This window comes from Aquarana catesbeiana, linkage group LG12 (assembly GCF_042186555.1).
Source record: "Aquarana catesbeiana isolate 2022-GZ linkage group LG12, ASM4218655v1, whole genome shotgun sequence".
Lineage (NCBI taxonomy): Eukaryota > Metazoa > Chordata > Amphibia > Anura > Ranidae > Aquarana > Aquarana catesbeiana.
The window spans coordinates 199090047-199234225 of NC_133335.1; the positions used below are offsets into that span (position 1 = coordinate 199090047).

Sequence of the window (144179 nt, forward strand, 5' to 3'; positions counted from 1 at the left end):
GAGGAATGAAGGTGTAGAATTAGGTGTGTCACAGCCAAGTACTTGTGGGCAATCTGCTTTTGGTACACCGACGTCAGATTGTACCAGGCAAATTTCCCTGCCCCAGCTGCTGCACCGCCGAAAGAAGTTTGCTCCCAGCCATCCACATGCCCAGCGGTTGAATGCTAGCTTGGCAAAATTGCTAGCACTTCAACTGCTGCCTTTTCAGTTGGTAGACTCTGCCCCCTTCCGTGAGTTTGTGGAATGTGCGGTTCCTCAGTGGCAGGTACCCAAACGCCACTTTTTCTCACGGAAGGCGATTCCGGCTCTCTACCGGCATGTGGAAGGCAATGTCCATGCCTCGCTGGACAGGGCGGTCAGCGGTAAGGTGCATATTACCGCTGACTCATGGTCCAGCAGGCATGGACAGGGACGTTACCTAAGTTTCACGGCGCATTGGGTGACTCTGCTGGCAGCTGGGAAGGATGCAGGACAAGGTGCAGTAGTGTTGGAGGTTGTTCCGCCACCACGCCTCCAAAATGCTGATTGTGACACACCTCTCTCCTCCACCCCCTCCTCTTCTTCTTCCTCCATGGCCTCTTCCTCGGAACCAGCGGTGCTCCGTAGGCGTTCAAGGGGCTACGCAAGTACGCAGGCCAAAAGATGCCATGCGGTGCTTGAGCTGGTGTGCTTGGGGGACAGGAGCCACACTGGGGCAGAGGTTCTGTCAGCTCTGCAGGGGCAGGTTCAGAGGTGGTTGACGCCACGCCAACTTAAGGCAGGAATGGTGGTTTGCGACAATGGCACCAACCTCCTCTCTGCCCTCCGACAGGGACAAATGACCCATGTGCCCTGTTTGGCTCACGTCCTTAACTTGGTGGTGCAGCGGTTCTTGGGCAGGTACCCGGGCTTACAGGATGTCCTGAGGCAGGCCAGGAAAGTCTGTGTGCATTTCCGCCGGTCATATAATGCCAGTGCTCGGCTGACGGACCTCCAAAAGGAGTTTAACCTGCCCAAGAACCGCCTAATCTGTGACATGCCCACCAGGTGGAACTCAACGTTGGCCATGCTGCAGCGGCTGCACACGCAGCAGAGGGCCATCAATGAGTACCTGTGCGACTATGGCACCAGGACAGGGTCAGGGGAGCTTGGTTTTTTTTCCCCACGCCAGTGGGCCATGATCAGGGATGCATGCACTGTCCTGTCACCATTCGAGGAGGCCACGAGGATGGTGAGCAGTGACAGTGCATGCATCAGTGACACTGTCCCCCTTGTCCACCTGTTGGAGCACACGCTGCGTGGAATAATGGACAGGGCACTTGAGGCAGAACAGAGGCAGGAAGAGGAGGACTTCCTTAGCTCTCAAGGCCCCCTTTATCCAGACAGTGTTCCTGCGTGCCCGCCGATCACACAGGAAGAGGACGAGGAGGAAGAGGAGGAGGAGGAAGATTGTGTCAGTATGGAGGTGGAGCCTGGCACTCAGCATCAGCAGCAGTCTTTAAGGGATCAGTCCCAAGAAACACATGGACTTGTACGTGGCTGGGAGGAGGTGGCTGCGGACCATGTCGTTCTTAGTGACCCAGAGGACTCCGGACCGAATGCCTCAGCAAACCTACGCTGCATGGCCTCCCTGATCCTGCAAAGCCTGCGTAAGGATCCTCGTATTCGTGGTATCAAGGAGAAGGACCAATACTGGCTGGCAACCCTCCTTGATCCACGTTACAAGGGTAAGGTTGCGGACCTTATCTTGCCATCGCAGAGGGAGCAGAGGATGAAACATCTTCGGGAGGCCTTGCAGAAAGGTCTGTGCAACGCGTTCCCAGAGACTGGGAGGTTACAAACTCCTGTTTCTGGACAACGTGTTGCTGAGGCTTCGGTCAGTCAAAGAAGGAGCGGTGGAGAAGGTGGCCGTCTGACCGATGCGTTCAGACAATTTTTTGGTCCGCAGCCCCAAGGTATGATCGGTTCCAGCAACCATCGCCAGCGTCTGTTTTACATGGTGCAGGAATACCTAGGGGCAAGATCAGACTTGGACACCTTTCCCACCGAAAATCCTCTGGGTTACTGGGTCTTGAGGATGGATCACTGGCCAGAGCTTGCACAGTATGCAATTGAGCTACTGGCCTGTCCTGCATCCAGCGTTCTTTCGGAACGCACATTCAGTGCTGCTGGAGGCGTGGTAACCGATCACAGGGTGCGTCTGTCCACCGACTCGGTCGATCGGCTGACCTTCATAAAAATGAATGAGTCTTGGATCACCACCAGCTACCAAGCACCTGATGCTGATGTAACCGAATAATTTTTTTTGAAATCTCAGATCCCTTCAAAGACTGCCTATGCTGATGCTGAGTGACTATCCCTGAGTAATTATCCTCTTCCTCCTCAATCATCACGCTGATAGCTTGTAAGAACATTTTTGGTTCTGGGCGCCACCACCAGTGCCTAAGGCACAATTTTTCAGCCCCTGTTTAACAGGGGCGTGTAATTACAATTTTTGATGTAATACTTTGCAGCAGGGCTCGTTCCTGCATTCCAACTAGAGTGTCTGTGAGGGGTTGCAGTGTTGTGGCACCAGCACCAGTGCCTAAGGCCCAATTTTTCTGCCCCTGTCTAACAGGGGCGTGTAATTACAATTTTTGAAGCAATAATTTGCAGCAGGGCTCGTTCCTGCGTTCCAACTAGAGTGTCTGTGAGGGGTTGCAGTGTTGTGGCACCAGCACCAGTGCCTAAGGCCTAATTTTTCAGCTCCTGTTCAACAGGGGCATGTAATTACAATTCTTGATCTAATATTTCACAGCAGGGCCCTGTGAGGGCTTACAGTGTTGTGGCCACAGCAACACCTAAGGCCCAAATTTCTGCTGAGTATATAGGGCAGGACCCTACTTTCAAACATCTAACTTACAAACGACTCCTACTTGCAAACGGAAGGAGACAACAGGAAGTGAGATGAAATCTACCCCTAGGAAGGGAAATTCTCTCCTGTAAGAGTTAATATGGGAAAACAATTTCTCCTTTCCACTGATGCTTTCCAATCCTTGTTCCACAAAAAAACCCAAATTTTCAAAAAACATTTTTCATTGGGACAAAAAAGTGAGGTGAAATCTTCTGAAGAGGAGGAAAGACAGCAAAACAAATGTCACAGGGGTGATAACCCTTCCCTATGTTTTCCAAAAAGCTTAGAAAAGATTTTTTGGCTGGAGCTAAACACGTTAAAAATGTTCAAAATTACAAACAGATTCTACTTAACAACAAACCTACAGTCCCTGTCTTGTTTGCACCGCCTGTATACTGCTGTTCAGAGTATATAGGGCCTGGTGGCCCCACACCTTTCCTTATTTTAATTTGGGTGCGGGGTTCCCCTTAATATCCATACAAGACCCAAAGGGCCTGGTAATGGACTGGGGGGTACCCATGCCGTTTGTCTCACTGATTTTCATCCATATTGCCATGACCCGACATGACATTAAACCCGCAAGCAGTTTTAAATGAGATTTTTTCCTTTAAAAATGACATTTGGTGCAGGGACTGTTCTAAACATGGGAAACACGCGTCACTTTACAGGCATACTATAGACACCCCCCAGGTACGATATTTAAAGGAATATTTCACTTTTTTTTTTTTTACTTTAAGCATCATTAAAATCACTGCTCCCGAAAAAACGGCCGTTTTTAAAAGTTTTTTTTGCATTGATACATGTCCCCTGGGGTAGGACCCGGGTCCCCAAACCCTTTTTAGGACAATACCATGCAAATTAGCCTTTAAAATGAGCACTTTTGATTTCGAACGTTCGAGTCCCATAGACGTCAATGGGGTTCTAACGTTCGTGCGAACTTTCGGTCCGTTCGCGGGTTCTGGTGCGAACCGAACCGGGGGGTGTTCGGCTCATCCCTAATGCATAGGGTAAAACTGATGTCCTGGAATGTCTGGGGCCTGAACTCTAAAGTAAAGCATTAGTGTTTGACTATATTAAACAGTTCAAAACCCACATAATTTTTTTAGAAGAGACCCACCTGCAGGGTTCCAGGGTCATGGCATTGAAGTGTGCAAATATGAGTATTCCACCTATTCTAGGGGAATTGCTATTCTCATCACTAAAGCGGTAAATTTACATATCTTTCATATCAAGATGGATCCAAAGGGATGTTTTGTTATTTTGGTGTGTAAGATGTTGAATATATGTTTGACTATAGTAAGTGTGTACATTCTACCTCCATTCTCTTTTCAGCTGTTAGAGGATATTTTGACTGCAACTGTTTTGGTAGCACAGGGCCCAGAATTTTTTCTGGGGGACTTCAGAAATGTGGCTTTGGACCATCAGGGATGTGTATCGGGGTCGTCTCCCTCACTTTCTTCATGGCTGTAGAGTTATGCTCTCATAGATGTTTGGCAATATAAAAATCCTGGGATCAGGGAATTCTCCTGCCATTCAGAAACCCATAAAACGCTCTCCAGAATTGATAAGCTGCTTTCCACGATGGAAGGTCTGCCTTTAGTACATAGTGTGCAATATCTGCCAAGAGCCATCAGACCACTCCACTATGAAAGTGGTATTACAATTGGGGTCAAGGCCTGGTCCTTGATAACGCCCTGTGGGAGGGTGAAAGCGTTGACGTAATTTCCAGTTCCAACACGCCACTTACGGTTATCGGTGAAACGCACGCCAACAGCGGCGTTTCCTATTGCAATCTTCTGACTTTTTATGCCTGTTTTTACTCTGCATTTTGTAAGTATCCATTCTACTTGCGCAATAAAGATCTTGCCAACCGGTACTTCACTATAGTTCCTTCCTTTTATTCCATTTTGGGTACTAATATCTATGGATGATTATCATGAGAATGCGAGAGCTGCCTGGTGAATTGATGTAAAGCTGCCATCCCTGGCCATCATTATAAGCCTGAAACGACCCTTAGACTGAAAAGCTAAGGGTCCATTCCATTCCGTGAGTGGGGACACAGGAGGGGGTGTTGCGCACCTCAAATTTTTTGGACCATTGTGCACTCTATGGATTGGTGCATATCGTTTACTTTTTATGGACATTCACTTATTAAGGAATTGTATTATTTGATTATCTAAGTTATTGTTTATGAATGCGAGCGCTGTAATATATATATATATATATATATATATATATATATATATATATATATATATATATATATATATATATATATATATATATAATATATATATATATATATGGTTTTTCTGGGATAAAATCTTGGCGTATGAACACTTAATGGCTGCAGGAGGAGTATGTTACTCTGTTACTCTGAAATGTCAAATGGCTATTACTAATTATTGGGCCGAAAATGGTGCGGATACTTCTATATCTACCCAGTGGGAGGCATTTAAAGTGACTCTCATATACCACGTTATTTAGCAAACCGAGGTATCACTGTACTATTCTACTTTAATAAGGGTGGAGAGTAGGAAAACCCAGAGAATTAAGGAAAGATGGTCCGCCATTATACCAGAACTGACAGATGATCTGTGGGAGGAGGTACTTAATTCTTATATGAATACAGTAATGCTGGAGACAAGATGAACCAGTTGAGATATCTACACTAAATGTATTATATGCCTCTTCGATTGTTTCAAATGGGGAAGAGGGAGACTCCCATGTATCATAAATGTTTGATAGTTCCTGCATATGGCGTGGGAGTGCAATAGAATTCGCCCCCTTTGTTTCCAGGTCACTCAGTTTATTGCGGACACATTTGACCTTCCGAACATATGCAGTCCTATGGTTTGGCTCTTGGGAATAATAGAAGATGAGCATATGGGAACGAATATGAGAACACTTTTAAGATTGCTATTTTTTTATGTCCGCAAATTGATTGCAATACATTGGATTAGGACAGATTACCTTTACATTACCTTTACCTTTACATTATCAGCCTGGAAATCCTTGGTCAACTCTAATGTTACCTTGACACGATGATGCTAGGGGGTGTCCAAAAAAGTTTACTAGAATTTGAGCTGGATGGGTGGAATCCATGGAAACAGTTGGTGACAATCCTTGATTGGGGGGGAGAGATGGCATAATATTTTGGAAGGTTTATGGGGTAGTTTATGGGACGCTACACACTTTCCTTCAACCGGATATGAGAACTCAGATGAAACCATCAAGTGTTGTATAATATAAGGAGAAGAGTTGTAGCTCATCCCAGGGAGAGAAAGGAAAGGAAAAAGGAAAGGAAAAAAAATAACGCAACAAAACGCTGTCTGCACACATGTAGATATATGTAAAAGATGTATGGAATACCTGCCTTGTATTGAAAAAGCATTGTTATACTTGATTTTGCCCATCTGTACTCTGTAATTTGTTTCTTTTTATTGTTTTGTGTATATGGCAATAAAAACTCTTTAAAAAAATAACAATAATAATAAAGTCTATAAGAGTTTGGCAAAATGTCTATTTTTTTTTTTTAAATTAAAAAACCTGTAGCGGGATTTTCCTAATCTGAGCCGCATGGCCTCTGCATCAACATAGGGAGACCATAAAACTTAAAGAACAAGCCAGCAGGGACAGGTTTATCTGAATGAAGTGGGGGGCACAACCAAACGCCTTCAATTCTGTCAGGAAAAATCTTAACAATTGGACAAAATTTGCTGATATGACTGATAATTATATTCCTCGGTTGACAAGGGGGTCTACTGGTGTCCATACAGCAAATTGTTGTTCAAATAGTCCAAGATTCTACTGTGTAGACAAAATCCATCTCATGTCTATGCCTAGATTTAGCATATGTTTAAAGCTAACACTCTATGACTTAAATAATAAAGCTGTCATTGGAGACATTCTTAGGAAAATGCGAGTTCAACAAAACTAGACTACCACTCCATTTTCCCTGAAGGCTGCTCTTGCCAGCCACGTGTACCAACTGAGATAGGACTCTTCCCATCTGCCTCCAATGTCACAGCCAATATGACCATGTGACTTTAGCAATTTTTTTTCCAAATAGCTTTATTTTACATACTGTAGGTGGAAACTGCCCACCAACTACATTCCCCTGCTCTGACCCATTTTTCCCTATGTGAAGGCTCAAAGTATAACTAAATGCAAAACTTTATTTTTTAGCTTTAGATAGAGTGGAGAGGGATTAGAAAACCTGTCAGGTTTCTACTGCTGTCTGTGCCCCCATTACGGAGATTCAAACTTTCTATTTCTCCCGTTTACTGTTATTACAGAGAGTGAAAGTAAAGAAAATCCTAAGTCTTGGGTTGTCACTAGAACAGGAATAGAGGGAAAATCTTCCAATGATGACACTAGTTCTGGTGACCCTAGTGACAGCAGGGGTTATAACTCTTCCTTACGCTATACAAAATAAAAAAAGTTTTGCCTTTGGTTCAATTTTGATCATAGAGTCCATTGGGGTTACTGACCTAGAACAAACATGCAGTCAGTGACTTTAGAGTATAGTCAAAACTCCTAATCTGCCAAATTATTCCTTATAAAAATGTTGAAGCCAATGGATCAGCATAACAGCCAGGCAACTAGCACTTTTATAAGGAGTGGTAAGCAAAGGCAGCTTCCATATTTACACACGATAGGTTAGGTTTACTTTCCTCTGGCATAACAGCAAGTGACTAGAGAGGGCAACTACTTCCAGGCCACTGAGGTCCACAGCCCCAATATGAAAGTGCTCTTCCCATTTATGTACCAGCTGTGCGATTAACTTTTTGTATAGCATGGTATTTTATAAGTAAATTCCACTTCACAAGAATGATGGCTTTGTTTTTTTTCATTCTAAAATATCACTAACTTCTGGTTAGAGTTATCAGAGAGCTTCTAGAAGGCATCTATTGAGGAGAACAGGAAAAGGAGCCATTCCAGGTAGAGAGAAATAATTCATTAGAAACAGAGGCTTCCAATTGCCAACAATATCAATTCTACATCTATACACTGTTTGTGGGATTTGTTACCGTCAATGAAAATGTAAGGTGGGGCACAGATGTGGCCCATTGTACTTCCCCTGGCTGACCACTAACGTCCACTTTGGTGGAGTGTGAGCTGTGACTTTAGGACTCTGGTTATGTGGTAGCCCTGCCCTGATAGCGGGGCACCATAGGATGAATATATATATATATGACAACACTGAAGAAATGACACTTTGCTACAATGTAAAGTAGTGAGTGTACAGCTTGTATAACAGTGTAAATTTGCTGTCCCCTCAAAATAACTCAACACACAGTCATTAATGTCTAAACCACTGACAACAAAAGTGAGTACACCCCTAAGTGAAAATGTCAAAATTGGGCCCAATTAGCCATTTTCCCTCCCCGGTGTCATGTGACTTGTTAGTGTTACAAGGTCTCAGGTGTGAATGGGGAGCAGGTGTATTAAATTTGGTATTATTGCTCTCACTCTCTCATACTGGACACCGGAAGTTCAACATGGCACCTCATGGCAAAGAACTCTCTGAGGATCTGAAAAAAAGAATTGTTGCTCTACATAAAAATGGCCTAGGCTAGAAGGAGATTGCCAAGACCCTGAAACTGAGCTGCAGCGCGGTGGCTAATGCCATACAGCAGTTTAACAAGACAGGTTCCACTCAGAACACTCAGTTGCCTTTGGGAAATAGACGTATGAGTGCTGCCAGCATTACTGCAGAGGTTGAAGGGGTGGTGAGTCAGCCTGTCAGTGCTCAGACCATACGCCACACACTGCATGAAATTGGTCTGCATGGCTGTCATCCCAGAAGGAATCCTCTTCTAAAGATGATGCACAAGAAAGCCAAGCAGACTAAGGACATGGATTACTGGAACCATGTCTTGTGGTCTGATGAGACCAAGATAAATTTATTTGGTTTAGATGGTGTCAAGCGTGTGTGGCGGCAACCAGGTGAGGAGTACAAAAACAAGTGTGACTTGCCTACAGTCAAGCATGGTAGTGGGAGTGTCATGGTCTGGGGCTGCATGAGTGCTGCCGACACTGGGGAGCTACAGCTCATTGAGGGAACCATAAATGCCAACATGTATGCATCTGTGGGGCATCCTCAAACGGAAGATGGAGGAGCGCAAGGTCTCTAATATCCACCAGCTCCGCGATTTCATCATGGAGGAGTAGAAGAGGACACCAGTGGCAAACTGTGAAGCTCTGGTGAACTCCATGCCCAAGAGGGTTAAGGCAGTGCTGGAAAATAATGGTGGCCACACAAAATATTGACACTTTGGGCCCAATTTGGACATTTTCACTTAGGGGTGTATTCACCTTTGTTGCCAGCAGTTTAGACATTAATGGCTGTTTTGAGTTATTTTGAGGGGACAGCACTTTACACCGTTATACAAGCTGTACACTCACTACTTTACATTGTAGCAAAGTGTCATTTCTTCAGTGTTGTCACATGAAAAGATATAATAAAATATTTACAAAAATGTGAGGGGTGTACTCACTTTTGTGAGATACTGTATAAATTGGTCGGATGCTAGCGAGTTAGTAGAAGCTGTTACTGGGAGAAGTGGCCATCTGTAGTCCCTGTGTTTGACCATCAGTCCTTAGGTTGTAGTTGCAAAGCTTTTACTTTGATGAGAGGGGACTTTACAGTTTGGGACTACTCATATCCCCTTACTTGGAGATGCTGGACACTGGGTCCCCCTCCTGTAAGTGCTGGCATCTCTGAACTCTACTTTGGGCTGTTTTTAACCTTGAAGTTGTGTGCCATTGTCCCTTGTAGGAGACTGACTTGTACATTACGTTATTAATTTAGTAAACTCTTGAAAATACACTCTTTGGTGTGGATTGCTCTTTTCTCTAACCTACATGGGAATGTCTCGTGTAAACAGCCCTTTGCATTGGGGTCACAGTGGGGTCCATTGCCAACTAGGTCTAGGACAGTTGTGAAAGTTTCCCAGGGAGTATTGGTTTGGCCAGACTTGGTTGTCCTTTAGGTGTTCCCTTATAGTGACCAAGTTTGGGATCCTGAGGGCTCCATGCTGAAAGTACTCTCATGGATCAAGGTAATTCACTGTGGACTGGCCAAGAATGGGTTAAAGAGCAGTTGCACTTCCCAGTTACACAATAAAAATATTACTTGTCCTGCCGCCACCTATGGGTGTGTGAGATACCTGGCCCACTGCTGAGTGCTGTGGTTCCACCCTTTGGCCCCTGTAGTGACATAGTGGCTGGTGGAAGGAACCAGAACATAGACATGACCAAGCATTCAACACTCCCGGAAATGTCAGATGCTAAATATACAGGATTTCAGCAAGCGTAGCTTTGCACAAAAGTGAAGACTGGCAACATAAATGATAGGATAAGCGAGTATCAATTCCGTTCTATGCCTGGAGACCTTAGTTTCATGTTTTTATTCCAATAACAGAATCACGTTAACATTTTATATGAAAATTGTGGATAAAAATGAATGCAAGTAAAATAACACATACACAAGGCTTTTGACCCTCTTATTTAGCTCCTTGGCTTTAGTTATGTCTCTAGTTCAAGCCATAGCAATGTTTGAAAAACATACATTATACCACACTCTTAGGACAAGGGGTGAGTGAAACTGAAAATTATGCTCAGCTCATACATATTTTATTAGCTCAGCATGAGAAAACACAAGAAAAATTTGGGGCCATATGTTTTTAGGAACCAAAAATCTCATCCACTTTTTGTCTTTTTTAATAAAGTATTAAACAATTTTTTGATCATACAAAGGAGAGATGTTCCGTGCTATGGACAAGGTGTAAAGAAGTGTTTGTTGATAAGCTGCTGCCTCCACTAGGACTACCACTGTGGTGGAGTCAGCAAAAAAAATTGAAATAAAAAGTGGGTATGGCGCTGCTTGTTTTTGGTGTGGACACAGTGGTGTGTGTCCCTTTAAGTGTACCTGCGGTTGGTGTGCTAAGTATTATGCTCAGCTCATACAATTAGCTCAGCATGAGAAAACACAAGAAAAATTTGGGGCCATGTTTTCAGGAATCAAAAATCTCATCCACTTTACGCCTTGTTTAATAAAGCAGTAAACAATATATTAATCATAGTACACCAGACTCACATTAACCAATCAGACTCCTCCTTTCACTTACTTAAAATGCAGGCATGACATTGAAGTTTGGTTTTTGACTGGTTATCATGGGTCACTGCATAGACAAAATTCTATTTTGCATACAGTACCTGTGATATAATCTTCACTCTGCATTCTATGAACAAATGCAATGCACAAAATAAATATATATTTTTAAACATATACTTTTTTTTTTTTTTTTTTTACATATGGACATCCTTCTTTGCACAGGAATATATACATGTTTAGTAAAATGATAAGTGTACTTACAGAAAAAAATCATTTCTATCCCACCCATTTGAAAGTCAGAAAAATCCTACTTTTTTCTGCTTTGTCTGGGATTAAGGAGTTTGCATGATAAGTAAACTTACCCTTTAAAGCCCAACTAGTTTTGGCTTTAACCCTTCCTCACTGTATCCAAACAAAATAAAAAATGTTAAAAGTACACCTGTGGCCAGACTATGTTTACATATTCGTCACAGGCAGTAACAGGGCTTTAAAATAGGCAATCCTGGACCTCTTTAGCTGCTTGTACTGTGAGTAATTAATTATCAAAATCTTCAAATATCACAAAAAGTCTGATTTCAGTTGGTTTCTAAGAGCTTAGAAACACCTGCTGTGTGCCTATTTTAGAAGGATGATAGGCTTCCAAGATTTGCTATCTAAAGAATATGGCTAGGATTTTGGTTCCTCTGTTGTGAACTTTGAAGATGAATTTTTCCACAATGCCTATAGCCACAGAGATAAATTAGAGTGGCTGTAAAGTGCTCATACTTTTTGCTCTTAATTTGTAAGTACTTTAGTGTGCATAGTCTGGGCATAGGGTTTTACTTTAAAGCGGAAGTAAACCCATCCATAAAACAGTTTCATTTCCAACACGTGATGGAAATATAACACTTCCATTTGTTGTGCTCTCAACCAAACTGTCAAACCATCCAATGGCTGGTGTCATAACTGATCACATGTGCAGCATCATGGTAGATTAAACAGAGGCAAAGATGGTAGCTTCCTTGGCTGAAAACGATAGGGGGGTTTACTTACACTTTAAGGTAAGCTGTCATTAACCTGGACAATTAAAACTGAGCATATGATAAAATATGCATGAGTAAAAGTTACCTTCTATCATTGCATGTCAAAATGATCATTACATTCATATACTGTACAAAGAATATTCAATGTATATGCAAATTGTGACCTTTTCTGTAAAAGGTAGCCTTTTTCGTGTCCGCTGTTACCTCCCAAGATTATCTATTGGTCAGTGAAGCCATTCATTTTATTAAAGACCAATTCCTAGGCTATTTATTTAAAAAAAAAATAATGTAGACTTGCTCCTCAGGTCTAATACAGATTTGGGGTTGCCCAAACTAAGATTTTGGATCCACTGATTACAAAGACATTCAGTGCAGGTAACCAATGCTTATGCATTTTTGTATCATATGTTTTGTTTGAACTGTTATAAAATTTGTGACAAATTTACTGTTAGCATATTAAAACTCTATAAATACACATTGATTTGTACACATATACATAGCTCTCGTAATTTCTATAACTAGATTAGACTGCTGCGCTTTATTAGACTGGGCCTTGTTTGAAGGTAGAAAACCATATTTCCTGCCCATATCAACCAATCCAAGGTGAAAATAAAATACGTTTTGGATTAGCTACTACTATAGTACAGACCATTTTACCTTGCACACTTTGATTACTTAGACTGTACCTTAAAGCAACTCTATCTAAAAAGAACATTTCTAAAAAAGAGCACAGAAATTAGTAAATGCCTCTCTCGCACTCTGAAGAATTGTCAGAATCTAGCATTTCTGGGTGTGTGGGGGGACCATCGGAGGGGGACCATGAATTTGACACTCCTGGATGTTTAAAATTCTGAAGAATCTTATGTCAGCAGTTTCTCAGGAGAGTTTAGCGTTGCAGGTTGCAGGATAGAAATATCTTCTATGCAGAGGAACCTCTTTTGAGACTTTTATTTTAGTGGCAAAGTTGCTTTAAAATTAGTTTAATTGGCTCTACATCTTTTATGAAAAGTCACAGTGAATTGTTCAAATTGTCTCACTTGCATGGTTTGCTAAAATGTCATTCCTCTAAAACCGTATTTCAGTCTTTGGTAAATGCTGGAAACGTAAACCAACTAACGGTTTCTTATATGTTTCTCAGACTCTGTTGATGTTGTTCCAGGGTTTGCCCATTAGGAGATTCTAATGCCCCGTACACACGATCGGATTTTCTGCCAAAAAAAACGCTGAGTTTTGTTCGAAGGATGTTGGCTCAAACTTGTCTTGCATACACACGGTCACACAAATGTTGGCCAACAATTAGGAACGTGGGAACGTGGTGACGTACAAGACGTGCAACGAGCCAAGAAGAGTTAAATTGCCAGTTCGGCTCCTTCTGCTTGAATCCGAGCATATGTGAACTTTTGTGCGTCGGACTTGTATACACACAATCGGAAATTCCGAAAACAAAGTTTTGTTGGCGGAAAATTTGAGAACCTGCTAGCCAACATTTGTTGGCGGGAAAAAAGTCCGACAAAAAATGTTCGATGGAGCATACACACGGTTGGACTTTCAGCCAACAAGCTTACATCCAACATTTGTTGTCGGAAAATCCGATCGTGTGCACAGGGAATCACTTTCCTGTTGGATTTTTTAGTTATTAGATCAGAATGCGACAGTAAGAGCTGGTAAGGATGGTTAAGAACATCTCCAGGATGGACAGGCACAGTCAGGAATAGCAAGGAGATCTTGCTGCACCCAAGGCATACAAGAAAGATTGGGGCTGACTCAGGCTCCATCTATAACGAAAATATTAATTTGGGTGAAATTACCCCATATAAGAGTAATGCCCCGTACACACGGTCGGATTTTCCGACGGAAAATGTGTGATAGGACCTCGTTGTCGGAAATTCCAACCGTGTGTAGGCTCCATCACACATTTTCCATCGGATTTTCCGACACACAAAGTTTGAGAGCAGGCTATAAAATTTTCCGACAACAAAATCCGTTGTCGGAATTTCCGATCGTGTGTACACAAATCCGACACACAAAGTGCCACGCATGCTCAGAATAAATAAAGAGATGAAAGCTATTGGCTACTGCCCCGTTTATAGTCCCGACGTACGTGTTTTACGTCACCGCGTTCAGAATGATTGGATTTTCCGACAACTTTGTGTGACCGTGTGTATGCAAGACAAGTTTGAGCCAACATCCGTCAGAAAAAATCCTAGGATTTTGTTGTCGGAATGTCCGAACAAAGTCCGACCGTGTTCACGGGGCATTATACAACCTGGTTTCTCTGCAGTGGGCTTATGCCAGTTTGCTGTCAGCTTCATTAAGCACCAGTAAAAAGGAACTGGACTGATGTAGCTAGAAGGGGCCACTACTTTAGTAAAAGTCATGTAATCTCCAAATTGATTTATAACAGTTGGTTTGTACAACTCTACCTTGATCAGACTAAATAGTTACATTTTAAACATCCATTTTTTTGCTGTGGGCCTAAATGTATTGTTGTTAAGAGCAACTAAGACAGTCCTTATTTCAGACCAGATGGTAGGTTTAGCCTTTGTTTCCTTGTAATAAACAGTCTATAGGTGAAAGTGCTTGCAGGCACTTACACTATCCATCACAGAACACTTTCAGAGTAAGCCATGTGGAGTCTTTGACATCATTGCATCAAATAAATACTGTAAGTCACATGTTATAGCAACAATGTCACTACGGATAAAAAAAAATATATAACATACACATATTCACATTACTGAAAATATATTCATGTGTAATAAATGTCTTTAAAACATGGGCAGATTGATCGTTTTCACTGGCTATATGGGAAGCCAACAATTCCCCCATCCAATCAATTTTAGGTGCTGAACAACCAATATGAACTATCCTGTACATGATCTGTTTGTTTGGTTTGCTAGCAAATGTCTATATCGTAAGGGACAGGCCATAAATATGCATGGCAAAATATATAAAAAATCAGGCCATTCGCACCTCTGTCATTCAAGGAGACAAATTTAAAATGCACCTACTTTAAAAAGAATCAGTGACAGACTTCTGTAAGAATCGCAACTACTATAATAGTAATTTAAATCTAAATATTTGTGGCTGATTCTCTTTAAGGAAAAACTCCACCTAAGTATGACTTGGGTTATGGTTTGTACTCACCAGCCCATCCTGTTCCTCAATCCAATGTAACCAGTGAGTGATAATGAAAACTCAGTTGAAGAGCCAAACAGGACTTGCATGGATAGAATAGGATTTGGAGCATACCCCACCCAGTCAACTCCCCTCCCCCATCAAAAGGAAAATACATATCAAGTGGTGTTCTGCTGTAATACATAGATACACTTAGTTGCATTTGTACAATATCTACTGTATGCAAAACTTAATACACTTTATGTACAGAATTACACTCTCTGTGTAAGTATTCATGGACCAGTCTATATACATGTATTTGTACAAATATTTCTATACATATGGTCATTCCAAAAGGACATTATATGGTCAAAAGTTTGTATACACCTGACCGTCACATCTACTATATGGCCAAAACTATGTTGACCCTCCCCCCTCTAAATATTGAGTTCAGATGTTTCCACTGGAGAGTGGAGATGAGCGAACCTATGAAAAGTTTGGTCAGTTATGGTTCAGCCAAACTTTTTAAATATTCACAAGCATCTGAAATTTTGAAGTCCCACTGAAGTCAATGGAAAAAGCATCAAATGATGCAAAGTTGTCTTGGAAAGATCTTGGCAATCCTGTTGATGAGATGATTGGGCCAAAAAACAGCCACTTCTACAAGGCATACTAAGATAGAAGGGTGGGACTTGGTGGCACTGGAAGTCAAGCTAAGGGTGCACAGACAACAGCAGGAGCAGATAAAAGGCAGAACATGCCTCAAAGCAGTCTTTGGGCCTTTTGCCAATCCAAGCAGCAAAAATTACATTGAAATTTGGATTCAGATTTGGCCATAAAAATCCATGAAATTTAAACCGTAATTAAAAACATTTGAAATTCAGGTCAGCTCTAGTGAAGGGTACTGTCAATGCTACAGCATACAAGGACATTTTAGATAATTGTGAGGCTACAACCTTGTGGCAAAAGCTTAAAGTGGTTCTAAAGTCTAAACATTTTTTACCTTAATGCATTCTTTGCATTAAGGTAAAAAATGTTTGGGCATCAGTACCCCCCTCACTCCCCCTTTTACTTACCTGAGCCCTCATTCCATCCAGCACTGTGCACATCTGCAGCTCCTCTCTTCCCTCACTTCCGGGTCTCACTGACTTTGCTGAGGCACTGGGAGCCAATGGCTCCTAGTGCTGTCCATCAAAGCCAGTGAGGAGGGAGCGGGGCTGAGTCCCACTGTCTGTGTCAATGGACCCAGCAGCAGGGCTCGGCACTGGATGGAGAGGAGGGGCCGGGAGTGCCAGTGGGGGACCCGAGAAGAGGGGTTTCGCGACCGCTCTTTCGCAACTGCTATGTGCAATTTCATTCCAATGTTTGTTATTTTTTCATTTTTAGTCGCTTAAAGGAAGGCCCTTTTCTGTTTCAGCACCCCTGGATAAAGTCAGCTCCATAAAGATATGGTTTGACAAGTTTAGTGTGGAGGAACCCGAGTGTCCTGCAAACCCTGACCCCAACCCCACTGAACACCTAATGAAAGGGAATGTCAATTGCGAGTGACTTCATAAATTTCCTTTTGACTGAATGGGAACAAATTCACAAAGACATGCTCCAAAATCATGTGGAAAGCCTTCCCAGAAGAGTGGAGGCTAACCAAAGCCACAAAACAGGAAGGTGGTCAATTTCATATTAATGTCTATGGTTGTGGAATGGTACATCCAACAAGCTCATATAGTTGTGATGGTCAGGTGTCCACAAACTCTTGGTCATATAGAGTATATATGTACACTTTGCTCTGCGTATAACACAGACATAGGGCTGTATAGAAGCTGAAGTCATGACAGCCGACAGCATCGTAAGATTTTGCTGGCTTCTTCCTCTTCTTCTTCAGATGTAGCTTTTAGCCGTAAAATTGGGGGATCCCCACTAGTGGGTGTATAGTACACAGGCGTACCATTGGAACACCATGGGGGTGTGCCAGGATCACTAGCGTAGTCTACATTGCCAGACCCAAGCAACTCACTCGTACTCCGTGTCAGGTACCTGCTCTGTTTTGCTGCCATCCTCTGCCGCTTCAGCTCAGAAAGTGTAATTGGGACCTCGTCCAAGATGCTGCTCCACACGGGGCTTTGTGTATACGAGGACAGGGAGTAGTTGGAGCTTCCATTGGAAAGGGGGGTAGGAACTGGTGAGTCAGGAATGATTTGAGAACAATAAAAAGGAGGGACTGGAGAGCAGAACCCATTATGGTACTGGACTTCTGAAAAGTTATCGTGATTTCCTCGGACTGGGTCAGGATCCAAGGGTTTACTCTGTAAAGACAAACATCAAATACACAGTTATGCTGCTGTCACTAAATAGATTACCATCTTACTTCTTCCCATGCATCTATTACCTCTCTAGATCCTATATGAAATGGTCTTATGGTGTTTTATATAAAATAGACCATTCTTCTTTTCTGCTGGAAAATACTTGTTTTAGAACTGCAAGAAAGCAGCCCAAATACAGGAACAACTGTATTGGGGGAGGAACTGTAATCCAGTCTTTTCTGATTTGTGATCCATACAACCCTGTTGGACAACAAAGCTGGCCCCCTGACCTCCACTGGGACAGTGGCAAAGCTTGGTCAGGACCATACGTCCATTTGCTGACTGGGCAATAAAGGAGTGGCAGCAGATGGATAAGGTCATCACTCTGCTCACTTTGTTCACATGTGCACTGTGACGGAGCCTGATTGGCTCATACCACAGGTCCTCTCTCTCACAGCCTGATGCTATTCATGGCATTACAGAACGCTAAAATCAGGATACATTCAGATATTCCAAATTAATTTAAAAATACATTTAATTCTTTTTTTTTTATATGTATAGTTAACTGTGTTACCTGTTTCATTTATATTTCCCAGAGTTCAGCTTTAATAATTAAAGCTTTTACTGAGTTATTTAATTAGTAATAATTATGCTATAGAAGTACCGGCCTAGGTCTGTGTTTTGTTTTTAACCAGATCCCACCCAGCCTATAGTACAATAATGGCCGGGCAGGACCGCTAAAGTTCTGGGTGGTCGTCATATGACCTCCTCCCCAAAATGGCTAGCACTGCGGCGCAATCTGTCACCTGCTGTGACACAGCGGATGACAGATCAGTGTACCGGTTCGCTGCCAGTACCATATGATCTCTGTGACCAATCACAGCAGATAACATGACAATTGTACACTATAATTGGCCTCCATTTATTGTGTACTATTGTGTTAATCTGTGATTGGTCACAGTGATCACATGGTACAGACAGAGCCAATCACAGCCCATCTGTACCATGTGATTAGCTGTGGCCAATCACAGCTAATCACAATAGTAAGCATTAAATGAATTGATTTCATTCAGTAAAAATGGATGTTTATAACAGTCATAGTCACTGTTATAAGCAATCATAGTGTCCTGATCACCTCCCCAGAGTAGTACAGTGCTACAATGGTAAAACCGTGTTGCTCTGGTCATAGTATGCAAAAAAAAAGTAAACAAAAAATGTAATAAAAAAGAAAAAATATTTAAAGAAATGTAAAAAAAAAAAAATATTACAAATTTTTATTTTTGTTTTACTTTTTACATACTGTCACCAGTCAGTGTCCCTGGTCACTGCCACATCAGTTATATGATGACGCTGTACTGCACTAGTGACAGTATGTAAAAAAAAAATGTATTTCTTAATTTTCCAAAAAATTGTGACAAAAAATTGCAGCTTTAAAAAACTCACCATGCCTCTTACTAAATACCTTGGACTGTCTACTTATAACTTTCCTGCAGAAGACCAAAGAAATGTTGCAGTATACATTTTTGCCTAAATTTATGAAGAACGATTAATTATCTGTAAAATGTTATAACAGAAACAACAATGTATCTTTTTTTTTTTTTTTCGAAATGATCTATATTTTTTGTTTATTTGGCACAAAAAAAATACCCAGTGGTGATTAAATACCACCAAAAGAAAGCTCTATTTGTGTGAAAAAAAAACTATACACATTTCATATGGGTACAGTGTTGCATGACTGCGCAATTGTCCTTCAAAGCGTGACAGCGCTGAAAGCTGAAAATTTGGCCGGGGCAGATAGGGAGTGAAAGTGCCCGGTATTCAAGTGGTTAAATGCACTTTTGGCACAAGCTTTAGGGCCTCTTCACACTAGTGTGTTGCACACATATAAGGCACATTATTCATATGTGTAACACATGGTTTAATGTAAGTCGTGGTGCACTGGCAGCCCAGAATGAGCTGTGAGTTATGGTGTGCCATAAAGTAAATCACTGTGGTGCAATTCAAAATGAACAAGACAGCACTACGTTTCAAGCATTTTTGCAGTGCTACACACTGGTGTGATTGTGCTTTACTGTTTGATGCAAATTTTGGACCTTCAAGTTTTCAATTTTAACTCCACATGCTTCTGTAAAGTGTCGGGCTTGGATCCTATTAACACCTCTGCTTTTCTCACCTGTTGTGGTGCATTTTTGATGTTTTATACATATAGTACTATTAATTGCTGTGGACAGGGCCGGATTAGCCACAAGGCCACCGAGGCCAGGCCTCGGGGCGGCAGTGGTGTAGGGGCGGCGCCGCTCCTGCAGCGACTTCGCGGCCGCCCCCCCTTTCGTGCTGCCCATTAAAGTCTATTATGGGCACCAGTGCCCATAGAAAAAATGGCCGCGAGCCGACCACGCAACTGCGCATGCGCCGTCCTGAAGCCGGACGGGCTCGGGAAAGCTCGTAAGCGCTTGGCCGGGCGGCGCATGCGCAGTAGCGTGATTGCGCCGCTCGGCGCCATTTTTAAAAAAATTGAGATTAGCTAGTAGTGTCAGCGGTGCGGCGGCATGGGAGAAAGATGACATCTCCTATTACCCGCACCGCTGTTCCGCCCTCCTCCTGATGGCAGGCAGCATGGCAACATTGGCAAGGGACATCCCCATCTGGTGGCAAGGGACATCCCCATCTGGTGGCAAGTGACATCCCCATGTGGTGGCAGGCATGGTGGCAAGTGACATCCCCATCTGGTGGCAAGTGACATCCCCATCTGGTGGCAGGCAGCGTGGCAAGTGACATCTCCATCTGGTGGCAGGCAGTGTGGCAAGTGACATCCCCATCTGGTGGCAGGCAGTGTGGCAAGTGACATCCCCATCTGGTGGCAGGCAGCGTGGCAAGTGACATCTCCATCTGGTGGCAGGCAGTGTAGCAAGTGACATCCCCATCTGGTGGCAGGCAGCGTAGCAAGTGACATCCCCATCTGGTGGCAGGCATGGTGGCAAATGACATCCCCATCTGGTGGCAGGCAGCATGGCAAGTGACATCCCCCATATGGTGGCAGGCAGCGTGGCAAGTGACATCCCCATCTGGTGGCAGGCAGTGTGGCAAGTGACATCCCCATCTGGTGGCAGGCAGTGTGGCAAGTGACATCCCCATCTGGTGGCAGGCAGTGTAGCAAGTGACATCTCCATCTGGTGGCAGGCAGCGTGGCAAGTGACATCTCCATCTGGTGGCAAGGGACATCCCCATCTGGTGGCAAGTGACATCCCCATGTGGTGGCAGGCATGGTGGCAAGTGACATCCCCATCTGGTGGCAAGTGACATCCCCATCTGGTGGCAGGCAGTGTGGCAAGTGACATCCCCATCTGGTGGCAGGCAGCGTGGCAAGTGACATCTCCATCTGGTGGCAGGCAGTGTGGCAAGTGACATCCCCATCTGGTGGCAGGCAGTGTGGCAAGTGACATCCCCATCTGGTGGCAGGCAGCGTGGCAAGTGACATCTCCATCTGGTGGCAGGCAGTGTAGCAAGTGACATCCCCATCTGGTGGCAGGCAGCGTAGCAAGTGACATCCCCGTCTGGTGGCAGGCATGGTGGCAAGTGACATCCCCATCTGGTGGCAGGCAGCGTGGCAAGTGACATCCCCCATCTGGTGGCAGGCAGCGTGGCAAGTGACATCCCCATCTGGTGGCAGGCAGTGTGGCAAGTGACATCCCCATCTGGTGGCAGGCAGTGTGGCAAGTGACATCCCCATCTGGTGGCAGGCAGTGTAGCAAGTGACATCTCCATCTGGTGGCAGGCAGCGTGGCAAGTGACATCCCCATCTGGTGGCAGGCATGGTGGCAAGTGACATCCCCATCTGGTGACAGGCAGCGTGGCAAGTGACATCCCCCATCTGGTGGCAGGCAGCGTGGCAAGTGACATCCCCATCTGGTGGCAGGCAGTGTGGCAAGTGACAGCTCCATCTGGTGGCAGGCAGTGTGGCAAGTGACATCCCCATCTGGTGGCAGGCAGCGTGGCAAGTGACATCTCCATCTGGTGGCAGGCAGTGTGGCAAGTGACATCTCCATCTGGTGGCAGGCAGTGTGGCAAGTGACATCCCCATCTGGTGGCAGGCAGCGTGGCAAGTGACATCCCTATCTGGTGGCAGGCATGGTGGCAAGTGACATCCCCATCTGGTGGCAGGCAGCGTGGCAAGTGACATCCCCATCTGGTGGCAGGCATGGTGGCAAGTGACATCCCCATCTGGTGGCAGGCAGTGTAGCAAGTGACATCCCCATCTGGTGGCAGGCAGTGTGGCAAGTGACATCTCCATCTGGTGGCAGGCAGCGTGGCAAGTGACATCCCCATCTGGTGGCAGGCATGGTGGCAAGTGACATCCCCATCTGGTGGCAGGCAGCGTGGCAAGTGACATCCCCATCTGGTGGCAGGCATAGTGGCAAGTGACAAGAGATGGTGGCAAGTGACACGCTCAGGGCTCCCAATGATTCTGCATTCTGGTGAGTTGAACTATTTCAGTTTATATTACAATGTAATGATAGAAGTAATGTGTTTCAATCATCCTGACACCATAACAACCATGGTGCCAGGGATGATTGAAGCACTAACACCAGCCATTGCCTTGAAAAATTGCCTGCGAAAAATCCTTACCCCTCGCGCGCTTACCCTGAAGTATTTTTAGTCTGTACAATTAAAGCCAGTTATTTTCAGTGTTTTCGTGTATGGAGATATGTTTTTAATTGATCTATTGTAGAAGTCATCGATAAAGGACGTGGTGTGTGTATGTGTGTGTGTGTGTGTGTGTGTGGGGGGGGGGGGGGCGGCATTGAAGGACCCGGCCTTGGGGCGGCAAAGGGAGTAAATCCGGGCCTGGCTGTGGACGATTTTTCTACTGGAAAATCAAATGCAGCAAGTAGGATTGTGCCCTATGATTCCATGATAGAAGCCATTTGTCATTACCCTGTGGTGGAAAATTATTAGAAGAGCCATGGTTTGCCTTTAACTACATAACATATGTTATGTTATGTTAATATTCACCAAATATTCACTGCAGGTAAGTCTTCACGGGGCATGTGTTTTAAAGCGGAGTATCCACGGCGATCTATGCCATGTCCGGCCCCTCCTCCATTCCCCCCGCTGTTTTTTTGCAGGTGGAACTCCGCTTTAAGTTATAGTCAATGATTCACCTCCAGTAAATGTATGTCTCATTCACTGCTTTATAAATATGATACCTTCACAGGAAGAAGTGGGGCAAACTATGGTATGCCTCTGTGTTGCTAGAAAAGTTTCCTTAATCACCACTAGAGGGAGGTGTTTCCCTGTATTCTGTGTATTCCGGGAACGCTTTTGACAATTTTGGACATACAACGGTGTAGCCAACACTGAAGTTACACTATTATACTAGTTGTAGAAGTGTGCGTCTGTTCATTAAATGATAAAAGAGCAAAAATAAAAGCTCTGTAGTTAAAAAAGTGTGTGTGTGTGTGTGTTAGATTTGGAGGGATGGATGGATACTATAGATACCAATACAGGGGGTCCCCTACTTACAAACATCCGACTTACAAACGACTCCTACTTACAAACGGAGGGAGACAACAGGAAGTGAGAGGAAATCTACCCCTAGGAAGGGAAATTCACTCCTGTAAGAGTTAATATGAGAAAAAGGTGTCTCCACTGATGCTTTATTACCTATCCTTATTTCCCTAATAACCCCAAATTTTCAAAATCCAATTGTCATTGGGACAGAAAGTGAGGTGAAATCTTCTGAACAGGGGCACAGACAGCAAAACAAATGTTACAGGGGTGATAACCCTTCCCTATGCTATCTACAAAACTTAAAAATAGATTTTTTGGCTGGAGCTACACTTAAAAAATGTACCCGTTCCGACTTACAAACAGATTCAACTTAAGAACAAACCTAAAGTCCCTATCTTGTTTGTAACCCGGGGACCCCCTGTAATAATTATTATTTTCATTAGTAAGGGAGACAGAATAGTTACAATACAATTCAGCACAAGAGGGTTAGGAGTTTGTGAGCTTACAAAGGTAGATAGATAGATAGATAGATAGATAGATAGATAGATAGATAGATAGATAGATAGATAGATAGATAGATAGATAGATAGATAGATAGATAGATATCCCCCCCAAGGCTAGGCACCAAAAAAAAAAAAAGGCAAAGCAATGCGCTGCAACACTGCCATATTGCAGTCATTCTCCTTGTTGTCGGGTTTTCTATTGGCACCGCCGTAGGACATGGCCGGTGCTTTCCTCTGAGCCGTGGCGTCACTTCCGGTTTCTCTGTGCCAGTGGGAAACCGGAAGTGAAGGCACGGCTCCATTGAAGGAACGCACGGCCCGAGCGGCAACTTCTTTGTCCCCCTGCAGGTTGTGGGGTCGGAGATTCCTCCGGTAAGTTGTCAGTGTTTGTAAGGTAAAGGAGAAGCCAGATCAGAGAGGAGTCTGCTGTGTGTGGTGTCGGTAATGGTAGAGGAGGTCTCACTGCCATGGGTGTCACTCACAGCCCCAGTGTCCCCACTCCTCATCCTCCTCCTGATGTCATATGATGAGGGGGGTGTTGGTGTTGCTGGATGCAGATCCAAACAGGTGCTGAAGTGCTGGCTGTGTGCTCTGTCACTCTGTATATAGTGTGTGCTGTGTGAATACTGTGTGCTTTGTATATAGTGTGTGCTCTGTGTATATACTGTGTGCTCTGTGTATACTGTGTGCTCTGTGTATACTGTGTGCTCTGTATATAGTTTGTGCTCTTTATATAGTGTGTGCTCTGTGTATAGTGTGTGCTCTGTGAATACTGTGTGCTCTGTGTATATACTGTGTGCTCTGTGTATATACTGTGTGCTCTGTGTATACTCTGTGCATACTGTGTGCTCTTTATATAGTGTGTGCTCTGTGTATAGTGTGTGCTCTGTGTACAATATACAATGTGTGCTCTGTGTATAGTGTATCCGGGTATTGGGAGCCGTGACAGCCGAGGATGGGCAGGTAAGGACCTGGAGGGGTTTGTGTCCCCCCAAAAAATGTTATTACTAACTGCCACTGATAGATAGATAGACAGATAGCCTGGTGGAGCTAACCACTTTTAAGCACTTTTTGTTTACAACTTTAAATCAGTATTTTTTGTTAGAAAATTACTTATAACCCCCAAACATTATACATTTTTTTTTCTTTTTAGCAGAGACCCTAGGGAATAAAATGGCGGTAAAACACAGTATTTGTGCAGTGGTTTTGCAAACTGCAATTGTTTACGAAAACATTTTCATGAATTAAAAAAAAAATATGCCTGAGTTTTTTTGTAAAATGTGAAAGATGATGTTACGCTGAGTAAATAGATACCTAACATGTCACGCTGTAAAACTGCGCACGCTCGTGGAATGGCAACAAACTACGGTACTTAAAACTCTCCATAGGTGATGCTTTAAACTACAGCGGAGGTCTAGAATGATTGCTCTCTATTTGCGGCAATACCTCACATGTGTGGTGTGAATACCGCTCACACATGCGTGCACAACGTATGCACGCGTTTGCTTCTGCACGCGAGCACAAAGAGATGGATAATTTCTTTTTATTATTATATTACTTTTTGTTTTACACTGTCCCTTTAATTTTTTATTTGGTTACTTTTATTCCTATAACAAGGAATGTAAACATCCCTTGTAATAGAAATAAGGATGACAGTTCCTCTTTATGGAGAGATCTGGGATCAAAAAGACTCCAAATGTCTCCTTTACATTTAAAAGTAAAAGAATAACAAAAAAATATTTTATTGATCTTTTGCTTTAAAAAAAAAAATGGTTTACTTCCACCCTGGACCGGAAGGGAAGTCATAACGTCGTTCCGGTCCCCCAAGTCTATAGAGGCGTTTAGGGACAATCTACTTTTTGATTGCTTCTGGAACCAGCCGGCCACACCGTTGGATTGTTTCTCAGGCGAGACGGTGGAAATGGGGTAAGCCGAAGAGACACCAGCAAGCAGAGGGAGACGGGGACGAATATGTGTGTGTATATATGAATGTGAGGTGAGGACCTTAGATTGTAAGCTCCTTAGGGGCAGGAATTGATGTGAATGTACAATAAATGTTAAGTGCTGCATAAATTGTTGGCTCTATACAGTATAAGTACCTGAAATAAATAAATAATATGTCTATATCAGTGTTTCTCAACTCCAGTCCTCAAGGCGCCCCAACAGGTCATGTTTTCAGGATTTCCCTCAGATGAATTGGCTGTGGTAATGACTAAGGCAGTGAAACTGATCAAATCACCTGTGCAAAATCATGGAAATCCTGAAAACATGACCTGTTGGGGCGCCTTGAGGACTGGAGTTGAGAAACACTGGTCTATATAATATATGAAAGTATAAGTATAATGGTGTCACTGTGTTTCTAAACACGGTTTTCTATGACAGCCTGATTCCACATATGATGACACAGCTGCCATCTGTCACACAGCAGCGTGCCAATAGTGACTGGGCACGTGATGATGTCATCACCCTATGTACTGTGCACTCAGTTCTGCACTGATGTCCCCACACAAGGTGCCCCGGCAGTATACCCAGAGACCTGATTACTCAGCCAGACAAATAACTCTGAGATCTTCAGATGTTTTATCAGAGTTGCACCCCCACACACACTATTATGCTAGCTTGATTTTCCCACCTATGATTAATCATGACTCAGAGTGAACTTACATGGTCCTGAAGTTGTATGTGATGCATAGCTCCCAACTGTCCCTGATTTCAAGGGACTGTCCCTCATTCCCCCTCATTTGTCCCTCATTTTGGTCTGATCTACAGTGGGGGCGGAAAGTATTCAGACCCCCTTAAATTTTTCACTCTTTGTTATATTGCAGCCATTTGCTAAAATCATTTAAGTTCATTTTTTTCCTCATTAATGTACACACAGCACCCCATATTGACAGAAAAACACAGAATTGTTGACATTTTTACAGATTTATTAAAAAAGAAAAACTTAAATATCACTTAGGACGTATTCACTTTGCTCAGTATTTAGTAGAAGCCCCTTTTGATCTAATACAGCCATGAGTCTTTTTGGGAAAGATGCAACAAGTTTTTCACACCTGGATTTGGGGATCCTCTGCCATTCCTCCTTGCAGATCCTCTCCAGCTCTGTCAGGTTGGATGGTAAACGTTGGTGGACAGTCATTTTTAGGTCTCTCCAGAGATGCTCAATTGGGTTTAAGTCAGGACTCTGGCTGGGCCATTCAAGAACAGTCACGGTGTTGTTGTGAAGCCACTCCTTCATTATTTTAGCTGTGTGCTTAGGGTCATTGTCTTGTTGGAAGGTAAACCTTTGGCCCAGTCTAAGGTCCTAAGCACTCTGGAGAAGAATTTTTTTTCGTAACCTTGGCCAGATCTGTGCCTTGGCACAATTCTGTCTCTGAGCTCTTCAGGCAGTTCCTTTGACCTCATGATTCTCATTTGCTCTGACATGCACTGTGAGCTGTAAGGTCTTATATAGACAGGTGTGTGGCTTTCTTAATCAAGTCCAATCAGTATAATCAAACACAGCTGGACTCAAATGAAGGTGTAGAACCATCTCAAGGATGATCAGAAGAAATGGACAGCACCTGAGTTAAATATATGAGTGTCACAGCAAAGGGTCTGAAAACTTAGGACCATGTGATATTTCAGTTTTTCTTTTTTAATAAAAATGTCAACAATTCTGTTTTTCTGTCAATATGGGGTGCTGTGTGTACATTACTGAGGAAAAAAATGAACGGTAGAGCTGCTGGGTCCCTGCACAGACTATGTACAGTACAGTGATGATGTCACTGCTACATGTAGAAGGTAATATTTGGATCTGTAAAGGTATACGGCACACACAAAATGGATTCATATCCTTTGAGGCTGCTGAGGAATGTATTTTTGCCAGCAGTTCACCTTAAAGAGGTTGTAACTCTAAAGAAAAAAATAAAATAAAAATATCATGTTCCCTTATTGCAGGTTAAACAGCACAGTGCTTAGCGCTTGTGCTGTCTAATCTGTCCCTTTCAATGCTGTAAAAAACCTGGTCGATTCTGCCTGTTTCTGTGTCCCCCTATATAAACTGACTACAGTAATCATGGCTGCTGATCCATGATACCATGGTCAGTTTATGTGCCTCTGTCATCCCACTGCTCTCCTCTCTTCTTCCTCATCCCCTTCTTCCCTGCCGGTCAGCTCCTGTGTATGAGGCTGTGAGCGATCTCTTCCCCTCCCCTCCTGCCGCTATTAGTAGCTGGCAGTAAAGTCAAAGACAGATTGCTGCCAGCCCCTCTGTTCTACTAAGCTATACTACACTGTATACATGTTTGTACAAAATTATGCCTCTAAATACCTTCTTTCAGATCTTTTCTGGCCGGTCACATGACCTCTGGCGGCTCTCCTCTCCCGCTCTAAGGGGTACAGTGGGAGGGGCTGAGCAGACAGCACAGCAGTCACGTGCTGTTGTAGGAGGGGGATCTCAGCCCCTCCCGCTGTAGCCCTTAGATCAGGGGAGGAGAACAAATGTAGTATAGCTTAGTAGAACAGAGGGACTGGCAGTAATCTTTCTTTGACTTTACAACCACTTTAGAGCGTAGCTGTATTTTAATCAACCTGTAGGGGTTAACTAGGGTGTAAAAACAAGCACGTGCTTAATCAGCACTTTTTCATTCTCTTTAATTTTGGCATGTAACTCAGACCGATTTGCTGGAAATCACATTGTACTAGCTTGATTAGGTTACTAAAACCACTAGCGATTCTTTACTAAAAGTAGTAATTTGGGCTACACAAATAGAACCAAAGGATCATTATGGTGTTATTAGCTATAAAAACAATGTAGTAGTGATTAAAGCAGAGTTCCAACAAAAAAAAAATTAAAAGTCAGCAGCTACAAATACTGCAGCTGCTGACTTTTAATAATTGAACACTTACCTGTCCCAGGGTCCAGCGATGCGGGGGAACGAAGCCTCGCTTGTCTCCCCCTCCTCTCTGCGGCACCGGCATTGCCACTGTGGGTGCCCGGCTGTGGCTTCACAGCCGGGCATGCACTGCATATGCACGAGCCGCGCTGTGCACTGTGACTGGCCGGGCAATCATCTGGGACCCATGACGTGTCCCAGATGATTGCCGAGAGGGAGGGGGGAAAGGTGAACTTACTTCTGGAGCCGCGGTGCCCTGGGAAGAAGTGGGAGCTGGAACCCTTATAGGAGCCTTATAGGGGGCTCCGGACAGTGAGGGCTCATTTACATTTGGTGTAATGTCAGGGGTCACAATGGTGACCCCAGCCCATGCTCCGGTGGGCCCGTAGGGCCTCCCTGTCACATTCTGTTTTACACTTAGACAGGAGGGGCAGCGGGGGCGGCATATACAGGAATCGATCCTCTCCATTTTCCTCCTGCAACCACTAAAAGCTGGCTTCTCCTCCTCTCCCTCCCGCCAGCATTTAGTGGCTACAGGAGGAAAATGTTCATTAATGTGGTTTTAAAGCCTAAACATTTTTTACCTTAATGCATACCTTTTATCAATTAGGTAATTATCAATTATCAATTATTATTTAGGCATCGAATTTGGCCCCTCACCCTCTCCCCCCCCTTATACTTACCTGAGCCCTCATTGGATCCAGCACTGTGCACATCTGCAGCTCTTCTCTCCCCTCACTTCCATGTTTCATTAGCTTTGCTGGGGCATCAGGAGACATTGGCTCCCAGTACTGTCAATCAAAGCCAGGGGGCGGGGCTGAGTCCCGCTGTCTTTGTCAATGGACACGGCAGCAGGGCTCAGGAGCGAGCACACATGAGTGCCCCCATGGGAAGCTGGACAGAGAGGGAGCCAGCAAATGCGCTCTGAAATTTCAGCCGGACCTTCAGAGCCTGTGCCGTAAACGGCAGGTCCCGCGTGCATGCACAGGCGTGGCGTCATGGTAGCCACTCATGTAGCCGGAGGACATGAACCCGGAAGGAGGACCGGGGGAAGAGGTCAGTCCTCTCAGCGGTGACAGCTCGGCGCTGGATGGCTTTGTTCTAAGGTAAGTCTCACATAATGTGCTAGTATACGATGCATACTAGCACATTAAGACATTGACTTGCAGGGGATTTATTTATTTTTTTTTACCATCAACTGCGGTTTACTACTGCTTTAATGTGAGTGTGATTATTTTGCTGCAGTAATACATTTTAGATGGTTTCCACTATAAGCTCTCTTTGTTTCTCTATGGGTATATAACCCTTGATAATGATGATGAGTAGCTATATGAGTAAAAGCGGACTGCCAAGGAAGGTTCCTGAGGATATACAAATTTCTTGCTGTGTCTGACCACTTTTGCTCTATAAGGCCCATCTGATTAGGCAAGAGCACACCTGAGGATTACAGTGGTGGATGGTATTGCCAGTATGGATTGGATTTGCACACTGTGGAAGAGATGTTTTAGAAAATTAAAGGGGTTGTAAAGGTAAAAGTTTTTTCACCTTAATGCATTCTATGCATTAAGGTGAAAAAACATTTGACAATACTGGCCCCCCCAGCCCCCTGTTTTACTTACCTGACCCCTCAAAAGTCCCGTGCTCGCCCCGACATCCTCTTCGTTGATCAGCCTGGCCGCTGATTGGCTAGAGTTGATGGATTGAAAGCAGCACAGCCATTGGCTCGCGCTGCTGTCAATCACATCCAATGATGCGGCGCGCCGGGGGGCGGGGCCAAGTGACACAGTAAGCGGCTATGGCCGCCAGCTGTATCATGGGAGTGCGCCACCAAGAACTCAACACCATGGGAGGGAGCTCGCATGAAGGTGATTCGTGCTTGCGGGGGGGGGGGGAGCTGAGACAGCCGCCGAGGGACCCCAGGAGACAAGGTTCGGGGCCACTCTGTGCAAAACGAGCTGCACAGTGGAGGTAAGTATAACATGTTTATTATTTAAAAAAAAAAATGTTTCTTTAGTGTTCCTTTAAGGTTTGTCATTATTTAATTTATGGGGCATTAAAGGGGTTGTAAAGATAAACATTTTTTCACCTTAATGCATTCTATGCATTAAGGTGAAAAAACTTTTGACAGTACCGCCGCCCCCAGCCCCCCCGTTTTACTTACCTGACGCCTCGAATCTTCGCTGCTCGTCCTCATTGCAGCTCAGCCTGGTCACTGATTGGCTGCAGTGGATGGATTGAAAGCAGCGCAGCCATTGGCTCGCGCTGCTGTCAATCACATCCGATGACGCGGCGCGCCGGGGGGCGGGGCCGAGTGATACAGCGAGCGGCTATAGCCGCCGGCTGTATCACGGGAGCGCGCCCGCAAGCACTCACCACCATGCGAGGGAGCTCGCATTAAGGTGGTAAATGCTTGAGGGGAGGAGCTGAAACAGCCGCCGAGGGACCCCAGAAGACCAGGTGCGGGGCCACTCTGTGCAGAACGAGCTGCACAGTGAAGGTAAGTATGATATGTTTGTTATTTTAAATAAAAAAAAAAAATTACCTTTACAACCCCTTTAATTACAATTTATGAGAATGCTTTTTGGATAATACCCATTTTTCACTTATGAATTTTGGGATATGTAGAGTTTGTCATATGTGAAGAACATTTGCGGTATATTTGTTTACATGTAAAGAAGCGCCGCACTATTACTTTAGAAGTAGATATACTGTACCACTTTATGGAGTATTGCTTACCCTCTGTAAATCAGGGCTACCTTCCTCTTCCTCTTGTGCTCCTTCTGCTTCGGCTGATACAAGGCATTGCCACACTACGGCCTCCTTCTCATATTCCCGTCTGTACATATTAGTCCTCTCTGATAAGCTGGCACGCCGCACAACCTTTCTGAGAAACAACCAAACTGTCAGATCACTGGAAAATGTATAAAATCAACAGGAAATGATAAATGATTGTGTCCGTCACTGAACAAGACATACAGCGGGTATATAAAAGAATAAACCCTCTTTAAAATAATCACATTTTGTTGCTTTGCAGCCTGAAATTAAGAGAGACACAGTTTTTGTTGTATCCAGCTGTATTTACTCAGTGCAACTTTTAACATCCAAGTAAAAGATATAACACCAACATGTCAGAAGAAAATAAAAAAATGCAAAAACTGAATCACTGAGTTGGAAAAAGGATCACCCCCTTGTGTCAGTATTTTATTGAAGCACCTTTTGCTTTCATTACAGTCTTTAGTCTGTTGGAATATGGCTCTACTAACTTTGCACATCTAGACTTTTCTAGAATATTTGCCCACTCTTCTTTGCAGAACTGTTTAAGTTCAATTAAATTTCATGGTGACTTCTCAAGTTCAGGTAAAGTCTTCAAGTCATTCCACAATGGGCTCTGACTAGGCCATGTAAGGACATTCACCCTTTTCTCCTTCAACCACTGTGTGGTCATTTTTTCTGTGTGCTTTGGGTCATTGTCCTGTTGGAAGGTAAATTTTCTTCCCATTGAAACCTTTCCAGCAGAGGGCAGCAGATGTTCCTCAAGAATTTGATGGTATTTTGCCCCATCCATTTTTCCCTCTATCCTGACAAGTACTCCAGTCCCTGCTGCAGAGAAACACCTACATACTAGGAGGATATTACCGTCCCCCCGTAACAGGATATTACCACCTCCATGCTTTACTGTAGGATTGATGTTATTTGGATGGATTTCTGCCAGACATATCGTTTGGTGTTGAGGCCAAATAATTAATTTTAATCTAATCCGACCAGAACACCTTTTTCCATGTGGCCTCAGAATCTTCAAGGTGCGATTAAGGTGGTCAGTTGAGACTAAAATGTAAATATTTGGCCTCCACACCGAACGATATGTCTGGTGGAAATCCATCCAAATAACACCATTGCTACAGTAAAGCAAGGAAGTGGTAATATCCTGTTATGGGGGTGTATTTCTGCAGCAGGGACTGGAGCACTTGTCAGGATAGAAGAAAAAATGGATGGAGCACAAATGGTCACCTTCAAATTTAACTGAACTTGAGCAGTTCTGCAAAGAAGAGTGGGCAAATATTGCAAAGTCTACATGTGCAAAGTTAGTAGAGACATATCCCAACAGACTAAAGGCTGGAATTAAAGCAAAAGGTGGTTCAACAAAATACTGACACAAGGGGGTGATCCTTTTTCCAACTCAGTGATTCTGTTTTTGAATTTTTATATTTTTTATGACATGTTGGTGTTATATCTTTCACTTGGATGTGTTAAAGTGTTTGTTAACCTAAAAAACAAAATGGATCCTGTTCATTTAAAGTATGAATAACAGCACAGTGTAATTTGGCCCCCAGTATCACCTTAAATACCTGGCTGATCCTGCCTGGTTCTGCCCTCCCACCTGTAAACTGACTATGGTTTATCATAGCTGCTGAGCCCTGACAACATGGTCAGTTGACTTGCCTCCGCCATCCGCAGCTCTCCTCTCTGCTCTCTCCCCCGTCCTCTCCCCCCTCCCCTCCCTGCCTGTCAGCATTGTGTCACGGCCCCCCCCCTCCTGCTGCTGAAAAACGTGACCGGTCGACTCTCTCCTTCCCTCCTCCCAACTGACATCAGCGGGGGATTCTCGGCCCCTCCCGCTCTAGTTGTCAGATCAGGACAGGGTAGAGGTGGCGGTCACGTGAACGTCACTAGCAAATAAGGTTCAGAACAGCATTTTTTTAATAAGGCACATATACAGGACACCATTATGGAAGACAGGGGATTGCATGATAATCACTAAGTGGGTTTACAACCACTTTAAGTTGCACTAGTAAATTCAGCTGGATAAAACAAAAACTGTGTCTGTCTGCATTTTAGGATGCAAAGCAACAAAATGTGATTATTTTAAAGGGGGTGATTCTTTTTTATACCTACTGTAGCGAATTGTCTGTATAAAGAATATTTAAAATGACTATCCAAATACTGCCTGTTTTATTAGGATAAAATCTGTAGAAAAAGATAGACTACTGTGAGATAGAAAAAAGAATTCTGAAACGGATTGTTTAAACATTGAGAGTTATTTACGAAAGGCAAATACACTTTGCACTACAAGTGCAAACTACAAGTGCAAAGTGCACTTAAAATTGCACTGAAAGTGCAATTGGAAGTGCAGTCGCTGTAGATCCGAAGGGGACATTCAAGGAGGATAAAAAACAGCATTTTAGCTTGCACCTGATTCAATGATAAAATCAGCAGAGCTTCCCCTCATTTCAGATCTACCCCTCAGATTTAAAGCGACTGCACTTCCAAGTGCACTTTCAGTGCAATTTCAAGTGCACTTGTAGTGCAAAGTGGATTTGCCTTTTGTAAATAAATCCCATTGCGTCTTTATAAACATAATGACATTTTCAAGTAAATGTCATAAAATAATGTCAGCATGTAATGAAGACAAAAATCCCTAGAGCTGCACATCACTGCAAATCCGTCATAGAGAAGTATATGGCAGTCTCAGCCCCAGGCCATGCTTCCAACGCGTTTCGCTCCAACCTCGGAGCTATATCATGGGTGGCACCAACATTTGTACATTGGTTCACATAAAATAATCTCACTTACAGAAAAGGAACTTTTATAATTAATAGTTTTAAAAATATTGTTAACCTTTTGGCGCTGAGCACATGCAAATATGCAGCCTCTCTTTATTGTTGATTGGAGCAGCGCTGAGTATAATATTCACATTTCATTCTCTTGGGGTTTTTTTTACCTTGCACTACAGCAGCAGCCCAAAGTACACATTTGTATTGTTATTTCATTTCATTTACAATTGTCTTTATAGCGCGGGTTCTTTCAAATTTTTTCTTCCACTAATGTAGCTCATTTACCCAGGCCCACTGCCGACCGGACTTGTTTCAATCAATGTACTGTACAAACACCACAATTAAATAATAATCACACAAATTGTCAGAAAAGTTGAGAACCAGATCTCAAATTCTGTGTGACAGAAATTCCGATGGAAACTGTCCGATGGAGCCTACACGCGGTCGGAATTTCCGTCAAAAGGCTCCCATCGAACATTTTCCGTCGGAAAATCCGACCGTGTGTACGGGGCATAAGTAATAAGAGTCATGAGCGTAGTGTGGGAAGATATCCCTTAAGGTGGAAGTCCTTAACTCTTTTCTTCCCTTTAGATGGAAACGCTCTCATAGGAGATGGTGGGTAATTGATCCAGAATATCATGGATGGAAATAAATCAGAAATATTTCCATTATGTAAAATGTATTAAAAGTAAAAAGGTACGTGTGCATGTAGTTGTGCGCAAGCATCCACAGATCATGGCACCCAGCAGCCTATTTAAACTGCCTGGCCTCAGTGCTAGATTGTTTTCAGTTCTGATTCTTGAAAGTCTGCTAACCTTGTTCCTGACCCAACTATGTCTGACACCTCTCTTGGATCACCCGTGCCTGTTATGTGTGCTGCTCGCTTGTGTTACCTACTTTAGCTTGGATTTCTGGCTACGTCTCCTCCTCCTGACTTGGTACCTCGCTGCCAGACACATTCCTGACCTCTGCTTGTTTCTGACTTTAAACTTGATCTTGACTCTGCACCTGTCTGCCTGACTGCTGTTGAACAAGACTTGTGACCAGACTCCATACTACCATACCTCCCAACATTTTGAGATGGGAATAAGGGACACCTACTAGCCAACGTATGTAGGTATGGGACACGCCCCCTGCCACACCCCTTAAAGGGGACATATCCAAAAAAGGGTTAATTAAATCCACAAGTGCTTTTTTTTTACCACTACTATTCCTTTATATTGGCTTTTAAAATTGACAAATGCAGCAATTTGGATGAAAAGTTTAGCACTGGGAAACACTTTTTGAAAGATAAAAAGTGCATTTTATATTTAACTATATAGACCAGACCAAAATTTGGGACAAATGAGGAGGAATAAGGGACAGAGGGACATTGCACCAAATCAGGGACAGTCCCTCAAAATCAGGGACAGTTGGGTGCTTTGTACTACCACTGGAAGGACTCCTATGTTTCCAAGCTTCAGCTCACTACAACAGCTTCCTCGCACCTGCACCCTTCCACTGTCCTAGCAGTCCTTGTCTCCACTACCATGGGTGCTTGGATGGGAACTGTGCAAGAGGCCACCCTCGTCATCTCGGGCTCCATGGTCAGGAATGTGAAACAAGCAGTCACATTATGATCCACAGTTTTTTCTTCTGGTCTTGGTATCCCTTCATGTTAACGTTATGGTTTCATAGGCATTGTGTAGGCAAAAAGACACTTAACAATTTCACATGTACACATATAGTGCAAATAGTTAACCAGCTGCTTCCTATCATAACAGGATATTGGTATATTTATTCTTACACTTCTTGTTAAACACAGTAAATGTAGAAGGGGTCAAAAATAGAAACTCGCGATTTACCAAAACCACTTTGACCTTCAGCTATTAGACTTGACTTCCTTTGTAGATTGTGCCAGACAATAGACTAAACATCTGGCCACAGCCAGGACCTCTTACAGGTTAATAATGAATGAGAAGGATCCCACTGAAACTCCGTTTTTTCTAATTTTCTAAAAAAAAAGATTAATGTTACATGATCCCCGGTTCACATAGCCAGAAAAAAGTGGTAATTTTAGTGCTCCCATCTTTGTGCTGCTTTAAATAGAAGCAGGTTTTTTTTTCACCAACCCAATGCAGAAATATACAAAACTTTCAAGAAGGAGAAAGTAGGCTTCTCCTTGTAGGGAAAATCAACAGGTTGACTGTTAACAGGTTTTCTGTTGTGAACTTGGAAGATTCAATTCTCCACAGTGCCCGCAGCTACAGAGGTTAGTAATGGCTTGTTTTAAAGCTCTTTAGCTGCTTGTTAAGAATATTGTGGGCTGGTTTACACCAGGCGTGCACATGAATCACATAGGAACACGATGTGCATTCCTGTGTGATTCACATGTGTTCTGTGTGGTGCGATTTCAGCTCATTCATTTTAAATGGGCTAAAATTGCACCACAACAAAAATAGTGCATGCACTACCTTTTAAAACGCATTGCAACCAGATCACATTGATACAAATTTACCAGGCGATCCAGGTGCAGGAAAATGCACTGCGTTTGCGACCTGCGTTTGTTAACTTTGTATTGACACCCGCTGCAGATCACAAATGGAGTGCGTTTTGCATGTGGTGTGAATCGCACAGGAACGCACAGTGCATTCCTTTGTGATTCATGTGCAGGTTTGCTGTGAACAGGCCCTTAAACACCCCGATTTACACTGATGCGGTGCAGGAAATGCTGCGATTCCTGTGTGTTTCCCGCATTGTATTGCAAATGCATTGTGTTTTGTTATCTGCTGCCGGTGTCAACTCAAAGTTAACAAAATCTCAAAATCAGGTCCTTGCCTGAACCGGATTGTATGGTAAAAAGCAACCATGTGATCTGGTTCCAGTGCGGCTCAGAAAAAGGTGCCTGCACTTCTTTGGTGCGATATGAGCCCATTCAAAATTAATGGGTTCAAATCCCCCATGCAGTGCGATTCCTGTGTGATTCACATGCGGTTCATAGCGTGAACCTAGGTAGCCTGGACACAGATGCTCTTTAACCACTTGCCATAGCCGAAAGATGGCTACAGCGCGATCGGCTTATTCTGGGTGGGCGTCCATGGACGTCCTCCCAGAATCTTGCTCCCGCGCGCCCCCGGAAACATCCGTGACCGCCGGATCACGGATCACGGTAAACGGCCGTTGTTAGCGGCCGTTTACCACGTGATCACTCCATCAAATGACGGAACGATCACTTGTAAACAAACCGGCGTCATATCTGTACCGCTCTCTGTACCGATCTGTACAGTGCGAGGGGAAAGGGGGAGAGATCATTTGCAGAAGCGCTGTGGGCTGAATCTGTAGTGCCCACAGCGCTGCTCAATGCCCATATTCTGCAATACTCTGCAGTACTATGCCAATACTCTGCAGTACTCTGCCCATACTCTGCAATACTCTGCCAATAATCTGCAGTACTCTGCCAATACTCTGCCAATACTCTGCAGTACTCTGCCCATACTCTGCCAATACTCTGCAGTACTATGTCAATACTCTGCAGTACTCTGCCAATACTCTGCAGTACTCTGCCCATACTCTGCAGTACTCTGCCAATAATCTGCAGTACTCTGCCAATACTCTGCAATAATCTGCAATACTCTGCAATACTCTGCCATACTCTGCCAATACTCTGCCATACTCTGCCAATACTCTGCCAATACTCGCCAATACTCGCCAATAAATTTTAACAGAAACAAAAAATTTTTTTTTTTTTTACCAAATTTTTAGCAATTTCCAGCAGTGATTAAATACCACCAAAAGAAAGCTCTATTTGTGTGAAAAAAAGGACAAACATTTCATATGGGTACAGTGTTGCATGACTGAGTCATTGTCATTCAAAGTGTGAGAGCACCGAAAGCTGAAAATCGGTCTGGTTAGGAAGGGGGTTTAAGTGCCCAGTGGTCAAGTGGTTAATATATAAGAAAAAAAATTCTAGCAGGTCTCTACTCAATCCCTCTATCGCACAGTTTTCTCTGCAATGTTATGCAAAAAAACACACTGCAAGGGGCAGGTTTCACACCGCAATCTGCATTTGATGAATGTCACGTAAAATGCAGGTGCAATCTGAAGTAAATACTGTAAAGAACAAAAGTGTCCGCTCTCTATTTTAAATAGGGTCCTATGTGTACTTTAAACTGACTACATCTCAGCAATCCCTGTGATCCACATTTTATTATATAGACTATTAGGACACTTTACATGAACTATCCATGAACTACTGCTCTGAAATTCACCATATGCAAGAACAAGGAACCATAGAGAGTAACAGCAGTCTCACTGGCACATGTGCTGACTTGGAGATGAGGATAGCCATTGTATATAAAAAAAAATGTTTTTTTCATTAAAAGCCTTCCAGTGTCCCATTGGAGGGCTCTGCGTGCTGCTGACCCACCAAATTCTCCAGTACAAAAATACAGTCGAAGAATTAAGTGTATAGTTGTCATTATCTTTCTTACTGACCCATGGCTTCCAGTGCTGGAGCTCCTGCGGCTCAGAGAGGACTTGTTCTTCTGCTGAGATTTCATAATGAGGTCATGCTTGTGCTTTAGCTCCAGCAGCAAAGAGCGCAGCTCTTCATCTTCACATAAATCTAGGGAGAGAGGAATATAAATGTTTCAGAATTCAGGAATGTGAATTGAAGGAAAATCTCTCCAATGGGCAAAAAAATGAAATTTTTGTAGAGCACTACTAAGAATAGTTTTATTGCTGTCTGTACTTTCTTGTCCTGGACTGCAGCCCCACATTGCTTTGATTGCTTTCCCATGGGAACAGGAATTGCAGGAAAATCCCTCTAATGGTCCCATTTTATGGAAAGCTAAAATGATGAATAATCAGATATCAAGGCATTATTCTAATGCCCCGTACACACGATTGGATTTTCCGACAACAAATGTTGGATGTGAGCTTGTTGGCAGAAAGTCCGAAAGTGTGTATGCTCCAATCGAACATTTGTTGGCGGACTTTCCTGCCAACAAATGTTGGCTTGCAGGTTCTCAAATTTTCCGCCAACAAATTTTTGTTGTCGGACTTTCTGATCGTGTGTATCCACAAGTCCGTCGCACAAAAGTCCACGCATGCTCGGAATCAATACTCACCAAACACAACATTAGCAGAAGGAGCCCAAAGGGTGGCGCGTGACTATTGAACTTTCTTTTTATCGGCTCGCCGTAGGTCTTGTACGTCAGCACGTTCGTAATTGTTGGCCAACATTTGTGTGACTGTGTGTATGCAAGACAAGTTGGAGCCAACAAGAAGAACAAAATTCCACGGTTTTGTTGTCAGAAAGTGTGTATGGGGCATAAATGTCCTGGAGCAATGATGAACCTGAATCTTTGCTTTGTCACTTTAATGTCAAAAAGCATTTTTCTCACATCAGACCTGTTTTTTTTCCCTCTACACGTCACTGACTGTGCAAAAGCTGCTTTCAGCAGAGTGATGTAGCATAAAGAGAGGTCAAATGCGCCTGTCAATTAAAGCGGTTGTAAGCCCTTGCATATACCCAGTGAAGTGACTGGCATCAGGTGATACACAGAGATGAAACAAAGCCTCCTACATAAGTTGTGCATGTTTATCTGCAGTCTTCTCTTCTCTACATCTCTTCAAAGTGGTGAATTTATAAAGCTTGTAGAGCTGTCAAAAAAAAAAAAAAGGGGCAGAGAGCTGAAGTTACACTCTGCAGAGTTCAGTGGGGAGAGCTCTGAGAATTGATTGGAGGGAAGGGACACCCCCTCCCCTTCACACAGCACACAGGAACAGAGCTTAGGCTGTCATCTGAGGATCCTTCCCCTGACACTATTTTTCTGCTGGTGTCTGGAAAACTTGTCAGAAGTGACTCATGCAGATAGCAGAGGAACAAAGCAACAGACAGAAAATGACACTTCGTGCTCTAGACTAGTACACACTATAGAGGGATATGCTTTGTTCATATTTCATGTCTGAGGTTTACAACCACTTTAATTCTGAATAATCCCAGAAACACCCCAAACTGATGTTAAATGCAAGTAGAAGGCATTTAACCACTTGACGACCAGCCGCCGTCATTATATTATTATTATTATACAGGATTTATATAGTGCCGATAGTTTACGCAGCGCTTATTGCGGCAGGTCGGCACGATCCCGCAAACTATTGTAGCTATACGTCAGTCCCTTTAATGGGGACAGCAGGCGCGCGCGCCCGCTGCACAGCGGGGGTGCCGATGCTCGTGACTGCCGACCACGAGCGATCACGGGCACGAGAGGCAGAACAGGGACGTGTGTGTGTAAACAGAGGAGAGCGAGAACGTGAGTTCCTACGAGCTGGGAACCACGATCTGTCATTTCCTATAGTCAGTCCCATCTCCCAGAGTTAGAACACACACATAGGGAACACAGTTAACCCCTTGATAGCCCCCTAGCGTTAACCCTGCCAGTGACATTTATACAGTAATCAGTGCATTTTTATAGCACTGATCGCTGTATAATTGTCAATCAACCCAAAAACGTGTCAAAAGTGTCCGATGTGTCCGTCATAATGTCGCAGTCCCGATAAAAATCGCAGATTGCCGCCATTACTAGTGAAAAAATAATAATAATAAAAATGCCATAAATCTATCCCCTATTTTGTAGACGCTATAACTTTTGCGCAAACCAATCAATATATGCTTTTTGCGATTTTTATCACCAAAAATATGTAGAAGAATACATATCGGTCTAAACTGTGGAAAAAATTTGCTTTTTTTTTAAAAAAAATTGGGGCTATTTATTACAGCAAAAAGTACAAAATAATGTGTTTTTTTCTAAATTGTTGCTCTTTTTTTGTTTATAGTGCAAAAGATAAAAACCGCAGAGATGACCAAATACCACGAAAAGAAAGCTCTATTTGTGGGAAAAAAAGGACGTCAATTTTGCTTGGGTACAACGTCGCACGACAACGCAATTGTCAATTGAATCGACACAGTGCCGTATCGCAAAAATTGGCCTGGTCATTGAGCTGCCAATTCTTCCGGGGCTGAAGTGGTTAAAAAGCAACCCCACTGATATAGGCCCTATTACTGCTGATGGGCACAGGCAAGCTTATAAGGATAGGAAGTGAACTTATTTAAAAAAATTAAAATCTAGACTCACCAAGAGGAGTTTCATCCAAAGAGGTCTTACAGCTCAGACTAGCTCCATGTGAGACCAAAATCTCTGCCACATAGATCTGAAACAGGCAAAACAACACAGACATTATTCTTGAGACTTTTAAGGAAAGATTTTTAAAAAAAATAATTTTCTGTGAATATCTAAAAAGGATTGCACAGGAACTGCCCAACTAAAATTAGAGCAACCTAAAGTGTGTGAATAGCTGAAAGCTTTGTTTTTTTCTTTAGTTTTTGATCGATCATAAAGATTACATAATTACATACATTACATAATCGATTACAGCACCTATCAAGATTTTTTTTGCTCTCTGTGCCCTAGCTTGATTGATTTACCCTCTATTTGTTCTAATGACCACTATCACTCAGATAGAAAGTGACTGGAAATCCTACATTTTTTAGGAATTCCTCTCACTTTGTAGACATTTTCTTTCACATTCTGTTGTCTTTGAGACAGTAAAAAAATACATCCTTCAAAGGGGACACAAACAGCAAAAAAATAAATCGACCCTTCTATTCACAATACAAAATTTAAAATGGAGTTCCACCCAAAAGGAAATTTTCTGCTTTAAGTTCCTGTTTGTGAAATTGAGCTTTTGGGGAGGAAGGAGAAAGCGGGTACCCGATTTTGAGAGGTACCCGCTCCCAATTCTGCTCCGATCGCCTAAGGTGGAAGTTCTCCTTCCCCCCTACCTCCCGAAGTCTTCTGGGACACATGACAGGTGCGGGACCAGTCACAGAGCGCAGCACCACTTGCACATGTGCAGTGGGCACTCGGCTGTGAAGGCACAAGCTATCACCACCAGGTGCCCATAGTAAAGATGCCGGCACCGCTGAGGGAGGACACAGGGACAAAACGGCTGGGGTGAGGACACCTCTGGATTGTGGGACAGGTGCTGACTTTTAATTTTCACAAGAGACTGAAGCTCCGCTTTAAAAAATAAAAATAAAATTGGCTATACCTATTCTTTCACATTATATGTTGCTCAGTGTGTAGTATAGTATATAATAAATGAGATGACATTGTCCTTTCTTTATTTAAAATGCTCTTACTTCCATTTATCTCCACATTTATATGCAGAGCAAATTGTTCAGCAAACAGGACCATGACAAATGTTGGGCAAAACCTTCTAGAGGTGCTTTTGCAGCAATAATTCTCAAAAAAAAAGAAGATATAAAACATGTGAACACAAGATTATTATTGTGAGCACTACATTCTAGTGTTAAAGTTCATCCCACAAGGCTTGTGGCCTATGGTGCCATTGCCATTGAGAATGGCTTAGTCTAGGGTTACCAAGTGTCCTGGATCCCACAGGGTTGTCCTTCAGGATTCAGGAAACTCAGCAGTCCTCAGCCTCACTCAGATTCCCCCAGTTGCCCCTCCACTGACTCTCAGCTACTTACAGCCCACCTCAGCTTTAGAGCTACCCAGCCCTGTCCACAGTGACCAACCCCATGAGTGGTTGTTTGGAGGGTGAGGGAGTGGCACAAGGCAGCTAACCTAGGGAAGAAGTAGGAATTATCCAGCCCTGGTCCCAACAACTCTTACCATCACATTTACTGACCATTTGGATTTTCCTAGCCGAAAGCCCATTTTCTTTTCCTGCAATGGGATCGGACAGCTGCTTACGCACACACAAATGTTCCCAATATGTCCAGATCAAGCAAAAGGTCTATAATGTTTGTAGGCACCCTAATTGTTCAGCTAAGCAATTAAACACAATAGAGCAAAATTAATTTACCGAGGGCCACTTGAGACATCAAATTGCTTTTGGGATAAAAAAGGAAAGTGGAGCACCTGCGGCAAAATAAGACTAAACGGCCTTCCCTGCATCCAACCCAAAAGCCTTGTGTTGCTAGGCAGCAATGCTAATGTACCCTAGTTAGGCTATCTTCATACTGGCATAATAACATAAGTTCTAAGCTAATCTCTCAGTCTGAGCAGAATGTGTTCTTACCTGACCCCAAAATGCTGCAGCATGCAGAGGCTCCCACATGTCTGGGTCCTTCACATCCACCTGAGCCCCATTTTCAAGCAGAGTCTCTGCTACTTCTGCATAACCTCGAGAAGATGCAATATGGAGCTGTACATGAAAAACACAGGTTTTAAGTCACTATTATTATTTAAAGCCTATATCCAGACATTTTTTTTGGGGGGGGGGATTTTCCTTTGGTTTTAGTTCTTGTGACACCCATACAAGAAATGGGTATTGTGACTGCTCCTGAGGTAGGAAAGCACTGGCAGCAATACAAACATTACCAGGATTTAACCCTTCGCTATTGTACAAAAAAAAAATGTTCTGCGTCCCTCTTGAAGAGAATTACCATCACTTCCTGTCCTGACATTAGATTAAAAGTGGGAGGCAATACTCTCTGAGCCAATCAGGCTGTGCTGCACAGGACAATGCTGTCAATCCAACATGCTTTAGGGCACTGAGAGATGGAGCGGGGAGTTTGTTAGGAAGCTTACAGGAGATCTCAGGGAAGACCTCAGCAATAATTATGTTAATATATAGTCCAATGAGCAGACAACCATGTTGTAATACAGGAAGTGGACAACTTTCGGTCAGTGTGTACAGCAGTCTGTCCAACAGAAGCAGGTCTAACGATTTTGGAGCATGTTAACGTTCCTGAACTGCTGGGCTTATTCCAGCATTGTGGTTTTGGCTGTGATGCTCTCTCCTGTCTGCCTGTCCAAATGCAAGGTGATTGATGTAGCCAGTCTCTGGGTGGAGACTAAATCTAATTTAAGCCAGCCAAGCCTACTGCCTCAAGCTTGTGATAGTGTTTGTTACACATGTTTCAAGCTCCCGGTTTGTCTGCCCTGCTCTGCTGTTAGGATTGTCTTGTACCCAGACTTTCATTGAACCACTCTGCCCATCTGCCCACTGCAAGTACCTGTTCACTGTGCTCAGGTTTCGCCTGCCCTGGCGTGGTGGCCAAGCACTATAGCCATGTGTATAAGGGGCAACCAAGTACCGGTAGGTGTGCTTGCCTTATAAAAAAGGGGGCTGCTATAGGTGAAGAACACAGAAGCCAGCTATAGTGCCTGACCACCAGTGCTAGGGGTATGCGTGACAAACAAGCTTTTGTCGCAGGAACATGCTGGAAAACCAGCATCCAATCAGCGCTTGCAGCCAATGAGCCAACAGTTGAACAAAAAAAACTTGCAGTATGACCCGGGCTTTAATCTGCAACAGGAAATAGTCAAGTCACTCTGTTTGCTATGCAGTATGAAAGGGATGCCTGGATTTGCAGAGTGAATGAACGTATATGTGTTTGGATTGTGTATTTAGATCACTTCTCGGTCTTTTGGCTAAGATCAAGTACCTGTTCGTATCAGTGTTTAGAATGTTTGCCCTTGTTTCAGTGCAGCCAGTTTAGCTTCATTTGGAGAAAATAGAATTCTAAGGGCTCATTCAAACTGGGCTGTAGTCTGTACAGTTTGAATGAGCCCTTTGTTCATGTGGCTGTAGCCGCTCTGAGCTTCATGCAGGCAGCCTGTTTTAATAGATGTGGATACAGCAGCTGTAAGGACACAGCTGAAGGTCCTAATTGGACAGACATGTGGGTGCATGGCCCCAAATGCAGACAGTGTGATTTCGGGCTGCACATCCACACGTCACAAGACCTGTGGCTATGCCCATACAGCTGCTGTGAGTAAGTAACATAGGCTGCTCTGTATGGAAGCTAGATCCTGGTGTGCATCACTTTGCTCTGATGGTCCGGCGTCCGGTCTGAACAGCCAGAGCCTGGCTAGAAGAACCCCCACATCTTCACCCCCACTCCAAGAGCCAACGGAAGTGAAAGACAGGGCACTCCAGCTCCCATATACTGCAACAGCTAAAGTCTAGCTGTTAGAGCAGCAAGCAAAACAAGGTTCCAATAGGAGGAAGACTACGATGGTTGAGAACCACTGTCCTAAATGCAGAAGTGCCAGTGTGAATGAGGCCTATAGGAATGCAAAACCTGCCTGAAGCACATCAATGTAGGTATGAATGAGGTCAACATCATATTATATGCTACAGTCAATAAATTGTGAACAAGCTCAGAAGCTTCTCAAACTGATGCCATCAACATAAACCCAACAGATTTAATTTATAATTTGATTAAAAATTATCTAATGGATTATTATAAATCAATTCTTCCCCCAAGCAGCATGCTTTGTTCATGTTCTGTAAAACATGGAATAATCAATTGAAGATAACTTTGCAAGCAGAAAGTGAAATCAGTAATGCATCAGATATGAATAAATTGCTGTAAACATGTTCTGCTCAATACAAGCTCTCTCTGGACCATGGGATGAAGTGGATGATAGCTGCTGAGTGCTCCCCTCATGACAGACAGGGGTATAACATACTGACATGACTTGCTTGTACAATAAATTAACTTATCTCACCAGGGTGGCCCCTTGGTTGTCTGTTCTGTTCAGGTCCTGTCCGGCTGCTACCAGCGCTCCGATGTCACTTAGCATGTGACGCTCAGGAGCCTGACGAGCTTCATTAACCATTTCTTGTGTGATGCCTAGGGGGAAAGAAAAGGGTAAGTAAAAGGTAAAGGCTTATTACATTCTGAGTTAGTCACTGAGTTGGAAAAAGTGTGCTGATCAGGAGCTCTGACTTTACTTGCTGCATGCTTGTTCCAATTATGTGACTCTAAAGTAAACTTTCCTAAGAAGGGATACCACATTACTCCTCATATTACCTTTACTGGTCAAACAAGTCTCGTCCTGCCACTTTCTGCTTTATTTTTCAGTTTATTATTGGGCTCACTCACACACAGGCAAGCAAACCCCATGCAGCGGCTAGAGCCGAATGTTCCTTTTTTTAATTTCCATTGAGCTGCGGTGCACCCCCCCCCCCCCCGGTCGGTCGGTTACCAGCCCGGCACTTACCCCACCTATGATGCGGGCAGCGCTTCCCTCCGGCCAACGGGCGGTGGCTTCCCCTGCGACTCCTCCTCGGCATCACGGTGGCTGTGCATCTCCTCCCTCCCCCTCCTAGGCCAATAGGATTGCTTCTCCTTTCGGCCAATTGGGAAACGGGTCCCAGGACCCGCTTCCTGCTTGGCCAGGAGGAGAATCAGTGTGACAATAGCGAATATTCATTCGCTATTGTCACGCAATTGGGTGGGCTCGGGGCGCAGTGCTCTGTGCCCCCAGCCCACCCAGTTGTGTGGGTTCAGGGCGCAGTGCTGTGCACCCCGAGCCCACCCCTTTTGAAGCCTATTAGAGCCTCTGCTTCAAATAAAAAAAAACAAAAAACATTGAAGTCCATGCATCCGGCGCCCAGCATGTAGATTAGGGGGTTGGACGCATGGATGGGGGGTGGCGCCCCTGCATTACAGGCCGCCACTGGTGAACCCATCCTTGTGTACCTGTCAAACTCAGCTGTTTAGGTGAGTCTATACAGCCAATGCATACCCATTCACTTTCCATGAGTTACTGCAGCTAATTACTAGTTTCAAAAAGTATACAGATGGCTATGGCCGCTGCATAGTTGTAGACACTATAGCGACCGGTAAAGTGCGATATATAACATTTTTGGTTTTGGGTTCAAATATGCTAAACCCTGTTTACCAATCAGATATGACACTGCGATAATGAGTGGCATCACCAGCAAATATAAGATATATTGGGCCAGTGATCTCAGTCCTGTATTTGTGAATGTTTGTTTGTCATTCTTTCATACAAATTAAGTTTGGTGCCATTTGGCATGCCATTTGACAGGTCAAATCGGAGCCTATTGCCGGCAATAGGAGCGTCCCAATCGGTGCGAAGCCGGCTTTGCAGCACCGCACCGATTTCCCAAGTTACTGCACTACTTTTTGGCAACTTCGGGGGCGATTTCAATAGACATCTGTGCATGAACCCGCACAGATATCTTTCAAGTCGGACTGAAAGGCGGCTGTGAAATCGTGCAAGTTCATCTGAATTTCAAAGCTGTGTTTATGTGAACAAGGGCTAAATGGAAATTTGTAAAATACAAAAGGAAGAAAAGGTTGTAGCAATTGTCTCTTTTCACCTTTGTACGTCATAAAATTCTCGATGACATTCAGCGTAGCATCGTCCTCACACAGATCATACACCATGTTGCCATCCGCATTTACAGCCAGTAGATCTGCCCCACTGAAAGAGACAAATAATTACAATGAAACATGGATGTTGGGGAAACCTGTAATCTAAAGGGTTGATCTGCCAAATGTATCTCAATTTTAAATAGATGACAGACCAATCCACTTATTTTAAAGGAAACGTTTGGGGTCTGCCTGCTATTATCTTATGATCAGTCCCAGTTTTGTAATAGGACAATCTAATTGGAAAAGCAGTGAGCCCATCATAGGATCCAGGAATGGGATTTCTGTTGGCATTTCATGTGAAAAGGGTGTACAGAATGCCTTTAGCTGCCAAGAAGTGAAAATTTGTTCTTTGACAGTTTTATAAATTTATAGCAGTGTGCAGACTGAAATGGAATGGAAACTTTTATTATTTAACAGTTCTATATGTAATGTCATGTTTTATTGAAATTGAGTTCTTGCCCTTTAGCCCAATTATTATGTGTTACATTTTGAAAATCCAATTGTGCTCTAGTTTATCAGGAATTTTACCTATAGTTTAAAGTGCCCATAGGTTATCAGAGGATGGACCCAACCACCCCGAGACACTCCAGTGCACTGACTTGGCCAAACACTCATATTTAGGTGGGGGCAGCAAAGATAGGTACTTATCTCAGTGGGAAGTAATAGTGATCGGGACTGGTTTTCTAACTTGTCCAGTCAAGTGTAAGCCAGACTCATGGGCATGAGATTGTAGCTGGATCCAGCTAATGATGGCCACGTTGGGTACCAATTATCTCATGCCCTGTAGCTTAAAGCCCAATTGAACTTTTTAAAATAAAACAGCTAAATGCATGTGCATTTAAAAAAAAAAAGTGTTATTTTTTTAGAAAGTGGCCATAGCCTGAGCAGAAAAGCTTGTCCTTTGCCAGCCTGCTGTAGAGAAGGCCCCTTGTTCTGTATACAAGCAGTGGTTTTAGAGCTAAAGCATTCCAGACAGCAGAGAGTGCGAGTATGGCTAATAGCAGGGCTATATGGGTACATTGAGAGGCAATAAATATCGTATTTATCAGCATATAACACGCACCTTCATTTTAGGAGGGAAGTTTCAGGGAAAAAACTTAAATTTTAAATAAAGAACTTTGAAGCAAAATAAGGGTCAGTGCCCATCAATGCAGCCTCACCATTGCCCATCAATGCAGCCTCACCATTGCCCATCTGCAGCCTCACCATTGCCCATCTGCAGCCTGATCAATGCCATCTGCAGTCTGATCAATTCCATCTGCAGCCTCACAATTGCCCATCAATGCAGCTTGATCAATGCCCATCTGCAGCCTCACAATTGCCCATCAATGCAGCCTGATCAATGCCCATCTACAGCCTCACAATTGCCCAATAATGCAGCTTGATCAAAGCCCATCTGCAGCCTGATCAATGCACTTATGCAACTTCACCATTGCCATGAATGCAGCCTGATCAATGCCCATCTGCAGCCTTACCTCAGATTACTGCTGCCTCTGAGGGAACAGGGAGGGACACAGGATGAGCGCCGTCATATTACATACAGAGAGAATCTCCTGTTTACTCAGCGGCTTCTTTAATACAAAGTCTCGCCTCCTGGACCCGCTTCTGTGATAGACAAAACACTGGTCCAATGCCGGCCCAGGAGACGGGACTTCCTATTACAGAGGCCGCTGAGTAAACAGGAGATTCTCGCTGTATGTAATCTGACCCAAATTGCAGTATCAGCATATAACACAATTGTAGAAGGGTATTTAGCAGAGAGGAATATTTACCTTATTTTTTGCTCCCTGGCAGCTGTCACTCTCCTCTGCTTCAGCTCCAGAATGTGGGGGCTCTCTATGTCCTCAAGTACAATACTGGACCGCTGATCCTGCATTGTAGGTGATAATATCATCATAGGCGCCTGCCACATGACCAGAGAAGAGGAGCTTCATTGGCGGAATGGTCTTCCGGGAGGGAGGAGCAAGGAATAATGTAAGTATTTCTATCCATTGCATTCTCCTTATAATAAACAAGTATTGAACCCATAGGTGTGCGCAGCCTATTGCAGGTGAACACCCTAAAGCTCAAACGCACATGCGGCTTCCTGTCCATTCACAAACTGAAGCACAGTTTACCATGCTTAAGTTTTGAATAAACACAGTTAGTAAGTGTGTTCACTGTGTTCATTTGGAAAAGGAAGAGGCTGGTAAATAACATATTTACTAGCCTCTTCCCCCACTCTCCATCCTGAAATATCCCCTGCGGCAGCCAGGGGGAGAGGAGGAAGCTAGCAGCACTGCTGGGGGAAAAGCTGCAACACGGGAGGAAGCCTGGAAAGTAGGGGGAAGGCACACCTTGCACACCCCCTGCCCGCGCCTATGATTGAACCCTTCCGGTTGGAGTTCAGCTTGAATTTATGCTCAGACCTATCATAAGGTGGCAGATTGTTAGTGCACTGATATTTGTTTGAATGCACAGCCCAGTGCTTCAGCTTTGTAACCTTGACAAACAAATCCTAAAAGTCAGAGTTCCACCAAAAAGTGGAACTTCTGCTTATCTGATTCCTCCCCCCCTGCGTTGCCACATTTGGCATGTTTGATGGAGTGGGTAAGCGGGTACCTGTTTTTTACAGCTACCCTGTTCCTACTTCCATCGGAACTCACAGTGTCAGAAGTTCGGCCCCCCTCTGGCTCCCTCCTTCTTCCCCTGCTACCGGGCCAGTAAGATAGCGCATCGTGCTTCGTGCATGCACAGTTGGGAACCGGCTGTGAAGCCACAAGACTTCACTGCCAGGTTCCCTTACCTACAATGGCGACGGCAGCATCTGACAACCGATGGAAACATCGGCTGGGGTGCCAACATTGCTGGATTCCAGGATTAATATTAACATACAGTATGTGTAGCTGTTGACTTTAAATTTTTGGAGGGGGGGGTTGCGGAACTCCGCTTTAAGATAGGCCAGCCGAAAAGTTGTGGATGGGCAGACTTTGAGAAGCTCTCCCACCCGGTTTTTAATACCTTTCTGGGACTCCAACACAGTTTTCTAGTTACCTTTATTGTGGCTCTCCATGTAAAGAGGGCATGTCTTGAAACGCCTTTTTTTTTTTTTTTTTTTTTGTGAGACTGATATAACATAATTGCAATGTAAACAATTTTGAAATTTGATTATGCACTATACAAAAAAATCTGTTTAGCAAATTATACATTTATAAAAGTAAAATTCTACCACAAACCATTATACATTCCCTTTAAAGCAGGCATATCAAATTTAAATTCAAGGACGAGCCACAAAGACAGTCGCAACTCCATGTGTGAGCAAGGGGCAGGGTGGTGTGGCAGGTATTAAACACACCAAGTACAAGTTAAGCAATAGCAATATATTGAAGGAAGGTCCAACACAACACAGTTAGGCCTGGCAGGTAGACGCAACCATTCGGAGACACTTATGAACTATAACAGCGGTCTTTAGACTTGAAAGAAGCCAACAGCGTCTGCAAGGAGGAGCAGAATGTGGCCTGGCTGATCCACACCCCAAGGGGAGTATTCCTTAAGCAAGGTAGATGCAGTCCCTTCGCGGTCCCTTCTCCTTCGGAACCTTTCTCTACCTCTAAGACCCCTTATACACTGAGGCATTTTTCAGGCGCTAAAAGGCTAAAAATAGCACCTGTAAAGTGCCTGAAAAACGCCACCCCTGCAGCCCCAGTGTGAAAGCCTGAGTGCTTTCACACCTGGAGCGGTGCGCTTGCAGGACGTTAATAAAAGTTCTGCAAGCAGCATCTTTGGAGCAGTTTAGTAGCTCCTCCACCACCACCTGCTCATTAAAATGAATGGGCAAGGCTGCTGAAGCGCCTGCAGAGCGATTCGGTAGTGGCGCTTTTCGAGCTTATTTAACCCTTTCTTCGACCACTAGCGGGAATTAAAAGCACACCACTAGCGACCGAAAAGCGCCGCTAAAATGACGGTAAAGCGCCGCTAAAACTAGCAGCGCTTTACCACTAATGCGTCCCGCTGGCAGTGTGAAAGCGGTCTTAGCACTGTCCCTTCCAGATGAGGAACCTGTCCCTATACTAGCCACTTGCATAAAGTGCTTCGAACCTGGAAGCCGGAGTCTTAAATAGATTCTACCTGACCCAAGATGGCCGCTGGAGTCACATGGGGCACCAGTGTCCAATAGGACAGCTGTCTCCTTGTGACAGCAGGAAGTCCTCATAACTTCCTTCCCCTTCTGCATTGTCACTTTGGTGGAGCGCCATCTGGGAAGTACAGCCTGCATCTGCCCACACATGGGCCACACTTCAACAGATATAAATAGTAATTGGAAATATTTAAAGATTAAAGATCCCACCCCCCTCCTAATGCCTATTATAACTACTCTGTAAAAGGAAGATGCTTATACATACCTATTCTAAGGGTGATCTGGTCCGGTCACATGCTCAGCTTCCAGTGGTCGGCTTCAGGGTAGAGGAGGGGCAGCCGACAATGGATTCCCCATAGTAAGCCTATGAGTGACATCAGTGCTTTCTTCTCTCCCCTGAAGCCAGCAGTTTGGGAAATCACACGACTGGACCATAGTTCCCGGAGTATAGGTAAGTATAAGCATCTTCCTTCTACAAGGTAGTTAGAATAGGATTTAGAAGAGGAATGGGGGGGGGGGGGGTTATGCTTAGTTAGATCTAGACTTTTCACTCCACTTTAAAATGTAAACTCTTAGTGGAATTTAATTTCTAAACTTTGCATTAGAAAAACCTTTGCATTGCATTAGAAAACGTGCCCAGACTAATTCATCTCAAATGATTCACTGCCCTTCATCTTCAGCAGCTCAAATTCACTGCCCACCACCACCTTCTCCCACCTTCTTCAGCTCGAAATCACTGTCCAGCAGGTGTCCACCATCACCTTCACACTGCTCCTTACCCTCCCAACCACCTTTACACAAATGACAAGGTTAAATACAAACAGCAATATCTTCACAGCCTGGATCCTTGCATGCATAGACCCACTCTAGCCAATGTCACCGTGTAACACAGGTTCGTGCTGACGATCACGCACTCCCACCACCTAACAGTCACTGTGTGGAGCAGTGGCCGCAGTTAAAAGCGAGATGTGGTGAGATGTGGTGAGTAGGCTTCCTGTTTGCCAACCAGCATATTCCCTGCAGCTCTCTGAAAGACTTCTCTACCTGCTGAAGTTATATTTTTGACATGCTTGCTTTAGAGTAAATGTGATTCATCAAGATTAGAAGCCAACATTTTCGGATCTGTAATAAGTATATCAAATAATGACATTTATTAAAGCAAACCTGTACTTAGAAAACATGTAGGCTGCCATTGCTGACCTCCTCTGGAAAAAATGCTGACAGGTTGTTATGCTGCTTTAAAACTTTTTGTTTCACGTACTCAGAACAAAAATCTAGATCATGAGTTCTGATTTTAATCTGATGTAGATTGTGTACTTTTTTTTAGGTCAGTCACTTATAAACTACTAAGCCAGAGATGCTCAATCAGTTTTCAAAAGGAGGTCAGAAATGTCACCCCCTGGTTCTTTTTCAAGACAGGTTTCCTTTACAGTCCAACTCTAGCCAAACAGGGGAGGACTGGGAACCCTTGGCCTGGGTGGGGGCAAACGCAATCAACTTGTCTTCTCAATGAAGATTTCTGTGGGCTAAAGAAAGTGTAGTAAGAAAATGTGCCATGGTACAGCAGTGATCGGTGGTCATGATGAAAGGTTCTCAAGGATTTGGTTTACTTTGATACACCTTTTTACATTTTCCAGCATCAGCTTCCTTTGGCATTAGGTCACATGACTTGTCAGAGATACAACAAAAGTTGGTGTTGAAAGGTTTCACCTTGCAAGACAAAGTGATTTCAGGTCATGTGTTAATGGTTTCAAGTCCTGGGCTGATAGGTGTCTGAATGGTAAAGTATGTCCACTAAGGGTCACCAGCCCAACATACACTATATTGTCAAAAGTATTGGGACACCTGCCTTTATGCGCGCATGAACGTTAATGGCATCCCAGTCTTAGTCTGTAGGGTTCACTATTGCGTTGGTCCACCCTTTGCAGCTATAACAGCTTCAACTCTTCTGGGAAGGTTGTCTACAAGTTTTAGGAGTGTATCTATGGGAATGTTTGACCATTCTTCCAGAAGCGCATTTGTGAGTTCAGGCACTGATGTTGCACAAGAAGGCTTGGCTCGCAGTCTCTGCTCTAATTCATCCCAAAGGTGTGAGGACTCTTTGCAGGCCAGTCAAGTTCCTCCACCCCAAACTTGCTCAATTATGTCTTTATGGACCTTGCTTTGTGCACTGGTCCAAATCATATGGTGGAGGGGGGATTATGGTGTGGGGTTGTTTTTCAGGGGTTGGACTTAGCCCCTTGGCCCCTTAGTTCCAGTGAAGGGAATTTTTAAGACATCAGCATACCAAGACATTTTGGACAATATCATGCTCCCAACTTTGTGGGAACAGTTTGGGGATGGCACCTTCTTGTTTCAACATGACTGCGCACCAGTGCACAAAGCAAAGTCCATAAAGACATGGAGGAGTGAGGTTGGGTTGGAGGAACGTGACAGGCAACTCGATAGAACACTTTTGGGATGAATTAGAGTGGAGACTGCGAGCCAGGCCTTCTCTTCCAACATCAGTGCCTGACCTCACAAATGCACTTCTGGAAGAATGGTCAAACATTCCCATAGACACACTCCTAAACCTTGTGAAAAGCCTTCCCAGAAGAGTTGAAGCTGTTATAGCTGCAAAGGGTGGGCCAACTCAATATTGAACCCTACGGACTAAGACTGGGATGCCATTAAAGTACATGTGAGTGTAAAGGCAGGTGTTCCAATAATTTCAATAATAAAGTGTATCTTAGAAGTACTGGCCGAGTTGGAAAATGTGCCCTTATTCCAGTCCTCCCCTGGTGGGAAAGAACAGACCATCACGATAAAGTAAGAGACCATAGTTAATTGCAGCAAAATATGGCACGATATACTTACTGCTGAATTAGTATCCGCACCAGGTTGGTGTGACCACAGGTGGCCGCCGCATGGAGAGGTGTCCAAAGCTCATTGTCTGTGACATTAACATTAGCACCATGTGATAACAGCAACTTGAGAAGATCTTCATAGTTATCAATGCAGCACTGAGGGGACAGAGTGACAGGACAGATGATGTGATGTAGGAAAGACAGTGACTGAGAATGGGCAGAATTAGTAGAATATGAAATACAGTCAGATGCAAGAGGATGGCAGTACTGGTAAGTGCAAGATCGGGACACTGTACAGACACAACAGTAGGAAGGAAGAGGTGTTTCAGCACCTTCATGGACAGGTCACATGCCACACAGACAAAGTGGTGTACAGACAACATTCTTAAATCACTGATGGAATTTTTTTAAATATCCAAGTTCTGAAAGGCAACCATAGCCATAAGGAGGGAAAAATAGTTTAACCACCTATACATATCTTTTTTTTACCATGCTAGTATCCTGCAAACTATGGTGCCCCATCAGTAGAGTTAAAGCAGGTGTTGCAGATGCTGCAGGTATAATTAGGCCAGTAAGTGATAAAGGCCTGCACTGCAACCCTGTTTAATATAGGTAATTCACCCACCCACCATATATACTTACCCAACCAGCACCATATAGCAACACCTCTCTATTGTAATTCAGTACCATAGATATTTGTGCTAAGAGTGTCTCTGTTCAGTTATTGATAACTGCCACTAGGAAGATCAGGTACTATGGCACAAAACATGATACATATGTATAAGTAAAAGATGGCTAATAATGCTTTCCGGGGGAACAGACTAGGTAGTCAAAGGTGGTCTGTCTGCAGGGCAGTTTCTGTTGCATGGAGGGCCATTACCTGAAGAGTTACTGAGCTGATGGGTTGTTGGGCAAGGCCCACAACAGGATCAGTAACCCATGTCTCATCTCTGTAAATTTCTTAGAAATGGCACACCCACCTGTTACAAATGTGAGAAAGATCCCAAAGATGTTATTCATATGGTGTGGAATTGGGACAAGGTCAGGCCCTTCTGGTCACAAATTACAGCCTTTATCCCTGCTACCTTCTAATTCCCCAATATTTGTAATCCTAAATTGGGTATTTTCGAAGACTTGGAAATCAGTGCCATGTATAGACACTTTCTATAGATTTTACTGTACTATGCCAGGAAGAGGGTAGTGCTCCAACAGATTCCTACTGAACCCCTACATATTAATATGTGGAAAAGGTTGATGAACCAAAACCTTCCCTTGTATAAACTAACCTATGAAGCTAGGGGATGCCTAGGGAAATTCTCTAACATATGGGGAGCATTGCTGGATAACCAGGATTCCAGGGACTCCCTTCTCTCACTAATCACCGACCCGTCATTCTAAACTACCCCTCTATTTATTTGTGAAATATCTCACACACTGTGTAAGTTTTAAAAGAAAACCACAGGATCCATATACAGTTGATATGCCATAAATCCTTTCGTTGGGCGCTTCCTGTTTTCCTTTTTTCTTTCTATCTTGATTTATCCTCAGCCTTTAAGACAATCCTGATGTATGTTTAATGACTGAAATACTACACCCATTTATTCTTTATTATCTTCAATTAAACAAGTTTACAAAAAACAAAAACAAAAAAACAGCTGAATAGATCATGTTACACCCAACATTATCTGAGCTCTTCATCATGGTTTTGGGATCAACCTTTTGGCCCATTTAGGGTATTTTTTTTACCATTTTCTCTCTCAAACTCTCATCAGAGAACATTGATCAGCTTCTTCTCATCTTGTCCCGTGGTTGATATCAGAAATGGCTATTTGCACTTAACTGTAATGCATGATGGTAAAATACCAGTTAATCTTCTGTGCCTAGTGGGCACCCCTGTGTCCTGAGCCTCGAAGTTGTAAATGTGCGGCATTTCTACCTTTGACTGCTAGTCTCACAATATGTTGAGTGAGGTTTGGTGATGTCAATATAGTGCTGCTCACTGTTAACCTGGGGTCTTCTTGGAGTGGAAGCTGTACATGAGGCCTGCTAGTGCAAGGATCTCACTGCTTTTTCTTTATGCATTCTGTGGATCTGTGTTTTCTGTTCCTCTCCTGATGCTTCCTACTAATTCCTCACTAGATCACCAGTCATCAGGGGGCAGCTCTGACATGAGGAAGCAAAGAACTGTACCTCTACAAAAATGGCCACTGCCACACAAAAACACATGTGGAACAAGGCCATGTACATTGGTAATAGGAAAGAATAGGAAATAATCAACTGCAGGGAGACCAAAGGCTGATAACTAGTTCTTTGTTGTCTGCCTGCCTTTTGTGGGCACAGCTTCCACAATTATGATCCTCTATAAAGTCAAACTGAGTTCATGAAATTAAAACTCCTAGGGGGTAGAGTTATTTGGCAGAAAAGACATGCAAAATCTCTTCTGATAAAAATTTTCTTTTTCTTTCTTCTAGCAATTTTTAATTTTGTGTGTAAACAGCATGACACATGCGCAGTATATACTCAACTGTTACCTGCTGAGTGTAGAGCCAGTGTAACAGTGTGTGCATGTACAGGATTTACATCATCAATGCCTGCTCAATGGCTGAAGAGGAGAAATGTGGGACCCGGAAGAAATGGCAAAGAGGGCGGCAGCAGGGGGAAGGAGCAGTGACAGCGAGCTTTAATGTACCATCTAGTGAAGGGCACTCTAGTATGCCATTATGCGCAAGGGCACTCTAGTAGGTAAGTGTACAATTACCTAGCAATTATCTACCTAGAAACAGCAGAGAAGAAGCAGGGGGATGAAACGGTGACAGCGAGCCTTGAATTGCCAGCACTAGAGGATGACATGCTATGTGACATTCTGCTGTGTTCTTAAATTCTGCTTTAAATTATATAGTTGTCATGCAAATGTCAAAAACAAGTCACTAGAGGATATGTACTGTATATATATAAACTCTTTAAAGACATGGAATGCATCAGGTGGTCAAAGTAAATGGGCACCTAATGGATACTAAGCACACAACCTCTCAGATAAATTACATATTATACTATTCCAGCTTATACTAGCGGTAGCTCTGGAAGCAAAGCTGACTTGCCTTGGGCTGCTATTGGGTTAATTTTCACAAACATTAAAGCAAGTACAACTATTTAGTACATGTTCAGTACAAATTATGCAACATCATGTACTCCTGCCAATGCCTTGACAGGATTTCTAAGAACAAATTGCTACTGAGCAGATGTACCAAGTACATCATGTGTGATTGCTGTCTAAGTGAATCTTAGATTGCTAAATTAACTATTACTAATTGCACAAGTAAACCTGTCATAAAAGTAATATAGGGGCTGCAACTGATGATCTCCATGTGAAAATGCCAGTTGCTTGGCATTTATGTATATATATATATATATATATATATATATATATATACACAGTATATATACAGTTGGGAAAATAATTATTTGATCCCCTGCAGATTTTGTAAGTTTGCCCACTTGCAAAGAAATGAAGGGTCTATAATTTTTATCATAGGTGCATTTTAAATGATAGAGACAGAATATCAACCAAAAATACAGAAAAAAACACATTATACAAATGTTATAAATTGTGTTGCAGTTCAGTGAGTAAAATAAATATTTGATCCCCAAGCAAAACATGAGTTAGTACTTGGTGGAGAAACCCTTGTTGGCAAGCACAGAGGTAAGACTATTCTTGTAGTTGGGTACCAGGTTGGCACACATCTCAGGAGGGATTTTTGTTGGATCTTCTTTACAGATCTTCTCTAAATCCTTAAGGTTTCTTGGCTGTCACTTGGCAACTCGAAGTTTCAGCTCCCTCCATAAATTTTCTATAGAATTAAAATCTGGAGACTAGGCCACTCCATGACTTTAAAGTGCTTCCTCTTGAGCCACTCCTTCATTGCCTTGGCGGTATGTTTTAGGTCATTGTCATGCTGGAAGACCCATCCACGACTCATCTTCAGTCTTCTGGCTGAGGAAAGAAGGTTCTCATCCAAGATTGTACAATATATGGCCCCCGTCCATTGGCCCCTCAATGTGGAAAAGTTGGCCTGTAGCTTTAGCAGAGAAACAACCTCAAAGCATAATGTTTCCACCTCTGTGATTGGCTGTATAGATGGTGTTCTTAGGGTCATAGTCAGCTTTTTTATTTCCTCCAAACACGGCAAGTCGAGTTAATGCCAAAGAGCTCAATGTTGGTCTCATCTGACCACAGCACTTTCTTTCAATCCTTCTCTGAATCATTTAGATGTTCATTGGTAAACTTCCGACGGGCCTATACATATGCCTTCTTGCAGAGGGGGACCTTGCAGGCGCTGCAAGATTTCAATCCATGGCGGCGTATTGTATCACCAATAGTTTGTTTGGTGACTGTGGTCCCAGCTGCCTTGAAATCATTCACAAGCTCCCCCCATGTAGTCCTAGGCTGAGCCTTCACTTTTCTCATGATCATCCTTACCCCATGAGGCAAAAGCTTGCATGGAGCTCCATACAGAGGGTGATTAAAGATTATTTTGTATTTCTTCCATTTGCGAATAATGGCTCCAACAGCTGTCATCTTCTCACCAAGCTTCTTGCTGATGGTCTTGTAGCCCATTCCTGCCTTGTGCAGGTCTGCAGTCTTGTCCCTGACATCCTTTGATAGGTTGTTGGTCTTGCCCATGATGTTGAGGTTTGAATAAAAGAAAGAGATTCTGTGGACAGGTGTCTTTTATACAAATAACGAGTTATCATCAGGAGCACCTTCTTAAATTGTCAGGACTTATCTGTGTACCACATGAGCACATACTGTAGCCAGTCTGTGGGAGCCAGAATTATTGTTGGTTGGTAGGGGATCAAATACTTATGTTACTCACTGGACTGCAGCTTAATTTATATCATGTGTTTTTTCTGGATTTTTGGTTGATATTCTGTCTCTATCATTTAAAGCGTAACTACCTTATCTATCTTATCTTATCTTATCTTATCTTATCTTATCTTATCTTATCTTATCTTATCTATCTATCTATCTATCTATCTATCTATCTATCTATCTATCTATCTATCTATCTATCTATCTATCTATCTATCTATCTATCTATCTATATAGATTGTATATTAAAATGCTAAGGCATATTATATTTACATGTCATGGCACCCTAACGTAGGAGCTTTGCTCTATTGACTGCCTGGAGAATCTATATATCTGATGCACTTCTGGGTGTCAGATACTCTTGTCCCCCACCTGTGCACCTATCCCCTGTAGTGACAAAGGGGTCAACAAAAGAAGACACAGAGTTCAGCAGAAATTAGAGCATCTGACACACCCTGAAGTTTGTCCGATGTGAAGATCTTTCGGCAGAGAACACCAAAGTCAGCTTCTCTTCATCTGGCTCCCATGGCTAATATAAGACAGCTATTTGCACTCAAAGGGGTTACACAGGTACGTGTTTTTTCATCCTATGCATCAAGGTGAAAAAACACCTGGCAGTCACCGACCCCCTAGCCCCCCCGTTTTACTTACCTGAACCCCTTCATTCAGTCGGCTGGCTCTTTCTCCATGGGCTCCTGGCTCTTGACTGGCGCAGCCATTGGCTCCCGCTGCTGTCAATCAAATCCAATGACGCCGGTGCCGGGGGGGCAGGGCCGAGTCCGGCATTCTGTGTCTATAGACGCAAATGCTGGACTCAGGAGCGCGCCCGCAAGGTAACCTCGGGGAAGCGCGTCTCCAAGGGGGTTATCAGAAGTGGGGAGGAGCCACGAGAGCCGCCGTGGGACCCCAGAAGAGCAGGCTTGAGGCCACTCTGTGCAAAACGAGCTGCACAGTGGAGGTAAGTAGGACATGTTTGTTACTTAAAAAAAATTAAAAATTACCCTTGCAATCACTTTAACTGTAATGCATGATGGTAAAATACTAGTGAACCTTCTGTGCCTAGTGGGCACCCCTGTGTCCTGATCCTCAATGTTCTTCCATGTGCAGTTGTAGATTGCTTAAGGCACTTCTGCCTTTGACTGCTAATCTCACAATCTGTTGAGGTTTGGTGATGTCAATACAGTGCTGCTCACTGTTAATCTGGGGGCTTCTTGGAGTGGAAGCTGTACACGAGGACCGGTGGTGCAAGGATCTCACTGCTTCTTCATGCATTCTGTGGATCTGTGTTTTCTGCTCAGGGCAGCTTTGCTCAGTGATGGAGCTCAGCTTCTATGAATGGGCAACAGGAGCCTTCTCGTTTTTTCTGTCCTTAAAGGATTGGGGTGGGGAGGAAACCTGTAAGAGAGGAAATCAGGACTCCTCCGCTACACAGGGCTTTGCTTTGTAGCAGAGCTGTGTAAGGCCGGCCATACATGGGTCAAATTCAGAAAGAATTTTCTATCGAAAATCTTCTCTTTTCGAATTCGAAGAATTGTCGTTCAAATTTTGCACCATTAGTGGGCTGCAGCAACGGTAGATTTTCGCGTGACCATCGAATTTGAGTGACCGAGCACGTTGGAAATTTTTTGAAAAAAGAAAGATTTTCTAATCAATGATGGGAGAATCGTGTGAGAAATATAATCAGGAAAAAAATACGCATGAGCACAAGAATTTCCCAGGAAGAAAACAAGATTCCCGACCGCAAAAATGATTTTTCTGTAGCAACATGAGGTGAAATTGAACACTTGCTTGGCTGAACTGGTGGCACCATCGGATCACAAAACACACAACATTTCTGATTTTAGAAAGAAGATTAGTTGGGAGTTCGACTAGGGTTGACACTTTTTCTTCAAGCCAAACCCGAACAGTTTAGCAGCGCACAGCAAATAAAAAATGTTTGTATACACTTTAGGATTGTAACAGACCTGGGACACCTTTGGGCGCTCCAAACAGAATAGTAATGCAAAACGCATAGTGCCTTCTCACCCTTCTGTCAGGCCCTGTTTCGAACCACATTCCTGTCTGAATAATGTGTCCGGGTTTCAGGCGGACTGAAACCCGGACGCATGATTCAAAACCCAAACTGTCCGGGTGAATACCGGACAGGTGGCAACCTTAAGTTCGACCCATGTATAAGTCTCAGGGCTAGATGGCCAGGAATACAAATCTATTAGCAAGGATGACAATGTACAATGTTTTATTACATCTATGTATTTGGATATTTGCCTGGGGTTCAGCTTTAAGTAAATTGTTCTTGAGAAGATTTTATAAGGACAGGAAAGTGCATTTGAGTTGATAGGCCTTCATACAAAATTACATAATCTTGATGATGGGTTGATGGTATTATCAATTACCCATACAGCCCTACCATAGTTAAAGGGGTTGTAAAGGTTCGTGTTTTTTCACCTTAAGGCATCCTATGCCTTAAGGTGAACAAACACCTGTCAGTGACCGGTCCTCCAGCCCCCCCGTCCCCCGTTTCACTTACCTAAACCCTCGAACCTGACCAGCAGGGATGCGCTCTCTCTTTGCCTGGGGTTCTCGGCTCTTGATTGGATAGATTGATAGCAGCGCAGCCATTGGCTCCCACTGCTGTCAATCAAATCCAATGACGCGAGCGCTGGGGGGGCGGGGCCGACTCCTGCATTCGGCCTCTATGGACGCCGAATGCTGGACTCGGGAGCGCGCCAACAAGGTAACCCCCTCGGGGAGCCGCTTCTCCAAAGGGGGTTATCAGATGTGGGGAGGAGCCGCGAGAGCCGTCGGGGGACCTCAGAAGAGAATGTTCGGGGCCACTCTGTGCAAAACGAGCTGCACAGTGGAGGTAAGTATGACATGTTTGTTATTTTTTATTTTTTTATTATTTTTTAAAATTTTATTTTACCTTTACAATCACTTTAAGCACATCTAAAACCTTAATAAAGTTTCGGTATACATGAAGGCTTCTAATGACCCATGCTCATGGGGTCATTATCTTAAAAGAAGCCTTTACCCAGCACATAGTACTGCAGAAGCCTGCACATTAGGATAAAAAGAGGAAAATTAGTTAGGGCTTGACCTTTTTTTTTTTTTTTTTTTCAATCAGGCAGGGGCTATCTCAGGCTCTACAAAAATAAAAATCACCTTTGGGTGGAATAATCATTTTCCTATATATGATACTTAGGAATTAGAGAAAGCAGAACGGGAGAAAACAAACAGATCCATGCTATTCATTTAGAACATGTGTTGTATTGGCTCTTTAAGAATGAAAAAAGCATTATTCTAATAATGATGGGAACTTGATGATGAATTGTGTTTCTCCCTATGAGTCTGAGCTCTAGTGCTCCAAGGCCAGCTACTTTCCTACCACTGTGAAAAACAGCATTGAACACAGGCCAGTATAATTAAGACCGAGGATACAGGATCAGACGGACAAACAGTGGGTGGCAGACAATGCCTGCCTTGATACTCAGATCTATGTAGGGTGCTGAGAATGTGCAGTCTCTGAAGTTCTTTCTTATGGTTAAAAATGGCAGTGGCTTCACTTAACCCCTCTGACAGAGTTAAAGCGGAGGTTCACAGAAAAATTGAACCTTTGAAATTTTGGGAACCCCCCCCCCCCCCTGGTGTCACATTTGGCACCTTTCGGGGGGAGGGGGGTGCAGATACCTGTCTAAGACAGGTATTTGCACCCCCTCCTGGGCATAGACTCCCACGGGAGTCTACGCCACTTCCCATCCCCCCACGCTGTCTGCTGGTACACACACGTGTCCCAGAGACAGCAGGGACCATTTGGATTGCGCAGCGACTCGCGCATGCGCATTAGGGAACCGGGAAGTGAAGCCGGCCCTGTGCTGATCACATGCACCCTCCAAAAAAAAAAAAAAAACTCTCAAAACACAGCAAACTGAGCATGTGCAGAGTGCTCCCAAGGCTCTGTTCTATCAGGAGATGGTTTAGGGACTTTGGAAGAAGGGGAGGATCAGAGAAGACAGGATCAAACAGCCTTTTTACACAATGTGCAGGATTAACCCCTTAGGTTCCACATTGAGTATGACAAGCACGTTTTACTTCATTATACAGACTGATTTTACTGTTGTAGATTTAGTAATACTTTAAGTACTATAACATAACATAAACAGTCAGCTACCATTAACCCTTAAAGGTGAGTCTGTAGTCTTAAAGCCCAACTGCAGCTTTAAAATTAAATTGCCCTGCAGCAGTTTAAAGTGGAACGTTAGTCAGAAAATTAAGTCCTGCTAGATCGCTTCAGACTGGCCCCTTTTGCAGGTAAAGCTATGTAAAAATAAGTGCTTATAATGTTTAAAATCCAGTAATACACTGTCTCACCCTGCCTGCTCTGCACATGCTCAGTTGCTCTCCATTTTTAGGCACTGTTGAGTGTGTAGAAGTCAATCTGCTGACAGCCTTAAAGTGGATGTAAACCAGATTCATGAAATTTGAGCTGGGCACATATATCTGCAGTGTTTTCTTATCTCCCCTTCAAAGCACTAAGTCCGGTGGCTTTCTCCTGCCCCGTTTTTCTGTTATCTGAATGATAACTTCTGACAAGTTCTCCAACAACTGAGATAAAACCAGCCTGAAATTTGTGTTGAGGGAAGTTGCTATAAGTAGATTAGCAGAGAGCTAAACTATTCACAGAACAGCTCTGAGAGTCTCTGCCTATGTGGAGTGGGGGCATGTGCCTTTCCTCCAATCAGCTGATTTGGCTGTATGCCAATAATCCACTCCCAGTACTAAACAGGAAGAGAAAATCTCTGAACTTTCTAAAGAATATATAAAGCTGAAGACAGCAGATATACATGTAAAACGTATGTAGGGAGATTTATTTCATCTCTGTTTATCACTTCACTGGATATATGTGAGGGTTTACATCCACTTTAAATCGGAATTAAACCCTCCTATCTTTTACAGCCAAAGAAGCTTCTGTTTAAACTGCAGCTGCCATGGTGCTGCACATGTGATCAGTTATGACACCAGCAATTTGATAGTTTGACAGTTTGGTCACAGTTTGGACACGAGCAAATGTGACAGTTTTCATTTCCAGCATTCCAGGAATGTAACTGTTTTTTTAAACTGATAAATCAATGGGTTTAGTTCCACTTTGTGATTTACTGCTGTTCAGGGGCTCTGTGCTTCAGCAAAATGGCAGCCTCCAGCAAGAAGAAACAGGAGCAATACTGGAGGTAATTTACAGCAAACACTCATTTTGGTAGCATAATTATTAACGTGGAATGTATGTTCCTTGCTAAAGAACATTATTTTTATCAGGTTGTTATGGGTAAAGTTCTGCTCTAATTTAAAAAAAAAACAGCTTTCTCTGCAGTACTCACCTTATCTCAAGCTCTGTTCCCTGCAGAGCCATTGTAGGATCATTTAAGCTACCTTCTGTCTGCTCAGGGCATAAACGACCCTTTCCCTGTGCTCACAATGCTGCAGGACCTGCCAGCCACTACAGAATGAAGAGGAGGGAAGGATCTGGGATATTAAAGTGGAGTTCCACCTAGAAATGGAACTTCCACTTTTTGGATTCCTCCCCCCCTCCGGTGTCACATTTGGCACCTTTCAGGGGGGAGGAGGGAGCAGATACCTGTCTAATACAGGTATTTGCTCCCACTTCCTGGCATAGATCACCGTGGCGCTTGCGGTGACCTACGCCACTTCCGGGGCCTACCCTGTCCTCCCCCGCTGTATTCTGGGAGACACACAGGTCCCAGAACACAGCAGGGACCTGAGAGTTCGCACAGCGCGACTCGCGCATGTGCAGTAGGGAACCAGGAAGTGAAGCCGCACAGCTTCACTTCCTTATTCCCTTACCGATAATGGCGGCGGCAGCAGCCAAGAGCCGAAGGACGGATTGGCTTCGGCTGCCGACACCGCGGGCTCCCTGGACAGGTAAGTGTCCATATATTAAAAGTCAGCAGCTGCAGTATTTGTAGCTGCTGGCTTTTAATATTTTTTTTCAGCAGACCTCCACTTAAAGTGACCAGGCCAAACACCCCCATACTAAAAGTATGTATACAAAAAACAATAAAGGTGGTGGTGGGGGGGGGGGTGCACCATTGAATTAGGTTTTAATTTACTTTTTTCAGGTGGAGCCTTAGAAGGGGGAGGGTGCCTGAAGTCTGTAAAGAGTTTAAAGAGGAGGTCCAGCCCCCCCCCCCCATGCAAAATTAAAAGTCAGCAGCTACAAATACTGCAGTTGCTGACTTTCAATATATGGACACTTACCTGTCCAGGGAGCCCGCGATATCAGCATCCCAGACGATTTTCGGATCGGCTGTCGGATGCAGTCGTCGCCGTCTCAGGTAAGGAAACCTTACTGCGCATGAGTGAAGCGCACTGCGCTTTCTAATTGGTCCAGCGGCAGAGGAGACCAAACTTCTGGGAGATCAGGCTGCGGTCAGGTATCCCAGAAGTGGGGAACGGGTACCTGTCAAAAACAGGTACCCATTCCCCCCTCCCCCCGTGAAAGGTGCCAAATGTGGCACCGGAGGGAGGAGACAGTGGAACTCTGCTTTAAATACCTATAATGCTGATGACAGCCAAGGACAATGTGATTAAGGCTGTTTTGACTGGTTCACCAAACATTCATTTGGCCATGCTGACACATGCCCTGTTGATTGAAGTGAAGTGTGAGTTTTAATGGCAGGTGCACCTTACTATGAATGGCAGTTTGGGAAGTAGTGTCGTTGGTACAAAAAAATGTCTGCACATACCTGATGTAGAGCTGTCAAGCCATCTTCATTACTCAGGTTGGGGTCCACGTTACTGTTAAGTAATGCCAGGACTGCAGAAGACAGAGAGAGAATATTTTTAACCTCATTTCAGGGAATATATAGCCGTTTCAAAGATTATTTAGTCTAATGTGCAAACTTTTGCCAAGAAAGTCTACTTGCTGGCACAGCCAACTGGCACTTCCTCAACTTGCAATTGGTCAATAAGGCTGTTCATCATCTTAACACAAATGTGTGGCCCCTGTTATGCCCTGTACACACGATAGAATTTTCCGACAACAAAATCCATGTTTTTTTCCGACGGATGTTGGCTCAAACTTGTCTTGCATACACACGGTCACATAAATGTTGTCGGTAATTCCAAACGTCAAGAACGCGGCGACGTACAACATGTACGACGAGCCAAGAAAAATTACGTTCAGTAGCCAGTGCAGCTCTACTGCTTGATTCCGAGCATACGTGGAACTTTGTGCTTCAGAATTGTGTACACACGATCGGAATTTACGACAACGGATATTGTTGTCGGAAAATTTGAGATCCAGATCTCAAATTTTGTGTGTCGGATATTCCGACGAGAAATGTCCGATGGAGCCTACACACGGTCGGAATTTCCGACAACAAGCTCCTCACATTTTCCGTAGGAAAATCCTATCGTGTGTACGGGGCATTAGGGTGTTTGAAGCAGCAGCAAGTTCTTTCTGAAAACATCCTTTAGTTACAGGAACCCAAAATGTCAGGTTGCTCTATAATGCAACAAAACAACCAGAACCTCTCTAGTCACACTCCTGCTTTCCTTACTTCTCTATTGGCTACATTGTGTGATGGTTGACCTCAAAGGCAAATAGAGAGGTGAGTAAAGCAGAAGGGGTAGTCATAGTGCAACATCAGCACCAGTGTTGCCTCCTCGGGACCCTGATAGGGGCTATAGGGTAACTTTAGTAGACCAATGAGAAGTTGCAAGAGGTGGGCAGAGATGTCATCACATCTTTCTCTACAAAAGTCAGGATTTATTTGCATATCTGAAAGATCGAGATTTTGGGGACCCTGGTATAATGAGAAAATGATATAGTGCTAGAGACACAGTGGGGTTGATTTACTAAAACTTAGAGTGCAAAATCTGGTGCAGCTGTGCATGGTAGCCAATCAGCTTCTAACATCAGCTTGTTCAATTCAGCTTTGGCAAAAATACCTGGAAGCTGATGGGTTTCAATGCAGAGCTGCACCAGATTTTGCACTCTCCAGTTTTGGTAAATCACCCCCATTGACACCTCGGGGTACTTTTAGTTATGAAGAGGTTTAAATTAGCCTTCTATCATAAAACCTTATAAAACATCATAAACAGAAAAATGCATATCTTCCAATTTCCTCCACCATAGCATATCATTTATTATTATTATTATTATACAGGATTTATATAGTGCCAACAGTTTGTGCAGTGCTTTACAATGTAAAGGGAGACAATACAGCAACAGTAAAATTAAAAACAAGAGGGTTAGAGGAGCTTTACAGGTGCTCTTTAAACCATTCGCTATTATTGGGGAGAGTGTCCACAGACAAGACAGAAGTCATTGGTTGGTTTAACTTTAGCCTATGCTATCCTGAAACCAAAAGAGGTTACTTAGCCCTGACAAGCCAAAAACGTTCATATTTTTGGTTATACATTTTTCCCGACATTTAAGATCTAATATTAATTTTTGCAATTCATTGCAATTGCAGCATTTTCAATTTATTGTAGATTGGCAGTTCTAAATTGTTCAAGTTGTGTTTAATAATGTGCTCAGTTAAACTGTGATCGATCACAGAGATGGCAGTAATGTCCAGAACAGTGGTGATATTCAGCAGGACCAATTTTGTTTAGAAGCTCTTACTACGTGCATTTTATAGATTGAATAAATTCATATAGTTAATCCTATTGACACAGTAAGGTTCAGTGTTGCCAACCTCCTGCAGCAGTTTTTACTGACAAATCATGAAAAGTTTACTGACAGAACCCAATTTTTACTGGCTACCTGAAAAATGACAGCACAACTATTAAACTCTAAGACAATCAATATTTAAACAGTATAAACACAATATGGAAACACTGACAATACCCATAACAAGTAATTTGCCCAGTTTATACTTAAAGTGATACTAAAGTCTCATTTTTTTAAAATTTAAAAATAACAAACATGTTATACTTACCTCCTCTGTGCAGTGGTTTTGCACAGAGAAGCCCAGATCCTCCTCTTCTCAGGTCCCTATTCGTGCTCCTGGGCCCTCCCCCCTGCAAGCAGCTTGCTATGGGGGCACCCAGGTCGAGCCGATGCTTTGTGTGTCCATTCAGCCCCCTCTCTCTCCTCATTGGCTCACTGACTTTGATTGACAGCAATGGCGCTCTACTGCTGTCTCACCCAATCAGGAGGGAGAGTCCGGGCCAGCCGAGTCTCTTATGCAACATCCCCCCAGATGATGTCTCTTTAGACGAAACATGTCCGGACGAGCCATGCTGATGTCATTGCGTTACCCACAAACTTAAATTTTAAGCGCATGATCCACTTTCTAAATGTGTTAAGTGTTTCCAATCAGCTTTTAATAAATTTGACGTTTATACAGATTCACACTACGTGGAGTATTTTCTTTTTTGGTTATGCTATTTTGAACACTTGAGAGGATTTCGTTTGACAAGTTGGCTGCTTCTGAAGACCGCTTCTTGGTGACATCTCTTGACCAATTGGATTGCCTTACAACTTGATCTGGAACCCAGATGTGGAGGTCCCATATTTTGGTGGTTGACTCACTGAGCATGTGCCCATTTGAGTCCTCTCACTCCGGTAGGCCTCCTCACTAACTGGTGGTGGTTCTATTGTCTGTGTCCTCACCTCAACATTGATGTCACGTGGAATCCCACTTCTAATTACACAATTTGTTTTCACCGTTTATTTAAAGACTGCTATGTTTATGTTTTAAAACAACTTTGGCACTTGGACTTTAGTTTGGGTGTGAATTTCACATCTCATTTTCATTATTATCAGTTTTTGTGTTCATTGCACGTGTACATTAGTTTGTATACATATGTATTTCCATGTTTTGAGCGCTGCACATAATTTCAATTTTTCTCTTATGCAACATCGGTGGATCGAGATGGGGCTCAGGTAAGTATTAGGGGGGCTGAGGCACACAGAAGGTTTTTTTATCTTAATGCATAGAATGCATTAAGATAAAAAAAAACTTCTGCCTTTACAACCATTTTAAAAAATCAACACAGCATGACAAATTATTAGCCCCTGATAGTTACAGACAGTTGTAAAAATCACAGATTTTCTAAAAACTGTCAGTAAATTTACTGACGGTTGGCAACCCTTGTGTTTGTCTAATGCTATTTGCTTCATGTAAAATGGCTGTGCAAAACGAAATTTATTGCAAATGAAGTGCAAACTGAAGGAGCCCATACAAACAAACCAGATTTCACTTTACTGTGGGTCTGATGTCAGTTACGGTAATTTGAATCTGTTTGGTTTCCATCACAGTTACTTATACTTATTTCTTAAACCTATATTCAAATCAAGCCTAATAAGTCTATAATGCATAGCACAGTCACTTACATTACCTGTAGATAGCAAGTATACATTTGGGCATACGGTATGTACAAGAACAGATTTGCATACTAAAATGTGACCTACATTTTTTGAAAGTGGAACGCCATCTGTTTGGATAGAGTGTGCATAAGTTAAAATTTCTGTCAAAACATTTTATTGCTGGGTCCCTATTGAGAATTGATATTTCCCCATACTTCATGACCCTGTAACATTCAGAGCATCCATCCTGCCATTCCTTCTTCCAGGAGTGCATCCTCTACTTATTTTTATGAAGGAACCATTAGGGTGGCGGTGATAATGTCACCAGCTGAACTTTATTTTTCTCCTATCTTGAGTGCCTCTTCATAGATTCCTATGGAGGAACTACTAGGGGTTATTCCCACCAGCCCTTAGAGGACTGACCACATGAACCACAAAAAATATTATGCATTTATACTTTAAACAGCAGAAAAACAACTAGAAAGTCGCCTGGGTGAAGGTCTGTGTCAGATTTCTCCTTGTAGAACGCCAACCCGGGGTTCCCTGGGGTATGGAGCCTTAGCTCCAGCCTGCTTTTTCACCAGGGCTCCTGATGGTGGGGATGGACTTGCTGTAAACTGGAACCAGGATGCGGCCCCCAGGTTTGCCCAGTTGCCAATACGGAGACCACTCGCGTGTGCAAACGGCAGGAGACAGAGGAAGATCCAGGAAACAAGCTAAGGTCAACACGGGTGGCAGACAATCACAAACAGAATATGAAGCCAGTGTTCTATCAGATTATCGATACCCGTCAGATCGTGTAACAGAAGTGATGTTCCGAACCAAAAAATACTTACTGCGCATGCGCTATGTGTTCCAACATGCTTTCCACGGCGCTATGCGTTCCAAACACTTCAGGATCTGATGGGTAGTGGTAATCTGATAGAACACCCAAGCGGACATCTTACTACACCCAGCTACATCTTGAATTTCAGAGTAATTATAGCAATAAAGTGAGTATATATGGGCGGCACAGTGGTGTAGTGGTAGCACTTTCACCTAGCAGTAAGAAGGGTCACTGGTTCGAATCCCAACCACGACACTACCTGCTTGGAGTTTGCATGTTCTCCCTGTGCCTGCGTGGGTTTCCTCCGGGTACTCCGGTTTCCTCCCACACTCCAAAGACATGCTGGTAGGTTAATTAGATCCTGTCTAAATTGTCCCTAGTATGTATGAATGTGAGTTAGGGACCTTAGATTGTAAGCTCCTTGAGGGTAGGGACTGATGTGAATGTACAATGTATATGTAAAGCGCTGCATAAATTGACGGCGCTATATAAGTACCTGAAATAAATAAATAAATAAATATATATATATCTGTGATGCTGTTTGGATGTTTCATTTTGAAAGCCTAAAGGTTTAGCGCTGAGCAGTGCGGGGTGTACCAACATGGCCTCCACCACCTTCCTACTGCTGGCGTCCAGCTTCTTTCAAATTGTAACATCAAAACAGCATTGCAGATGTTAATATACTAGATTTCTTTATATACGCTCACTTTATTGATAAAATTATTCTGAAATTCAAGATGTAGATGGGTGTAGTAAGATGTCTGCATGGGTGTTCTATCAGATCACCGCTACTCACCAGATCAGGAAGTATTTGGAACGCATAGCATCGTGGAACGCATGTTGAACGCATAATGCATGCACAATAAGTATTTTTTGGTTGGAACATCCCTTCTGTTACACGATCTGACAGGTAGCGGTAATCTGATAGAACACTGGGGTCGGTACATAAATCACTAGCAAACAGGAGCTCAGAGAACTAGGAAGCTGCTCAGGCAACCCGGGCTGCACTGGGTTTGTCTTATTTAGGAAAGCAAACTGGTAGGCGAGCCAGGAAGTGATGGAAGGGATATATGCCTAGGTTCACATTTGTACGATGTAGACACCACATGTGATTTGAACAGGAATTTTGTATAGCTGAAATCACATTGCATCCGCACCAGAATGGTGCTGGAACCTTTTTTCCCTCTACGCCTGAATTGCATGTAATATATATATATATTTTTTTATTAAAGCAAATAGTCATGAACGTGAAAGAATATAAAAGTAAAAACAATGGGCTGAAAACACCATACATGTGCTTCAGCACAAAGTAACAGGTTTGCCTGATAGTCTCCCTCTTCACACTGAAGGGGCGGTCTTAGGCTTTGTTTAAAATTGCGGTTGTTGAGATGGTAAAAATACGTGGATGAGCTGTGTTTTTACCGTTCCCTCCTAAGCTGCAAAGGCATGGCACAGCACAATGTATCATCCCATCACACTCGGCTGGCATTACTGTCTGCCTAACGCAACCCATTCACCTGAATGGGCCGCAACTGTGTGCATTGCTGCATTGTGCAGTGGTGTGTGCTTTTAGGGACATAACGCCTTCTCATCAAATTGTCAATTGCCCTCTAATGAGCAGTCCACCATGGACCGTGGATCACTTCTCCGAGAGCTAATGCTAGTGTAAACTAACCCTTAACCACCTTCCGCCTGCCGTATTGTCAATTGACGGGCACAAGGTGGCTCTCTCCTTCTGGGGGGGGGGGGAGTCATATGAGGTCGTCCCACTCTCACCTCGCTTGCCTCCGATGATGAGGGTCTTTACCCATGTGATCAGCTGTGTCCATTCACAGCTGATCACATGCAAACAAGGAAATGGCAGTTATTGGCATTCCTCTCCTCACATTGACAGTGTGTGAGGAGACGAGAGCCGATCAGCATAATTTCCTCACAGGGGAAATCTGCACAGATAATCAGGGCACTGATCATCAGTGCAGACCCAACAGTGTCCAGCAGTGATGCCAATAAGTGCCCAGCAGTGCTGCCAGTCAGTTCCCAGCAGCACTTGCTCATCAGTACTGCCCATCAGTTTTGCCTATCCATGCCACCTATCAGTGCACAGAAATGTTGCCTATCAGTGCCGCCTATCAGTGCACAGAAGTGTTGCTTATCAGTGCCGCCTATCAGTGCACAGAAGTGTTTCTTATCAGTGCCGCCTATCAGTGCACAGAAGTGTTGCCTATCATTGCCGCCTATCAATGCACAGAAGTGTTGCCTATCAGTGCCGCCTATCAGTGCACAGAAGTGTTGCCTATCAGTACCGCCTATCAATGCACAGAAGTGTTGCCTATCAGTACCGCCTATCAATGCACAGAAGTGTTGCCTATCAATGCACAGAAGTGTTGCCTATCAGTACCGCCTATCAATGCACAGAAGTGTTGCCTATCAATGCACAGAAGTGTTGCCTATCAGTGCCGCCTATCAGTGCTCATCAGTGCTGCATTTTAGTGACTCCTCATCAGTGCCACATCATCGGTGCCCATCAGTGCAGCCTCATCAGCACACATTAGTGAAGGAGAAAAATTACTTATTTACATAATTTTATAACAGAAACTAAAAAAAAAAATTTTTCTCATAATTTTCTTTTTTTTTTTCATTTTTTACCAAAAGAAAGCTCTATCTGTCTCAAAAAAATATATAAAAATTTTGTTTGTGTACAACATTGCATAACCACGCCATTGTCATTCAAGGTATGACAGCACTGAAAGCTGAAAAATGGCCTGGGCACGAAGGGGGTGAAAGTGTCCAGCATTGAAGCGGTTAAAACTAGCCCATACTTCGTCCTGTATGGGCAGTATAGGTTCAATTAACTGCGCCAGATTGTGGCATCTGACCCAGGAGGAGATAAAAGAAAGCAACGCTTTACCTAAACATGTATTGAGGATGATTACTGCAGACAAAGCATTCACACCCTCCTCTATAGTCGGTTCCCACTACTATCCTGACAGTGTAACTAATGGACCTTCACTGTTTACACAGCATGGTGTTAATCAAAGAATCAGTAGATTCGGCCACAGATTGCCCTGTGTGCTTAGTCCCTTTCACAGAGCAGGTAAGATCCAGTCTTCATCTAAAATCACTGTAAGGCTGACCAATGATGAGCAGGTTGAACAAAGAATAAATATGACCTGATTTCCCCATCCAGATGGATAGGGGAATCCTCCCCACTGTGTCGTATTTTGACAGTGATGAGACTCCCCCGCCGTCAGAATACACAAATCAGCGCTGCACTCTAAAGCCTGCAGCTCTGATTGAGTGACTTTTGAACAGAACAGGGTAGTTGAACAGAAGGCAACCAGAAGGTCAACATCTGTTCAACCACAGTGGCCACGCATGGATTTGAATTTGGCCAGCCCCTGCTGAACCAACCGAATTTCAACCCATGTATGGCCAGATTTAGTTATTGCATCGCTCTATATAAAGCAGACCCGTACCTGAATGTTCAAGTGTATGTAACATCTAACAAGGAGATTCTTTTATTTGCTTCCTTGAAAATATTTTGTTATATCTGTTTGATAACTGCAAAAAATACCTGCTGATCCCACAAAAGCTTATGGCTAAAAACGCTCATAAATGTTGAATAAACATGTTTTTAAGCTTTTTTTTTTTTTTAGAGTTTACAGCTAAAAAACTCCTCTTCACACACACTAATTTTGGAGTTTTTTTCCAGCCAGAAATTGGCCTTGCCAAAAAAATGATGATAAAAGCTTATGTGTGCATGGACACATAGGATAACATGCTGGGGAGTTTACTGGCTGCAGAAAAAAATGCCTGAAGCCAAAAACAACAGCTGTAAAAACATCCAGTGTGCACAAGGCCTTAGAGTGCCCCCACTCTGGATGAATGAGCACAGGGGACACAGAAGACAGCAGCATTGTCAGCCTGCGGGGGGGGTAATGCTAAATGTGTTAGCAAATTTAAATACACTGACAAATTGAAGCCAAATGTTTGGGCCCCTTTCACACAGGCGGACCGTTCAGGCCTGCCTGTCAGTTTTTTAGGCAGACCTGAATGGACGCTCCATACAGGTCTATGGGCGACGGATGTCAGCGGGGACATGTCGGCTCTGATCCGCTAAAGTGTGATGAATGGAAACCCTACTTTTCCATCCATCTGGCAGATGGGATGAAAACGCACTCTATGGTCCGTCTTCATCCGATCCCCCATAGAGGAGAGCGGTGCTCTGACAGGTTGGTCCCTATGCAGAGACCGACCTGTCATCTGCCTGCACAGCGGGGATCGAGGGAGCGATCCCCTGCTGAGCAAAGCGGAGCCCATACACGAAGCAGTGCAACTGAACCGCCTCCCTGCCAATCAGGTAGCACTGGTCTAATACCCATCACCTGATTGGCTGAAGGCAGAGGCGCCCCCATTGGATGCCTAGCAGACCGAAGAAGAGAAGAGGGGGAAGCATGGAGGACCCGCCACTACATTGGGGTAAGTACCCGGCACACAGCCGGTGGGCGGGGGTCACAGTGGTGGCATTTGATGGGCACAAGTGGCTGCATATAATGGGCACAAGTGGCTGCATTTGACAGGAACAATTGGCTGCATATGATGGGCACAAGTGGCTGCATTTGATGGGCACAAGTGGCTGCATTTGATGGGCACAAGTGGCTGCATATGATGGGCACAAGTGGCTGAATTTGTTGTGCACAAGTGGCTACATAGGATGGGCACAAGTGACTGCATATGATGGGCACAAGTGGCTGCATATGATGGGCACAGTGGCTGCATTTGATGGGCACAGTGGCTGCATTTGATGGGCACAATGGCTGTAATTGATGGCACATTGGCTGCATTTGATGGGCACAATGGCTGCAATCGATGGCACAGTGGCTGCATTTGATGGGCACGATGGCTGCATTTGATGGGCACAGTGAGGCTACAATTGATGTTTTTTTTCCCAGTATTTTTCAGTTTGTGCCCCCCCATAAATTTTGAGCACCAGCCACCACTGGCATGTACCATTTATGGCAGTGCACTGAATGGCAATGCACATTAATGTGTTGTCCTCTACTGCAACACATGGCCATTGGCAGGGTGCGTGGGAGTGACACTCAGAATAAATGGCACTGCATTGCACCACCACATGTTATATTTCATGCTATGCATTACGCAGTAGTATAAATGGAGCCTCAATAGTGTGCCTGTGTTTCTGTCTGTTTGAGTCATAAAGTGTTTGTTTGGCTTGGCATAATGCCCAGGGTAAAGAAAACTACGGGAAAAGTGTAGGGTGTGCCCAGGTGTTGGCAGTGTGGGTGCAAAAAATAGAACATTTTCTATTTTTTGCATATGCCCTTACTCTATACCTGTGTTTACGATAGCATCACCTTATACATGGAATACAGCTGGGCACAGCCGATGATGTCTACGGGAGGCTGTACTCTGCACCTGGACTTTCCGGGCGGAGGGAATGAACTCCAGAGTGTACATGGAACGGGCTCGGGAGTCCGTGTGCAAGAGTCCTAAACCTATATTTTTCAAGTCACTTGAAATAAGGCAATTCAATCTGATAAATACAATGCAAATTAACACTTGAATTCAGTTTTATGCGGTTAAAGGAAAAATCATCTTTCAGTTCAAAAAAGACTTTTCTGTTTTATTATGCAGCCAGCTATTATATTTTAAAACTGACAAAAGATGATGATATGCATTACAATATGATTTGTGATATCTGGAGGTCCGGATCACTAGCCAGCCATCTTTCGTAAAAACAAACAGTTTTATTTCTTCAAAACAGGCAAACAAAAATAGCTTTTCTTCAGAAAAAAAACAAACAAAACAGTCCATAGTCTCTAGTACAAAAACAACATTTTAGCTCAGCGCCAGCATAAATTTGTCCCACAACAGGGTTTAAAGTTCCCGTCTGCTCCAGGGGTCCAGTGAAAAGGTTCAGTCCAGAATCGTCTCAGCAGACAAACAGCCCACGGCCATCTCACAACTGTGTCCTGTTTTATTCAATATCTCACGGACATATACTGGCTGCTTCCTGCCCTTTTCAACCCTTTCTTGTAGGTGGTGGTAGCCTTTTCAGGACTAAAGTACCCATAGTCAGAGTTGGAGGCTCTTTCCCACCCAAAATCTTCCCGAGCCTCCAAATTTCGGGACCTATATGACGACTTAATAATCCTGGGAAAACTGCAAGTCAGTTGTCCACCTTTAACGGATCACCCCAGAACCCCTCATCCTGCACGGGTGAAAACCCTAACAAAGGAGACACATACCTTCCACCGGGGACCCATCTCTGGCGTCCTGTACAGATTGTACAAACTCCTTTAGGTTTACCATAACTATGTAGTGCGAGGTCCTGCCTAAACATTTTATTCAGTTAGTATGCAATTAGCATGCACTAAGCATACAAATTTAGGACTTTAGGTATGAAAAAGTTAAGTGGAATAGCTACAGGCAATCTCTTGACCCATGGACCCCAAAACAAGGATAAAAGCTCTGGGGCCTTGTCTACCTCCACCAAAATAGTACACAGTATTATGCTGTGTACACACGAGCGGACTTCTCGTCGGACTGAACTCCGAAGGACTTTTCGCCACAGTTCTGACGGACTTGCCTACACACGATCCCACCAAATTCCGATCTTTTCGAACGTGATGACGTACAACTGGACTAGAATAAGGAAGTTCATAGTCAGTAGCCAATAGCTGCCCTTGTGTCGTTTTTGGTCCGTCGGACTAGCATACAGACGAACTGATTTTTCGATAGGAATCGAGTCCTTCGGAAAGATTTGAAACTTGTTCTATTTCTAAGGTCTGTCAGATTTTTAGACAGAAAAGGTCCAATGAAGTCCACACATGTTCGAATTGTTCCGACGGATTCGTTCCGTTGGACCTTTGATGCCGAAAAGTCCGGTCGTGTGTACACGGCATTAGTGTTCCTGGTGTAGCCAACACTCTGATTGGTGGATTTCCTTAAGAGGGGCAATGACGGTGTGCATGAGAGGTGTGTGTGACATAGTGAATACCTGAGTAGTCACAGCCCATGCCTTTGATCTCTTAAGGGTGTATATATATTTGATGTCTCCATTTGATGGATTTTTAGGATCCCTCATCCAAGGGAGTATGGAGAACTATGGTCCCCTAATCAGGGGAAAATGGCATCCCAGTCCGTGCCCCCCCTGGGAGCTTTCAAGTTTGCCTCCTTCATGGTATGGGGTGAGAGAAGGATGATAAAGTTTTTGGTCCTCTGTGTTATCATCATTAGAGAGGACCTTGCAGTAAAATGCAAGGTTCGTTCAATAGGTCTGGGCCCCCTGTAATAATCTCTACTGTATGTTAAAACATTTGATCATCTTTCGCATTGCAGGGTCTGACATCTCCATCCTTCTTCTGGGACAGCTGACGAATGCAGAGCAGGTAAAATCTCATGAGAAGACTCTCCAGTGCAAGTGCAAGTGCATCTTCTTGAGAAATTTGTGCTGCTTCTAATCTCCCAGGATTTCCTGGAAAGGAGTGTGGCATCACCCTTGCCAGTGGAAGATGAGGGTAAAGTAAATATATCATTTATTACTATTTTTCCTTACAGGTAATTTTTTGAAGGGGAATAAGTTCTGTCTCTAATAAGTGGACCCTGCATGTCACTGAAAGGTCCACTTTAATGATGTCGGACTGTTTTCTGGATTGTGAAGTGAAAATGACCAATGTCTGAATATTTCAGTATATTGTTCAACAGTAGGTGGTATGGATTCCACATTCACTCCACATGCACCTGAGGGATCACTTATCTGAGTTATTATGGCCAATCACAAGGGAAAGGTTGACCATGGCTAAAGAGAGGGATCAACAGCGAGGCAAAGAGAAAGAGAATTAAGGTACAAAGTTGACCAGATCTTGTAATCTTTAAAGGAAACTGAGAGTTCCCCCAATAGGCCTGGAGGGAGAGGTAGGTGCCTAATTGCTGTCTGCAGCTGGTGGGTATTAGTGTAGCATTGCTAATTCCATGTCTTAGTATTATCCAATCCATCATGAACTGGAGAGAAGTTAGTGGAGGGGGGAATAGCCTGAGGCCTAGTAAGAGTCCTGCCAATTAGCAGTGGAGGAAGGAATTGGAGCTGGGTACACAATGTGCATTAGGTTGTGTTGCGCAGTGCAGGCCCAATGCAATAACAAGGTGAAATACTTTGTTTCCAGTCTGCTTAGTTCACAGTAATGTGTACTAAGCTTTGTGAAAATGGAATATGCTGCAATGTGTTATAATGAGTCACAGTACAATGCAATGCACGCTAAGGAAAAAAGATTAATGTATTTTTGCTCCTGCTGTGAACAAAAAACCTGTACATCAGTGCATATCAACAATGCAATTCCTTAAAAAAATGAATGTCAATGCACTCACTCTCAAGTGCACGTAATGCACGCCAATGCAAGCTAAATGCATTGGATGTTGTGTGAATCTAGCCTAGGGATGTGTGTGACCCTCCTTTCTGCTGCTGCTGTTGTGGGGTGCTCGTAGAGAGCATCCAGTATAGTGATAAAAATCACACTACCTTAGCAGATGTAGCACCCTGGAGTTTAGGCAGGGTTGCTCCTCACAAATTTACTTGCCAGGAGTAGCTATTCTGGTTGATTGTTGATCAATAGAGTTCTATTGATTTCTCCCTAAGTTTGGCCTTGTTGCACTTTTCTCTTCTACCACTAGGTGGCCGGGTGGTACTAGATATGAGAAGGGGAACCCAAGGTCAGGTTATGGGTATGTGGAGTGTCTCAGCCAATGGGCAGGGGTTTTCTAGGATCCCTTGGCCTGCTGGGAGAGCTTATATATTCGGGGGAGATCAAGTGATCTATGTTCTGTGCTACCTGGACGGTTGTCTGGGTGGACATGTGTTGTACTGCCCGGGCTGCCAGGCCAGAGATTGGGCCTATCCTGGGCACATCTAGCTGCTAGGCTGTCTGAGGGCCTATCAAGAAGCAGGACAGCACCGTAGGTTTGGGACTGCGGCTTGCAGTCCAACTAGAAGTGACGGTTCTGCCGGCCAGGGAACCTGTCGTGGTCGGAGGTAGAGGGGAAGCTGTCGCCAGTAAGGGACTGGCCGCCTAATTACCAAGGACCACAATGATTAACTGAAGTAAGTACCGGAGCAGTATTCTCACCAACTGGTGAAGAATCGTGAAACTTCAGTGGTTATCAAGCCAGGGACCCAGCCAGCAGAGGTGACGCTTGCAGAGCAGCCTTGTGTGTAAAAGCCAGGGACCAAGCAGGCCAGTGGGGTGAAGCTTGAGAGGTATCTTGAGTGCCAAGCTAGGGACCCAGCAGAGAAGCGGGGGTGACGCTTGAGGAAGATACCACCATGAAGATTGGAGGAGCTCAAGGGATTCAGTGGCAGTGAATCAGCGGGTCTAGTGAAAGACCAGGAGCTCAGTGGGTTGAAGAACTACAAGGAGAGATTGTAGTGAGAATGAAAGGAACTGGTACGTTTTGTGTTAGGAACTATTAAAGACTGTTGCCATAGGAGACAGCATTCCTGCACGTGCAGATGTGGCATCTTGCTGAATGCCTTTCCCTGCATGACTGTCCTCCTATTGAAGTCTCGGAGTCTGCCAATTGAAATTGCAACTACCTAAGGGTGTCCTGGCCCTAACCCTCTTTCCCCCAAACGTTTGTTAAGAGAAATAAACTCTCTTTTGCATTCAGGAAGTGTCTGGCACCCAATGACTTTAATCATCTTGCACCCACCGTGCCTCACAACCCACCATATACAGAAGGATGTCAGCTATCTCTGGTCCTGGAGGTTCTCATTAGACTGAAGGAGACCTGGGACCTTGCTACATAAGCACTCTCCTACCATGTTGTATGGTAGCCACCTTTTGAACCCTATACCTATGTTGCACATGTTACATTATCATGCATTTAGGCTCGGTTCACACTGGGACGACTTGGGATCCGACTTGTCGCCCCTCAAGTCGCCCCAAGTCGCCCCAGAAAGAGATTCACATGAGAGTGAATGGGAGCGTCTTAAATGACACTACTGAAGTCGCTCCGACTTCAGAGCGTACTCCCTGTACTACTTGGATCCGACTTGGTAGGCGACCTGTACCATAGAAATCAATGGAAGTCGCCTCCAAGTCGGATCTCTCTGTAAAGTCAAGCGACTTTGCAGGGAAAACCCCTCCCTCCCCCCTCCCTCCCAGAGAGCTGATTGGCCACAGGCGAAGTCGCCTGTCATGCAGGCGACTTCAAGTCGCCTTGTAATTTGCTAAAGTCGCGTCGAAGTCGCGTCGAAGTCGCGTCGAAGTCGCGTCGAAGTCGCCGTGCAAAGTCGCGCTGAAGTCGTGTTGCCCCAGTGTGAACCGAGCCTTAAAGTGGAACTTTAGTCAAAAAATGAAGTCCTGCTAGATCACTTCAGGCTGGCCCCTTTTGCAGTTATAGCTATGTAAAACATTAAAAATAAGTGCCTATACTGTTTAAAATTTAGAAATACACCATCTCACCCTGTTCTGCACATGCTCAGTTGCTATTTTTAGGAACTTTTATGCACTGACGAATTTATAAAGACTGATCTGCTGACAGCCTTAATGCAGAATTAAACCAGTGAGAGGAAGTCTTAAGGCGTCAGCATACCAAGACATTTTGGAAAATTTCATGCTCCCAACTTTGTGGGAACAGTTTGGGGATGGCCCCTTCCTGTTCCAACATGAATGCGCACCAGTGCACAAAGCAAGGTCCATAAAGACATGGATGAGCGAGTTTGAGGTGGAGGAACTTGACTGCCCTGCACAGAGTCTTGACCTTTGGGATGAATTAGAGTGGAGACTGCGAGCCAGGCCTTCTCGTCCAACATCAGTGTCTGACCTTACAAATGCGCTTCTGGAAAAATGGTCAAACATTCCCATAGACGCACTCCTAAACCTTGTGGACAGCCTTCCCAGAAGAGTTGAAGCTGTTATAGCTGCAATGGGTGGGCCAACTCAATAACGAACCCAATGGACTAAGACTGGGATGCAGCAATATGGCAATATAGTGTATGTTCCTTGCTAAAGATCATTATTTTTTATCAAGTGTGCCAAACACATTTGTGCAGCCAGTTGATCCTACATGACCACACAGGGAATCTACTAATCCAGCACATGGCAAATCCTAATTGTTTTCCTTGCATTTAGTCATGTGATGTGACATTACAGATTACATGACCAAACACAAGAGATGCATAGCAATGCACATATCTTCCTCCCTGCAGAGCTGTGTGATAAGTGTGGGCAACAGAAGAGGTTCTAAACTTCCCTGCAGCAAGGGTCATTCTGAATATGTATGGGTCTGCTGGCCTTTTAATAGCCATCTTATCCATAGCACAGATCTCGTAGAGAGAAGATGTTTCAGTTCAGTTTTCGGTGCAAGATAAAATCAGGACAACATCCTGGCCCATAATCATGAGATCATTACTCTGAAATTTTATAACCATCGAAATACGAGATACAAAACCAGAGAATGCATGAGCTGTATTTTTATTAGGTATAAAGTCTGGATCTTCTCTTTATAATAAATGGAGATCCGGTACGCAACTCTCTCAAACCCGCCTGCACCAGTTCCTAACAAGCCAGCGTAACAAGTTCACTAAGGTTTATTGGTCCATAAATAGACAGGTGTCCTTGTGCTTCCTTAACCTTTTCCTTCTCACAGTGATGTCGCAGTGTTACATACCTGAGTGACCCACCCAATCACCTTTGTAATATTGCAGCTTCGACAACATCACGCTGGCATTTATGATCCATCAAAAACGTATTATTCCAGCAATTAGGACAAGAACATATGTCAGTAACAAAGTTATTATCACTGTACTTGGCTGACTGTTTGGATGTAGAGATATATACTGTAGGTCACTGGAGCCTAACAATAATCAGAAATGTCAACTAACCAAACCTCTGTGGTCCTCCCTTTCTTGTGATATATGCCATGTGAATGTTACAGCACTATTTAGTACTACTCTTTTCAAGAAGAGCATACATTGGAATTTTCCGACATTTTTGAACGACATTCAAATAATAATAGCGAACCCGTCAATTTGTTCAAAATAACAAAGGCAGCAAATTTTAGGACCTTGATTGTGTGTGTGTGTATGTTTTTTGGCACTCTGGGGTTCCCTGAATTCTGAAATCAAGCTATACAAACGATCTTCCTCCCCCTCCTGGAGCTAGGTCCCACCTCCACCACCCAAGAGTCCATTGACAGAACCATAGGCGTGCGCACAGGGTGTGCCGGGTGTGCACAGGCACACCCTAATCACCCTGTGCAACACAGATTCCCCCTACTGCCCTGGCTCCCCACTCCTTCCCTCTGCAGCACTTCTGGCTTCCCTCCTCTCCTCTCCTGTGGGATGTTGCTGCGGAGATGTTTTAGGATGAGTGAGGGAAGGGGCCAGTAAATACGTATTTATCAGCCCCTTCCCATTCTGAATGAACATGGTGAGTTATGTGAGTAGTAGTGAGTAGTGTGTGTTTGTTAATGCAATAGGCTGTGCACACCTATGGACAGAACCTTTTGTCAGCAGAGGCTGAGTTGTCAAAGTATGTCCAAAGCAAGGTGACAGCAAAAAGATCAAGTAGTCAATTGAGTCTTCACTAAAGTGGCCAATGTTGCTTTTGTTGGCTAGGATTATTCATACAACATGCACCATTCTCAAATGGAGAACAGAAGATTTAATTAAAGTGTTTCAGCCAAGGAAGCTGCCATCTTTGCCTCTGTTTAATCTACAACTGCCATGTGACTGCATATGTGATCAGTTATGACACCAACCTTTGGATGGTTGGACAGTTTGGTTGAGAGTACAACCAATGGGAATGCTACATTTCCGGCACAAGCCGGAAATGAAACTGTTTTATGGATGGGTGTACTTCCGCTTTAATTGTTTACGTCATCTCTAATCCTGCTCACTTGTACCACATACCCCCCCGGGCAAGAACTAATAAGATATATTGGGCCGATGGCCCTGATTTGTAGATATACAATATTCAGACATTGATCACAGTGGTTCCTACAGTCAGTGACACATGCTTGGTATTATATAGCCACCTGCTCTCCAGTCAAACCTGTGATCACTGCATTCAACAGAAGGAAGTCTTCAAACACAGACTTCCTTTTCAGGCTCTGTAACGGCATGTGACTAAATTAAAAAGCTGTAGGGGAAGCTCATGTTGGAAGAAGATAAATAGGTGTTTAATGTTTCACAATGCCCATCAATCACTGTAGCACCAAAGTACTCTTTGCATGATATACATTCTTTAGCTCACAGAGATCTATCCCTGCCATGAAAGGACTACTTGGTTGTATTCTTCCCCTAGACCAGTGGTCTCCAAACTGCTGCCCGAGGGCTGGATGCTGCCCTTTGCTTGCCTCTCTCCGGCCCTTGGGCACCATTTCTCCCACTGATACAAGGCACTCTTGCTCCCGCTGACACCAATGATGGGGCATTATCCCCCCCACTAGCACCAATGAAGGGGCACTATTCCTCCCACAAGAGGTAGAACTACCAGGATCGCAAAGGTTGCTCCAAGACAGCAGGAAGGGGGTCTACTGCAGAACACATGAAAGGGTCCCACTGCGGCGTCGTAAATAAAGGGCCCCACAATTGGAATAAAGGAACCCGGGCTCGGAGGGAGAGGCCTCGGGACCAGTGGGTCAGGGGGGCCATGCATTTTTTCTTTTTTTTTTTTGCACCAGGCCCTGAAGGCTCTAGTTACTCCTCTGCCTCCCGCTAATGCCAATGATGGGACATTGATTATTTCCACTGACGCTGGGGTATTTTCTACTCCCATAGACCACAGACAGGCCCCCTTAAAGTCTGAAAGACGACAAATTGGCCCTTTGTTTAGAAAAATTGGAGACCCCTGCCCTAGACCGAAGGTTTCAAGTCCTAGCCTGCCACATACATTTGCAAAAAAATGTCTGGCTTGCAAATCAACTTATTAGCCTAAAATCCTTATTTTTATGTGTCAGTATTTGTCCTCTAGTGGTGCTAAGCTAGATCAGTCCGGAGAGTCTAAATGCATGCCAGCCAACGAGAATAAGGGCATCAGAAAAATTGGACCAAACTCACTATTATAAATTCTAAGTCACTATGTCACATCTGCCGTGATGTCATCTGCCATCTACACTTGCAGTATGACACATGCACACCAAGAAAAATCTCACTGTTACCACCTCAGTCCAGGAAATGTTAGTTGTGTCCGGTCATAGGCTTTTAATGTATTCATCATTTTAAATTCCAGTATAAAATAGCTCTGTTTAAAATGAAATATCACAGACTGCAGTGGCCCAGTTCATTACGAGGTCATTTATGATGGTTAGGGGCAACTATGTACTCCACATATTGGATCAAACACCCCACTGTGATGCCACCAGAGGCAGCGATGAGTCAGGCTGCTGATTCCGACACACATCAAACTTACCGCAAGCACCTAAGCACATCTCAGGTTCATTATTTATAGCACTCATCTGTATGTACGTACCTCAGCCACATCACTTACAAAACTAATCCCTACAGAATTGTAGAGCTTGAAGCACTAACCCTGTCATGTCAAGCTTACCACTGATCAAAGCGTACTTCAACTTTATCACATACACACTGATCTCAACACAACTCAGCTCCACATTTCATCAAACTACTTATCACGTTTCTCCATTCTACTGGACAGAGCGCACATTCCTACAGTTACAGTGCCTTGAAAAAGTATTCATACCCCTTGAAATTTTCCACATTTTGTCATGTTACAACCAAAAACATAAATGTATTTTATTGTGATTTTATGTGATAGACCAAACAAAGTGGCACCTAATTGAGAAATGGAAGGAAAATGATAAATGGTTTTCAAAATTTTTTACAAATAAATATGTGAAAAGTGTGGCGTGCATTTGTATTCAGCCCCCCTGGGTCAATACTTTGTAGAATCACCTTTCACTGCCCATTCACACAGCTGCAAGTCCTTTTGGGGATTTCTCTACCAGCTTTGCACATCTAGAGAGTGACATTTTTGCCCAATATTCTTTGCAAAATAGCTCAAGCTCTGTCAGATTGGATGGAGAGCGTCTGTGAACAGCAATTTTCAAGTCTTGCCACCGATTCTCGATTGGATTTAGGTCTGGATTTTGACTGGGCCGTTCTACATGAATATGCTTTTATCTAAACCATTCCATTGTAGCTCTGGCTGTATGTTTAGGGTCGTTGCCCTGCTGGAAGGTGAACCTCCGCCCCAGTCTCAAGTCTTTTGCAGACTCTAATAGGTTTTAATCTAAGATTGGCCTGTATTTGGCTCCATCCATTTTCCCATCAACTCTGACCAGCTTCCCTGTCCCTGCTGAAGAAAAGCATCCCCACAACGTGATTCTGCCACCACCATGTTTCACGGTGGGGATGCTGTGTTCAGGGTGATGTGCAGTGTTAGTTTTCCGCCACACATAGCATTTTGCTTATAGGACAGAAAATTTAATTTTGGTCTCATCTGACCAGAGCACCTTCTTCAACATGTTTGCTGTGTCCCCCACATGGCTTCTCACAAACTGCAAATGGGAATTCTTATGGCTTTCTTTCAACAATTGCTTTCTTTTTGCCATTCTTCCATAAAGGCCAGATTTGTGGGGGGCACGACCAGGGCTTTTTTTCTCAAACAATAGGTGTTGGAACTTAACCACGGCCCCACAAAACCCCTCCCCCTACACACACCCTCCAAATCACATCAAATAGTGGGTATGGTCAGTCAAATTTCCCGAAAACAGTAGGAGGGTCTTAAAGGGGCATTAAATACCAGGATTGCATTACATACAGAGTGCAGAACTGTCACTTGTAAACACAGAAACCAGACTTCTGTGTTTACAAGCGATTGTGGTGAGCAGGCACCAGAGGGTCTGAGCCAGAGGTGGTGGAACTGAGTTCCACCAAGTTCCCCCTGAAAAAAAGCCCTGGGCACGACTAGTAGTGTCCTGTGGAAAGATTCTCCCACCTGAGCTGTGGATCTCTGCAGCTCCTCCAGAGTTCCCATGGGCCTCTTGGCTGCTTCTCTGATTAATGCTCTCCTTGCCCGGCCTGTCAGTTTAGGTGGACGGACATGTCTTGGTAGGTTTGCAGTTGTGCCATACTCTTCATTTTTGGGTGATGAATTAAACAATGGTCCCTGAGATGTTCAAAGCTTGGGATATTTTTCTTATAACCTAACCCTGCTTTAAACTTCTCCCCTGACCTGTCCGATATGTTCTTTGGCTTTCAGGATGCTTTTTGCTCACTAAGGTTCTCTAAAAAACCTCTGTGGGCTTCACAGAACAGCTGTATTTATACTGAGATTAAATTACACACAGGTGGACTCTATTTACTAATTAGGTGACTTCTGAAGGCGATTGGTTCCACTAGATTTTAATTACGGGTTACAGAGTAAAAGGGGCTGAATACAAATGCACGTCACACTTTTAGATATTTATTTGTAAAAAAAATTGAAAACTATTTATCATTTTCCTTCCACTTCACAATTATGTGCCACTTTGTGTTGGTCTATCACATAAAATAAAAAAAAAAACATTTACACTTTTGGTTGTAACATGAAAAAATGTGGAAAGTTTCAATGGTATGAATACTTTTTCAAGGCACTGTAAAGCTTCAAGGTTCAAGCATGTCTTTGCTTTATCATATACAGCACATACAGGTGACTGAGCTAGGCTGTTTGCACTATTCAGGTTTGGCTAAACCTCCCTGGCGGTATTCCTGAGTGTAGCTCGGGGTTCATTTTCATTACCATTAGCTAATAAAAACACATGATCTGTCATTCCTCTCAGAACAGAACAGGGAAGTGTGTGTTTACTCGTGATTTATTATATTCGTGATTTATTATCATATAATTTATGATTTCGTGTTCCAAACTTTATCATACCCAGGATATCTACTAGAATCTTGTTTGGACAGATTTAAAGTGATTGTAAACCTTCTTGTTTTTGTTTTGTTTTTTTAAATAACAAACACTTACCTCCACTGTGCAGTTCGTTTTGCACAGAGTGGCCCCCGATCATCCTCTTCTGGGGTCCCTCGGCGGCTCTCGTGGCTCCTCCTCGCATCAGATAACCCCCTAGGAGAAGCGCCCTCCCAGGGGGTTACTGTGCGGGCGCGCTACCAAGTCCAGCATTGGTGTCTATAGACACGAATGCCCCACCCCCGGCGCCCACATCATTGGATTTGAATGACAGCAGCGGGAGCCAATGGCTGCGCTGCTATCAATCTATCAATCTATCCAATCAAGACGGGACCCTGTGCAGAGAGGGACAGCGCGTCTCTGCCGAGGGAATTATAGGTAAGTAAAACGGGGGGGCAGTCACTGCCAGAAGTTTTTCACCTTAATGCATAGGGTTTACAACCCCTTTAAGTGAGTTATCCCTAAGAATTACAGGCCTACAATACAAAACGCCAAATTTCTATGCAAAACAACGTACCACTTTGAGATTCAGAAATCTGACATAATCATACCACCAGGGAGGCTACAGCGGTATAAAACCCCAAACCAAAAATGTAGCATATTGCAGCTTCCCGATTCTTAGATGTGAAGACTGCATTAGTTCTTTTTAGTTCTGTTTTCAATTTTTTTTATTTTTCATTACCGGTATATTATATTTTGTTTTCTTTTTTTTTTACAATTTCTTTTTAACATACTTTGACCAGAACAATATAATGTTACTATGGTACCATTGTACTACATTCGGCATCTATAGACGCCGAATGCTGGACTCGGGAGTGCGCCCGCAACAGAACCCCCCTGGGAGGCCCTTCCTTCTAGGGGGTTATCCAATGTGGGGAGAAGCTGATAGCACCGCTGAGGGACCCCAGAAGAGGAGGATCGGGGCCACTCTGTGAAAAACGAACTGCACAGTGGAGGTAAGTATGACATGCTTGTTTTTTTGTTTTGTTTTTTAAAACACGAAGCTTTACAATCACTTTAATGAAATTGACCCATTCAGTTTGTTTTGTTGTGATTAGCTGTGATTGGCCACAGCTGATCACATGGGACATATGGGCTGTGATTCCTTAAAAGGAAGCCATCCATTGTTTACAACTGTCATGTGATCTGCTGTGATTGGTTACAATGGTCACATGGTACCGGCAGCGTGCCGCTACAGTGATCAGTTATCGGCTCTGTTCGGTTGACGTCATACGACGTCCAGCTGGATCGACGAGAGGCCCACTCAGCCTTCAATTGACTAGGCTGGGCGGGAAGTGATTTAAGTTGCTGCAATTACAGGAAACACTTGTCAATTTGCCCCACTAACAGTATGCATATATGGGGCCTCCCGAACGTGAGTCTTTTCTGTGAGGCCTCCCAGTGCTCCCAGCACAGAGACTGGGCTCTCGTACTAACGATAAAGACCCAAAACTCCCAGTTCCTGGTCACCTGATCATTGTGATAGCCTCTGATTGGCTATCACTGTGATCAGTCACCGTGCATCCAGCCCCTGTGTTTTCCTTCTCTTCTGAATGGAGAGGAATATAAATTGTTTCTTTCTCTCCTTGCAGGGGAGAAAGATGTAAACAAACAAAAGTGTGTAAAAAAAAAATATATATATATATATAGCTAAAACAAGTTTTGATCTAGGTTAGTGACAGGGTCAGGGTCAGTATATTTTGGGCAGCATTTTTAAAAATAGTAGTGTCAGTGTGTTTTAGGTAGGATTAAAAAAAAAAAAAAAAAAAAAAGCAAAGTGCTTTGTTTTTTGGCCCTAGTATGGATACAAACAGCATACACTCTATTACCAAAAGTATTGGGACACCTGCCTTTACACGCACATAAACTTTAATGGCATATACATACAGTATCTCACAAAATTGAGTACACCCCTCACATATTTGTAAATATTTTATTAGATCTTTTCATGTGACAACACTGAAGAAATGACACTTTGCTACAATGTAAAGTAGTGAGTGTACAGCTTGTATAACAGTGTAAATTTGCTGAAAATAACTCAACACACAGCCATTCATGTCTAAACTGCTGGCAACAAAAGTGAGTACACCCCTAAGTGAAAATGTCCAAATTGGGCCCAATTAGAAATTTTCCATCCCCGGTGTCATGTGACTCGTTAGTGTTACAAGGTCTCAGGTGTGAATGGGGAGCAGGTGTGTTAAATTTGGTGTTATCGCTCTCACTCTCTTATACTGGTCACTGGAAGTTCAACATGGCACCTCATGGCAAAGAACTCTCTGAGGATCTGAAAAAAAGAATTGTTGCTCTACATAAAGATGGCCTAGGCTATAAGAAGATTGCCAAGTCCCTGAAACTGAGTTGCAGCACGGTGGCCAAGACTATACAGCGGTTTAACAGGACAGGTTCCACTCAGAACAGGCCTCGCCATGGTCGACCAAAGAAGTTGAGTGCATATGCTCAGCATCATATCCAGAGATTGTCTTTGGGAAATAGATGTATGAGTGCTGCCAGCATTGCTGTAGAGGTTGAAGGGGTGGGGGGTCAGCCTGTCAGTGTTCAGACCATACACTGCACACTGCATCAAATTGGTCTGCATGGCTGTCGTCCCAGAAGGAAGCCTCTTCTAAAGATGATGCACAGAAAGCCCACAAGCAGTTTGCTGAAGACAAGCAGACTAAGGACATGGATTACTGGAACCATGTCCTGTGGAAAGAAAAACTTATTTGGTTCAGATGGTATCAAGCGTGTGTGGTGGCAACCAGGCGAGGAGTACAAAGACAAGTGTGTCTTGCCTACAGTCAAGCATGGTGGTGGGAGTGTCATGGTCTGGGGCTGCATGAGTGCTGCCGGCACTGGGGAGGTACAGTTCATTGAGGGAACCATGAATGCCAACATGTACTGTGACATACTGAAGCAGAGCATGATCCTCTCCCTTCGGAGACTGGGCCGCATTGCAGTATTCCATGATATGATAACGACCCCAAACACACCTGCAAGAAGACCACTGCCTTGCTAAAGAAGCTGAGGGTAAAGGTGATGAACTGGCCAAGCATGTCTCCAGACCTAAACCCTATTAAGCATCTGTGGGGCATCCTCAAATGGAAGGTGGAGGAGCGCAAGGTCTCTAACATCCACCAGCTCCGTGATGTCGTCATGGAGGAGTGGAAGAGGACTCCAGTGGCAACCTGTGAAGCTCTGGTGAACTCCATGCCCAAGAGGGTTAAGGCAGTGCTGGAAAATAATGGTGGCCACACAAAATATTGACACTTTGGGCCCAATTTGGACATTTTCACTTAGGGGTGTACTCACTTTTGTTGCCAGTGGTTTAGACATTAATGGCTGTGTGTTGAGTTATTTTGAGGGGACAGCAAATTTATACAATACAAGATGTACACTCACTACTTAACATTGTAGCAAAGTTTCATTTCTTCAGTGTTGTCACATGAAAAGATAGAATAAAATATTTACAAAAATGTGAGGGGTGTACTCACTTTTGTGAGATGCTGTACATATATGTGTAAATTACTGCACTCAAATGTGAAATTATTTATATTTTTTTGTTTTTATGGCTTTATTGCTGCATTGCAGATCTTTAAGCAGTTGCACACATTGTCCCATTGACAACAATGCACCTGTATTCAGATCCAAAAACAAAAAACACTTTATAGCTACAAATATGGCGTTTTTTTCTTGCCCGTGTTCATCCAAAAGACTCTTTGATAAATGAATGCCATTTTTGTCTTATATCTTATGTACAGTATCTATCATCCCATGTTACTGTGTTCACCTTCCTCTGGGTCGTTCCTCAGGCAGGCCTCATGGAGAGTCACTCGAGAAGGAAAGGAAACTCTTTTGCTCCTGGTGGGTGTCTTCCTTCTGGCTTTCTGCTGACGTCGCCTTCTGTTGTCTTCCTCCCTCTCATTTTGCACCCACCTCTTCAACTGCTGCTCTCTCCGTTTCTTTGCAGCACGCAGTCTCTCTAGAGTAGATGCCTTCTCCAAGAGCTGCAGTTCCGCCAGTAGATCCATAGGCTTTGTGGCCATATTTAATGTCAGGGCAGCAAAAACTTCTCCTTCTGAACAAGCGCAGGAGACCTTGACATATCTGCTGAACAAAGCATATTGTGAGATCCTTAGGATAAATCAAGATGTAAAGAAAACTGTAAAGCTGAACTACACGCAAGAAGCTAAATATACAAATAAAATACATATAAGGGTTTTTTTTTTGGGGGGGGGGGGGGGGGAATGCATGTGATCAGCACAGGGCCAATCAGCAGGGGGGAAAGGGGTTCTGCAACCTCATAGGGCAGTCAGGGGAGAATGAAAACTCCTCCTACAAGCTTAAACCAGACATTGATAAAAGCCACAAGTCTGGTCTAACGGCTGAAGAGAAAAGGTATTTAGCAGTTTATATTTACTAAAATAATTGTATTTCCATGTTCTGTGTATGGTAGGAGACCAGATATAGTGAATTCAGGGTCCTGGGTTTAGTAACACTTTAATGCAGTAAAGTATTAATTAAAAAAATAATTAAATATTATTAAATTCAGCTAGGGTAAGTACCTAAATTGTCTTGAAATCAGCTCTTGGCATTCTTTAGACCAATGCTTCTCAACCTCAGTCCTCAAGTACCCCCAATGGGCCATGTTTTCAGGTTTTCCTTTATTTTTCACAGTTGCTTTAAAACAATATCAATGACATGGTATTGATAAGAGCTATTTTATCTTAGGGAAGTCCCCAAAACATGACCGTTGGGGGTACTTGAGGATTAAGGTTAGTAACCACTGCTTTAGACCAGTGTTTCTCAACTGCAGTCCTCAAGGCGCCCCAACAGGTCATGTTTTCAGGATTTCGCTCAAATGAAACAGCTGTGGTGATTACTAAGGCAGTAAAACTGATCAAGTCACCTGTGCAAAATAATGGAAAGCCTGAAAACATGACCTGTTGGGGCGCCTTGAGGACTGGAGTAGAGAAACACTGCTTCAGGCTGGGTTCACACTGCTGCGGTGGCAGACATCGTATGTGATTAGCAGCGCACTGCTGTTCACATCACATGCGATGTCTGTGCTGTGCAATATCAGCCATACAGATAGTACCACACCTATGCGATCCAATACATGTCCGAATTGTTAGTTCGCAGTGCGATATGCGGGCTGAACTGGGGGTATCATTAACATTGTATGACACTCCCCAGCAGTTCGCATATGGCAGTGTGAACTGCCATGCGAGTTGGTACGATGCGGGAACCCGCAGTAAATTCACTGCGTTCCCGCACCGCAGCAGTGTGAACCCAGCCTTAGACTGTAGCCTGGGATATGAAAGGGCAGCACTAGAGGTCAAACAGGCTCTGCTGCAGTGCACATGCCGTCTAGAGGAGCTGACTGAGCAGAGGGATGAGCTCAACAGTTCTCCGCTGCTCCTTCACTGTCCAATCTAATGCTGGAGGCAGCAAGATGACCAAGCCCTATTGCCTAACTGCAGTGGAAAAAAAAAAGTCGGGTCACCAGCTGGCTCCACTGCCTGGCAAGGCTGTCTAAATTTCAGGCTGCAAGAACAAACCATTTGGCAGGTAAAACAGCTCCCTAACATGCATTTCATCTGTGTATTTAGCTGCTGCCCTGGAGTGTAGATTTAGGAAATTCAGCTGAAGCCTGTTCTGGTAAACATAATTACAATGGCATGAAACATTTATACATCAGTATATTTAAGCATTACTCGTCTTTAAATCAAACTGGTGTACCCATCTATACATGCGTAGATGAGCACAACTGCTATGTAGACGGATCTGGTCCTCCACTTTTAAGTCCTCCAAATGTGTAGTGCAGAGGGAGACTTCCATTAAAATTCTCATGCTCTAGTACAAAACCCCTGAGGTCATTCATAAATACGATCCCTCAAGCTCAGCAATGTGCTGGCACTGTGGGTTCAACATAGGCTCCTTGTTCCATATCTTTTGGCATTGCTCTCTGATAATACCCTTTTGGCATGAAGTGATGCTATTACCCAGTACATTACTTATTAGGCTTCCCCTTTACTGGCATTGCTAAACATGCTAAACAGCTGATTTCCTACATTCTTTTAGCCGATGTGTTGGTTATCCAATATACCTCCTCAATGGTCCAGATTCCTCCAACTCATAGCTAATATTCAAAGAATGGAATACCTCATGGCTATTGTACACGATCAAATCGCACAATTCAAAAAAATATGGGAACCATGGGATCAATCGGAATTTGGGACACCTCTTCCAGACTCTATGTCTTAAGGTATGCAATTAACCGCTTGCCGACCAGCGCACGACGATATACATCAGCACAATGGCATGGCTGCGCAAATAGGCATACAGGTACGTCCCCTTTAAGACGCAGCATTGTGGGTGCTCATGCGCCGTGACCATGCCCACGGGACCCGCGGCCTCCAAGTCTGCCGGTGTCCCACGATCGTGTCATGGAGCGGCAGATTGGGGAGATGCAAACAAGGCCTTTCCCCGTTCTGCCTTGTGACATGACAGAGATCTACTGCCCCCTGTCATCGGGAGCAGTGATCGCTGTCATGTCCTAGGTAGCCCATCCCCCCCACAGTTAGAATCACTCCCTAGGACACACTTAACCCCTTGATCGCCCCCCCCCCCCCAGTGTTTAACCCCTTCCCTGCCAGTGTCATTTACACAGTAATCAGTGATTTTTTATAGCACTGATCGCTGTATAAATGACAATGGTCCCAAAATAGTGTCCGATGTGTCCGCCATAATGTCGCAGTCACGATAAAAATCGCAGATCGCCGCCATTACTAATAAAAAAAAATTATAATAAAAATGCCATAAATCTACCCCCTATTTTGTAGACGCTATAACTTTTGCGCAAACCAATCAATATACGCTTATTGCGATTTTTCTTTACCAAAAATATGTAGAAGAATACATATCGGCCTAAACTGAGGAAAAAATTATTTTTTTTATATATTTTTTGGGGATATTTTTTATAGCAAAAAGTAAAAAATATTACTTTTTTTTCAAAATTGTCGCTCTTTTTTTATTTATAGCGCAAAAAGCTCTATTTGTGGGAAAAAAAGGACATCAATTTAGGTTGGGTGCAACGTCGCACGACTGTCAGTTAAAGCGACGCAGTGCCGTATCGCAAAAAGTGCTCTGGTCAGGAAGGGGGTAAATTCTTCCGGGGCTGAAGTGGTTCACTATCCTCAAGCCTTTCTATAAGTCCCCACTTTACGTCCCATGCCATATGGTGTCGCTTAAGAGCTCCCTGATTCTACACGTTTGATACGCAGGCAATTTCTATGTATGACCTCTGTATTGCGTCACGATTTGTTTATATGTTGACTACACTTCTGTATAACCTACAGTTAACTTCAGCTTTTTGTTAATTTGGAAATCTCATTTGTACGTTATATGTTTTGTTACATATGTCATTCACGAGTCTTGTGTAACCTTTTCTTTTTGCAAAAACGAATTAAAAAAATACAATTACAAAAAAAATAAATATAAAACTGGTGACATTTGCAGAAAAGATGCTGACGGGCTGTTTTGCAAAATATACACCTCTTTAAGAAATGTGTGATTGCCTGCATGCATCTAGCAGACCCCAATATAAGACTTATCCCAATTTGCGTTACTAAACAGAGAGGTAAATCTGGCTGCAACACCTAAACCCCACTTCCAGGATACCCCGTGACACAGAGACCAATGGTTGTTCACTGCATGCTTTTCCATGAGAGCAAAACAGGTTCACTTAACCCCCCAATCCAGCACATATCAAAACATACTTACCTTTTCTTCCCTCTCACTGTTCATCTACTAGGAGCAACAAGAACATATGGTACTTCAAAGTTTGGAGGAGTGTGTAACTCATAGGACGGTACTGGTGCTCAGTGGTTGGCCCTGCACTGTCATATGGGGGCAGGAAGAGCTGTCAGCCCAGTGTAATCTGTGAATAGAGTGACTCAGAGCTTGTCCTATTCCTTGGATCAAATGGAAGGGCAGAGGAAAGGAGGAAGTGAAAGTGTGTGCTACTGGAGGACTAGGCATTAAAGTGAATCTATAGATGGACAAAGAACAGGTTCTCTTTAAAACAAAGGCATATTGAACTGGGCAAAATAACAAATAATACCTTAAAGCGTATTATAAAGGCAAAACGTATTTTTTATTGGATGGACTGGGGAGTGTAGAACCCTCTGCCAAGTTTTTTTTTGTGGTTTGTGTGGGAAATCATCCAACAGGGACAAATGTTCTGGACAACGGTCTGAAGCTGGCCATATACTATTAGACCCCCATACACATTATTAGATTTTCTGCAGATTTTTGTCTTCAGATTTACCAAAACTATATAATATGAGGTCAAACCTTAATGCCGCGTACACACGACCGGTTTTGCCGTCGGAATAAACTCCGAAGGTTTCTCTGACAGAACTCCATTCAAGCGGTCTTGCCTACACACGATCCAGAATTTGACTAAAGTCCGACCGTCCAGAACGCGGTGATGTACAACACGTACGACAGGACTAGAAAAAGGAAGTGCAATAGCCAGTAGCCAATAGCTTCCGTCTCATACTTGCTTCAGAGCATGCGTCGTTTTTGATCCGTCGGAACAGCATACAGACGAGCGGTTTTCCCGATAGGAATTGGTTCCGTCAGAAATATTTAGAACATGTTCCATTTCTAGGTCCGTCAGAACTTTCGATAAAAAAAGTGCGATGAGCACACAAGTTCGGAATAGAGGATGAAAAGCTTCTGTCTGACTTTTTCTGTCGGATATTCCACTCGTGTGTACAGGGCATAAGAGTTACATTTTGTATGCAATCAGACAGGCTCTTGCACTACATGGTTTTAGTAAATCTGAGAACAAAAATCTGTAGAAAATCTAATAGTGTGTATGGGGCTTTAGATTTGTTTCTCGTTCAGCTTGTGGGTACTATACAGCATGGATGGACGACTCCCCCACATCAGCTATTTTATTCTGACAGCTGGCGCCAGCGACTGTCAGAATACCCAAAAAGCGGCTGCCTGTGATTGGATGCGGTAGCTGTTTGGCCAACAGTTTTCCACTTGGATGCTTCTATTTTGAAGAATATCGAGCAGGAGGGGGCCTACAAGAGAATTTTGGCCAGTTTATCAGAAAGTACAGTGTATGACCAGCCTAAGATGGGAGATTTCCTCTCTAAAGCTGGCCATACATTATACAATTTTCTTATTTAATTTCCTTTAGATTTAGCTTCATCTATGTAGTGCAAGGGCCTGCCTGACTGCATACAAATTGAAAGTGTTTAGGTCTGACCTCATATTATATGGTTTTGGTAAATCAAAAGGAAAATTGTACAAGAGAATTGTATAATGTATGGCCAGCCTAAGCTAAGATCTGAAAAGCAATCTGCGGTGGATCACTTATCAGAGTGCAGCTAAGCAGCCGCTGTCAGGGGTTCAGAAGGAGATCCTGTCACCTCCTGAATGCCCTTTTTTTATAATGAAATGTCACTGCCAGGGGTTCAAGAGGAGATCCTGCCACCTCCTGAATGGCTTTTTTTTTATAATGGGATGCCGCTGTCAGGGGTTCAGGAGAAGATTCTGACACCTCCTGAATTCCACTTTTTTTATTTATAAGAGGATGCCAATGCCAGGGATTCAGGAGGAGATCCTGCCACCTCATGAATGCCCTTTTCTTTATAATGGGATGCCGCTGTCAGGGGTTCAAGAGGAGATCCTGCCACCTCCTGAATGCCCTTTATTTTTTAAATATAATTGAATGCCGCTGTCAGGGGTTCAGGAGGAGATCCTGCCACCTAATAAATGCCCTTTTTTTTTATATATAATAAAATTCCGCTGTCAGGGGTTCAGAAGAAGATCCTGCTACCTCATGAATGCCCTTTTTTTTTATATAATGGCAATGCTGCTGTCAGGGGTTCAGGAGAAGATCCTGCTACCTCATGAATGCCCTTTTTTTTATAATGAGGCAAATGCACTGCAATTGCCAGTGAAGCATTTGCAGTGCAGCCCCATAGATCACAATGGCTGAGTTTGACAGTCAGTTCGGCATGCGCTTACATTTACTGCAGCATGTGCACAGCCTCCTCCAATTGTTGTTTATCCTTTAGGTGGGTGGTTGGGGGGGGGGTCTAAAACTGCCTGTTTTTACTGCTCCCCAGCCACTAACGTCAAAGAGGCTTTTCTGTTGCGTCTTCAAGACAAGAAATGAAGGAAAATCTGCCTCGCAGGACACAGACTGTCCAAAACTAAAGAGAGAAAAAAAAATCCTACTTCTGTACATGGGTCATGATAGCTAAGAGAGCCTTCCCAGAAATGTTTCTATTACCAAGACGGAATTACACGGTAATTTTAGATTTAAATAATTATTAGCTTAGTGTTCCTGTTAGCGACACAATTCATTACAAAGTAATAGGTGCTGATACATTGCTTTAGCACCACATGACCTAATTGATGGCACAGAAGGTTTCATCTCTGATCATTCAGCTATGGGGAGCTTCCTGTGCGGTCAACAAAGCCAGAGATGTCAACTGAAACCAAAGCAGGAAAGACCGAGCGCTGATGTGACTTCCTGCAGAGACAAACACGGCTCAATACTAAAGCAGCAGAGGATGAACAAGGCATGAAATAAACACGCATAGAAGTAAAAGACACAGCGTTTCAGACAGTGTATAAAACGCATTTCTAGTTCTTACATAACATAGCGTAGATATTTCTGTTGTTCCTGCAATGCTTGGTAAAGCACAACATCCAGCCTGGCAGAATCTCGCAGTTTAGAGTTTAGTATATAAAAATCTTTTTTACCCACGAAAGATTTACCCCCCTTCATGACCAGGCCATGTCTGGAGATATGGCACTGTGTTACTTTAACTGACAATTGCGCGGCCGAGCGACACTGCACCCAAATATAATTTATGTCCCCACAAATAAAGCTTTCTTTTGGTGGTATTTTATCACCTCTGCGTTTTTTATTTTTTGCACTATAAACAAAAAAAGAGCAACAATTTGAAAAAAAAAAAAAAAAAACAATATTTTTTTTTTCTGCTATAATACATATCTAATAAAAAAATGGAGAAAAACGAATTTACATTGAAGATGATTCACTGTTGCTTCTTATGAACTTTGATGAACTTTCCTTTTCACTTTTAATGCTATTATCACAAGAATGTGTTTTTTATGTGTGATTTAGGTGATTATTGTGCATACCCTGTTTCCCCGAAAATAAGACCTAGCGTGATTGTCGGTGATGGCTGCAATATAAGCCCTACCCCCCAAATAAGCCCTAGTTAAAGTCCTTGTAGGTCTTATTTTCAGGGTAGGGCTTATTTTCGGGGAAACAGGGTAGGGCTTATTTGGGGGGTAGGGCTTATATTGCAGCCATCACCGACAATCACACTAGGTCTTATTTTCAGGGAAACAGGGTATTATTTTATATTTATATCTGTACAAATTTCAGTTGAAACGTGCTAACCATACTTCGGACAGCGCTTCACTATTTGATGTTATATTTATCATTCACCAAAAATAGTGTGAATCAGGAATCAGGAAAATACAACATAATGGCCACTAGATTGAGCAGACAGTAATAGTAAGTACTGTATTTATCGGTGTTTAGCCTCATACACACACGATCGGACTTTATACAAACTTTCATGTGGATTTCTGTACAAAGGGCGTTGGCCGTGAACTTGTTAAGCATACACACGGCAGGACTTTTTGGGCAACAAACACGAACATAGTGACGTTTCAACGTACTGACGACACTTCAAAGGAGGACACTCATTTCTCCGGCGCCACCCTTTGGTCAACTTCTGTATTGTTGTCCGACCTTTTGCATTGGTTCTGAGCATGCGTGTTTGTACTTTGTACTAAAGTCTGATGGTTTTGTGTACACACGATCGGACTTGCTGAAGTCGGACTTTTGTTGCCGCCAACATTTGTTCGCACAGCCAACATTTGTCCGATGAAAACCGAAAAAGTTTGTCCGATGGAGCGTACACACGTTCGGATGTTGCCTTAAAACAGCTCATTTGCATGTTTGTTGTCAAAAAGTCCGATCGTGTGTACAAGCCTTAACACGCACAGGCATATTCCACACACCTTAATTTTAAGTGGGAGTTTTCAGGAAAAAAACTTTGAAGCAAAATAAGGGTTAGTGCCCATTAATGCAGCCTAATCACTGCCCATCAATGCAGCCTGACCAGTGCCCATCTGCTGCCTTGCTATTGCCCATCATTGCAGCCTGATTAGTGCCCATCTGCAGCCTCTCCATTGCCCATCAATGCAGCCTGACCAGTGCCTATCTGCTGCCTTTATATTGCCCATCATTGCAGCCTGAGCGATTAGTGCCTATCTGCAGCCTCTCCATTGCCCATCAATGCAGCCTGATTAGTCCCAATCTGCAGTCTCTCCATTGCCCATCAATGCAGCCTGTTCAGTGCCCATCTGCAGCCTCTCCATTGCCCATCAATGCAGCCTGATCAGTGCCTATCTGCTGCCTTGCTCTTGCCCATCATTGCAGCCTGATTAGTGCCCATCTGCAGCCTTTCCATTGCCCATCAATGCAGCCTGATCAGTGCCCATCTGCAGCCTCGCCATTGCCCATTAATGCAGCCTGACCAGTGCCCATCTGCAGCCTCTCCATTGCCCATCAATGCAGCCTGATTAGTCCCCATCTGCAGCCTCTCCATTGCCCATCAATGCAGCCTGTTCAGTGCCCATCTGCAGCCTCTCCATTGCCAAACAATGCAGCCTGATTAGTCCCAATCTGCAGCCTCTCCATTGCCCATCAATGCAGCCTGATCAGTGCCCATCTGCAGCCTCACCAGTGCCCATCTGCAGCCTCGCCAGGGATCTCCTGTTTACTCGGCGCTCAGTCACACACAGTCCCGCCTCCTGACGGCTCCTATGATAGACAGAACACCGGTCCAATGCCAGGACATGTGATGTATGTCCTATGAGCCATCCAGGAGGTGGGACTGTGTGTGACGAGTAAGCAGGAGATTCCGTCTATGTGTAATCTGGCTGCGCTCACCACTTCCCCCTCTTCCTGAGGCAGCCAGGTAAATATCGGCATATAACACGCACCCATGATTTGCCCTCTATTTTCAGGGGGAAAAGGTGCGTGTTATACGCAGATAAATACGGTTCTATCTAGTGGTTATAATGCAGTACATTCCTGATTTACACTATTCTCATAAATGACGGACATCCAACCTGGAGAGAAAATAGCCTGGTAACATTGATTGTGCCAGTATTCACACAGAATAAATGCACTTGCTGTTGCACAAAATAAATAGCTCATTGATTTTTTTAATAAATATCCCCATTATTCTGTGGCCCTGGGGCCCCGGCAGCCAGTAGTCAGTGTTTTTCCTTGCCTGGATGCTTGCTCAGGGACAGTGAACGAATATATTCATTAATTCATATTTTTTCTTTATAATTTTATAATGGATCTTGCTGAGAGGAACATCAATTATGATGGCGGTCATTTTTTAAGGTGGCCGTATGGCGCTGTGAATTGTAATAGGACCTAAAGGTAGTGAGTTCTAGTAGTCTCTGATGAATGCACTCAATCTCTAACCATGTCTACAGCCTTTGACCACCTCTTGCAGCATACCAGCCATCTCTGAACATCTATTGTAGTATGTTCAATCTCTGAACATCTATTGTAGTATGTCCAGTCTCTGACTGCTTTCTGTAGCATTACATTACAACAGTGTCACTAAACCCAAATCATAAAAATATATCAATAAATGGCGTATTATATGCTGTTCCCACTCACTTAGTATCACTTTAAATATTTTGTGTGGCCCTGTGGGGATGTCAGGGGCTACACTTGAGTTCCCTACAGCAAGGAATTTTAACACCTACAATTTTTGGACATTTGTATACCTCCCAACATTTTGAGATGGGAATGAGGGACACCTACTAACAAATGTATGTAGGTATGGGACACGCCCCCTGCTACACCCCCTTAAAGGAGAATTACTGGTAACCAAAAAAAAAGGTTAATTGAATCCACAATGGACTTTTTTTTACCACTACTATTCTTTATATTGGCTTTTAAAATGTACAAATGCAGCAATTTATAATTTGGATGAACGGTTTAGCACTGGGAAACACTTTTTGAAAGATAAAAAGTGCATTTTATATACAACTATATAGATCAGACCAAAATGAGGGACAAATGAGGAGGAATGAGGGACAGAGGGACATTGCTCCAAATCAGGGACAGTTGGGAGCTATGCATTTGTTGCTAAATTTAGAAAGAGACCTGTAGAGGAGAAAGGGGCGCAGCGGATTTTTGGAGGAGTCAGAAGACTCTTTGTAGTTCAGAAAACCATTTTTTTCTTTCCTCTTGTTTCGTAGTCTGTAGAGCTGAAAAGTAGCATATAGCGAAGACACATGACACAAGGGGAAGAGCTTAAAAAAAAAAAGTGTGTCATCATTTGGGTGCCTAGGTGCCTACGGCAGCATAAAATCTTTATACCTTACTAAGAAACCAGTCTTGCTGGTTTCTTATGTTACTTACTGTATACCTCTATATTCTTCTTAGAGCAAAATGATCAGCATGGAACAGACATTTGGCACAAGATGTTAGTTTGGGCAAACTCCATGTTTCTTTTAGGAGAAATTCACTTTAATCTAAGCAGGTTTGAAAAGTGGTATAATGAGATTCCATCAGACATTGACTCAGCTTAAAGCTAGCCAATTATATTCATTTCATTTGCATACAGTGTTGCATGACCGCGCATTTGGCAGTTAACCACTTCAGCTCCCGAAGATTTACCCCCTCTTCACGACCAGGCCATTTTTTGCGATACGGCACTGCGTTATTTTAACTGACAATTGCGCGGTCGTGCGACACTGTACCCAAAAAGAATGTGTGTCCTTTTTTTTCCCCACAAATAGAGCTTTCTTTTGGTAGTATTTGATCACCTCTGCGGTTTTTATTTTTTGCAACAAAAAAAAAAACCTGACAATTTAAAAAAATACAAAAAACTATTTTTTACTTTCTGCTATAAAACATATCCAATAAAAAAAACAAAAAACAAATTTCTTCATCAATTTAGGCCAATATGTATTCTGCTACATGTTGTTGGTAAAAACAAAATCCCAATAAGCGTATATTGATTGGTTTGCGCAAAAGTTTGGGATTTTTTTTTTTATGGCACTTTTATTTTTGTTAGTAATGGCGGCGATTAGCAATTTTTAGCATGACTGCGACATTGCGGCGGACAAATTGGACACTAATGCCGCGTACACACGAGCGGACTTGCCAACGGGCTAAACTCCGTCTGCATTTCCGACGGAAAGATTTAGAACATGTTGAGTCCATTGGAAATGCTGACATAAAAAGTCCGATGGGGCTTATACACGGTCGGAATGTCCGACCAAAAGCTCCCATCGGACTTTTTCTGTCGGGAAGTCCAGCCGTGTGTACGCGGCATAAGTGACGCTTTTTGGGGACCATTGACACTAATACTAATAATAAAAAATCTATATTTTTTACTTTCTACTATAAAACATATCCAATAAAAAAAATGTAAAAAAACGAATTTCTTCATCATTTTAGGCCAATATGTATTCTGCTACATGTTGTTGGTAAAAAAAAAAAAAATCCCAAAAAGCGTATATTGATTGGCTTGCGCAAAAGTTATTGCGTCTGCAAACTATGGGATTTTTTTTGTGGCATTTTTATTTTTATTAGTAATGGTGGTGATTAGCGATTTTTAGCAGGACTGCGACATTGCGGCGGACAAATTGGACACTAAGTGACACTTTTTGGGGACCAGTGACACTAATACTAATAATAAATTGTAAAAAACCTAATTTCTTCATCAATTTAGGCCAAAATATATTCTGCTACATGTTGTTGGTAAAAAAAAATCCCAATAAGCGTACATTGATTGATTTGCGCAAAAGTTATTGTGTCTGCAAACTATGGGATTTTTTTATTTTTTTTTTATGGCATTTTTATTTTTATTAGTAATGGGGGTTGATTAGCGATTTTTAGCAGGACTGCAACATTGTGGCGGACAAATTGGACACTTAAGCCACGTACACACGAGCGGACTGTCCGACAGAAAAAGTCAGACGTAAGCTTTTCATCGTATATACCGATCGTGTGTATGCCTCATCTGACTTTTTTTTTTTCAAAAAATCTGACAGGTCTAGAAATAGAACATGTTCTAAATCGGACCCAATTCCTATCGGGAAAACCGCTCGTCTGTATGCTGGTCCGACGGACCAAAAACGACGCATGTTCTGAAGCAAGTAGGAGACGGAAATTATTGGCTACTGGCTATTGAACTTCCTTTCTCTAGTCCCGTCGTAAGTGTCGTACGTCACCGCTTTCTGGACGGTCGGACTTTGGTCGGATTTTGGGTTGACTGTGTGTAGGCAAGACCGCTTGAATGGAATTCTGTCTGAGTTACGTCGGAGAAACCTGTCGGAGTTTATTACGATGGCTAAACCGGTCGTGTGTACGTGGCATAAGTGACACTTTTTTGGGGACCAGCGACACTAATACAGTGATCAGTGCTAAAAGAAATGCACTGTCACTGTAGGGAAGGGGTTAATATCAGGGGCGATCAAAGGGTTAAGTGTGCTCCTAGGGAGTGATTTCTAACTGTGTGGGGGACGGATACACTGGAGGAAGAGAGAGATCTGTGTTCCTGACTAGCAGGAACACAAGATCTCTCTCTTCCTCTCTGACAGAACGGCAGTCTGCCTTGTTTACATAAGCAGACGGGCGTTCTGCCTCTCCAGCAAACGATCGGCAGGTCCCGGCGACCATCGTGGCTGCCGGACCCACTGATTGGCTCCGGCTGTGTCCAATCACAGCGGGAGCAGGTTGCCAGCGCGCCTCTAAAGAGGAAACAACGTACAGGTACGTTGTTTAGCGCAGCTGGGCCGCCCTGCCGCAGTAAATGTGCGGTCCAGAAGTTGTTAAAGTAACACAGTGGTAAACAGCAAAAAATGCCCTGGTCATAAAGGGGGTAAAAGCTAACGGAAGTCAAGTGGTTAAAATAAGGTCAAAAAAGCACACTTCATCAAAAATGGTTTTTATGTAATAGAATACTCTCTTGCTATTGGTAGAAGACCACCGTTTCTGCTTTCCTTCACGTGACCTTAAACCTAGGTATATGATCACATGGCCCTAGGCTACCAGGAGCATAACATTTGTCATTACACACTGCAAAGAACCCATTGTTTTCAATCAGAGAGGCTTGAGGTTAGATAAAAGAAAGTTAAACCTTTATATGTAATGAGCAAACATGGCCACCCCCGTGTGCATATATTTAATTAAAGTATACTTAGAAATAAAGTTTAGAAAACAATAAGACACACTGATAAGAATAATCACTTTAAGATTATTACTTGCACTTGTATTTCTTAAAAAAAACTTAAAGACCATGGTTTCCATTTAACTGTACTTGGATGTGTTGTCTGGCAGGAGCATGGCAATCCTAATATTGGATGAATGGAATTTTGGGAGATAAGACAGTTTACATTTATGGATTTTAACTGCGTTTGTAGCAGTGTTAATTTAGTCGACTAAAATGACTAAAACATTTTAGTCGACGAAATGAATACAATTTTAGTCGTCTAACGTCTAAAATACGACTGAAACAATTGAGATGAGTAAAATATGACTAAAACTAAAATGGCGTTTTAGTCAAAAGACTTATGCCGCATACACACGATCCGATTTTCCGACGGAAAATGTTGGATGTGAGCTTGTTGGCGGTAAGTCCGACCGTGTGTACGCTCCATCGGAGATTTGTTGTCGGACTTTCTGCCAACAAATGTTGGCTAGCATGTTCTCAAATTTTTCGCCAACAAATGTTTGTTGTCGGACTTTCCAATCGTGCGTACACAAGTCCGTTTCACAAAAGTCCAAAGTACAAACACGCATGCTCGGAAGCAGAAGCGGTCGGTCTTGTACACTAGCGTTCGTAATGGAGAATTGACATTCATGACGTGGCAAATTATGAAATCTCCAAATGCAGCGCACAATTCTCTTCTTCTTTAGGGCCGGTTCACACTGCTGCGAATTCTATTGCAAATTTGAGCCGTTGCGATCGCTCAAATTCTCAAGTCATTTAAATAACATCATTTTCCATTAGTGCCGTATTTGCATTTGCGTCCATAGGCGGACTCGGCCTTGGCCCCTCCCCCCCAGCGCCACGTCATTGGATTTGATTGACAGCAGCGGGAGCAAATGGCTGCGCTGCTATCAATCTATCCAATCAAGAGCCGACAAACCCGGGCAGAGGAAGAGCGCGTCTCCGCCGTGGGAAATTCCAGGGCTCTGGTAAGTTAAACGGGGGGCTGGGGGGGCCCGTCCCTGCCATAGGATGCATTAAGGTGAAAAAACACGAGGGTTTACAACCCCTTTAAACATCTAGGGTGATCAAAGGGTTAAATGTGCCCAGCCAGTGTTTTTGTGTGTACAGTGTGTGGCGCTTTTACTAAGGAATGTGCTGGATGTTATTCCCTGCTTTCCAGGGAAAAAAAATCCAGCACATCCCCGCTGACAGGACAGAGCTCTGCCATGTTTACATAGGCAGAGCTCCATGCTGTTTGTCTCCTCGACGAACAGAGGGTGCCAGTGGACATCCATTGGCTGACACCTGCTGATCAGCTTCTGCTGTGACTAATCACAGCAGAAGAAGCACGCCAGCGGCGCGTGCCTCCTACCCGGAAGTACAGAATCACTTATATATATATTAGGGTTGTCCCGATACCGATACTAGTATCGGCACCGATACAGAGCATTTGCCCAAGTACTCGGGTAAATGGTCCCGATGCTTCCGCTGATACCTTGACAGTCAGCAGTGATCTGCGTGTGGGGGAGTTACAAGCTTCTCCCCCCGCGGCTTTCAGCTGCTTAGTGACATACAGCGGTGATCGGTTCTTGTAACTCCCCCACACCGATCACCGCTGACTGTCACCGCATCCTCCATGCCCCCTCCGTTCCTCTGTCCCCCTCCGCTGTCCCCCTCAGTTCCTCTGTACCCCTCCGCTGTCCCCCTCCGTTCCTCTGTCCCCCTCTGTTCCTCTGTCCCCCTCCGTTCCTCTGTCCCCCTCTGTTCCGCTGTCCCCCTCTCCTTCTCTGTCCCCCTCCGTTCCGCCATTCCGCTGTTCCGCTGTCCCCCTCTCCTTCTCTGGCCCCCTCCGTTCCGCCATTCCACTGTCTCCCTCTCCTTCTCTGTCCCCCTCCGTTCTGCTGTCCCTCTCCGCTGTCCCCCTCCGTTCTGCTGTCCCTCTCCGCTGTGTGTATGGACAGAGTCAGCTGACTCTGTCCATTGACATAACTGAAACAATGTAATCTCCTGTGATTACGATGTGTCAGTTTATGAATGGAGCGGAGCGGCTGTCTTCTCTCCATTCATTCTCAGTGCAGCTGAGGCTGCAGAGAAAGGGACTGGGGAATCTCTATCCTCTGTCTCTTTTTCTGTCTCAAGGGGGAGATATCAGGGGTCTGTTAAGACCCCTGATATCTCACCAAAGCCCCCCAACAGGGCTGATTGAAAAAAAACAAAAAAACACATATTGCAATAAAGAATAAAAAAAAATATTATTGTAAAAAATAATAAATATAAATAAAAAAAAAAAAAACACAGACACCGTTCACCCCCTCCCCCCCCTAAAAAAAACAAACACTGTCACGTGACATTAAAAAAAAAAACACTTGTTCCCATGATAACTGTCTAAGACACATTGGAAAGCTATCCTCCCACTTTCTGCTGCATCAACAGAACAGGATATCTACCAGGTCTATAGGATCCGGCAGTATGTTTGCGCAGGCACAAAATCCAGCGAACCTCCCGCGCATGCTTGGAAAGCAGTAGGTCTCTGCCAGTCTATGGGACTTCACAACGAGGCATGGCTTGTCTGGGCAAGCGCCAGGCTTTTGATGGATCTCACTCATTTGCACACATGCCATGGGTCTCAATCCAAGATGGCAAGGTGGCAGCAGAGCGATGAAGAAGAATTTTGGGCTGGAAGGAGGACAATGCTAGACTCCATGGACTAGCACGTATGTATTTTTTAAAATTTATATACAGGAACAATTACCAGAGCCTAGGTAGGGTGGAGTTCTTCTTTAACCAATTGCCAACCGCTGCAAGCCGATATACGTCGGCACAATGGCAGTGGTGGGCAAATGGGCGTACCTGTACGTCCCCTTTAATAGGCGGGGCTAGTGGGTGCCCACCGCGTACAGCGTTACCGTGCCTGCGGGTCCCGCAGGCTTGATGTCCGCCGGTGTCCCGCGGTCGTGTTACGGAGCCGCAGAACGGGGAGATGTCTATGTAAACAAAGCATTTCCCCGTTCTGCTTAGTGACATGACAGAGGTCTACTGCTCCCAGTTATCGGTAGCAGTGATCGCTGTCATGTCAGTGGTAGCCCATCCCCCCCTACAGTTAGAATCACTCTAGGACACACTTAACCCCTTGATCGCCCCCCCTAGTGTTTAACCCCTTCCCTGCCAGTGTCATTTATACAGTAATCAGTGCATTTTTATAGAACTGATCACTGTATAAATGACAATGGTCCCAAAATAGTGTCAAAAGTGTCCGATGTGTCTGCCATAATGTTGCAGTCATGATAAAAATCGCAGATCGCCACCATTACTAATAAAAGAAATAAGTTAATAATAAAAATGCCATAAACCTATCCCCTATTTTGTAGACGCTATAACTTTTGCGCAAACCAATAAATATACGCTTATTGTGATTTTTTTAATCAAAAATATGTAGAAGAATATATATCGACCTAAACTGGGGAAAAAAAATGTTTTTTTATATATTTTTTGGGGATTTTTATTATAGCAAAAAGTAAAAAATATTGCTTTTCTTTTTCAAAATTGACTTTTTTTTTGTTTATAGCACAAAAAATAAAAACCGCAGAGATGATCAAATACCACCAAAAGAAAGCTTTATTTGTGGGAAAAAAAGGAAGTCAATTTTGTTTTGGTGTAACGTCGCACGACCGCGCAATTGTCAGTTAAAGCGACGCAGTCCCGAATCGCAAAAAGTCCTCTGGTCAGGAAGGGGTAAAACCTTCCGGGGCTGAAGCGGTTAATGAGACACAGATGGCAAATACATGACAGTGGGTTTAACCTTCTCCTACTCTTCATAAAATGAGAAAAGGTTGTGACTTTAGATATTCTGTGCTTTGACTCTCGTGCGGCCGATCTACACTACTTCCCTAATGTGTTCTGAAGTCACATAAGAGCTGGCGGAAGGAGCCACGGCATGCAGCAGATGACCAGGATTCAGACAATTCTGGAAGTGTCAGATTTTAATGATTCCTTAGGCATAAATGTTTTCTTCAGATCGTAGGTGCGGGTAGCGGGAGACGTAAGCATTAACTATCTTCCTTACCAGGAAACTTTCTGTCTACGGTTTTCTTTTAACCACTTCCATACTGCGCAAATTCTGACACTTCTCTCCTACATGTAAAAATCATAATTTTTTTGCTAGAAAATTACTCAGAACCCCCAAACATTATATATATATATATATATATATATATATTTTTTTTAGAAGACACCCTAGGGAATAAAATGGCGGTCAATGCATCTTTTTATGTCACACGTTATTTGCGCGGTCATTTTTCAAACGCGATTTTGTGGGAAAAATAAAACATTTTCATGAATTAACAAAAAAAAAAACAGTAAAGTTAGCCCATTATTTTTGTATAATGTGACAGATGATGTTACGCCGAGTAAATAGATACCTTACATGTCAAACTTTAAAATTGCGCACACTCGTGGTATGGCGCCAAACTTCGGTACTTAAAAATCTCCATAAGCGACGGTTTAAAAATTTTTACAGGTTACCTGTTTAGAGTTACAGAGGAGGTCTAGTGCAAGAATTATTGCTCTCGCACTAACGTTCGCGGTGATACCTCACATGTGTGGTTTGGGCGTCGTTTACATATGCGGGCGCGACTTACTTACGTGCAAGCTCATGGGGACGGGGATATATATTTTTTTATTGTTTATTTTTTTTATTTTTTATTTTTTTACACTTTCCCTTTAACAATTTTTTTTTATCACTTTTATTCCTATTACAAGGAATGTAAACATCCCTAATAGGAATGGTGCGTGACAGGTCCTCTTTATGGAGAGATATGGGGTCTATAAGACCCCACATCTCTCCTCCAACCTGGACAGCATCAGATCAAAAAAAAAATTGACGATCTGATGCTTTTCTAGCCAAGATCTCGGCTTTGTTTACTTGTGTGGCCCGGACGTGACGTCATAAAGTTGCGCCCGGGCCTCCGAGGATCATAGAGACTGCCAGGGACCATCTGTCCCTCGGAAATCTTGACTATGGTATTAACCATGGCTTGTTACCCACTATGCCAATGACCCACCCCCCTTACCTCTAATAACCACGCCACACATAACTGGGGTAAATTGGCTCTAGCAGCCGTTTTATTAACCAAATATATAAATATCCATTAATTAACCTATCAATAACCTTTTAAACAAACATACAGCTTTATTAACGATAATGGAGTCCAAGGTCCCAATGGCACCAGAACCGTACCAGCTAGTCACTTCTAAGGCCTCCAGAGTGCCCATATGACCTAAAAGGACCTTGCACCCTGCCAAGTGCACCACTGTTTTTTTTCCCCCAACCCCAACAGAAAAATTATCACAACATGTAGGGCGGGAGGGTGGGAAGCTGTTCCGCTCTCTCCTGTTCCGACTGAGGCCGCCTCCCTCCTCGTACCGCGTCACTTCCCCCTCCAAGACTCCGCCCCATCTCCGTCCCCCCGCTGCGCTCCTCCCTCTTCTCCTCAGTACCTGGCGCCCAGTTAGCCCCTGTCATGCCGGCCCTCCGTTATGGCTTTGGGGTTGACTCCGGCCTTTGTTTATGCCTCTCTTCTGGTGCCGGGGGTCCTGACCTCTACCCTGCGTCGCTGCACATAATTACTTTCCTTTCCTTGTCCCTTCGCTGTGTTTGGCAGCATTGGGTGAAGAAAGCTGTGTAAGCTCCAAATCGGTCATGTCAGAGCTCACACTGGGCAGAGGACTCTCCCCCTGCCAAATGTGACAATGCTGGGTGGTTGAGTGGCCAGTTACAAGGCCCCAATGTCGTCAGGTGGGAGTGAAGGGTGGGGGTCATATGCCCCATACCTGAAAGTACACAGCATTTATCCTCACTCCTGATGGGCGAATGGAGGGGCAGGGGAGAGAAGGGACAGTGATTGTATACATCTGGAAAGGAAGGCTGTTAAATGAACCCATTGCTTTTCCCTGTATGGGTAAAACATAGGTTCATATATAACTAAACTCAAAAAAGCTAAATATCCTAATTAGCACCTTGAACTCTGGAAGATTTAGCCCCCCCCCCATGAGCAGGCCATTTTTTACAATACAGCACTGCATTAATTTAACTGACTATTGCGCGGTCATGCAACACTGTACCCAAATAAAACGTGTGTCCTGTTTTTTACACACATAGAGCTACTTTTGGTGGTTTTTGATCACATTTGCGTTATTTTTTTGCGCTATAAACAAAAAGAGACCGAAAATTTAGAAAAAAAAAAAAAAAATACAATATTTTTTACTTTCTAAAAAACATATCCAATAAAAAATAGAAAAAAAAATCAAATTTCTTCATAAATTTAGGCCAACACGTATTCTGCTACATATTTTTGGTAAAAAAAAAATCCCAATAAGCGTATATTGATTGGTTTGCGTCTACAAACTATGGGATATTTTTATTTTTTTACTAATAATGGAGGGGCGATCAGCGACTTATAGCGGGACTTCGATATTGCGGTGGACATTCTGACACTAACACTTTTTTGTGGACCAGTTACACTAATACAGTGATCAGTGCTATAAATATGCACTGTCACTGTACTAATGACACTGGCTGGGAAGGGGTGTACATCAGGGGCGATCATGCTCGGCTTCAGTATGTCACAGTACATGTTGGCATTCATTGCTCCCTCAATGATCTGTAGCTCCCCAGTGCTGGCAGCACTCATGCAGCCCCAGACCATGACACTCCCACCACCATGCTTGACTGTAGGCAAGACACACTTGTCTTTGTACTCCTCACCTGGTTGCCACCACACACGCTTGTCACCATCTGAACCAAATAAGTTTATCTTGGTCTCATCAGACCACAGGACATGGTTCCAGTAATCCATGTCCTTAGTCTGCTTGTCTTCAGCAAACTGTTTGCGGGCTTTCTTGTGCATCATCTTTAGAAGAGGCTTCCTTCAGACCAATTTGATGCAGTGTGCGGCGTATGCTCTGAGCACTGGCAGGCTGACCCCCCCACCCCTTCAACCTCTGCAGTAATGCTGGCAGCACTCATACGTCTATTTCCCAAAGACAATCTCTGGATGTGACGCTGAGCACGTGCACTCAACTTTTTCGGTCGACCACGGCGAGGCCTGTTCTGAGTGGAACCTGTCCTAGTAAACCGCTCTATGGTCTTGGCCACCGTGCTGCAGCTCAGTTTCAGGGTCTTGGCAATCTTCTTATAGCCTAGGCCATCTTTATGTAGAGCAACAATTTTTTTTTCAGATCCTCAGAGAGTTCATTGCCATGTGATGGCATGTTGAACTTCCAGTGACCAGTATGAGAGCGTTAAAGCGATAACCCCAAATTTAACACACCTGCTCCCCATTCACACCTGAGACCTTGTAACACTAATGAGCCACATGACACTGGGGAGGGAAAATGGCTAATTGGGCCCAATTTGGACATTTTTACCTAGGGGTGTACTGACTTTTGTTGCCAGCGGTTTAGACATTAATGGCTGTGTGTTGAGTTATTTTGAGGGGACAGCAAATTTACAGTTATACAAGCTGTACACTCACTGCTTTACATTGTAGCAAAGTGTCATTTCTTCAGTGTTGTCACATGAAAAGATAATATAATAAAATATTTACAAAAATGTGAGGGGTGTACTCACTTTTGTGAGATACTGTAGTTGTTGCATAAAATACAAATTAACCCACAGAAGAGGGGTGGAGAAGAAGATGTACATGCAGGGGGAAGAGGAGAGGTTCAGGAACTCATGGAGGATGTTGCAATTTTATGAAAAGTAGTTTACATTTAAAGCCATTAAAGTGGTACTAAACCCAGGAGCCTGCATTTACTATATTTGATCTCCCACTGTACACAGAACATGAAAATGCAACTTTGTTTAGTAATTATAAGCTGCTAAATACCTTTTATCATCAGCAGTATAAAGCAGTCATGTGACTTCTATCAGTGTCTGGTTAGAGCTTCCAGGAGGTGTTTTTCATTCTCCTCTGACTGTCCTATGAGGCTGCACAATCCCTGACCCTCTGTCTGGACAGTGCTGACTGGCCCTGTGCTGATCACATGCACCTTACCAAGAAAAAAAGAAAACTCTCTAGCAATACACACCAAAATGTGCAGAGTGCCTCGAAGGCTCTGTTCTATCAGGAGATGTGTTGGGGACAGTAAAAGAAGGGGAGGATCAAAGACCAGATCAAACAGCCTTTTTACACAATGCGCATGATTATCCCCTTGGGTTACACCAGGGGTGCCCAACCAGTGTCCCGGGGGCCACATGTGGCCCGCGGAGCCCTCTGATGTGGCCCGCGACCTCTTTCTGCGGGATGACGAATTGGCAAGCCCAGATCATGGGTTGCAGACCCACCATCCCAGAGCATCTGTGTTGTTAATGAAGCCGGCAAAGCAATCGGCTGTGGAGCAGAGCTGTATAAGCTGATGCTTCCTGTATAGCGCCGTCTCCTGCCACAGGCGGAGTGATACCAAATGCACTCTGCCTGGGACAGCAACAGCAGGCGATACCTGAATGGAAGACTGTTATTAAAGGTCAGTTTATTACTAAAATTGCAGTGTATGTATGGGCATATCTGCGCAGTGGTTACTGGGCTGCTTTCAAACTGATCCTCAGGTGCAGTGCACCTTCTGGTTACCTGCACTGAGGCATAGACTTCTGTTATTACCTGCGGGTTTGGTGCGCTCCATTCACCTCTATGAAACGGCAGATTTGTGTCCATTTACACCCGCCTACCTCCAATCTGATTCGCTAAAAAAAAAAAAAAAAAAAAAAAAAAAAAAACAGAAGGGGATCAATCCCCTTCCGTCTGGGCGGATCAGATCGCTGGACCCATAGAGTAGAGTGGGCTGTGTCCATGTCCGCTCTGCGCGGACCTGTCATCCGCCTGCTCTTTCATTGTGGCCAAGTCGCTTAAGTGGCCCTCGCTCTTCAAAAGGTTGGGCACCCCTGGGTTACACAGTGAGTATAACAAGAATGCTTTACTGCATATACAGACTGATTTTACTGTTGTGGGTTTATTAATACTTTAACTCCTTGGCGCTGGGCTCCATATTGGCCGAGCGGCCGCATGTTTGTGTGCAATAGCGCCAATAGCGCTGTGCTGAGAGTGCGTGTCCTGCGTGCTCCTGGCACAGTTATCGGTGGCTAACTGAAAGCTCCCGTTCGCATCTTGCTTTCCGATCATGTGACCGCCGTGACAGCCAATCATAACCGTGACATGACGATAAGCTCCGCCTCCTGGCATTCTTAACCCCTTAAAGGGCCAGCATGCGCTGGCTCTAAGAGGTTAAGTATTGGATTGCATGGATTATATTTGAAGATGAAGGATATTTAGCGTCACTTTAACTGGCTCACGCAGATATACTGCGGCAGAATGGCTCCCCTGGGCGAAACCCGTACGGGTATGTCCTTATCTTTTTCGGCCACCTCGCTGCAAGGCGGGGAACCCGATGCGCGTGCCTGCCGGGCACGATCACCACCGGCCACGCACGATCGCATGCATGAGCGCCAGCACAGGGATTTGTGTGTGTAAACACAAATCCCTGTGCTGTCAGGGAAGAGGAAACATATCGTTTGTTCCTACTAAGTAGGAACAAACGATATGTCTTCCTCTTCTAGTCACTCCCATCCCCATACAATTAGAACACACTGAGGGAACACACATTTAAGCCCTTGATCGCCCCCTAGTGTTAACCCCTTCCCTGCCAGTGACAAATGCACAGTAATCAGTGCATTTTTATAGCACTGATCACTGTATAAATGACAATGGTCCCAAAATAGTGTCAAAAGTGTCCGACGTGTCTGCCATAATGTCGCAGTCACAATAAAAATCCCAGATCGATGCCATTACACATAAAAAAAATATATTAATAAAAATGCCATAAATCTATCCCCTATTTTGTAGACGCTATAACTTTTGCGCAAACCTATCAATATATGTTTATTGCGATTTTTTTACCAAAAATATGTAGAAGAATACATATCGGCCGAAAATGAGTAAAACATTTGTTTTTTTATATATTTTTTAGGGATATTTCTTATAGCAAAAAGTAAAAAATATTGTTTTGTTTTTTTTCAAAATTGTCGTTCTTTTTTTGTTTCTAGCACAAAAAATAAAAACCAATTATCAATGGTCCCAAAAAAGTGTCAAAAGTGTCCGATCTGCCCGTCGCAATGTCGCATTACCGCTAAAAATCACAGATCACCGCCATTACTAGTAAAAAAAAGATAATAATAAAAATGCCATTAAAATGCCATAAATCTTTCCCATAGTTTTTAGGCGCTATAACTTTTGCACAAACCAATCAATATACGCCTATTGTTTTTTTTTTACCAAAAATATGTAGAAGAATACATATCGGCCTAAACTGAGTAAAACATTTGTTTTTTTATATTTTTTGGAGGGATATTTATTATAGCAAAAAGTAAAAAATTTTGTTTTTTTTTTCAAAATTGTCGTTCTTTTTTTGTTTATAGCACAAAAAATAAAAACCAATTATCAATGGTCCCAAAAAAGTGTCAAAAGTGTCCGATCTGCCCGTCGCAATGTCGCATTACCGCTAAAAATCACAGATCACCCGCCATTACTAGTAAAACAAAGATAATAATAAAAATGCCATTAAAATGCCATAAATCTTTCCCATAGTTTGTAGACGCTATAACTTTTGCGCAAACCAATCAATATACGCCTATTGCGTTTTTTTTTACCAAAAATATGTAGAAGAATATATACTGGCCTAAACTGATGAAGAAATTTTTTTTTTTTTTAAATTGGGGGATATTTATTATAGCAAAAAGTAAAAGATTGGGTTTTATTTTCAAAATTGACGCTTTTTTTTTGTTTATAGCACAAAAAATAAAAACTGCAGGGGTGATCAAATACCACCAAAAGAAAGCTCTATTTGTGGGGAAAAAAGGACGCAAATTTTGTTTGGTTACAACGTCGCACGACTGCGCAATTGACAGTTAAAGCGACGCACTGCCAAATTGTAAAAAGTGCTCTGGTCAGGAAGGGGGTAAAATCTTCCGGGGCTGAAGTAGTTAATGAGCACTGGGGTGAATGGGCCCTACTAGATGCTGTATACAGCACATTGTATTATAAATGATAATATATAAAAAAACAAAATTATAAATCAAACGTTACTGCAAATAAAAACGCCATCAAACAATACTAGCTGGAAAAACTGACACCACTAGATTTCATTCCTAGACCTATCACCACTCATTCTTGTCAGCGTGCCACATGACATCAGGAAGCATGGAAACCGATTAGCAGGAAGCGTAATCAGTGCAAATATGCACAAATGCCAGGAATTCTCAGCATCACCTGAGATTAACATATAAGCCTCCAACCTCCTGTGGTGAGCCTGTGATCTGGAACTGAACTGGAACAGAACTAGTTAAAGCCTCCTTCTACAGCTCGGGATGCAGAGGCATCATGCGGTCTTCACACAGCAAGAAAGTCCAAAGGATGAGCTTGGAAATCGCATGGCAAATAGAATCCAGAAATGATACGCTGTCATGCCTTTTCTTCCTAGGAAAACCTAGGCCGAATTTTACTGCGCAAATGAAGGAATTCATTTTTTGGCAGAATAAATACAGATTGCTTTGAACTGACAGCTATTAAATATAAAAAAAACAAACAAAATACATACTATTAATATTGATTATTGATTAACTATGCAACCCTGCGTACATTAAATAGTTGAATAATTATCCCAGATCTATTATTAATAAATAAGCAGGTAAAGCGTGTTCATTGGGTCTTACAGTAGGGTTACTCTTCAGCAATTAAAAGTATAAATGTACAGTTCAAAGTTTTTTAGGTTTTATTTGGTGAAATGCAAATTCATTCATTTGCTGCATTACTGAGGTTTCAGCATAGTGTGTCGGAGCGTTGATGAAGACTCCCCGGATCAAGACAAGCTATGTACCTTATATAATGTTACCTTCAGATTCAGAATTCTTTATCAATCCTAATTATTAATGAACTAGAGTTCAACTAGAGTCCAACTTTTTAGAATATATCCGGCTCATACAGGCAAGCACATGCTTAATGCCTCCATCCCACCACCTGACTGACTTGTTCCTGAATTCTGAATCCTACCATAGGGTACACCTACTTATGCCTTCATTGTCAGCTTTACATTTGTCTACTTCTTCAGTATCATCCCCATTTTTCAAATCTTTTAATAAACACAATACCTTGGGACAAAAAGGGGCAACTAGAGTTACAGGCATACCCCATCCTAGCATATGGTCCGAAGATCCACTCCAAAGCCAGCCCTGGATGCTAAAGGCTCGACCACTCACTGTTACTGTATACGTATGTTATCGTGGATCTATGTCTTTATGTATTTTATGTATGTTTTTATCTATTTTAAATCCTGGCCCTGGGACACATTATCTATCTATCTGAGCCATGCTCAACCAGGGCTCCTCCAGAGGTCGCTGGGGCTGATTGACCTCCCATTTGATGGTGCCTTCATAATTCCAGGGCCAGTGCCACTTGGTAAAGCCAGTATTGCATTCTTCCCACTGACCACCAATGAATTGGTTTTAGGAAGAGACCTGAGAACTAATTCAAGGGTTCCACTAAGGGAAAGAGGTTGAGGATGGATGATCTATTTATCTATATATCTATTCATGCCTTTCTCAACCAGAGTTTACGGGAACCCTAAGGTTCCTCCAGAGATTGCTACAGATTCCTTGAGCTGTGGCTCATTGACCTCTCATTTGATGGTGCCTGCATAATTCCAGGGTCATTGCCACTTGGTAGAGTCAGTAGGAGTTGCATGCTTCCTACTGACCACCAATGAATTGGTTTTAGCAAGGGTTCCTCAAAGACCTGAGAACTATTTCAAGGGATCTTCTGGGGTAAAAATCTTGAGAAAGGATGATCTATCTATCCATCTATCTATCTATCTATCTATCTATCTATCTATCTATCTATCTATCTATCTATCTATCTATCTATCTATCTATCTATCTATCCCTTTCTCAACCGGGGTGATAATTCTGGGGTCAACACCACTTGGTAGAGCCAATACGGGTTGTATTCTTTCCACTGACCACCAATGTAAGGGGCATTTATCTCACTGGCCTCCAATGAATTGGTTTTAGCAAGGGTTCCCCAAGACCTGAAAACTATTTCAAGGGCTCCTATGAGATAAAACGGTTGAGGAAGCCCTATCTATCTATCTATCTATCTATCTATCTATCTATCTATCTATCTATCTATCTATCTATCTATCTATCCATCTATCTATCTCCTGTTCCTAGGACACATTATCTATCCATCTATCTATCTCCTGTTCCTAGGACACATTATCTATCTATCTATCTATCTATCTATCTATCTATCTATCTATCTATCTATCTATCTATCTATATCCTGGGACAAAAATATACTTTACAGTTCACCCTGGATGACCGATACACGTGTTCCCCTGCACAGAACAGTGACAATGATGTATAGGTATTGTGTCCAGTGTGAACACAGCCCCTATATATGCAGTACAGTCACACATGCTTTATGTCCCTATACTGTATAAATTCATCCAATGCTGCATATACAAGATGTAAGTATATGATATGTTCAATGCACCCACTGATGCTGTGCACTATACAAATACAATTATATTAGAAAATAGGATAATTTCACATTCATTTCATGCTCTGGAAACCATGATGGACATCTACATAAACATGTGACACGTATAGAATATCGCTGAAGCTTAGAATCTAATAAATTGTTATTTACCTGTATGCTCTGGGACCAGTAGACGAGGTTTAGGAGAAGAAGGAGATCTCAGTGGCAGACCGGTTGACCACCAGGGCAGAGCAATCAAGAAATTGGGAGCCACCTGACAGCATAGGGGGACTAATGCAGACGGTGCTGGGGGACCGGCGTAGAAGGCAGACTGCTGGCATCAGTGAACATTGCTGTCAGCTCTGCAGGCTAAAGAGAGGAGGCGTCTGCTGCAGCCTGAGAGCTGTGCGAGGAAAGGAGGGGGAGAGAGTGCAGAGACTCATTATACAACTCCACCTCCAGCATTGCTAATACACAGAGCACAGCCCGCATGTCTCAAACATACTACCCCGTGTGTGATACACAGACGCATTGTTCTCCGCAAACTACAGGTATAATACAGATACACACACCACTCTGTGTATAATACAGATACACACCACTCTGTATATAATACAGATACACACACCGCTCTATGTATAATACAGATACACACACCGCTCTATGTATAATACAGATACACACACCACTCTGTGTATAATAAAGATACACACCGCTCTGTGTATAATACAGATACACACCGCTCTGTATATAATATAGATACACACCGCTCTGTATATAATATAGATACACACCGCTCTGTATATAATATAGATACACACCACTCCGTATATAATACAGATACACACCGCTCTGTGTATAATATAGATACACACCGCTCTGTATATAATACAGATACACACCGCTCTGTATATAATATAGATACACACACCGCTCTGTGTATAATACAGATACACACCGCTCTGTGTATAATACAGATACACACCACTCTGTGTATAATACAGATACACACCACTCTGTATATAATATAGATACACACCGCTCTGTATATAATACAGATACACACCGCTCTGTGTATAATACAGATACACACCGCTCTGTATATAATATAGATACACACCGCTCTGTGTATAATACAGATACACACACCGCTCTGTATATAATACAGATACACACACCGCTCTGTGTATAATACAGATACACACCGCTCTGTATATAATACAGATACACACACTGCTCTGTATATAATACAGATACACACCACTCTGTATATAATACAGATACACACACCGCTCTGTGTATAATACAGATACACACCGCTCTGTATATAATACAGATACACACACTGCTCTGTATATAATATAGATACACACCGCTCTGTGTATAATACAGATACACACCACTCTGTGTATAATACAGATACACACCGCTCTGTATATAATACAGATACACACAGCTCTGTGTATAATACAGATACACACCACTCTGTGTATAATACATATACACACCGCTCTGTGTATAATACAGATACACACCGCTCTGTGTATAATACAGATACACACACTGCTCTGTATATAATACAGATACACACCGCTCTGTGTATAATACAGATACACACCACTCTGTGTATAATACAGATACACACCGCTCTGTATATAATACAGATACACACAGCTCTGTGTATAATACAGATACACACCACTCTGTGTATAATACATATACACACCGCTCTGTGTATAATACAGATACACACCACTCTGTGTATAATACAGATACACACCACTCTGTGCATAATACAGATACACACACCGCTCTGTATATAATACAGATACACACCACTCTGTGTATAATACAGATACACACCACTCTGTGTATAATACAGATACACACCTCTCCTCTCTGTATATAATACAGATACACACCGCTCTGTGTATAATACAGATACACACCACTCTGTGTATAATACAGATACACACACCGCTCTGTATATAATACAGATACACACCGCTCTGTGTATAATATAGATACACACCGCTTTGTGTATAATACAGATACACACCGCTCTGTATATAATACAGATACACACACCGCTCTGTGTATAATACAGATACACAGCGCTGTGTATAATACAGATACACACACCGCTCTGTATATAATACAGATACACACCGCTCTGTGTATAATATAGATACACACCGCTCTGTGTATAATACAGATACACACCACTCTGTGTATAATACAGATACACACACCGCTCTGTATATAATACAGATAGTTACATAGTTACATAGTAGGTGAGGTTGAAAAAAGACACAAGTCCATCAAGTCCAATGTGTGTGTGATTATGTGTCAGTATTTCATACACACCACTCTGTGTATAATACAGATACACACCACTCTGTGTATAATGCAGATACACACATCGCTCTGTGTATAATACAGATACCATACTTACCAACTGTCCCGAATTTCCCGGGACATTTCCAGGATTTAGACTATTTTCCCGAATCTATTGCTTCCAGGGAAACGTCGCGAGAGATCCGGTTTTTCCGCGATTTTACACCGCCGACATTGTCTCCGCCGGCCGCGATTTTTAAGAAGACCAGGAACACGGCTGGGCGGCTAGATGGAGCTCCTGTGTCGCCGCCCACCCTCCGCCCGCTCCGCCCCGCCTACCCCCTAGCCCCGCTTCGCTCCGACCACCCCCCGCCCCACTCCGCCCCGATGTAAGGGGGGCTCCGCTGGTGAAACCAGATGTAATGGGAGGCTCCGCTGGTGAAACCAGATGTAAGAGGGGGCTCCGCTGGGGACACCTGATGTAAGGGGGGGCTCCGCTGGGGACATCTGATGTAAGGGGGGGCTTCGCTGGGGAAACCTGATGTAAGGGGGGCTCCACTGGGGACACCTAATGTAAGGGGGGCTCCACTGGGGACACCTGATGTAAGGGGGGCTCCGCTGGGGACACCTGATGTAAGTGGGGGCTCCGCTGGGGACATCTGATGTAAGGGGGGGCTCCGCTGGTGACACCTGATGTAAGGGGGCTCCACTGGGGACACCTGATGTAAGGGGGGGCACCGTTGGGGACATCTGATGTAAGGGGGGTTTCGCTGGGGACATCTGATGTAAGGGGGGTTTCGCTGGGGAAACCTGATGTAATAGGGGCACCGCTGGGGACACCTGATGTAAGGGGGGACTCCGCTGGGGACATCTGATGTAAGGGGGGGGGCTCCGCTGGTGACACCTAAAGTAAGGGGGGCTCCGCTGGGGACACCTGATGTAAAGGGGGGCACTGCTGGGGACATCTGATGTAAGGGGGGCTCCGCTGGGGAAACCTGATGTAAGGGGGGCTCCGCTGGTGACACCTGATGTAAGGGGGGCTCCGCTGGGGACATCTGATGTAAGGGGGAGCTCCGCTGGGGACATCTGATGTAAGGGGGGGCTCCACTGGGGACACCTGATGTAAGGGGGGCTCCGCTGGGGACATCTGATGTAAGGGGGGGCTCCACTGGTGACACCTGATGTAAGGGGGGCTCCGCTGGGGACATCTGATGTAAGGGGGAGTTCCGCTGGAGACATTTGATGTAAGGGGGGGCTCTGCTGGGGACATCTGATGTAAAGGGGGCTCCGTTGGGGATATCTGATGTAAGGGGGGCTCCGCTGGTGACACCTGATGTAAGGGGAGGCACCGCTGGGGACACCTGATGTAAGGGGGGGCTCTGCTGGGGACACCTGATGTAAGGGGGGCTCCGCTGGGGACACCTGATGTAAGGGGGGCTCCGCTGGGGACACCTGATGTAAGGGGGGCTCCTCTGGGGACATCTGATGTAAGGGGGGCTCCGCTGGGGACACCTAATGTAAGGGGGGGCTCTGCTGGGGACACCTGATGTAAGGGGGGCTCTGCTGGGGACATCTGATGTAAGGGGGGTTTCGCTGGGGACATCTGATGTAAGGGGGGTTTCGCTGGGGACATCTGATGTAAGGGGGGCCCTGCTGGGGACATCTGATGTAAGGGGGGGCTCCGCTGTGGGCATCTGATGTAAGGGGGGCTCCGCTGGGGGCACCTGATGCAAGGACGGACTCTGCTGGGACACCTGATGCAAGGACGGACTCTGCTGGGACACCTGATGCAAGGATGGACTCTGCTGGGACACCTAATGCAAGGGCAGACTCTGCTGGGGGCCCCTGATGCAAGGACGGACTCTGCTGGGACACCTGATGCAAGGACGGACTCTGCTGGGGGCACCTGATGCAAGGACGGACTCTGCTGGGACACCTGATGTAAGGACGGACTCTGCTGGGACACCTGATGCAAGGACGGACTCTGCTGGGGGCACTTGATGCAAGGACGGACGGCTGGTGGCAGGTGACACGCTCAGGGATCCCACTGATTTGGCATTATGGTGAGTTGAATGATTTCATTTTATATTACAATGTAATAATAGAAATAATGCACTTCAATCATCCTGACACCATAACAACCATGGTGCCGGGATGATTGAAGTGCTAACTTTGGAGTATCTTTATCTGCTGATTGTTAAACTTTCTGGAATACACATATTTCTATTGTTGTGTAGGATCTGGGGCTGCTGTCCCTCCATCCCTCCCTCCCTCTCCCTCCATCCCTCGTTCATCTCAGACGCTAACCACACCCCCTTTGAGCCACACCCATTTAAGACATGCCCACTATTTTGCGTAAACCACGCCCATTATTCGCCGCGGCACGCTCAATGCGCCACATTTTTACTTTTCTCCTGTGCCACACCTACAAGCGCATGCCCCCCCTAATTATAATAAGACTCCACCTACAGCCAAAAAAGTGTCCCTAAAATTTTTTTTACAATGTTGGCAACTATGAGATACACACACCACTCTGTGTATAATACAGACACACACCGCTCTGTGTATAATACAGATACACACCACTCTGTGTATAATACAGACACACACCGCTCTCTGTATAATACAGATACACACCACTCTGTGTATAATACAGATACACACCGCTCTGTGTATAATACAGATGCACACACCGCTCTGTGTATAATACAGATACACACACCGCTCTGTGTATAATACAGACACACACACAGTTCTGTGTATAAAGGCTTCACTGGCATTGCTAGGCAATGAGGAAGCATTTTATCGCCACCTTGTCGCCTGCTTGCATTGCATGCCCTTGTGGCATGGCCCCAGTCACTTAAATGGCTTGCATTCCATGGAAGGTAACATCAAAGTCCCCCCCACCCACCCAAAACATTTTTTAAAGTCAGCAGCTACAAATACTGTAGCTGCTGACTTTTACTATTAGGGCACTTATCTGTCCAAGCATCCAGGAGTGTTTTCACCCAAGCCGATTCTTGAATCGGGTCTCGGGTGCTGGCACTGCCATCTTGGCTAAGGTAAATCGGCAGTGAAGCCTTGCAGCTTCACAGCCGGTTTCCACTGCACGAATTGCTCTGCGCTCTGTGAATAGGCCCGGCTGCAGGGGGAAGGAGGGGGGACCAAACTTTCGGCTCCCTTCGCCACAGCGAATTGAGCTGAAAGTGGGAGCGGGTACCTGTCAAAACTGGGTACCCGCTCCCCCCAAAAAGTGACAAATGTGGCAGCGAAGGGGGGAAGGATGCAGAAAAGTGGGGGGAGCTCCACTTTAAAGGGTTAGTTCACCTTTAACAAATAACTGCCTATGCAGGTAAGTGGCGTCTGTAGATAAAAACAAACTGTGCCGCTCTGACTAAAGTTGAATAATGCCCTTTTTCTAGGTGCAGGCCATTTACGTACCTCCCAAAACTTGATTAGAATACTCCCAGGACGTTGCTACGAGGTTGCTAAGTAAGGCCTAGTCATTACTGCTCACTTCCTTAATCACAGAAACGCTGAGCTCAGAGCTACTGCATTGGGGGGGGGGGGGGGGGGACATGTGAGTGGTTTGAGTGAGAGAAAGAACTCACTCCCGTGATGGTGGAGGTGAGCGGTAATGACTAGACCTCACTTAGCAACATCCTGGGAGTATTCCAGTCAGGCTTTGGAAGATATGCAGATGGCTTACACCCATAGCAAGGGCATTATTCAAATTTAGTCAGAGCTGCACACTTTGTTTTTATGGCTCCCCAATCACAAGTGTAAATGAGGCCTAATACAGTCACAGATTGCTCTGAGTATTCCACAGACACAGCTAATGATAAATTCTGCAGTTTTGTAACATTCTAGTGATGCGTGTTGGCAGAAGACAGAAGTGATGACGGTTGCCTGGCAATGACAGGACAGAACACTTCACCTATAGAAATGTCTGTTTTATAATGGGACGCCTTTTCTCTCTATTGTATCACAGACACCTGTGGATGTGATTTCACATTGTACCCGGCGGTTTCTGTACAGAGAGCGGCTGGCAGTTTCTGAATATATAATGTGAATCGCCTACACAGTGTTTACTTTGATAATGCACAGTTGGGGGATAACATGTTTTGCACATCTCCCGTGCGTCTTCAATAAAACATAGGCCTCTTCCTCTGTCCATATCTGTAGTTCTCTTCCTCTCTGGGCTTCCTTTTCAGTACATTCAGCTCACTTATCTGATGGAAGTCTGTCAGCTACCCTCTGCATCAGCTCCTATAGCCAACTTCTCTGTTTATTAGTCAGTACCGACATTCCCTGGAATTCATAAGGTGTGCCATGGACAGAAATCTACCTCATGGTAGCGTGACAAATGGCAGAACTTGCTGCAGAGTCATGTATGTGTCGGTAAGATGTATATGAATCTTTTGCAATTCTGACAGAACTTTAGTGTAGCACCCTGATGTTTAGGCAGGGTTGCTATTACATTTATTTGCCAAGTGATAGTTGCCTTGGCCAATTGATAGGAGGTCAATTGATTTCACCATAATTCTGGAGTTGCTGCACTTCTCTCTTCTGTCACTAGGTGGCCGGATATCTGGTGACATTAGATAAGACAAGGGCAATGCAAGGCCAGATTAAGAATGAATGGGGTGGGGTGCGCATGCGCGGGATCTCCGGAGAGACGCTTTGATCCGGAGCTCCGCACCGCTCTGCTGTCTCAGAGGCCCGCAAGCTAACTTCTCACAGCGGGACCCAAAAACAATAACCCCCGCACCTGAAGGGCAATATTGAGCACACGCCTGCATGCCGAAAGGCCACCAAAAAACGAAGGTAATCAGGCAATCTAAGTGCGGCCTAGCACCCCCTGAGTCACCCAAGATGGCGACCAATGCCTCCTCCTATTCAGGCCTAGGAGCACACTACCCTGCATCAGACTCCCAGCCCCCTCCTCCTGTGGATTCCCTGCCAGGACACACTGGGCAGGACCTGTCTGCCTCCCCAGCCCCCGCGGATTTTCTGTTAAGCAGATCTATGATGGGATCTCCCCTCTCTCCCTCACCAAATTCCCAGAACATCCCGGCTGACTCCATACAGACCTTACCCCTGAACCATAACTATCCCAATGAAATGTCTTTACTCCTTAGCAGCTTTTCAGACATGCTTGCTGCAGGGCTCTCACAAACGGCGACGCAGATCACCACATCCATCAAAGCTGATTTGCAGAACCTAAGCGCCCGCATGGATGCCATTGAAAAAGCGGTGGACGATTCTACAGCACGCACTAACCAAAACTCAAATTGCATCCAGACACTGCAAGATCAACTGGATCTGGCGTTATCTAAGATCGATGACCTAGAAAATAGGAACAGACGATACAACTTTCGCATTAGAGGGGTCCCGGAATCGATCGTCGACACACAAGACGCTGTTAAATCCGTCATTAAAAATATCATTCCAGATATTCCGGACCACAGACTGGAATTGGACAGGGCACACAGAGCTCTTCAACCCCCTCGCCAGGACGGACTTCCACGTGATATAGTGGTCAAGCCTCACTTTTACGCTGTGAAGGAGGAAATAATGAGGAAATCACGTAACATGGACAATTTGATTGTTCAAGGCAATAAAATTCAAATTTTTGCAGACATCTCCCCTGCCACGATTATGAAAAGAAGATCCCTCAAACCCCTCCTGGAAGTTCTCAATCGGAACTCGATTAAGTACAGGTGGTCTTTCCCGTTCCGCTTACAATTTAACTACAAAGACAGATCTTACGGATTTACTAACCTCCAAAACGGCGAACGTCTTCTCCTTCAACTAGGTCTCATCGCTCAGGAACCCTCTTTCCAACAAGATGAAGATCGCCAAATCAACACCTCCAAGAGACCCCCTCCAAACAGCCCTCTCACCCCCCTTTGGCTCAAACAACAATCCAAGAGACACCGAGACTCCATCCCACCGTGATGATCCTGAGTCTGGACTTCCAGAGTCTTCCTTACCCTCTACTATTCAGAAACTGTGCTTCCTACCTCGGTGTAGTAGTCACCTCTACACCCATCTAGGCCCATAGTTATTTGGACAAAATAGTCCCTCATTTCAGGCTTTTTCTTTTAGGAATTAGTTTTTGGTTTTACCTTCTTTTTCCAGGTCCTCTTCATTGGACCACTTATGTTCACCTTTAGTCTAGCGGTTCATGATCTAGTGCACAAGACCTCACAATCTGGTATTATTTTTGTCTAGGTTAATTTCATCCACCCCCCTTTCCTTACCCTCACCCCCTTCCACTCCCTCACTCCCTTCTCCCCTTCCCACCCCCCCCACCCCCCCGGGTCCTCGTCATGAGACCAACAAATGCACACTTCCCTCCTAGACAGTTCGGTTGTTCATTAATTTCTTTTTGGCCTAATTAGGCTTACTGTTATGCTTTATAATCTTATTGGGTTTTCTGCAATGTTTTATAATATTTTAATGTTATAATGTACCTTCTTTTAAATGCATTGTCTCGCAACTTTGAGTCCAAATTATTTTTACGCAAGGCCTCGAGACCGGAGCGGTTCAACTTGCCACTCCACCTGTTGAACTCTAGGGGAGGCCCTCCCCTAGGCTCATCGGAAATGCAACCCCATTGTTGGTTGCCCTCTCACCGAATTCCGAATTATATAGGTTTTCGGAGTAGGGTTTGGCGTGCCAGCCCTACACCTCAGGTGACAGGGAAAGTTTCTTCCAGGCCCCTGAGTTCTCTTTCCTTATTCGTCCTCCAATCTCCTTTTTGGCTTTACTTTACACCCCCTAATCTTTTCTTCTTCCCCCTCCAGGTGCTCTCATCAATGGTTCGCGGATACTCCTTTCCTAGGTTACCGCCCCAGCACAGCCGTACCAAGATCTTTCTTCCCACTCCACGTTATCAGGTAGGTCCTCTCCTGTTTTACGCGCGCCCCCCCTCGCACATCCATGACTAATCCAACTACACACGCAGGGACCCTCAAAATTGCCTCCCACAACACACAAGGATTCAATACCCAGATAAAAAGACGTAAAGCTTTGCAAAGCTACCACTCCAGAGGTCTAGAAATTCTACTATTACAAGAAACCCATTTCTCCAAAAGATCGGCTCCCACCTTCTTACACCACAACTACCTGACTTTCTTTCTAGCCAATGCGGAAGTCAAAAAAAGAGGAGTAGCAATCCTACTCTCTAAACGTTTACCATTTACTCACTCCCAGACCATTACAGACAACGATGGCCGCTATATATTAGTCAAAGGACACATCAATGGCACCCTCTTTTCTCTAGTCTCCTATTATGCCCCCAACAAGAACCAAGCAGCCTTTTTCGCATCTATGTTCAATGTTTTAACACCTCATCTTGAAGGAACCATAGTATTAGGAGGTGATTCGAATATAGCATTCGACCTACTACTAGATAAATCGTCGAAGGGCATCCCCATTCCCAAAAAACCTCTAAAACAGAGTCTACACATCGCCAAACTGTAACTGCTTCACTCCTTAGGGTTGATAGACACCTGGAGGGAGTTGAATCCCTCAGCAAAAGACTACACTCACTTTTCTGCCCCCCACGGGACCTATTCACGAATCGACCACATATTTTTACACTCATCTATGATACACTTAGCGTCCCAATCCTCCATATGCGAAGTACCCTGGTCTGACCATTCCATAGTTACAATCAAAATCTCATGCGCCCCCACCAGAGTCGGCCCCCCTCAATGGCGTCTTAAAGAATCTCTTCTTTCCAATCCAGTACATTGTAATATCTTGGAAAAAGGTTTGAAAGATTATTTCCTCCTTAATGATAATAATGAATGTTCACCCAATTCTTTATGGGGAGCTCACAAAGCAGTAATGAGAGGGAAGTTCATTCAACTATCTTCACGTCTCAAACGTGAATCCCAAATGGAGATCAAAAATCTAGAGAAGGATTACCGATCCCTCTGCAAACAACATAAGAAAAACCCGACTTCTAGTTCTCTCGCCAATTTAGACGCAGCTAGAGTAACCTTGAACCTAGCTCTTACTTCCAATGCTAAAAATCACCTAGAATGGGTTAGCGGTAAGTTTTACCATCTCGCAAACAAATTTGGCTCCCAATTAGCAGCAAAACTTTCCCCCAAACAAAAAACCTACGCTCTTCCCAAAATAAAATCCCTTTCAGGCCAATTAACCCAGAATCCTAAGCAGATCTTAGAGACTTTTCACTCATTCTATTCTAACCTCTATGCAGATACCAACCCATGCTCCCCACCTAACATAAATTCCTTACTAGACAATACCCCCCTCCCTAAATTATCTGAATCTCACCGTTCTATTATGGATGCCCCTTTCACTGAAGGAGAGGTTAGGGAGGTTATCAAAGGTCTCAAAAATGGTTCAGCCCCAGGACCGGACGGATTTTCGTCCCAATATTACAAGACTTTCATAGATGTCCTCTCCCCTTGTCTGGTCCGGCTCTTCAATTCCCTTCGAAATGGACAGCCTCTTGACAGAATAGCAAACCTTGCTTATATCTCTGTCATCCCCAAACCAGGCAAGGACCCCAGCCAAGTCAGCAACTACAGGCCAATTTCCCTAATTAATATCGATCTTAAGATCATGACAAAAATTCTCTCTAATAGACTGGGGTCCTTCATAGATTCTTACATTCACAAAGACCAAGTCGGCTTCATACCGGGGAGGCAGGGACCGGACCAGATAAGGAGAGCGGTGGACATTATATCTCTACTCAGGTCAGGATGGGATGGGGGCCCATCACAGGAGGGATTCCTCCTCTCATTGGACCTTCAGAAGGCCTTTGATACGGTCACTTGGCCTTACCTTTTCTCAACCCTCGAAAAATGGGGTTTTGGTCCCCACTTCCTCTCCTCAATAAAAGCCCTTTATTCCAATCCCAAAGCTCAGATTAGGCTACAAGGCTCCCTATCCGACCCATTCCCTATCCTTAAAGGAACTCGTCAAGGTTGCCCTCTTTCCCCCCTCCTCTTTGCCATAGCTATTGAAACCCTAGCAATTGCAATAAGAGATCACCCTGACATCCACGGAGTTAAATGTGGCCCTTCATTACACAAATGTGCCCTATTCGCAGACGATATCCTTCTCTTCATTACCTCACCCCTCACTTCGATCCCTAATTTAATGCAACTACTAAACAATTTTGGCAAGGCCTCTGGACTTAAGATTAACATGTCCAAATCCACCGCTCTTAATATCTCTATCCCGTCATCTCTCTTAGATAAACTTATAGAAAACTCCCCATTTACTTGGAGTTCTTCCTCTATCCCATACCTAGGTATCCATCTTTCTACCTCCATAGATCTGCTGTACAAAACTAATTACCCACCTATGTTCAAGAAACTCAAGTCCGACCTGGACCATTGGTCACTCTACAATCTGTCCTGGCTAGGCAAGATAAATGCCGTTAAAATGACCCTCCTCCCCAGGATCCTTTACCTTTTCCGCTCCCTCCCCATTCCAGTACCTAAAGCACAAATAACAAACCTCCAATCTGCGATTATACGTTTCACCTGGGGCAAGCTAAACCACCATCTTCCTAAACAAACACTGATTAGACCCAGAAAGAAAGGAGGCTTAGGACTTCCCAACCTCTGGTGGTATTACCAGGCGGCCCAATTAACCCAATTCTCCATCATATACGCCAAAGGCCCAAAACCAGATTGGGTTGAAATAGAACAACAAGCAGTCCCTAACCACAATTTAGATTTCCTTTTATGGCAGCCCCCTAAATCTAGGCCCCCTATCCTCTCTCCTAACCTGTCCCATTCATTTACATTATGCGACTCTCTTCACAAATCACAATCTATAACTTCTCGATGGTGTCCTCTAGCCCATATATTTCATAATCCTAAATTCCCCCCTGGAATGGATATCAAGGCCTTTCAATGGTGGCTAGATAAAGGCCTGTATCGGATTGGACACTTTTTTAATTCCAACGGTCCCCTAACACTAAAACACTACATCTCCAAATTAGACATGCCCCCATCCGAAACATTTCGCTTCCACCAAATTTCTCACTTCCTAAGTTCTCTTAAACCCAATGACAACTCCCCCCTCACAGTCACCCCGTATGAACAATGGTGCTCTAAAGCCGTGGATGTGCGAGGGGGGTATCTCCCTAATATACTCAGCTTTGGCTGACCCTCCGGAGAAAGCGCCTTACATGCTTAAATGGGAGAGCGACCTCGATTTTGAATGGGATTTGGAAACATGGAACATTCAAGTTGCAAAGGCATTTAAAGGAATAATTAATATATCCCTAGTCGAAGCTAATCTTAAGATAATAACTCGTTGGTACCTAGTCCCCACTCAACTATTCAAATTTTTCCCTCAATCCTCGCCCCTCTGTTTCAGAGGATGCAATATCCTGGGTTCCCACCTACATATCCTTTGGCAGTGCCCTAGGATCAGGAGCTTTTGGAATAAAGTTTTTAATCTAATTCGAAAGGTTACTGGGGCAGTCCTTAGCCAGGACCCTTTAGTGGCCCTTCTAAACAAGAAGATACCCAATATCACAAAATACAAACAGAAATTGATTCACTTTATGCTCCTCGGAGCTAAAACAACGATTGGGCATTCCTGGAAATCTCCCTCAGTATCCTTTCATTTAGCTAAACAAAAAATCACTTGGATTATGATTCAGGAGAAAACCTCCAGTATTATTCTAGATAGATTTGAATCATTCAAATGCATATGGGAACCCTGGGCCCAACATATTGGCACCTCCTTATAACTTACGGCTTTACTACCCCTTTAGCAACACTCTCGACCTTCAACTCTCCGTCAACATCGGGCCATTGGTGAGTAGCTCCTGGATCCCCTCTTTCTACTTTCTTTCTGTGTCTACCTTTTTCTCTTAACTGTTCTTTCCTTTCCTTTTCCTGTTTGTCTTTTGTTTTCCTTATACCCCATTGGATTATCTAATGGGGATTCTTGATTTAGTTAGTAACATTTAACCAATTCATGCTACTTTTTATGCCCTTACATTTACTCAACGTTCTATATGATACAATATTTTAATAGGACATCTTGCCCCTCTATATTTTTCATCTTTGTTCTTCTAATTTTTATTCCTAGTAAGTTTTAAGCACTTTATGTTTCCACCCGGGGGGATGTGGGGTTGGTCTTCTGCCCATTGACACAGATTGCTCCCATTTGGGGTGTCGGTGGGCAGGGGTAGACCTCGTGTAATACCCCGTGTTACACATTATACTCTAACTTCACATTGTTACACTTTGTATTTTGTATAACTTATCTTATTTTACTCTGTTTGATCAAGCTCTATTGTTCTGGGCAAGAATCTATATTTTGTCTTTCAATTGATTATATCCCTCCTTCACCCCTGCGTGGGTGTTTTTCTGCACTATTGTTGCACTCTTTGTTTGAAATAAAGCTTTTTTGAAACAAACAAAAAAAAGAATGAATGGGGTACCTCATCCAAATGGGCAGGGATTTTCTTAGATCCCTTGGCCTACTGGGAGAGCTTATTTATTTGGGTGAAGTGAGGTGATCAGGGATCTGTGCCACCTGGATGGCTGTCTTGGTGGACGTGTGTTGTATTGCACCTGGTTGCTAGGTCAGAGACCTGAGGCCTATTCTGGGGGCATCTGGCTGCTAGGCTGTCTGAGGGCCTATCCAGAAGCAAGAAAGCAGCGTTGGGTTGGGATTGCGGCTTGCAGTCCAACCAGAAGTAACGGTTCTGCCGGCCGGAGAACCTGTCGTGGTCAAAGGTAGAGGGGAAGCTGTCACCATTAAGGGACCATCCACCTTGTTAATGGGGACCACTGTGAGTAGCTGAAGGAAGTACCAGAGCAGTATTCTCACCAACCGGGGACGTTGAAGAATTGGGAAACTTCAGCAGATGTCAAGCCAGGGACCCATCCAGTGGAGGTGACGCTTGCGGATCATTATTGTGTGCCAAGTCAGGGACCGAGCAGGCCAGTGGGGTGACGCTTGAGAAGTATCTGTGAGTGCCAAGCTAGGGACCTAGCAGGGACACTTGAGGAAGATACTAGGTGAGAAGATTGAAAGAGCTCAGGAAATCCTGCGCTTGCACCCAAAGCCAATTGAGGAATCAGCTCCGACACCGCTGGATCCCTGGACAGGTAAGTGTCCATATATATATATATATACAGTATATATAGATAGATAGATATACTGTATATATATATATATCTATATAGATATATATAAATATATCGATTTAGATATATCTATATATATCTATGTCTATATAGATAGATAGATATATTTATATATATCTATATAGATATATAGATAGATATATCTATATAGATATATATATATATATATATATATATCTCACAAAAGTGAGTACACCCCTCACATTTTTGTAAATGTTTTATGCCGCGAACACACGAGCGGACTTTCCGGCATACTTGGTCCGGCATACCGGAGTCCGTCGGACAATTCGATCGTGTGTGGGCTCCAGCGGACTTTTTTTTCTCAAAAGTTTGAAGGACTTAGATTTGAAACATGTTTCGAATCTATCCGACGGACTCGAGTCCGGTCGAAAAGTCCGCTCGTCTGTATGCTAGTCCGACAGACAAAAACCGACGCTAGGGCAGCTATTGGCTACTGGCTATGAACTTCCTTGTTTTGGTCCGGTCGTACATCATCACGTACGAATCCGTCGGACTTTGGTTGATCGTGTGTAGGCAAGTCCGTTCATTCAGAAAGTCCGTCATAAAGTCTGTTGAAAAGTCCGCCGGGCAAAGTATGCCGTAAAGTCCGGTCGTGTGTACGCGGCATTACAGTTGTATGCAAAAGTTTAGGAACCCCTGACAATTTCCATGATTGTCATTCATAAATATTTGGGTTTTTGGACCAGCAATTTCATTTTGATCTATCAAATAACTGAAGGACACAGTAATATTTCAGTAGTGAAATGAGGTTTATTTGATTAACAGAGAATGCACAATATGCATCAAAACGAAATTAGACAGGTGCATAAATTTGGTCACCCCAACAGAAAAATCACATCACTATTTAGTAGAGCCTCCTTTAGCAGAAATAACAGCCTCTAGATGCTTCCTATAGCCTGTAATGAGTGTCTGGATTCTGGATGAATGTATTTTGGACCATTCCTCCTTACAAAACATCTCCAGTTCAGTTAAGTTTGATGGTTGCCGAGCATGGACAGCCCGCTTCAAATCACCCCACAAATTTTCAATGATATTCAGGTCTGGGGACTGGGATGGCCATTCCAGAACATTGTACTTGTTCCTCTGCATAAATGCCCGAGTAGATTTTGAGCAGTGTTTTGGGTCAGTGTCTTGTTGAAATATCCAGCCCCGGCGTAACTTCAACTTTGTGACTGATTCCTCAACATTATTCTCAAGAATCTGCTGATATTGAGTGGAATCCATGCGACCCTCAACTTTAACCAGATTCCCAATACCGGCACTGGCCACACAGCCCCACAGCATGATGGAACCTCCACCAAATTTTATTGTGGGTAGCAAGTGTTTTTCTTGGAATGCTGTGTTCTTTTGCCGCCATGCATAACGCCCCTTGTTATGACCAAATAACTCAATCTTTGTTTCATCAGTCCACAGCACCGTATTCCAAAATGAAGCTGGCTTGTCCAAATGTGCATTTGCATACCTCAAGCTACTCCGTTTGTGGCGTGTGTGCAGAAAAGGCTTCTTTCGCAACCCTCTCCCATACAGCTTCTCTCAGTGCAAAGTGCGTTGAATTGTTGAAGGATGCACAGTGACACCATCTGCAGTAAGTTGATGCTGTAGGTCTTTGGAGATGGTCCGTGGGCTGTTTTTTGACCGTTCTCACCATACTTCGCCTTTGCCTCTCCAATATTTTATGTGGCCTACCACTTCTGGCCTTAACAAGAACTGTGCCTGTGATCTTCTATTTCCTCACTATGTTCCTCACAGTGGACACTGACAGCTTATATCTCTGCGATAACTTTTTGTAGCCTTCCCCTAAACCATGATGTAGAACAATCTTTGTTTTAAGGCCCCCATGTTGCCACTCTTCAGAGGAGAGTCAAGGAGAACAACAACTTGCAATTGGCCACCTTAAATACCTTTTCTCATGATTGGATGCACCTGTCTATGAAGTTTAAGGCTTAATGAGCTCACCAAACCAATTGTGTGTTCCGATTAATCAGTGCTAAGTAGTTACAGGCATTCAAATCAACAAAATGACAAGGATGCCCAAATTTATGCACCTGTCTAATTTCGTTTTGATGCATATTGCGCATTTTTTGTTAATCCAATAAACCTCATTTTACTACTGAAATATTACTGTGTCCTTCAGTTATTTGATAGATCAAAATGAAATTGCTGATCCAAACACCCAAATATTTATAAATGACAATCATGGAAATTGTCAAGGGTTCCTAAACTTTTGAATAAAACTGTATTATATCTTTTCATGTGACAACACTGAAGAAATGCCACTTTGCTACAATTTAAAGTAGTGAGTGTACTTGTATAACAGTGTAAATTTGCTGTCCCCTCAAAATAACTCAACACACAGCCATTAATGTCTAAACCGCTGGCAACAAAAGTGAGTACACCCTAGGTGAAAATGTCCAAATTGGGCACAATTAGCCATTTTCCCTCCCCGGTGTCATGTGACTCGTTAGTGTTACAAGGTCTCAGGTGTGAATGGGGAGCAGGTATGTTAAATTTGGTTTGTATACACACTGATGCCTTTGTGCATACATTTGACATATTTCTGAACACAAAGAAGTTCCATGAAAGCATTGGAATGTATCCGAGTATAGAGACGTACAGCCTTTCATTTCAATGAGCTGCTGTCCCTGCACCCTTTTAAAATCACAGCCACTCAGAAATCGCAGGGCACTTTTGCACCATGCGATTTCCCGCACCCAAAAAACGCGCTGCGTTTTCAGATGCGTGGGGGTGCCGTTAAGAATGAATGGCACCCCTGCGCGTCTGCAAAAGAGCATCATGTTTTGGCTGCGTGTGCCAGAACACGTGCGATTTACACACTGCCCTGCACCCACATCCACCTGCTACAGTGTGAACCTAGCCTAATGCCGCGTACACACAAGCGGACATTACGGCGGACTTTGCCCGGCGGACTGGATTTCGTCGGACAATTCGATGTGTGTGGGCTCCAGCGGACTTTGTTTTCTCAAAAGTTGGACGGACTTAGATTTGAAACTTGTTTAAAATTTATCCGTTGAAATCGAGTCCGGTCGAAAAGTCCGCCGTCTGTATGCTAGTTCGACGGACAAAAAGCCATGCTAGGGCAGCTATTGGCTACTGGCTATGAACTTCCTTGTTTTAGTCCGGTCGTACGTCATCACGTACGAATTCGACGGACTTTGGTGGATTGTGTGTAGGCAAGTCCGTTCATTCAGAAAGTCCGTCGGAAAGTACATCGAAAAGTCCGCCGGGCAAAGTCCGCCGTAATGTCCGCTCGTGTGTACGCGGCATAAGGATTGGTAAACTGCAATATATTAGATTTTTGTTCTTGTGTCTCTCTTTAATTTGTTTTAAGGCTAACTAGCAGTCCACCAATCAGATTAGAGAGCAGTATTATCTTATAAAGTTTCCTCCACCCACCTCGTTATGGGGGCTACCATAGACCAAAGCCTTTTGTGCAAGTCTTGGTACATACAAAACAACAAGAACAATAATAAACTATTGTGCCACGGTGTGTATCTACTCATAAGCCGATACACAGGGTTGCACAATTGTTTATTACTGTCTTTGTTCTTTAGGATAGTATATGCATCAAGACTTACACAATCAGTTTTGGTCTATGTCAGGCATTAGGAGGGTGGAAGAGACAATTATATAGATCAGGTAGATCAGGGGTTTCCAAACTTTCTAAACAAAGGGCCAGTTTACTCTCCTTCAGACTTTAGGAGGGCCAAACTGTTGCCACCAGGAGTACAAAATGTCCCAGCATCAATGAGAGTAAACAATCCCTCATCACTGGTGTCACTAGGAGGAATTGTTCTCCGTCACTGGTGTCACTGGGAGGAATTGTGCCCCATCACTGGTGTCACTGGGAGGAATTGTGCTCCATCACTGGTGTCACTGGGAGGAATTGTGCCCCATCACTGGTGTCACTGGGAGGAATTGTGCCCCATCACTGGTGTCACTGGGAGGAATTGTGCTCCATCACTTGTGTCACTGGGAGGAATTGTGCCCCATCACTGGTGTCACTGGGAGGAATTGTGCCCCATCACTGGTGTCACTGGGAGGAATTGTGACTATCACTGGTGTCACTGGGAAGAATTGTGCTCCATCACTGGTGTCACTGGGAGGAATTTTGCCCCATTGCTGGTGTCACTGGGAGGAATTGTGCTCCATCACTGGTGTCACTGGGAGGAATTGTGCTCCATCACTTGTGTCACTAGGAGGAATTGTGCCCCAACGCTGGTGTCACTGGGAGGAATTGTGCTCCATCACTGGTGTCACTGGGAGGAATTGTGCTCCATCACTGGTGTCACTGGGAGGAATTGTGCTCCACCACTGGTGTCGCTGGGGGGAATTGTGCTCCATCACTGGTGTCGCTAGGAGGAATTGTGCCCCATCACTGGTGTCACTGGGAGGAATTGTGCTCCATCACTGGTGTCACTGGGAGGAATTGTGCTCCATCACGGGTGTCACTGTGCCCAATCACTAGTGTAACTCAGAGGAATTGTGCCCCGTCACTGGTGTCATTGGGCCCCATTGTTGTTGTCATTGGTAAGAATTGTGCCCCATCATTGATAGTGTCATTGGGAGGAATTGTGCCCTTCATTGGTGTCAGTGAATAAAATAGTGCCCCAAGGGCCAGATAAAAGCAAGCAAAGGGCCATGTCCGGCCCCAGGGCCACAGTTTGGAGACCACTGATATAGACCAATTAGGGTACCTGGGGGAACTCCAGAACTTACTCCCATTTAACCCTCATTTGGCTTTGGAAGTGTGAAATACTGTGAAGCTTCCAGGTATTTTTCTGTAAATATCAGAAATGTAAAGTTGAACTCTCGGCACAAAAACTTTTATTTAAATATTTTCCTTCGTTGCCACAAAAGGATTCAAATCCACTCTGTGTGCACCAAATACCTCTGCAAGCTCAAGTATTACCTTGCAAATGTAGCAGTGACATCATCACTGTGCTGCACATTGCTTGTGCAGAAAGCAGAGCTGTGGGAGGAACCCAGCAGGCCCCACCCACTATAGGGTGCCTGTAGGGAACTGCAGGAGGGGGTGGAGACAAGACCAGTCACCCTGCACAAGGAGAGAGCAGCAGTGACTGGTCTTTATTACAGGAAGTTCCTGCACAGAGGTAAAGTTTCACATTGTATTACTGCACAGATCTGGAAGAAATACAAAGGGGTTGATTTACTAAAACTGGAGCGTGCAAAATCTGGTGCGGATGTGTATAGTAGCCAATCAGCTTCTAACTTCAGCTTGACAATAAAACCTGGAAGCTGATTGGTTTCTATGCAGAGCTGTACCAGATTTTGCACTCTCCAATTTTAGTAAATGAACCCCACTGTATATGGAAGACCAAGGGGTGTATTTATAAAAAAATCCCAGTGTTTTGTTCTGTGAAACTGCATGTACATTCGTTCGATATGAATATTTATAGGCTATTTTGTCCCCAGGACAAATGTTACTCATTCATACAGAATAGTACACCAGGAAAATGGTGCATTATAGTCACTGGATGGAGGTGCAGATCATGGTAAATAAGTAATTATTTGCTATATTTTTCAGCTCCATCTGGTGGCCATAATGCAGTATTTTCCTGATTTACTCTACTATTATGAATGAAACTCATTCAACCAGGGGAGATCAAAGCCTAAAAACATTAATTTTTGCCCGCATTCGCACACAGAACAAATGTACCTGCAGTTTGTATAATAGCTTTCAATTATCCTAGGGAAGAGCTGGACTGAGGCCACTAGATGGAGCTGAGGATCATAGGAAATAAATACTTATTTCCTATGGTCATCGGCTCCATCTAGTGGCCATAATGCAGTTTTTCCCTGATTCACTATATTCTGTATAAAAAATTTAATTTGACCAGGAAAAAAAACTTAGTTTTTGCCCCGATTCCCACGGTACAGGCAGTTTCACAGGATGAAAAGCATTTTTTTTTTTTAATAAATATCCCCCGAAGATTTAAGAATACACATGTCTCTTGTATATAGACAAATGTGCTTATTCCAGAGTTCAGCTTTAACCACCTCCTGCCCGCCATATAGTAAAATGACAGGCGCAAGGTGGCTCTCTCGTTCTGGCACAAGTTCATATAGCGTTGTCCCACTGTCTCCACCTGCGGGGGCGTGCAACGCCCTGGGACATGGCACATCCCTGATCTCAGTAAGGAGCCGATGATGAGGCTCTTTACCCATGTGATTAGCTGTGTCCAATCACAGCTGTCAGCTGATCACATGTAAACAAGGAAATGCCGGTTATCGTCTCTCCTTTCCTCACACTGACAGCGCTGATCAGCGGCATTTCCTCACAGGGGAGATTTGCAAAGATAATCAGTGCCCTGATTATCAGTGCAGCCCCAGCAGTGCCCAGCAGTAAAGCCAATCAATCAGTGCCCCTCAGTGAATTCAGTCAGTGCTGCCTTTCAGTGCCTGATCATCAGTGTCGCCAATCAATGTCGCCTATCAGTGCCGCCTATCAGGGCACATCAGTTCCACCTATCAGTGCTTATCAGTCCTGTATATTAGTTCCTCCTCATCAGTGCCCATCAGTGCAGCCTCATCAGTGCCCATCAATGCAGCCTCATCAGTGCCCATCAGTGCAACCTCATCAATGCCCATTCAGTGCAGCCTCATCAGTGCCCATCAGTGCAGCCTCATCAATGCCCATCAGTGCAGCCTCATCAGTGCCCAACAGTGCAGCCTCATCAATGCCCATCAGTGCAGCCTCATCAGTGCCCATCAGTGCAGCCTCATCAATGCCCATCAGTGAAGCCTCATCAATGCCCATCATTGCAGCCTCATCAATGCCCATCAGTGCAGCCTCATCAGTACCCATCAGTGCAGCCTCATCAGTATCCATCAGTGCAGCCTCATCAGTGCCCATCAGTGCAGCCTCATCAGTGCCCATCAGTGCAGCCTCATCAGTGCTCATCATAAGTAATTTTTCTCCTTCACTGATGTGCGCTCATGAGACTTTTTTATAATTTTTTTAAATTTTATAACATAAACTATTAAAAACGTTTCTTTTTTTCTTTTTAAATTGTCTGTCTTTTATCGTTATTTTTTTGTTAAAAATAAAAAAAACCCAAGTGGTGATTAAATACCACTAAAAGAAAGCTCTACTTGTCTCAAAAAAATAAATAAAATAAAAGATTTGGGTACAGTGTTGCATGACCGTGCAACTGTTGTTCAAATTACGACAGCGCCGAAAGATGAAAATTGGCCTGGGCAGGAAGGGGGTGATAGTGCCCGGTACTGAAGTGGTTAAATAAAAGGCACCAAAACTGCTGACTTGGCACAGCTGACTACTTGCCAGGTATCCTTCAAGGACAGATTAAGTTGACCTAAAAGGAGGAACAATAGTTTGGATAGCATTACCAACCTAATAGCCTAATATTTATAGAAGCAATATTTATATTGACTATTACAATTCATCATTTGTGTGATATATGAAAATACAGCGATGGTATTACAGAAAATGTTTGCCAGAGAAGCTCTGGGGGATGTTGTAAATATCACTTGCACAATTTTCTGCTGTGGTTTACTTACTGTAGGTAGCACATTACATTTCTTAATCTCCTGTTGAATGGCAAGTTACATAAATACTACTTAACAGGGAGGCATTGCAGAGATATCAAATGTTGGGTTTCCACATTTAATGGCTTTTCCAAATGTCTTACAGAATAAGTGCTCCTCTGTGATTAAAAAATTAACTGTTTTATTGTTTCTTATACCTAGCTGCAGAGCTATTCATCCTATGAAACTGCATGTACATTCTCTCTGTGTGAATGGAGGTGAAAACAAATGTTATTAGGCTATGATCTCTCCAGGTAGAATGTTTTTTCATTCATAATAATACAATGAATTGGGAAAATACCGCATTGTGGCCACTAGATGGAGCTGCTGATCATAGGAAATAAATACTTCTTTAGGGCTCATTCAGATGGGTGACCAGACACATCCCCTGCTCTGAGCCACTGTCTGCTGTGTGTGAATCCGCCTCAGAGCTAAGTGCAGGTAGCCCATAGAAGTCGATGCAGATGCAGAGGCTGCAGGGACACAGTCGCATGTCAAAATCTGACAAGCGGGCAGGAGCGGGTGCACAGATCCAAGCGCAGATATTGGCGTTATTTACTAAAACTGGAGAATGCAAAATCTGATGCCACTCTGCATAGAAACCAATCAGCAGCCAGGTTTTATTGCCAAAGCTTAACTGAACAAGCTGAAGTTGGAAGCTGATTGGCTACCATGCACAGCTACACCAGATTCTGAGTGCACCAGTTTTAGTAAATCCACCTCAGTGTGTATCACAAACAATAAAAATTGAAATAACACTCCTAAAGCCACATCCGTATAAACTTGATTGGAGGAGAGAAAGGGTAAAGGGCCACAGGGCCCTAATTCGGACTTTACAGGCAAGATGGACAATGATATAGTACAAAAATATATTTTATTAACACCAGTTCTCAAAAAGAATATCGGGGAACTGGAGAAAGTGCAGAGAAGGGCAACCAAACTGATAAGAGGCATGGAGGAGCTCAGCTATGAGGAAAAATTAGAGGAACTGAACTTATTCTCTCTTGAGAAGAGGAGAATAAGGGGGGATATGATCACCATGTTCAAATATATAAGGGGTCCATATAGTGAACTTGGTGTTGAGTTATTCTCTTTACGGTCAGAGGACAAGGGGGCACTCTTTACGCCTAGAGGAAAAGAGATTTCATCTCCAAATACGGAAAGGTTTCTTCACAGTAAGAGCTGTGAAAATGTGGAATAGACTCCCTCCAGAGGTGGTTCTGGCCAGCTCAGTAGATTGCTTTAAGAAAGGCCTGGACTCTTTTCTAAATGTACATAATATAACTGAGTACTAACATTTATAGGTAAAGTTGATTGAGGGAAAATCCAATTGCCTCTCGGGGGATCAGGAAGGAATTTTTTCCCCTGCTGTAGCAAATTGGAGCATGCTCTGCTGGGGGTTTTTTGCCTTCCTCTGGATCAACTGTGGGTATAGAATTGGGTATATTGAATTGTACGATATTTTTTATTTTATTTTATTTATTTATTTTTTTTATGGTTGAACTGGATGGACTTGTGTCTTTTTTCAACCTGACTAACTATGCAACTATGTAACAATAAGTCATATCAAACAGGTCAAGTAAAAAAGAAATAAAAACATACGATAGGCATATGATAGTAATGAGTATCCAGTGTATACAAGAGAGTTGACACCAAATAAACGGCAGTGAGCCCCTGTGCGTCAACGCGTTTCGCTGTTTTGCTTCTTCAGGACACACTTGGGGGTAGTTGGAAGGAACAGGTCTCACTTTTCAGCATAGAAATATCTCCACATGGAGAGCTCCCTGATGATCACCCAGGAATCGCCATGTAAAGCAGGAGGCAGTTTCTTACTAATACCAGCGACCATGTATAAGGCTGATGGCGTAAAAAGATACATAGGTATAAATATAAACTCATATAATTTACCGGGGGAGGTAGGAGATAGACCGTAAGTATCCAGATAATTAAAGGGGGAGAGTAATAGGAGAAGGGTAGAACAAACAACACCCTTTCACCTGTTTTCAGTCCATAGAAACAGGGACTTCAACAATAATCTATATGGACAGATATATATTCCTTCCAAACTGGATATATCGAACTCTCCTATACCCATACCTCCCAACTTTTTGAGATGGGAATGAGGGACAGCTATCAGCAAAAGTAAAGTATGCAGACATGGGACACACCCCTTGCCACGCCCCCTTAAAGGAGAATTGTACAAAAAAAAAAATAAGATTGGTTAAACCCACAAGTGCTTTTTTTACCACTACTATTCCTTTATATTGGCTTTTGGAATTTACAAATGCAGCAATTTAGAAATCAGATGAAAGGTTTAGCACTGGAAAACACTTTTTGATAGATAAAAAGTGCATTTTATATACAACTATATAGATCAGACCAAAATGAGGGACAAATGAGGAGGAAAGAGGGACAGAGGGACATTGCTCCAAATCAGGGACAGTCCCTCGAAATGGGAGCTATGTATACTTGCCCACAGTCAGTATAACTATATAGGCTCCATAGGTATATTTAAACAGGCCATAGTAGCATGAGGTTCAGTGTCTTCCCCAGGAACAAACAATAGTAAAATTTACAAACATACTTGTTTTTGACTTTTTTCATCCTTTGCTGCATCTCAGTGCTGCCATCTACTGGCACTTCAATGCAGCCACTTCCTGTCTACATGCACTCCATTGATGGCTGCATGTCAGTGCCAGGGCCCAGTCACACTAAGGCTACTTTCTCACTGGGATGTTGGCGGCAAAGCGCCGCTATTTTTAGCAGGACTTTACCATTGTTTTCGGCGGAGGTTTTCGACCGATAGCCGGGTTAAAACCGCCCGCAAAGCACCGCTGCAGCGAAATTGGTCTCAGAGTACAAATGAGTGCCTAGATCAGGGTTTCTCAATCAGAGTTCCTCCAGAGGTTGAGCAATGAGCAATTTCTACCTCTCAGATACGATCCCACTGACACCATCATCTTTCTATTAATCTTTAAGGAGGTAATTTTTCCCAATGACCACATGTGTAAGGAGCATTCTTCCCACTGACTATCACACTAATGTATAATGAGTTATAATGATATAGTAAATTTAGCAGGGTGTTTCTGAAATCAGAAAGTTATTTCAAGATTTCCTCTGTGTTGAAAAGGTTGAGAAAGGTTGGTCTAGACCAAAAAGTGAAATGAAGAAATGTCCATCATAACAGAACAACAGAACACATTTGGCAGGTTGCCAATACCACTGAAAGGTAGACACAGTTCCACATACATTGTGCGTCGATAATGAGGCATAAAGAATCATCATCCCCCTTAAAGAGGAAGTAAAACCTGATGGGTTTTACTTCCTCTTTTGCTCGCTTATTCTAGGCTTACCGATAGGTAGAAGTCCAAAAAGTGGGTTTACACCCACTTTAAATGAAAGCGAATCTTCACCCATTTCAGTAACTTGGCTCCTTTGCATGCCACCCACCCTCCGCTGCACAACTATCAGGTTCTTTTTTTAACTTTATTTTTTGAATTTAAGTTACCGCCCACCCCCCATCATCTGTCATTCACTTAGGTGGATCACGTCAGTGCCTCCGGCACCTCCTGGGATATGTGACGTTCATATACCAGGAAACACCGGAAGCCCCACACGTCACCCTAGTCAATAACGCATACCTCCCAACATTTTGAGATGGGAATGAGGGACACCTACTAGCAAACGTATGTAGGCATAGGACACGCCTCCTGCCACACACCCTTAAAGAAGAATTAACCAAAAACAAAAGGTTAATTAAATCCTTAAGGGCTTTTTTTTCCCACTACTATTCCTTTATATTGGCTTTTACAATTTACAAATGCAGCAATTTAGAATTTAGATGAAAGGTTTAGCTCTGGGAAACACTTTTTGAAAGATAAAAAGTGCATTTTATATACATCTATATAGATCAGACCAAAATGAGGGACAAATGAGAAGGAATGAGGGACAGAGGGACATTGCTCCAAATCAGGGACAGTCCCTCGAAATCAGGGACAGTTGGGAGCTATGAATAACGGAGGAGGAACCCGGAAGAGCTGGAGCAGCCTACCAATGACAACACAGATGAGAAGAGGATCTCAGCAGGACAATGCTGGATCTTGTGCGTGGGCGAGTATTTTTACTGTAGCTATCTCAGGAGAAGA

At 43.8% G+C, this 144179-nt stretch overlaps 1 protein-coding gene across 2 annotated transcripts; it reads right to left on the reverse strand.

Moving 5' to 3' along the window:
• Positions 1-10272: 10272 nt before the first annotated feature.
• PPP1R16B (protein phosphatase 1 regulatory subunit 16B) lies at positions 10273-118352 on the reverse strand. Of its 2 annotated transcripts, none has more exons than XM_073606419.1 (11): positions 118091-118352; positions 90797-91116; positions 65675-65745; positions 54057-54202; positions 47029-47132; positions 45405-45529; positions 42964-43089; positions 40992-41067; positions 38347-38476; positions 31058-31205; positions 10273-17433 (listed from the first exon to the last, which is right to left on the reverse strand). In XM_073606419.1, exons 2-11 carry the CDS (start codon positions 91050-91052, stop codon positions 16957-16959), a joined length of 1659 nt encoding a protein of 552 aa, XP_073462520.1. In that variant the 5' UTR covers positions 91053-91116; positions 118091-118352; the 3' UTR covers positions 10273-16956. The 2 variants fall into 2 exon arrangements, with proteins under 2 accessions (XP_073462520.1, XP_073462519.1); XM_073606418.1 differs by having other exon boundaries at positions 90797-91113; positions 118091-118351.
• Between the last annotated feature and the right edge of the window lie 25827 nt (positions 118353-144179).

Bases quoted from the DNA above. Each gene is read 5' to 3' on its own strand.
- PPP1R16B (XM_073606419.1), bottom strand. From the start codon at position 91,052: ATGGCCACAAAGCCTATGGATCTACTGGCGGAACTGCAGCTCTTGGAG. The intron at 43,090-45,404 runs GTGAGATAAGTT...TTTCATGTACAG, and splicing joins ACAACCAAGGGGCCACCCTG to CTCCATATTGCATCTTCTCG. The intron at 17,434-31,057 runs GTAAGCAATACT...TTGTCTTTACAG, and splicing joins GTAGCCCTGATTTACAGAGG to AGTAAACCCTTGGATCCTGA.